This window comes from Astatotilapia calliptera, chromosome 18, assembly GCF_900246225.1.
Source record: "Astatotilapia calliptera chromosome 18, fAstCal1.2, whole genome shotgun sequence".
NCBI lineage: Eukaryota > Metazoa > Chordata > Actinopteri > Cichliformes > Cichlidae > Astatotilapia > Astatotilapia calliptera.
Window position 1 is genome coordinate 12,367,913 of NC_039319.1, and position 141,921 is coordinate 12,509,833.

Genomic DNA, 141,921 nt, shown 5'->3' on the forward strand with positions numbered 1-141,921 from the left:
AAGCTAATCTGCTTTAGCCTGCCGTATCGGTGTCTATCTGGGGTTAGCCAGTCGTGATGTTAACGCTTTCCGTGCTCTCGGTAAGCCTGCTTTATTAGTCTCTGCGCGGGGTTAGCCTGCCTTAATATGGTGGCTGTTTATCCCCCCAACGGTCGCGGTCAATGCTTACAATGTATATGAGCGCTGAAGTCGGTTCTGCCTGCTTTACTCTGGTTGTTATTGCTGCTGGGGGAGGGAACTGGGCAAAAGTGAGCCCGTCTGTACTCACGGGAGCTGGGTTAGCCTGCTTCACAGCCCTCTGAGCTGTTCAGACTGCTATACGAGCGGCTGTATCGGAGCAAGGCTGACTGGGGTGGTCGGGCTAGCTAGCGCTATGATGATTTAGTGTTAAAGGACCCGAGAGCTGCTTCTCAGCGGGTTTCCAGTCAAATGCGCACATTTTTTACACTCAGAACATATTCTTATTTTAAATAATCTAGCACTCATATATTTAATATTAAACACCTATTGCAAGTGTTTTGACCCTTAGTGACAAGTGTTCTACCTGTGTTTGGGGGGGATTGGAGAGGGGAGATTGCCACGGGTTTAAACCTCACCGTGCCCTCACCAAAATCGGCGTGTGCGCATAAATGCCCAACCGCGGTGCCTTCACCACACCACAGCAGACTGTATCGCAGACAGTGAATGTCATTATCAGCACTGTCTGCATACCAGTGCCGAGCCAGCAGAGGAGGCGAGGTAGAGGCTGCAGACTGGAGTTGGAGGAGGAGGGGGATAGTTGGCGTTATACGCGGTGTCCTTGCACCAAAAAAAAAGGGTACTAAGAAGTAGTGCGGGTGACGTGAATAAGTCCAGCTCGGGCGAGAGGCTGCGCGAGAAAAGACGGTTTGTGTCTTGGGGGAAGCAAACCGAGATAGATTTGTTTAAAAAAAACACGAGAAAAATCGGGGCAAACGCTCCTTTATGTCAGCCACTGATTTGAATTTTGCCGTGTTTATGGCTGTTTTTGCCAATCGGCCCACGGTGGTATTTGCCATTATTACGCCCACAAACATCCACCCGTTTCAGAGGTTTTGCACCGCGACAGCTTTTTTTCTTCTTCTCGTCAGTCGGTGGAAAAAAAGAGAAAACGTCGGGATGCTAAAATTTGCAGAAGCATGCAAAACCATGTCTTGTGGTTAATTAACCGAGTCTGCCTGTTTACCTTTTTGACAAGCCAAAAATTCCGTTTGGCGTGTGTGTGCGTGCGTGCGTGTGTGTGTGTCTCTCTCTATGCGTGTATATATAGAGAAAGAGCATTTCGTTACCACACCAGAAAGCGTATCATCAGAGCCGAAGTGCATGGAATCTGCTGTCTCTTGCTGTCATATTGCAGCACCATAATGCAGCCATTACCAACTACAAGGCGTTTTAAATTCGGTAAAGCCGCTCGGTGTTTACCTTATTAGTAAAATCCGAGAGTTAAAAACAAAAAAGGCAGACGGAGGGAGAGAGAGATTGGGGGGACATCGGTTTCCACAGTGCTGAATGTCAAGCTGTGAGAGGATTGAGGGAAGGGGATGACTGCTGTTAACGCTTTTATCAGTTGTTTTTCACGGAGTTGATGGGGTCAGCGTGGGGTAAGCACACCTACGGGAGCGTACAATGTGGCTGGGAAGGGCACTTTCATTTGCAAAGTGAAATGTTTTTGAGCATTGTGGATCAGCCGCTCATTAACAATGTAATGACGGGGGAGAGGGGGGTAAAGGTAGGGTGTTGGTGGTTGTGGTGGTGGAGAAGGATTTCTGTTTGTCTTGTGTGGTCAACTGGTTTGGCTTGTTAAAATTCTCACTCAGCGCTGAGAAGTTTTCTCGTTTGAACCTTTGGTGGATGCAAATTTCTTCCTCTGGGGTTCAATTACAAGAGCCAAGAAGAAAACCCCCGTGTTTGTGTGAAGTATGGTAATGGCCATTTGGTATAGCGGGCCAAGCTGACAGCGATGACTTGTTCAACAACCCTGCAGGGACACCATTAAACCTTTAATGCTCCAGATATTTTTTCAGTTTGTTCATCTGTCTACAGGAAAGGTAGAAAAGACTGTGATTAATTTTTTATTTCTATTTTTTCCTTGTGTTTTCATGCTCAGGGAACAGATCAGACGATAGAAATCTTCAGTAACGATCATGCATGTGTCTCATCGCCAGAAGATTTGAGAAGAGTTAAGGAGGAAAAGAGACCCAGAGGAATACGAGAACTTGGTCAGCTCGCAGAAACGACAATAACCCTGTGCTTAGATATGGCCAGCACCCAGACCAGCCTGAAAACCCCTTTCAAAGACTTGACCTCATTCAAGGGCAACATGAAACGGCTGTACAGAGAGCGGCTGGAAGACGCGCCCATCAAGAAGCGCGTGATGGCGGAGATCAACCTGAAGCGTCGCAGCTTGGACTCCCTGCCCTCCCTCCCCAAAACTCCCAAGGTGAAGAGGGAGCAGACTGAGGACCCACGCCCTGACTGTGACATGGACATGGAAGGCCGGGCTGAACTGCACATTATGGGCTCTACTAAAGCCCTGGACCTGAGCCCTGGGCTTAAACACACACTGGCCCAGTTCACCCTCAGCAGTCAGAGCTCCCTCGGGGGCCCGGCTGCCTTCTCTGCGCGTACGGGCCATGAGCATTCCCAGGCCGGCATGCCCCCCCTGCCCTCCCCTCCTGTTTTGGGAGGGGGCCCTTTGCTGGTTCCTTGCGACAGCTCTACTGAACTCACCCACTCTCTGCTGGAGGGAGAGTCCATCTCCTGCTTCGTTGTTGGGGGCGAGAAGCGGCTCTGCCTGCCCCAGGTGCTCAACTCCGTGCTCCGCGACTTCTCACTGCAGCAGATCAACACCGTGTGCGACGAGCTGTACGTCTACTGCTCTCGCTGTGACGCCGAGCAGCTGCACATCCTAAAGGTGCTGGGCATTCTGCCGTTCAACGCGCCTTCCTGTGGCCTCATTACACTGACGGATGCACAGCGGCTCTGCAACGCTCTGCTGCGTCCTGGTGCAGCCCTGCCTGCTGACCCCAGCGGTAAGCTGTCAGCCCAGGGCCTCCTGAAGGAGAGTGAAGCCAGCTTCCAGGTGGAGCACCAGTGTCTGGGGAAGTGCCAGGGTCTCTTTGTGCCCCAGTTCTACACCCAGCCCGAGGTGCCCTGCATCCAGTGTGTGGAGTGCCAGTTGCTCTTTTCACCGCAGAAGTTTGTCATGCATTCGCACAAGTCACCTGATAAGAGGACCTGCCACTGGGGCTTTGACTCAGCCAAGTGGCCCTGCTACCTGCAGCTTGCCAGAAAGTACCAGGGGACCCCGGAGGAGCCCAGACTCAAGCAGCTGCTGGACGAAGTCAAAGAGAAGTTCCACTATCAGCTCAAGAGGTCGCTAGACAAAGTAAGTGCACCTGTTTAGTGATACCCGTGTAAGCTGAGTGTGTCTTTGCTTGCTATAAATCCTCATTCATCACCATTCTGCTGTTTGACCGGTGAAAGCTTTTCTCTTGAATTAAAGTCTCCATATTTGTTTGTCTAGCTGACACGTCCTCTGTCCTGCCCTCTTCCAGACTTGTGTTTTGTGTGTTGGGCTCATTTGAATAAAATGGCTGGTGTTTTCTTAAACCAGTGTTGACCTAGTGTGTGTGTCTGAGGCCTGGGACAGGTGGTGACATCTGCCTGGGCAGGTCTGATCAGACGAAGTAAGGCCAGCTGGCCACAGCTGAAGGGGAAGTGCATCATTTGTCCTCCGGGTCACCTGGAGGTCGGTGGGAATGTCACTGAACAAAAGGCCAATATGCGAGGCTCAGGAAGCAACCCTGAAACTCTGGTACTGGAGTTATCTGTCAGCACCAAGGTTATTATAGCCAACAAAGACTTTTAAAGGGAAAAGAAAGAAAACTAAGTGACACAATATTGCACTTACAACTAACTGTAGAGGAAATGTTTAGTTTGAATTATTGTTTAGTCAAATTTGGTATCGGAACCTACCTGTATGAGGGTACATGTCTATGGGACCGAGTCAGCTGCCTTCAAAAAGTGCTTTATTCATATTGTAATATCTAATCTGTACTTCTGAGAGAGATGCCCATGGCAAAAGCCCTCCATTTTTATAAACCTAACTAGTAAAATGAATAAAATCTAAACTGAAACCTAACATTGTCAACTATTAAAAACTAAACTGAAACAGGGAAGCCCACACTGGAAACTAACTGTAGCTAAACAGAGTTAAAAAGGAAATAAGCTGGTCCCTTTTTTACTGACTAATAACTGGCCAGTTTACCCAGGTTTACTTCATCTCCATTCTTTCAGCACAGTCTGAGATAATGGCTGATGGAAAGGAAATCTCGTGCCGTTCACAGCTTAGGAGCTTTTTGGCTGGTTTAAAAAAATGAATGTTGGAACAGTCTACACGTACTGAAAGCCACACTTTCAGTAGTGGAACATCAACCGATGTTAAGCAGGGCTGTGCAGTTAATTGAAGCTTAGTTTCCGTTATAGTTTTGACTGGCAACATTTATTAAAAGAAATTTATCTTATTTTAACTTTCAGCAGACCACTTAGCTTTATTTAGTCACTCCCAGCACTTTGGAATGGGTTTATATTTGATTTGATTGTGATTTTTTTTTTTTTTTTTTTTTTTTTACTGCTCCTATGTATTTTTTTTGTTTTTTTAAGTTGCTGTGTAGAAAAAAAAAATCATGCCAGTGCAATATAGAAGCCACAAGGACAGCGATCCTATTGAAAGGTCAGTGTTTAGAAGAGGAGGAGGGGGAGAAACTCCAGCTCGTTTCACTGCTATTAACTGGTTTATGTCGTCTCATGACCTCTCTGTGACCACAGCGGACTACCCCGGTTTGCACTGTATTCTGGGTGAATGGCTGGTTAGCTCACACGCAAATCTATATGCATGTTTTTGGTGAAGTTAGCTGTCATTGTCAGGATTTATATGTCACTACTTGGCAGCTGGTTGCATGCAAGACTGAGCAGAGTTTGTGCAGAGTGTGAGGTTTGTACGGCTCAAGACACACAACTTATGTGTGCGAGACAGAGGAATTATTTGCCTTTTGCGAATGCATCGGAAATAGCATCTACCGTCTCGCCCAGCGTCCTGACCACATTCCTGTCTCGCTTCTTCCCAGCCGGTATGCATGTTGGAAGCCACAGACGTTCTTTCTGAAAGCCAGAGACATTTTTGTAGCTCAGAGGGAAACTAGCGCACAAACTACTGCACCATGTACCTAATGTCGAGGGGGCTGATGAGTCCCGCAGTATCAGTGGTGTGTGTGTTTATGTGTGAGACACATTGCCCCTGTGTGTGTGTGTGTGTAGGCCAGTATGACACATCTTTGTTTCTCTGTCTCACACACTCACACATTGCCAGGCCCTCTGGAGCATGTGTCTCACCACAGTTTCAGGTGCTGTCTCCTCTGTGAGGTGGTGATTTTTTTTTTATTAATTTTTTTCTCAGTCAAAGTTTTTTTTTTTTGTTTTTTTTCCTCTCTCATTTTCTTCTTCTAGTTAAAACCCCACAAACACCAGAACATGGTGTTTGTGGGGTTTTGGTTTCAGTGGAAATGGTTTTTGCAGGGTTAACAGCAGTGGTGAAATTTTATGTAACAGTTATGCTGGTGTTGACAGAGACAGACAAAGTCACAAATGGCTAAAATTCCTGGAAAGATGTTTGCATGAGAGTGTCCAGGAAGCAGGTGACTTGATAGAGGATGCCAGTATAAGCTTCACACCACTCCCTCCTGAACAGATTTACGAGTGTGTGAAAGGTCAGTGACCGGAGGAACACGATGACCTCGTACTGAAGTCAGGACACAGGGGCTCTCCCTTCACATTCAGCCACTCTCTGTTTGTGTATTCCTGTAATGAAAGTGTGCGTTAACTGAACAGGAAGCGAAACAGACGGACGTGTCTCTCACCCTGAACATCCTCCAGACTCTCTGTGTCCAGCCGCCTCCACCGCACTGGCTGCGTGACTCATAGTTTCCACATCCCAGTTGGTGGACGGCCAGGCAGGCAAGCTCATAGTTGAGTCTTCTTTTTAGAAAGATGGCTCGCCTTCGTGCGTGTTGGTCTAACCCCAAATGTATACTGTTACCCAATGTCCCTTATTTACACACAGTGTCAATGTGCACATTTACAAGCAGTTTTAACAGAGATTTCTGGGACCTCATAGAAAACAAGAGGGGAGCTTTCTGGAATCCCCCCCCAGTCCCAAATCCTGCTCGGACTGTTTGGCTTAAAAAGGTGCAGTTAAAAACTCCAGGACCTGCGCTCCATAAAGGCGCTTTGTGCCTGGAGGCAGTGCTAGCCTGTCTACTGATCCCTGCTGTGTAAACAGTTTACTAGACACAACCAACGCACACAGCAACAAGCTGAAACCTTATCACCGGAGTCACTTTAGTATTCGACAGACAATGATTTCATTTTGACCTCAGGGTTTGTTACAGACGCTCATTCTTTAGATTGAAAATGGTTCCTCATATTTTTAAAGCCATTTTCAAATGTATTGTGTAAATAAGCTCATGCTACTAAAAATTTTTTTTACACTATAAGCGAGAGAGGAAAGAGCAGAAGCAATCTGATTTGATATTTTGGGCTTGTCTCCTAACGCTAATGAGCAGCCCCAACATGGTGGGTGTAGCAGTTTGCTGCTTTTCCTTTTTTTTTTTTGCCCCAGCCTTGTTTGTAGCGTTGTGCTGGCCCCGAGTCAGAAGTGTCAGACGGAGAGAACAGCCTTCCTCTGTCTGTCTCCCTGGCCGGGTTGACACAGTGGCTGCGGCACAGACGGCAGACAGCTGCATCTTTCTGGCTTCCTCTATTTGCTATTTGGAAACCAGTGACTTCATTACCGCAGACCGGTGCAGCTGCACTCTCTGGCTGTCTCCTGGGCTGTTTGTCTGTCTGCTTGTCAGTCTTTCTCTTGGGCGGTGTCTAATTGGATTTTGGCGAGCATGCTAATCGTTCGCTGCGCCTGCCTTCTTCATCTACCTCCCCTCGACATTCAAACTGCCTGCCTTCTCTTGGATTCCTGCCCTCAGACCCGCAGTCTGGTCTTCACGCTGCCACCCATTGCTCACCATTACCCCCTTTCTCCCAAATCAGACGTTCTCACATGTATCCGTAAACAGTCAATGCCCCCTCCCTGGCCCCAATTGGCGAACAGTAGCAAAGTAGGCAGCCAAATGACCCGATAAGTCAATCATTACATAAGCAATAAGACCACTTGTGCGCTTCTGCGAGGTGGATGGGGAAGAAAGGCCAGCGCCTATTGATCGGGTCTCCTTGATGGATATGGCGAGTTGCCGGGTGACACGAACACTGAATAGAGTGGGGGTGGGTGGCAGGGGAGGGTGCATCAAGAGGAGAAGGAGGAAGAAGGAAACAAGAAGAGTGAAAGGAGCAGACTTTTTTTTTTTTTTTTTTTACAGAGGGCACAGCCAGTGTTACATAAGTTCCTGTCTGTGTTCAGACATGCGAATCAGTGTCCCAAGTTCACTTCTCTACTGCTTCTGCTGTCGCATGCATTCATTTGAAGCAGCATCGGGCAACACGGTATCTTTGACCGCCTGAGGGCAAGAAACTTGAGCAAATAAGAGAAGTAAAGGCTATGAAAGGATGTGAGGTTAGAGCCAGGACACGTTGCCCTGAATATGGTTTACTCAAAACTGCTCCACTTTTTAGTTATTTATTTATTTGGGGTGGGGGGTTTGGCCTCTGACCTCAAATTTCCTTTCTTCCAACGTGAAATTAACCTCAACCTCAAATGTTGCTTGTAACAGCCCTCTTTATTGGCCAATCACATGCCTGCTAGCTTGTATTTCCCCAGCTAACAAGAAGGACACACATACACATATTTCTGTCTGTTTGTGCATTTTCCTTAGAACAATTGTCCCCTTATACTGAATACACGGCCGCTTTTTGGACGCTGGCCCACACTAACCTACAGTCTATTAGGCCTGTATGTAGTTTGGTGTGGGAGACAGTCTGTGTATAACGAGCCATGCCTTGGCCCATGTTTGCAGCCTGTTGTAAAAGGCCTAAAAGGGGCCTCTCAAGGTAGGAGGGGCTTAGCTGAGGGGCCTCTGGTATGTCATCGTCAGGTCAGTGCCAGTATCATAGCTCTATAACAAAGTTGCAGCTCGCTGGAGGAGTGCCCAAACCATTACTTCCTAGTCTTTGTCTGAAATAGATAAGAATCATCCTTTAAAGCTTTAGGTTTCACATGACCACAGGCCTCTGCCACAGTTCATCAGCCTGTGCCGTTCACCACAGCCCCACATTTAGAAATGTACCATCACTGGGCTGGAACAGCTGCTGCTCTTTATTTTGGATAATAAAGTAAAAATAAGAGGAAACTGTGCTGCTCCGGGCCTGACGTGAGCCTGCCGCAGCAGTGGGCAGCACAGACAGGTCTGTCCAGATACAGCGGAGCCTCTGCCACGTCTGCCAGCACTCACACAGACTAAACACATTTGCCAAGCCCCTCCCCGCTAAACGTCCTGCGGGCTTTTAAAAGAAGCCTCGACGGATGGCCTATTTGCATGTTCACTGCGCTCTTGCTCGCTCCCCCTCAGGGCGCCAGACCAGTTTGCTGCTTCTGAGGAAAACGAGATTGAGAACAAAGTGAGAATAGTGGGGCTACGAGTTCAAACAAGATGCAAGCAGAGAGAGGTTTCTGGATCAAAACACGCCTGACTCGTTTGCTTAGTTGGCTTTAGAAGAAAACAGAATAATGAGGAGTTTTGGTATTAATTAATCGATCAGTTGACGAGAAGATTAACTGTCCACTGTCAGGTCTTCCTGAAAGACAGCCGGACAGGTTGTGCGTGTTGTGAGCTGCTACGCTGGTGGGTATACTGTAAAGGGGCTGTGTGTGTGTTGTGTGCAAGTAGAGAGAATGCGTTTGCATTTGAAAGACTCCTCTGTGCGGCCTCCCGGTGGGAACGGTGATTAATGAAGATATAAATGGAGAACCCCGGAGACGCCGCTTTCCATAGGAGCACCATGTACACATCAGACAGTACACGTAGACGCCCGGCATATGGGCAGTGTTATAGTTTCTCCTACAGCCCCAATCTCCGAGACAAGCAGATAAACAACGGCTATCAAAGGCGTGTCGTTGAATCCCAATGGGCTGCCAACCGCAATCCTGGCCAAAACGCATATCAGTCATGCGTACTGCAGTTCTGTGAAAAGCAGGGGGAAATACTGACTAATAAATCCCCATTTATTTCCCTGATGGGTAACGACTTGTTTTTTCCACACAAGTGTGTTCCTGCCTGTTTGATTTTCTCTCCATTTGCCTCTATCAAACTGAACCTAGTTGCGATGCCTTGTTGTGACCTTAAGCTTGGAGTCTCAAATTGAAGCACAGTGAACCGCTTGCTCTAGAAGTCTTTCAGTCTGTATACCCTGTAGGGCTGCCACGATTAGTCGACTAGTCACGATTACGTCGACTATCAAAATCGTCGACGACTGATTTAATAGTCGACGCGTCGTTTGAAGCTTTGTAAGATCACAAAAGACACAGGAATAAGTAGCAGGATTTAAGAGTGTAATAACGGACTGAAACAGAAGATGGCAGCACTGCATGTACAAGGATGTCAGCTGCCGTTAAACCCCGAAGAAGATGTAGCTGTGTCCCAGAATTCATAGCGCAGCCCAGTTCAGTTTCCAACAATGGCGGTAGCTAGTTAGTTTTAATATTACTCTTATTATTCTTTCTGGGTCACAAAATAAACGTTTAACATATTTTCAGGCGAGAATGTAGCTGTGTAAACCTCAAATATCTGCTCAGTTTATCAGGACACCGCATATTTTCAAAAGCGCTCCGACGTTTTCGGAGACGTCTGTTACCCACTAGCTCGTTAGCGAGCCGGGGGCTAGGTCACTAGAGCCGTGAGAACACCGGACTCCCGGCAAATCGTTTTCAAACCCACCGCCGTCTTTCGCTACTCAGGTTAAACATGATATATAAGTCACTTAGATAACTTAAAATGTTATTGTTTGGCTTTTTTTGTATTTTATTTGTTCCTGAGTAAATCGGTTTGGCTGAGATTAAAGTTATAGTTTTTACACAGCTGAATAAAGTCAAGCAGACAGCTGATTATCAGAAGTGTGAGATGCTCGAGAATATACTCCGGTGTCCTGTTATATTTTAGATAGCAAGGAGTTTATTAAACTTCACTGAAACAATCTGCAAATTTCATTCAAATTTAATAAACTACCATCTTGTCTTTATTTTTAGTTAGCACAGACCTTAAACACTTAAAGCTGTAAGCTAATGATAGTTATATAAGAGCAGATGCTGCTGGTCCAATAAGCTGTACGTTTTATGTCCAATGGATGATGATCTGATTAGTCGACTAATCGCAAAAATAATCGGTGACTAGTCGACTATCAAAATAATCGTTTGTGGCAGCCCTAATACCCTGTAAATCCTCCTCTCTCCAGGAGCCTGGGTGATGTTGCTCCGGGTAAATCTGTGAAGTTAACAACTGGGAAATGGACTGCATTAATAAGGATGGGGAAAAGGGACATTTTAAGCTTTGCCCAGTCTCCTCTCTTCCCATTTTCTCTTGATGTGTTTATCTCTCCGCTATTCCCACCTGCAGTGACGACACTCATGGGACTCATCCATCTCTGGGATGTTTCTTAAGCCACTAGATATGCAAACATACAGTCTTCTTTATACCATATCCTCCTGGGGTCCAAACCAGCTCATCTAGATACTGTAAATGGAGGACTCCTGGATCTGGATTTCCCTCTGGATCTCCAGCAGCATCACTGCAACTGTTCACAACCTAAACTAAGTAGCAGACAGTCCTTGAGGTTGTTGACCTCCAGATGCAATTAATTACTTAACAGCATCCATAAAAGGTATAGTATGGGTTTTTATTTGAGTATACTTAAGCTATGGGAGCATAATTAAGGGTTGCATGGGTTGGGGCTTTGGAGTGCACTTCAGCATCCTTGCACGCAAGCTAAGAGAAAAGTCTCTCCATCGCCACCGAGCAATAAAATGGCGTGTCTACAAGGTTTGACACTTATTCTTTGCGTGTCCAGCTCTTCTTTTGGGCTTTCATGTAAAAAAACAAAAACAAAAAACAACAACTTTGTTATTAAAGGAGGCTCAACCTTCATGGAGACTTATTGCCCTTGACTTTATCTTCTGACGAGTTCCTTGTGGTTTACAGTCTGGCTACAGTTTAACCAATTCCTGTGACAAGTGCACTTTGTTATGCCAGAAATTTTCTCTGTCATCACTATCAAAATGTGCTGGCTGAAACGCATCCTGATTCCAGATGAGTCCGAAAGCAGAGCAGTTCTTCGTAAGAGTGACTCACGCTGAGTGAAGATTTCTAGCCTTCACAGTGTACCGATGGCAAATCTTTTGGCAAGGTCGCCTTTTTCTGTCAGCTGCTCTGGCAGACATCCAATCTGCCTCATTTTCTATTCTGTAAAGCAGCAGAGGAGCGAAGGCTGACTCTGAAATTTCAAACCCCAAAACTCTCAAAGTTTGTGCCATCGGAGCTGGATGACAGAAGCCTCGACACAGGCTTTGAATGTGTTTGCGTGATATCTTTTATTAGAGCGATGAAAGCACAGGCTAGTGTTTGGATGACACAGTGCGGAGTCTGTGATTTAAAGGAAGTCAAAGGGTCATACTCAGTCAGAGAAGCAGCCAGACTCTCACACACAAACCCAACCAGAAACCAGCCACTTCCTCCCCCTCACCACGCCAACCCTATCCTGCAGCGTGAGTCACGGCGCTCCATCCGTGCTGCGGTCTGCTCTCCACTCATCAGCGTCACTGTGGAGCCAGGACAAAGATTTATCACCGCCCTGGTCTCTCACTCAGTCTGTTTGATCTGCACCCAGGTGTGTTCACTTAGAGCTCTGACTCAACCGTAATGAGATTTGCCAATCCCAACTGTGCTTTTCTTGGACTGCTGTCAGACCTTGCATCAGACATTGAATGTGTCTTGTGTGTTAATGAAGGAAGTCTGGCGATCGAGTTCACCTATCATAGGCTCTGGTACATGAAGCTTGGTGCAGACAGGGTGGAAATTAACAGCAGCCTTTGGCCAAATGTCGGGAGGATTTCTATGTGCAGGTTTCATCTTTTCAGTGAACCACGTTCAGGAAGAACATTTAAATTTTGCAAAGGTCTTCGGAAGGTTATTTTGAAAGCCAGAGCTTGTGAGGAAAAATGGAGGAAGAGTGACGGGAGCTGATGGATTTGCATTATGGGAGCTGTGTTTGTATGAAGGGGAGAGGGAGAGATGGAGAGGGTGTCGAGCCTGAGGGGCCCAAACAGCAAAGCCAAGCTGCCCATACAGAGAGGGAGCAGTGGAGGCTTCAAACAAGCTCCTGCATGTAATATGGATGAGACCGGAGCTCCCTGCAGAACAGTCAGAGGACCTAGGGCCAGTTTGGATTTAACTGTCTGCTTTTCCATGTGTCTGTGATAGATTTTACCCTGCGGGTCGTTTTGGCCAGGTGGAGCTTTCTGTTTGTAGCGACTGGGATAGCCTCCTTACTCCATGTCTCTCCACCCCCCTATCCTTCCCTCCTCCTTCCCACCCGCCTTCCTCTGGCCTTGTTGCAGACAACGATGGCCAGCCAAGCACTGACATTTACTGCAGTATTCCATGTTACAACTGAGCAAGAAGTAAACAAACCGCAGATCGATACGTACGCATACGAGGTTTTAGTCAGGGGCGACTCCTGCAGTAAAACCTTGAAACCTCTCATTTAAACACCTACTTCACTGTGAGGCACTTGCCTTTGCTTCCCTCTTAAAAGGGCAAGTGTATTTGTTTCTATTTTTCACCAGACTTTTCTTCAAATGACAATTTGGGATAAATTAATGCAGGATTGTTTCCTATTTAGCTACCGAACGGCTGTTCGAAGCAGTCTTCAGCATGCATTAGGAGGCCTTTCAGTGGGTGCTGTGTAATTCATTGCAAAGAAACAGGGTCGGGCAGTGTCTCCATTTTGTTTTTTTGTCTCTCTCTGTCTCTCTCTCTCTGTAGTGATAGCAGTGCAATGCTGGCTTACTGACAGCCTCTCTCAGCTTTCAGTCTGCTTAGCAACGCTCGTCCTCTCTGCAGCTCTCTCACTCCCCTCTATCTCCAAGCACTCCCGAGTTGTTTCATCCAATATGAATAGTAAGCCAAGTTCCCTTATATAGAAAACCAGGCAGCTGATTTGTGTTTTTTGATGGCAACAGCAGAGTGTGTGCATCTTTGTCCCTAATTGCAGATTTGAACTAGTAACCTACCTCTGCACAGCATCCTATGGTGGCACGTTTCTCTAGAGTTTCTCTTTTGGTTTTTAAAGATGTTAAATCTCTGTCACACACACACACACACAGGCCCAAGTAAAGCTCACGTGATGAGTACAGTCATCCACAGAGACGACAAGGGCCCACTGGCCTCATTCTCAGTCGCTGCGTCCTCCTGGGAGAACGAAGTGTGTCTGCTCGAGTCTGCGTGCACATCGGTGCGCGACAGTTTGCTCGCAGAAACGACGTCATCCTCCTACCCTTTGCTGTTTGAAGGAGCCGCTGTTTGATCAGATGTCTGCTCACTCGCGTGCGCATATGTCTGCGGCTCCTGGCTTGGTTGACTCACTTAGGTGAGCCCCCAACAGCTTTCATAATTAACGTACTGGGGTGGGGGTGGGTGTGGGCCCTGGAGAGGAAACGTGTCGCACTGAGCTGCTGTGCTAGTGATGGTGAGCTCACGTGCGTTCAGTTTGCCCTCTGTGTTTGAGTCGGGTGAAGATTAGAAAAAATAAAAAAATCACACCCTCATTTCCAGGATGAATGTTACTAGACACGTTCACTACAGGCCTATAATGCATCACGTTAATCTAATGACTTACCTTGAGTAGATGGGAGTCAGAACCATCACACTCGCATAATATTGCTCTGAACGTGACATGAACCTGGTTGGAGTTTTGTTTTTAATGTTTTTCTGTCTCTCTGCAGCAGGGAGAGCAACTAAATTACATTTCAGATATCATAGATCTTCCTCCGAATGCTACAGCCAGTCTCTCTTTTACAAGGCTGAATCATATTTCCTTTCTAAAACAGCTGTGTGATTATGGCTAAAATTGTATTATTTAGCAACACACACTGTCTGTTCATCACTATTAATCACTGCAGTGCAGGCTGATGATTTCAAGTGACATAATGCAGTTGTACTTCTTGCCACTGATGCAATGTCTGTGGATAACAACCACACAATGCCTTTGAGTGTGTTTCATCATTTCTTCTGGGGATGCTAAGATTATATATGGCATACCGTGCCAGATTTCAAAGGGATTTCTTATATGTACTGCACCTTTTTCAAAGGTGAGAATTTGAAACCCAGCAAACATTTTTGTAGGTGTTTGACCTACGAGCCGTTTCCTTTTTTTTTTTTTTTTTTTTTCATATATATACTGTTAAAAGTACTAGATGCTCAATAAACATGACTAAATGTTCAATTTATGAACTTTGTGCATGTAATCCCTGTGAGCCAAATGCTCAGCCTTTAAACTTTAAACTGCTTTAAATGCTCAACTGCTCAAACCTTCTGTTTGCTGGGAGCAGCCAATCAGAAGAAAGCTGGTTTAAAGCTAGCGAAAAAGGAGCTAAAAAAATAGACACTTGAACTGATGTGTTTTACCAACACGCAGTATAAGACTGACTCATTCAAAGCTACTCTAGTGGAGTCCAAGAATAAGACTAGAGCTGAAAATGAGCAAAATAGAGCTGTCCTTTTTGCCCAAAACGTTGAGATATCACTTGTAAAAGGAAAGGTAGATATCTACAGGTTTATCTGTTTCTCAGGGTATTTTTTGATTATGGATTGGTCGATTAAACTATTTCAGGTCGTTTGGGGCTATACAATTACAGAAAAATCCAGTTTTCTGTCAGCTATCACCCTCCCATTTTGACCCAGGAAAACTGGTTTTATCCACAGAGTCAGTGGCAAATTAATCATTTTCACCAGAAGTATATTTTTCACCCTCTACAATAATATATACAGTGTCATAGGGGCTGTATGTATGTGAGGTGTGGGGGTGGGGATTACCTTAGTCTGTGCAGCCTACATAGTGTATTCCAGTCAGACAATTTGTCCATTCATGAGGTAACATCATTACAACCCTCCACATACACTGCTTTGAACACACACTGGAAGCTGCCGCCTGGGAGTTGACGGTGAAACATGAGAAACGGAGAAAGGGGGGGAGGGAGATGAATAGAAAAATTGATCGAGAGAGCTTCAAGAGGCGCCTTTTTGAGAAAAATTGTAACATGTTTGTTTTTTTGTTTTTTGTTTTTATGTGAAGAATCCCAGAGAAATAGTGTTGCCGCTCTCCAAATTAAACCCCCGTCTGCCGTAAAGCTACAGTCGGTGGACAGTAGATTGTGCGTTTATTAGTGGGGAGAGATGGCTTTTATAACTCGCTTCATTTTCTGCCATAGACTGCCCATTAACCGTTTCTCCACTGGGTCCCATTTGTTCTCGCAATCAAGGCTGCAGTGTGTGGATTGTAAAATGGCTGACTGGAACTGTAGCTGTTAGAGGAAGGAGTTCAGCATGTTGTCAGGGAGAGGAAAAGCTGTGTGTGTGTGTGTGTGTGTGTGTGTGTGTGTGTGTGTGTGTGTGTGTGTGTGACGTGCATGTGATGACTGTCTAGACAGAGTGCCTTTGTGGCGCAAAAATGTACTCAAGGCCCGAAGCCAAACACAAGTTGGGAATGAACCTGTGTGTGTGTGTGTGTGTGTCTGTCGAGCATGACTGGTCTGGCTTATCAGTGTGCTTGTCTGGCTTTAGTCTTACTCTTTGTGTTTGGAAAGGGGGAGGAACAGGTGTGTGCGTGTCTGGGGGAAGGCACAGACAGACAAGCAGTCACATGCTGTCGTTCTTTCTCCTCATTTGTCTCGGCTGCCCCCCTTTTTTTATTTCCTGTTTCCTTCTGTCACCTGTTTGTCTCAGCGTCCACCTGTCAGACCTGTCCTCATGCGTGCCCTGCTCTGTTTTCTTTCCCGCTTATCTGCCGTTGCAGTGCCAAAGTGAATGAAAAATTTAGTTGAGCAATCTCCCGAGTATCTCAAGTTAAAATGTAACTGATATTTGTCAGGAACCAAACAGCCAGACCTCGAAGTGATCTCATTTCACTATGGTGAGTTAATCACAGAGCCTCTACTAAAAGTGTATTCCTTTAATTGCCCCACTTTGCTGCCCGGTTCCCCTGTGGGCTGTTATTGATTTGGCTGCTGAAACAAAGTGTGGCTCCCAGTCCGTGGATAAATGGCTTACTGGATTAAGACCTCCATATAAAACCCTCCAGCGTCTGTGTCTATGTATGGGGGCCAGGTGGGACCACCAGAGCACCCAGTAAAACCCAAATCAAACCCAGAAGACCAGCGTACAGTTGTCTGATCTTAATTGCAGGCAAAAGGATAAGCGGCTAAACCACGGCGGAGGTCGACGGATATAAAAAATTGTGATTTGAGTGGGAGCCGCACAGAGAAAGTGGTGTTGCTGCAACCACAGATTATTTCTATATTTTCCCAAATGCACAGTATGTTGTTTGATCTATTAAAAACTATGGATGCACAGTTATCAGCCAGAACCCCGTGGCCGATGGTTATCTCTCGTACAGCTGAACGATTTTAATATATGTCAGTTATTTGTTGTAAAGAACACATCTTTGTTTCCTTGGAACACAACAGGGAAATGAAGTGAATAAAAACACTCGACACTACTTTAAACATTGTGCATACCTACTTAAAGGATCAAAAACAGTGGAAAAGTCTGAGCCGTTTGGTGATTTTTGAGTTTACAGAGATAAATAAATGTGCCTTGTTTTTGCAGTTCAGCCAGGAAGTGTATATAAAACGATGTATCTCTTGCTCGATCTTTGACACAGTTGACGACTAAAGCAGTACAGGATGTGGTCTAGAAACAGACAGGGTGTGACTGTCTCTCCGAGTGTGTCTGCGTACGTGTGTGTTCCTAGTCCTCTCTGACTGCCTAAAGAAACACGCACACACACAATTTTCACTTCCTCCTCTGAGAGGAAAAAGGAGAATAAGCTGCATCATTTTGTCGTCGTCCTCCTCCTGCTGCTGCTATCCGTTCAGCATCTCCATTCCTCTCCTGAATGCCAGGCACATGAATGATTGGAGGATGGGGTCGCACTTACGTTCATGTCCCCTGAAATGGGTTGTGGTGTTCGTTGGGGTTTTCTTTCAGTTTTCATACCCAGCAACTGATGTCACGGTTTCAGCAGATGTGAAGAGAGTGGTTCCCAGCTGTGCGTGTGTGTGAGGGCACAGAAGGGTTTTTAAAAACACGCAAACACACTGCTGCTGTGGGATGAAAGGTCAGATCAAGGCTTGCCCACTCTTTATTATGGCCTAGATAAGATCAGGCGTGTCAAGACTTGCTGTTGTGTTTGTATGAGCTTTTTATATCCTGGGCAGGCTTTTAAAGTTTTAACACATCTGTAGTGTTTTCTCTGAACAAAGAGCAAAATATTTATAATGAAGGCAAAGAAGGGATTCAGTAATAAAATTGCAGCTAATGTTTATTTGCAATACAAGTAATTGTTCTTTCCTAGAAAATGGTGAGAAATATTACTCAAAATGATGTAATGCATCTTTTTTGTTTTTAAAGCTTTTCAGTAATACAGAAAGGGACAGTTTACTTTAACCTCCTAGGACCTGGCGTCCACATATGTGGACATCACATTTATTATTATTGTATTTAGACCAAAATACTCAATTTTGCTCTACAAGGGCCTGATATCCACTTACGAGGACATTATACTGCTACTGTTCTATCGAAATTTTAAATAAATATCCTCATATGTGGCTCTCATTTTTCTTAGAAACAAAAATTAGGTAAAACCAAAAAATCAGGTAATTCTTTGTCTTTACATTCATCAGGTCACAAAATATCAAAGAGAAATTAAAAATGCATGCCGTGGAAGAGTTCAGGTCTTAGGAGGTTAAAGGTGAAACGTTACGCTTTTCTTATTTTCTTCTCTGTATATGCTGTTACAATGCTGGATACCCATATTAAACATGGTCAGACTTTGAAATAATGAGGTCAGCGTATGTGCACATAATCCCTACGAGCCTAAAGCTCAGGCTTCAGACTGCTCTAAACACTCGGTTTCAGGTAGGATTTTCTACTTTTGGCTCTGTATATTGTCAAACAGTGGGTATATTTTATTCTGTTGTCGTCACGCATTCACATGGCTTTTGCTGTGAGCACACAAGCCCAAATAAACCTTCTGTTTGCGATGAGCAGCCAGTCAGGAGGAGTTAATACAGCTTATTTCAGTGAGAGGCTCGTGATAAGATAAACAGAGATTATTTTGATCTGCGAGTTTTGCAGACCTACTCCAGTAGAGTTTACGGAGCTGGAAATGAGCTGTAACTTCTTTTTACATAAGTTCCTGAAATGGTTTTCTGTCAGCTTATCGTGCAAGTTTGAGCTGAAGTAACCTGTGACTTTCCTGAGATTTGTTAACTAACAGAGACCGCAAGTGCCAGTTTGCTCCATCTTATGTGTATGTGTTTGTTAGAGGGGTAAGCCTGGTGTGTGTTTTATTATGCATGTATGGGGACCGGATGTGTATTTATAGCAAAGAGTAACTGCACACGTGTGTTTATGTGCACTGAGACAGCAGTCATTTAGTGGGTCCACGTGACAGGAGTGGAGTGGCGCTTGACCTCGGGCTTGTTTGCTGTGTGTGTGTGTGTGTGTGTGTGTGTGTGTCAGTCTGCGTTGGTTCATATGTGGTTCATATAAATTACACCAAGAGTAGGAAAAAGAGACTCTGCTTGTTGTCTTGTCAGGATGAGCTGAAGGAGACTCACTTAAATGAAGTGCAGTCTTCAGGTATGAAGAAATTCACTGTCAACTTTTGTAGGTTGACAGCCTTCACCCCAGTCAGGCAGCAGCTCGTTGGCAACGTGGCGAGGTATGCAATCTACTTCATCTTGGTTCTAGCAAAAATGAACAAAAACCTCAACCAGCTGCAAAAATGCGCAGTTAGAGCATCTTTTCTTTTTTCCCTGCTCACAGGAGAATGCCATGCTCCCATTGAAATGCTCCTTTGCTGTGTGGGCTATCGCTTAAATACATTTGCTCTGCCAGACTGTGCATGCTAATGTACAGTCATGGGTGCCTGCGTAGTAAAGTGCCGCTTGTTACTGTTTGATTTACTGGCACTTTACAAAGACACACAGACACACATTAGAAAAACCACTTTCTACTCCATTAAAGCGTCTGCTGCAGAAATGTCACGTATGCTGAAAAAATGGGTCACTGTGAGTTCACATGGCTGCGGCTACATCCAGCTACACAGTGGTGGGACAAGCCAGCGTGAAGCTGCAGCAGCAGGCAGACTGCTGGTGATTAGGATCAACAGAGCAGAGTTCAGCCGAGTGAGTGTGTGGAATGCTAATCCACATTGTCATAAGGCGAGCTTCAGCCTGACAAAGGGTTGGAGACATAAGGGGGTTAGTTGTGTGTTTGTGTGTTGCAGAGGCACCCCAGATAAGAGAGGTACTTCGTTATTGCAGATTAGGACCCAGTAGCAGTTTGGTGTGTTTTTAATAAAGCAAGGTGGGGGTGGGAAGGTGAGGAAAATGGTAGTAGTGCCGAAATGTGCAAACGTTTGCACTGGCACATATTCATTAAGGAAGAGAGAGTGCAGAGCAGCAGGAATAATGAGCAGGGGTGTGTGCGTGCGTGTGTGCGTGAGTGGGTGGTGGGCGTTAAGCCGTCAGCTGTCAGGTATGCAGGAGTCACTGGGAGCGACAGGCAGCCATTAGTGTAGCGCACACACGTGCATGTTTGTTTGGTCTGTGTGTGGGTACAGAACATACAGAAGTAATGGCCCACCTGCAGCCTTGTTCTTTTACTGTGTTTTCTGGGTGTTTCTCACATTTATACTAAAACCCAGACCCTGGGAGTTTCCTTTTGAAGGGTGACTATGCCTGTAACCACCATTAGTCACACAGACTGTATATCAGTGATTGCCAAAGTGTGGCCTGCGGCCTCTCTGTGGGCACTAAAAGTACTGCAGGTAGACCTAGCGATTTGTATTAAATTTTTGAATTCACACCTTCTAAACTTTTGTGACTCCATCAAATGAAAGATTGAATCAAATTATAATCCTTTTGGTGTAATTCTTATGAGCTTTTATAGGATAACATTTATTGGGATACTTTTTCGACTGCGGTTTAATAAGTAGTTTAAAATTAGAAAACAAAGCAAAACTAATGAAGCAAAGCCATGGGTTTAAATTTTATTATTTATTTATTTATTTCCTGGTGATTTTCCTTTGGTGGAATTTCCAGACTTCTTTAGTTGGCGTCAGATATGAGGGGAAAACCCTGGACCTTAATCTGTTCTTTGTCCTTAACCATAAAACCTACAGTCTTGACCCTCAAACAGCCCCAAAATGAGCGTTGGCCAAAATGTCCTTGTTTACCAGTAATGTCCTCGCTCTCAAGGTCTAATTGGTCCTTGCAAACACAGACACACACACATGCACACACAGACAAAGGAGGGTGCAGACCTAGCCTTTAATGAGCTGTCAGTCGTCTTAGCAGCCAAACATCTGTCGTTGTAGAGATCAAGCAGATGAAAGACCTCTGTATGACCTGACGTTACTATCAGTTTGGCCCACGCGCTCCCTCTGTATGTGTTTGACACACACACACACACACACACACACACACCATTCTTTACATTGGACAGACCCAGCTCACCGCCACACCACTGCAGTGGTTACATCGTGGTTTCTGTCAGTCCTCCTTCTCTCTGTCTCTTCCCTGTCACCCCTCTCTCTTTCTGAGCTGTTCACTCTGTCCCTTCCCCCTCCTCCACTCAGTGCTGCAGTGCTGGAAGGGGAAACGGGAAAAAACCAAAAACACACTAACCATAAACATTCACAAATGATCGAGGTCCCGTCTGTATACACACAGACTAACAACCACACCTGGCTCACACATACGGCTCCAGCCTTTTAACATTTGCATGAACATGCTCATTCATGCATGGCCTTGTAAATAAGGGACTATCCCCCCTACATACAGTTCAGAAAAACTCTCATGCAAATCACTACTACTAGTTTTGTTTTTTTGTTTTCTTTTGCTGATGAATATAGAAGTTGTGATTTGAGGTGGAGGTACAGAGCATAAAGTCACAGGTCACATTCACTTGCCGTGAATTAATTGCTGTTAAAAATAGATGTTGGTATCGACTGTTATGTGCAAGTAAGATGGCATTTAGAGGTATCCGTGTGTCACATCAATTCTTCGAGGGCCACATGAATTCTTTTAAGAAAGACGCTGTGGCTTCTCTAGGTAGCGAAACAGAAGGTGAATAGATAAATAAAAATGATCATGTGTGCTTCGTGGAATATGTAACAGGTGAATAATTGTGTTTTTTGTAAATAATACATGCTTAAGCTGCTGAATGAGGCTGCTGCTGGACCGGTATAAATGATAAGCGGCTAATACGTGGCTGTCACAGTTATTTGCTGGCATTGTTCTGAGGCTGTTTAGCGCTGGTAATGACACAAGCTCTTAGCCGGTACAGCACAGAGGAAAATCCTTTAGTCCAGCTGATGAAAAGCTGCCTGTTTATTATTCACTGAGAGCTTGTGTGTCTGCGTTTTGTGGATAAACGTTTTATAGCGGGCTTTAAACGGGTACTAAGTCAATTATTGATGCTTTCACACTTTTCTCTTCCCCTTCTTCTTTCGTCTCCTTCCTCTTCTTACCATCTCTCTTCTCTCTGCATCTCCCTTCTCAATCTGCTGTGTGTCGGTCGCTGTGGGCTCCCTAACGGCTCGCATTGCGATGCTGTGCATTGTTGTTCCTCTGCTGTCTCTGTTACCTGTCAGTTAGGTAGACCATGTTTGTGAAATGCACGGAGCATGTGTGTCAGGCCTGCCTGTCACAGATAAGCATCAGCTACATCAGCTTGTGGCCTCTCGCCGAGCGTGGCCTGGATATAAAAAAAAAAAACCTCAACCCAAAACGAAACGGTGAGATAGACAAAACTAGAGGCAGCAGGCAGTTCTTACTCAACATCCTCTGAGGGTATGACGCTGACACAGGAAACACAAACGTACATTTTCCTGTACAGCGCGTGTTTTGATTCCAGCTGCGTTGCATGTATGCCGATGTCTGACACGCTCAGAAGCGTGTAGCAACAGGCCGCGTCGACTCACAGCTAGGCTTTTTTTCCTGTTTTAGTCATAGGCCTTCCACTACGGGCTCATTCGGCTGCGACACCAGGTTTATCCATTTCCTCGCTGCCTTCGTTTTCCTCACAGCTGCATTATGGCCAGCTCAGGCTAGTTCACTTACTTCTGCACACATTTGTATCCATCCTTTACATCTTGAGTGTCATTTGTCTCCATTTCCTATCGTTTAAGTGCCGTTTGTCTCCATCTTTCCCCCTCTGCGTCTGCGTGCCTGGTGTAATTTCTCTCCTCTCTGCATGCTTCCTCGCATTCTCACACCTCCTGACGGAAATGCTCATTTTGAGTCGTTCAGACTATTCCAACAAATGTGGAGCACTACATCTGTGTCTTCCTCTCGCTCTCTGCTGTATTTAACCTTGGGGTGTCTTTGCTCGTCTATTTAACCACCATCTCTCTTTCTCTCTCCTTCTGTTTTCAGAAGGTGGTGGAGGAGGAGAGCCAGGTGAGGAAACCCTCGTTAGATATCTGCTCCACCGGCGACAAGTTGGCTGATGCTGACCCAGCGAGAAAGGTCAGTTATCATTTCCCTCCCTGTGACACCTTCCCCCATTCCTTTCCTCCCCCTTCCTCCACGCTCAGGTACCCCCCCCCCCCCCCCCCCCCACTGATAGACACACCCCCTGCTCACTCATTCATAGCGGCATGCTTCTCCTCTGTTGTACCAAGCTGCTCTGCTCCTCGCCCCCTCCCCCGCTAACGTGCCCAGTGTCTCAACTGATGCCTGATGGATGATCCCCCTTTCACATGTATGCATGCATATTAACTATATTATGGCTCCAAGAGCGCCACGTGCAGCACATTTCTTTCTCCTTCCGCTGTCTTTCTCCACGTATTTGTGTGTGTGTGTGTGTGTGTGTGTGTGCACGTTCATGCATCTGATTGCTTTTGTAATAATTTATCTAATGCGCTGTGAAGGCTGTTCACCAATCAATATATGAGGATGGAAGATGTGCAGTTTTGTTTTTGTTTGTTTTTTTGTTTTGTGCCACATTTATCTATTTGTTTGCGTTTCCAACAGGGAAAAGCATCTCCACCGACTCTTGTGTTCAACCGGCTTTTCTCAGAAATTAAGGAGGAGCCAGGACACCCCACCCTGGTCCATCCCAGGTACTACACCTTATTAACCCTAAGTCAGTTATTCCAGTAAAAGCTTTGAGGCTTGTAACTATCATATTTCTGATCTCCACTGCACCAAAGAGATCAAATTTCTCCAACAAAGATATAAAGCGGAGTCGAAAAGCAGAGAGCGTGTGGTATTCTGGTTTAATAAATGATGATTATCACAATATTTTCCTGTTAATAAACAGCATTAATTAACCATCTCAAACTTAGTGCCACTTTTATTTGGTGGTTTTAGAGATGTAGCAAGATGAAGAAGATTCTTCCCTTGATTATTTGTTTCATCTTTGAAAATTTAATAGCCTACAGCAGGCTGCCTTTAAAACTGTGTGCTGCATAAATAAACATATTCTGTGTGTTTTCATATAAAAAAAAAAGAAAAGCAGGAAATCAACATGTGTGAAGAGTTTTCTGGTTATTAGAAAAATTTTTGGACTTTGTTCAAAAATCTGAAATGTCTGAAATTATGAATATTAACTTGCATAATCAATGAATGAAGCAGTTGTTGCCCCTCACATTGTTTTATTTTTCCAGTGTAGAGAACTCTATTAAATCTTGCTGAAGGAGACGAGTGGTATTCACTTTAAAGATGGTTTTAGTTGGTTGTGCTAGACAAAATTAAAAGCTGCAGTTATTTAAGGACTTATCGATACCTGAATCTGTGCCAGATGGCCTGGTGTTATCTGTAAAAACACGGAGAAGAGATAAGACTCTCCTTGCCAGATATTATAGGTGTATGTTTTTAAGTTTTGTGTTGGCTTCGGTTTCTTCCTCTTCTTTTAATTTCTTGTGACTGCACTCCCTCGTCTCCTCCTCCTCCTCTCCCTCACTCGCTCCTTCCTCATTTCGTTTCCAAGCCCTCTGCATCTCCCACCGTCTCTCCATCCCCAGGGGACACCAGCTCTTGTTTAGATGTGGCTCACAGTAATCTGACCCAGATTAAAGCCATAGCTACATGTGACTGCCTGTGACTTACTGACTGCGTGGAGGCCTGCAGACTCCAGGCCAGACAAATTGGAGGGATTATAGCTCTGGTCACCTGTCAGCATCACACGATTGCTACACGTACAAACCAGTCAAGACCAGTTTGCAGTGTGTCTTTTGCATCCCAGAGTTGGTAATAATGCAGCGCCCTAACAGTTGGATGTCGTGCCAGACATCCGCAGCACTTAAAGTCGAATCTGGATCGCCGCAAACATCCATTAGTGCTACACTTGTCACATACAAGCCAGGCTTACATTATTCAGTTGCTTCTGAGCCGTTTCATGTAGAGGAGTGGTTTTCATTCAGGCGAGCAGACAGACCAAGCGTTGTGTGTCTGCTCTGGAAGAAAACGAAGCACAGAGTCCCACTGAGCTGCCATTCTTACCCTAGTTCACTGTTCCAGCCTCAGCCCTGTCTGGAGGGGGCTGCTGATGGGGGAGGGGTTCAAAGCTCCTCTCTTCTCCTCCTTTCTTTTTCTCCCTCTCTTTAACTTCCCTTCACACCATCATGAAACAGTGTTGGTTTAGTGGCCTGGGAGTATCTCACAGCACAATCTCTCTTTCTCCCAGTTGCATCCACTACTTGAACATTTGTGATATGCAAAAGATGTGTTTAGGCTGAGATCCTGTAAACATGTGGCAGAGATTTTTTTTTTTTCCTGCAGCCTTCCCAGCGTCCATTTACTTTGGGCTAGAGCAAACGCCACATTAGTTAAAGTAGCTGCCGAGTCAATAATTTGTTGGTACGATCATCGCTTCAAACACAAGATTATGTAAAAGGTGGCGCTAGTTCCTGTATGCCTAGAATAAAAGGGCAAAGAACAGATGCTTAATTCAGTCCTTACATATTTAGAAACCAGACAAATGTTGGTGTTAATGAAGAAAATTGTGAATTGATTCAAAATTAGATGATGTTTATTTGAGTGCTTAAATGCCTTCTCTTTTTGTTTCTTCCAGTTACTACATGTACACATATGATAAGATGGTGGCTCCCAATGTGTCACTGCGAAGGGAGGCAGAGATGAGCCCCGAGATGCTGAGCGCACTGCTCAAACACCACTACAGTCGCAGAGTGCTGGGCCACGACGAGCCGCCAATGGGTCAGTAATAATACACCCAGCAGAGCTGAATTATTAACCAGCAAAGACGCGTGTAAAGCTTTTTAATGGCTCAACATACATGCTATAACCACTTAAACACACAATCTGGTCTTCAAATTAGGATTAGAAATAAATCAGTGACCATGTTATTGTTGCCTTCTGCCTGAGGGATTTGATGTTGGATAAGCAGAGCAGGAACATGTTTGTTGTCGTGTAAACGAGAAGAAAAATCTGATCAGAGATGATGTGACTTCCTCCGACACAAAGCTGCCAAGATAATCTGACTTCATCATGCTTTTTGGAAACCATACAAATCAGCCAAATAGAACAACAAATAAGATCATACCCTGTCTTACTTGACCTTCTTGTGAAATTAAAAGCAACAGCTGACGCTCTGTAATTATGTTCAAGTGAAAAGCTGAAAATGGCAGAGCCGATAATGGGCCAAAAGGCAGGAAATTGCTTCCAGTTTATCCATTTAATAACAGGCCTTAGATCTCCAGCAGTTAATAAGAGCTGCACATCTGCAGAGACACTGAGTCTAGCTGCAGAACCCAGCGTGAGTGGGCAGGTAGAGGAAGAGTTTCTGTACACAGATTGTCTTTCTTTAATTAACGGTGTCAGACATGAAGATGGAAAGTTACTTGGAGTTTGACTAATTAAAAAGCATAAAACTGACTGGAGACACACACACATTCAGACTGTTTTAACAGTGCATATTTTTTGGCTATAACAAGACAAAAAAAACATTTACATGGAGTGTGATCTCTGACAAAGTTGTGTTCCACTATTTTCTAGCTGAAAATTGTCAAACTAGAGCTCGTATAAACGCTTTCCACAAACACTCAGTACGAACGATATTTGGTTATTCCAGTAGTTTTCAAACATTTTTGTGTCATCAAAATTGCCCTAAAACTGAGCCATATTCACAGCTGTGCAGTGTCATGTGACAAATTGGCAGTTCAGCTTTTATTTAGAGATGCATCTGTGGTATCTCAGGGGACACCTCGGTGTTGGCGGGGTGGAAACGGCCATGACCTCCTCGTGTGTGTTTTCATGTGTATGCGTTCATGTTTTTCCTGCATTAATGAGATGTGTGTGTACTGTATATTTTTATATAATCTACGTCTATACAGAGAGAGAGAGAGAGAGAGAGGATGAATCACAGGAATGCTCTCTGTATGCCATTATTTCACCACGTCTGACTGCCAAGCTGTCGCCCTCCCTCTCTTTCATTCCTCTCAGGCATTTTCCTCTTTTCTTCTCCGACCAGTCCGTCTCTCCTCCCTCTTTCTCTTCCCATCAGCTGTCGCCACATCCTCCTCTCTGAGCGGGTTCTCCGTTTGCTCCTGCACTTCCTTCTTCTGCCTCTTTCATCTCAAGCCTTCTACCCCTTCATCATTTTCTTTTTTTAAACATTTTCTCCCCTCATTTAATGCCTTCCTCCCCCTGTTATATCTGTGCTGTTCACTCTTCCTTTTGTGGTTGTCTCTCTCTCTCCTCTGTTTATTTCCTTTTGATCTACCACCAAATGACTCACGCCTGTTATTTGTGCACTTCAGAGCATGGATCTGGGTGTGTGTGCAGGCACACACATGCACTAGCCAGTTTGAGTCAGTAAATGATTGTCCTCTCTGGGTCCAACATGCTGTGTACAGAGCATCCCGTTTCCTGTCACGCACATGCTGCATGATCATTACCCTCTGTTCTCCTGATGTCTTTGTCACCATTCACCATTTCGCCTTCTTCATCATTATCTTCTTCTTGTTCCCCACCTGCTTCTTCATCATCATTTTTGTCTGTCTGCGAGCTTATGGTTCAAATACACTGCCATACCTAACCTACATTTGTGCACTTGTGTTTTTGTGTGTCACTGTGCCAGTTGGATCTTGTATCTTGTATTTTGTGAGTGAAGCTAAGCCCAGCAGAGCAGCACACTAGGGCACTTTCCGCAAGTGTTGTTGGGCAAAGAAAACAACTCTATCTGTAGTCTGTGCCTTTGTGTTAAGTCTCCTCGTGGCTTATGGGATCGTAAGATTACTGCAGAGAGGCTGCTTTTTTAAAAATTCCACCTTAAAAACACTGTTTTGTTTTGCGAGAACTCCACAAATGAACAACCTTGACCTCAGTGGATAAATGAAGTGCAAACGAATTTGGAAGTACAGCAAGTCTTTGTTTCTATCACCAAGCCTGAGGGAGATTCAAAAAAATGAATTTCTAACTCCACAGAATCAAAAATGTAAGAGAATCGTTAAGCACCGGTGCTGTGGAAATTCTGAAACTCACACATCACATTTGAAAACACATTAAGCATCACTGTTGAGCTTTATAGCTTCTTGGTGCTTTTTGTTTTTTAATTCATTTTGATGACTTTACACTTGATAGCATATTTTCCTCCAAGTTCTATTTCTTATTAGCCTACATAGTGGCTAAAGAGACATTGGGCACTAAACATCCAGAGATGCCCAACACCTGATTCTTTTTTTTCTACATCTCTCCAGCTCTCACATACATATCAATTTTAGTCATTATGAAACAAGTTATATTTCAAATTACATTGTCACGTCACAGTTGTCTCACAGGAAGCTGTCAGAGAGGTGCTTAAATAATTCTAACCTTTTTATTAGCCAGTCACCCACATTAAAACCAGGTCAGCTGGAACTGAACTAGAGATGAAACTAGTCTTCTCCTTCTCATTTAAGCGATTGGAATCAAATTAAATTACGATACTGCCAGAGATTACCACCCTACCCACTGTTTCCCATGATGCTCCTCCTCCCAGGCCGCAGCGAGGGAACAAGCCAGGGTTTGAACAGTGGAGGAGCCCACGCAGAGCAGCACGGCTCCCACACATGGCCCTTTATTCCTCTCTATTCTGCGTGCGTCTGAGGGCAAACACACAGAAAATTTGTGGGCGAGTGTTTGGTTCGTCAGCTGTTGCCGAGCCATACTTGTGCGCTGTGTGAGTGCACTGGTGCTGAGGAAGAATTGCAGGCGTTTATGAGGTTGTGCGAGGGTGTTACTAAGCGCGGGTGGCAGTGTGCATTAGCACGGCTCGCACTTCCTGTCTTTCACCCACCATTCTTCTTCTTCTTTTTCTTTTTAACTTCTTTCTTCATCTTCTTCATCTCCCTCCTTCCTCAGATCTTCACGCGTCGCCTGCTGTCGCTGCTGGTGCCGGGGAGGCCAAATCCCAATGTGCTGCTGCTGACTCGGCCACTGAGAGGGAATGCCAAACCCAGGCAGTTTCCATGGAGATGCCAAACCCAGCAGCCCAGGCTACAAGAAAGCCACCCACATCACCGCCCACACCCCTCTTCCCCGTCCTCCTCCTGCGTCGCTGTTGTCATCGGTAACGGATGTAGCAGCTAAGGACGTGAGCTCTGCCACGAGCGGCGTTGTGGCGACGGTGGGGGGGCTGGAGGACGACAAGGACAGGATTGTTGTGGAGATCATGCAGATGTACAGCAGGCAGCAGGAGAAGCTCAACTCCACCCTGCACAAGCAGCTGCAGCTGGAAATGGTGAGTCGGTGGTCGGAAAGATAAACGAGGCCGAGATCAACGAGCCGATAACTGTTTCCGCCCATTAGAAGTGTCCTTGATGTGGAGGTGATCTTCACCTTCCACTAACCCCCTCTATTACTTCCTCCCATCACGTGGAACGTGTCAGTATCAGATTGTTCCACCAGTTTTTAACACAAGTCAGCAGAACAGTTAATATAAATCAGTGTTTCACTCGTTTAGCGTATTATTAAAGCCCTGGGTTTAATTTCAGTTTGGATGCATGGAAACTGAGTTGAACTAGATTATGGTGACATTCGCATCTACAGTTGAATTATGTTCTCCACTAATGGGATTTGGGGAAAATTGCATTTGTAATCTAAAATGAGATGCCACCATTAAAGAGTATTGGTGACAAAATGTCTGATGAAATAAAATGTAAGCAAACTGAAGCAAACAGCCTCCTTGTGGAGCTTCTGTAATGTGGCGGTAGAGCAGGTAGTAGTCGGAAGGTTGCTGGGTGCTCTAGCCTGCATGTTAAAGTATCCTTGCAAGATCCTGGACCCCCAAATTTCATCAGAGTGTGAATATTAGATAGAAAGACTATATATGCGAATCGGTCTATTTACCATTTGCAGGAGTCACTGAAATGTGACTTTTTCTTTGTGCCCCCAGGAGCTGGAGACTTTGCGTGGAGGCGAAGCAGCGAGGCTACGGGAGCTGAGCGCCGAGCAGCATGAGCTGCGCAGCGAGCTGGAGGCGGTGCACAGCGAGCAGGCACGGCAGCTCGGCCAGGCCCGCCAGGAGCAGCTGGAGCTGGAAACCCGTCTGGAGCAGCTCCGACAGCAGGCCTGCGCCTGCGAGCCAGGGGCGCAGCGCCAGCAAGAGGCCCACTACACAGCACAGGTACGGGCTTACAGGGGAACACATGCATGCACAGACTTTTGCATCAGAGTGAATCTCCGTGACATAAAGTGTGTTCACCGGCTTGCATCACTTAACATATGGCGTTTTTATCTTAAAGACATTAAGATTGAAAAGCTCCAGTGGGACTGAAACAAAGCACACTTTAACACAGCACTCTGCATATTAATATTAAAGTTGAGCTCGCTAAGCATTTACAATTAGTTCTCTTTTCATTTTCATCAGCATGTATGTACAAACATTTATCTTTGGATCTGTAGTTACTAGAGTCATGATTAAATCAGGTCTTTAGGTAAAATTATTTGGAGCTGCACTTATTAAACGTAGCAGTCAAATAGAAAGAATTTACTGTGATGCTGTGTGAGTCTGTGCGGAGCACATACTCAGACGTCTGTTTGGGTTTCAGTAGACCTAATCTTAATCTCTGTTACATCGGCCTGAGCTCTTCCATCTCCTGCCTTTGGCATCAAGCTGTCCCTTTGTTAAGAGAACGGGTGTGCACATTTCTGTGTGGCTCTGAGAGTTCAACATGGGGGTTTTTTTTGTTTTTTTTTTAAAGGTTTGGTGCACATTTCTTTGTTTACTGCTAAAAGGGGAAAAATACAATAAATGGTTACTCTGACTGATGGTTTAAGAGCTCTCAAAACACAACAGTAGTTATTCTGTCTGCACCACTTTGCAGTGTGTGTTGTAAAAGCCTCTGAGCCAACTATGTGTCTAAATGCAGGGTCTCTGTTGGTTTGTTTTTGATGGTTAACACCTGCCTGATTATGAGGATTTTACTGTTTTTTTTTTGGCCTGTTGCTGGAACAAGCCACAGCAATTTGATGATGTCATGTTGGGCTTTAGTTAATTATTTGTTGGGAACATTTCTTTAAATATTTACGACCAAAGTAGTTTGCAGAGGAATGAACAGTTGCGGGCCTGCTAAGAAAAATCTGAAATGAAGACTGTTGACAGATTACTATTAGATGTGGAAATGTGTGAGAGTAATGTGGCTCGTCTCTGTGTCTCCTTTCAGTTGTCCGACCTGCGTCAGAGGCTGGAGCGGGCGGAGGCTGACCGGCAGGAGCTGCAGGAGGAGCTGCGCATGGAGCGGGAGGCGCGCGAGAAGCTGGAGCGCACGATTGCCCAACTGAAGCAGCAGATGGCCCAGTCTGGCACGATGGGAGGCAGCCCCTCTCCTCCTCCTACTCCCTCCACCGGACCCCCTAACGCCCACTCCCCACCCTGCTCAGAGGCCCCAGCGGCTGGCCAAAAGTAACTGCCGCCCCTCCGGGCGCCTTCCCTCCCCCCCCTCATTCCTTTCCTCATCACCCGCCAAGTGTACAGACACAAAAAGATCAGCCCAAAGCTGAAAGGAGCATCACGTCTCCTCAGGCTGATTTGAAGTTGTGCATTACGCTCCCCTTTTGCTTAGTGTAGGATTGACTTTTGTTTTTGTAATTCAATGATCATTTAAAAAAGGAAAAAAATTTTTTTTTTTTTTAAATTTTCACTTCCCTCTCTTTAAACAGTATTTAAAGGTTTTTGGGCATGTATGTTGGGTTTAATTTATAGTTTTTACTGAACAAATAGCTGCTTCACAGACTGAAGACTGGTCCACTGAAGACCAACTCAATCCTTCACTATAACCCACCCCAACCCTCCCTGTTCTCCAATCCATATTCTACGACCCTCCCTTCCTGCTTACTGGTTTCTGGAGCTAATAATGACTTTGACTTTGAGATTTCGGATACAGATTCGCTCCTCCTTGAGGACGTCACATCACGCTACTACCTGGCACAGCAGCCAGCACTCCCGAACACATGGCGCCGCCTGACCCGTGCCCCTACTCTGTCTTTCTGTATGTAAAGCCCAAGTACCAGCGACCGCAGGAAACTGCACGGACATTTTATTACATTGTGTAACATGCGAAAACATCAAGTCTTTATGGGGGACAAAGACCTTTACTGTACAAAAAAAGAAAAAAGAAAAAAAATGGACTTAATGAAAATATGCCAATAGTGATGCTGAACTTGAAATGAGTGTTTTTGGGTGTGATCTCTACAAGGTAGCTAGCTAGGGAGTAGTGTTTCCTGCACTACAGCTGCTCCTAGCGACAGACTGGTTTTCTCCTCTGCTGGGCCACCTGGGCTCTCCTGATGTAGACCAAACAGTCTGCTAGATGAACCGCCAGTTGCCCCGCATCTCCTCTGAAGAGCGCACACCTTCCATTGTCCTCTGCTCGGAAACTCCTTAACACTGTGTATTTTTATGTTTTTATTTTTTCACCTCTAGCCTGTCTATCTTCAAGATGGAAAGGAAACACTGCTGTTTCAGGCTCGGCTTGAAGAAGTGTTGTGCACTCCTTGTGCCCCCCCCCCCCCCCCCCCCCCCCTCCCTTCAGATCCCTCTGGGAAAGGAATGCGTCTGGACATGGGGGCCGAGCCGAGCCGAAAGAAGAAAGGCAGAGCCCTCACGCGTGGTAGCTGTGCCGTGTTACTATACTTCATGCGACATCCTTACGTGCCTGCACACACTCGATCGCGTCGGTGCAGTGCAGGCATTCATGCAGAACAATGGCCCCAGAGTTCCCAGTAGATGATCAAAGTTGTAGTCTGCCCCTCTGCTTTCAGGCTTCTTTATTGTTAGCAGACCGTTGTATCCCCACCCTGCTCGCATGTGAGAAGTGGGTCGCAGGTGAAGGCAGTTAGTCCAGGGTGGTTTGGGTCCTGCTTTCCGTTATTCTGCCTGACTGAACAAACAGGACCGGGCAGGCAGGGAGAGGAAGAGCGGGAAGAATTGAGGGCCCAGAAGACTAGCGCACTCTCCCCCCACCTCACCCCTTGCGGCAGGCTGGGTGGCCCGTTTGCCGGCGGTACCGAAGGAGGCTTTTTTTCTTTCTTTTTCTTTTTTTTTTTTTTTTTGTGCCGTCAGAATCGGGGGCAGCTGCCGTTGTCTGAGGCCCTCTGCCCACCCCCGAGCCAGACTGTACAGGATCTCCCAGCCAGCGCCTCCCTCTCTGCCCCCTCTCCCACAGTCACTCGCTCACACAGCCCGTGCATCCACCTCCTGTGTGAGATCAGCTGGGGGTGTGCAGCGTTTTTTTGTTTTTGCTTTTTTTGTTTTGTTTTTTTTGTCAGAGCCCAGGAGAGCTTACAGACGTCCAGCCAGAGGAAGAGAAAACTTTTGTGTCAGTTGCCAGGCAAAGGAGCTTTTTATTGCCACTAAGAAGATCCCGGTTAAGCGAGCGAGCTTGTGCGTGTGTGTGTGTGTGTGTAAATAATCGTGTGTGGGGGGGTGTGGGAGGTGGTTTGCCTGGGTTAAACTCTGAGCTTTTTTTTTTCTTTTTTTTCTTAATGCATCTGCCATTAATGCAAATTGATAGACATTCCACTGTGCTCCATCCTGTTTTCTCACACAGCTTCCCTTTACGATGACAGAGCTGAAGAAGCGGGCAGTTGTGGTTTGTTGACAGTCAGAAAAGCAGGTGCAGGTGCACAAACCAGTAAAAATCAACCCCCATGCCACAAATGTACACTCTACTGTTGTTCCATTTAAACCTTTATTGAAATTATGAAAGAAAATATTTAACGTATTAACTAAAAGATTTATATTCACTTTGTAAATACAGTAGTCATTAATATATTAACTGTTCTTATAAATAAATAATCTTAAAAGGTTATAATATTTGGATCAGAACCGAGGCTTCAGTCAGCCCCAGTGTTTGTTTCTTTTTCTTTTTTGCTTTCTTCATGAAAACTGATGTGAGAACTTGACTTTGTGTGGATGTGGGGGAGTGGAACACGTGGTTTACTGAGATGCGATGCAGGACAACAGCAAAAAATAGGAAAATATTACTTTGTTACACACTCCCCTCCCTTCTTTATGAACTGATGGAAATACTTTTTTGTGGATTTCATCATAATGGACTGTTTACTGTGTAATGTAAGCTGTTTTCCTCCCTTCTGTCTCCTCTGAGCAAAATTGAAAATGCTTTGTGGATAAAATGAAAACTTTTCTTTTCTTTTCTTTGCATGGTTTACTGCCCCTTTACTTTTTGTATCTGTGGGCCACTATCGGTCTGTTTAATGTACAAAAAAAGAGAAAAAGATTTCCCTGCACATGACACACAGATTGAGTTGGCTCATATGCATGAATATTGAACGTGTGCAAGTTTTATATCGCGAGTGGATCAGAGGCTAGCTGAATATAAAGTCAGAGTCAGATCATGAAGAGTATAACCTGTAGCCTAATTTGTTTGGAATGTGTGTGTGTGTGTCTGTGGGCGGGCCTCCAATGTCTGACTGAAGCACAGCAGCTTTGAAAAGGGAAACAGGAGAAACTTGCTCATGTAGCTCTGGACGTGCGATTGTGTCCTGATTTAAGATCATATATTATCCTCGTCATTTCTCACTTAGAATATAATCAGTATTAGTTTTTATTCACTTAATTACCTCTTCAGCTGAAAAATATATCAATACATATATAAAAATAAATATATATATATATATATATATATATATATTAAAAATTCAACACACAAGCAGATATCTAAGGGAGGTCTGTACTTTCTGAGTAGTTTGCATTTTATACACATGGGGGCGCTGTTTAACTTTTTTAAACCACATCACAATGATTTAAAAAAAGGACTAAAGAATAATGGGGCGTGCTGGGCCTTTTTGCATTTTGCTGTGTTATGAGAACTTGGATCTAGTTTGTACAGTTTTTACAGGTGTGAACTTTGCCCAACTGACTTAAAAAAAAAAAAAAGTAAAAAAAAAAGTGGAGGTAGCTGTGTTTTATTTACCACATGAACAGATTTGAATGCAAGATTTGCATAACCATTCGCCTATGTGACGAGAACTTGTAAATGGCTACAAGTTGACCTTTGAAGTGTTTGAAGGTGGTTTGATTTGTAGTTGGGTGTGTGATTTCTTTGTTTTCTCTTTTCTTTTCTTCAGGCTGTAATTAGCCTTTTAAGTAGAGCTGATCACACTGATGGCCGGTCACTAAAAAGAATACCCTGATTTCGTTGATACACATCCTGTTATAGATGGAAAAAAGACAACTCTCCCCCCCCTTGATGCTGTTCTGAAACATGAAACAGTGTCTGTGTATGACCATTGCATACTATGTTGCCAATACTACAGTGTGATGAGACTTTTGTTCTTGCATGAATTGAGACACTGTTCTCCTACCTCATGTTGTGATATATATATTAAAAAAAAGATGTTTTTTAAGCAGAAGACACTGCATCTCTGTTTATCATCATAGATATTTACTAGAAAGATTACATACCTGTAAATGCTTTTAGCTAATACCTCAGTTGTATCTAGTGTTTGTTTTTTTTGGTTTTTTTCTGTTTTTGCCCTTTCCTGATTTCAGATCTTGTAAATAAAACCCTGTATAGACAATGAACTTGGATCAAATTCAAGTAAAGTTCTGTAGTGTCAAAATCCGTCATGTCTTTTTTCTAGACCGCCTTTAAGTATAGAGCTCACCAACATTTATGGTCCTGTACATCCTTACACATAACAGTCCGGTGCTGATAATCAGATCCACTTGATTAACTGATCAGCAGTAACTCTGAGCTCTTCTGTAAAAGCAGGTCAGTGTGTTAACTCAGTGCCAAGGAAAAAAGAGGGTTATAAGGCCAGACAAGTCCATCATTCATATGTGGACATCTCAGCAAATTCACCCCAAGGTCAGATTGTGCAAATCACCCAAGAGCTATATGTCAGGCTCTACAGGCCTCAGTTCACATGTTAAAGTTCATGACAGTATATTTAGAAAAGGACTGAACTGGGGAAAGCCTCTTCTCTGTAAAAAGAACATGGCAGCATGGCTTCATCTGAACAAATTTCATTTGGGCAGATGAGAGCAAAGTGGAGATGTTTGCCAAAAACTAAACACAGCACATCAGCACAAACACATCATACCAACTGTCAAGCACGGTGGTGGAGGGGTGATGAGTAGGCCTTGTCTTACAGCCACAGTCATTGAGTCGACCATAAACTCCTCTGTATTCTAAAGTCAAATGTGAGGTCATCTGTCTGGCAGCTAAAGCTTGGGTCAAACTGGGACAGGACAACGAAACTGCAACAAATCTACAGCAGAATTGCTGAAAAATGTAAGTGGTCCAGTCAAAGTCTAGACCTCAATCTGATTGAAATGTTGTGGAGAGATCTTAACAGAGCTGTGCATAAATGACTGCCTGTGATTCTTAATGAAGTGAAGCAACGTAAAGAGGAACGGGCCAGAATTCTTCCACTATGATGTGACAGACTAATAGAGTTATACAGAAAACAGTCATTTCCAGTTATCAATGCTAAAATAAACCTGTCGCCACTTTAGAACATCAGGAGTGACATACGTGTCCAGCAGCTATTTTTGGACCTCAACGAAAGAATGTTCTACCTTTTTATAATTGGTGGTGTTGTACCTGCATAATGTCACCAGTGGTTTTGAGTTCAAACTGGTGCTACATAAAAGTCAGGGAGTTACCAAAATCATCTAGGTCCTCTGGAGATCTGGGAAATGATAAACAATTCAGCTGAGCTATTGTGATCAAAGTTTTAAGCCAACAGATAATACCTCTCTGTAGATTGTTACAGGGAAATCCACATTATTCCAATAAATAAAATTTTTGTTTTTTATTTCTTATAATGTAGGTTCTTTAGTAAAATGCTTTGTGCAGTCATGTTTTGTCCTCTGCAGCCAGGCTAAAATTAAATCTCCAACCACAGAAGCTGTCAGGAGGAACTGCAGCCAAGGCAAGGCTGGGCAGACGCTATCAGAAGGCTGTTGAGGAAACGCAGCCAGACCCCGTTCGGATCCAGGTATGAGGGTATTCCTGCGGGTAGAAGGAAGAGAACAGCCAGAAAAACCAGGGAGGGGGTCCAAGTGTTGAGAAATATACACAGAGCTTGGTTGACAAAATTCCTCCCGGACTGAGTGCAAATTTATTCTGTAGTTTGGGGTTTCAAAGGAGGATAATTCACAGATATCTGTATGTAGCAGCTAATCTCAAGAGGATGGCGAGCACGCAGTGCAGCACAGAGTCAGGACAAGCAGCATGGCAATATGCAGGACCTGAGAGGTGTGAAAAACTCAGCACCTGTGCATGTGGTGGTGGGAAACAGGCAGTGGGAAGATGGAAAGAACAGTCTACCAGCAGGTGGATGCCAGTAGGCTAACTAATAAAAACATGAATCATTTTGGCTTGAAGGTGGAAGCTTGCAACCTCTGAGTCATGATGTAAAAATGAGCCCAACCAGCCATGAGTGCAGTGGGCCACTGCAGTGCTCTGTATGCTACTCTGAGGATTTGAACCAACAAACAAACACCTCGTCATCATTGGGTGATGATGAGGTGTCTAGGCAGAAAATAGAGTGAAAGATAACACAGATGGAGCAGGGAGTGTACACAATGATAGGGCAAGAGAGGGAAAAGTGACTTAAAGGTTTTGTGGGGATGAAAGAACTGAATAAATTATATGGGAGGTTTGAAGGATCACACTTCAACGCATCTGAATTAGGGAACGGCTTAAGCTTGACAAGCAAGTGATTGCAGCACTCAACGTTTTAGAAAGATCAATATTAGAAAAGCAGCCAGACCTGATGGATTAACTGGTAGTGTGGAGGGAAGAAGTGTGTTCCCAGAACCTGTAAAACCATCATCAATAGCTCCTCCTTCAAAAACGTCACAACCACGGGGTTTCAAATGATTATTGTCCAGTAGCATTAACTTTTGAGAGAATGGTGTTCTCAACGACATGCAAAAAAAAAAACTGGACCCACAAGAAGGAAGAGTACATGGTGCATGTAATACACTGTCATCTGAACCAAAACATCAGATCTGCAGGAGCTGTGTGATGCTGTCATGTCAACATGGACCAAAATCTGTAATGAATATTTTGGGATTGCTCTGAACGAAAAAAGGGAATCCAACCCTGTACTATCAAAGTGTAGCTAATAAAGTGTCCGGTGAGTGTATTTTTAGTGTGCATTATGAGGGTGTAGTACCGTCTTTGACCAGCAGAGGCAGGCGTGGCGCTGTGGCTTTAAGCACGCTCAGAGAGCGGGGGTTGTAGCGCTGTCTGACAAACGGTGACGTCACCTCCCCGGTCACGCGCCGTTCTGTAACGTGCCAACTTGTACTCTTTGATAGCAGCGCTTCCGTTTTTAAAATACACGCTCGGTACCGTCTAAATATTCCCGAGCCGCGGTGAATTAGTAACGACATGTGCGCGTTCGCGTGTTTGTGACACAGTAAGGCTTCACTTTGTTAAGTTTCACTGCCGATCGGACCCGTTAGCCGGTTAGCCATTGCTAGGTAACGGTAGCTGTCAACAGATCAACGGCTCCAAAGCCGTTAGTCACGGCAGGTACTGAGGTGTTTGTGTGTCTATGTGTGTGTCTGTTAGTTTAATTTCTGCGAGCGCAATGTGTTATAAACGGACGGTTATGTCAGCCGAACTGGGCCCAAGGCCACTGCTGGAAAATGAGGGCTGAACAGAAAGTTGCACAGCTGTGTTTTCTTGACGTATATTTCACCGGTTAGGATGGAGAAGTCCATATGATTGAAATGATCAGTCATTATTTTTCTAATTAACCTGCAGTTGAACAGAGACGATTTATCGGTCAAGTAAAAATGTTTTATTTGTGATTTGTTAGGGTCATTTAGAGGTTTCAACCTCTGAGGTTGAAGGATTATCTGCTCACTAAATACATACATATACTGGTTTACTTTATCAGGCACATTTAAAAACAATTACGTTGTGGGACTCTTGAGCTTTTATAATTTATCATCATCATCATTATTATTATTATTTGGCCTTTAAATGTCTGTCTGTCTGGTATAGGCGTTGCTGTATAGGGTAGAGGATGGCACTAACAATAAGATAGGAGGCAGAGCTGAAGGTGTGAGGATTTTCATTGGGACTGACCAGGATGGACAGGATTAAAAAAAGAGTACATCAGAGGGACGGCTTAGGTTAAGTGGTTTAGAGACAAAGAGATGAGGCTGAGATGGTTTGGACATATGCAGAAGAGTGATAGTGGATATACTGGCCAAATTATGTTGAATGTGGAGCTGAACAGCGGAAGACCTCAGAGAAGATTCTGAGGACAGAGAAGGAAGCCATAGAAAGGGCTGATGTGACAGAGGAGGATACTAGGGACAGGGTGAGATGGAGGCTGATTATCTGCTGTGGTGACCTCTAAAGGGAGCAGCTGAAAGAAGTCTGGTATAGGCAAAGCTTCCTGTGGTCTATTCAACATGTCACAATCCTAGGACATGAAATGTATAATTTTATAAAACAATAAAAAGCAGCAAATCCTCCTCTTTGAGAAGCTGGAACCAAGTAATAAATAACGTAACAAAGCATTGGGTGATTTTTATTTCAAATAGTCAGGCATTGTCATAGTTTCCTTTTTTGGGGGGGGCTCTTAAGTATTTCAGTAATGAGTACCTCAAATCAATGAGTGCCTCCCACTTGATTGCCTCAGTCAGATTTCTTTGTTTATAAACCTTAAGAATTACAATTGAAGTGCACAGGAATTTGATGGACATTGGGAATTACTATATTGGAAAAGTATTTAAACTTAGGAGATCATGACTAGAAGATGAGCATGTATTTAAATGTTGGTAAAAATTAGACATTCCTTATGATATAATATGAGGACTCAAAAATGCCTGAAAAATTAATGTAATTTAAAATGTACTCCAAGATCTTGTGACTTGGAAGATTTTCATAACATGAGGGTAAAACTTTGAATGGCTTATTGTACCAAAACCAGTCACCTGATTCCTGTGTTGTCAGATGTGAACTTTACTCAAGTTTGACTGATTTTTATAAGAAATCATCCAAACCCAGTATTTATGTTCCTTGATTGCAGGATGGAAAATTCAGAGACCAATCCTCCATCGAGGCCCCTAGCAGTGCCGGACAGAGCCATGTTGCGACCCTCCGCCCCGCTCGGTCAGATGTCAGAGTCACCCAGGGCCTCTAAGCACAGGGAGCACTCGTCCAAGTCACCAAGGAAACGACGGGATGGGAAGAGGTCGCAGCGACGGGGGGGCGATCATGAACAGCTGCTGTGGGAGATTGAGCGCCGGAGGTTGCCAGGCCAACACGAGCACTTGGAGCCCTGCAGTTCAGCAAGCGACACAGCGGAAAGTTCTCCTAAGAGGTTTGCACTGCAGGTTGCCAGCTGGTCCTTCGTGCCACTGGCACAGCTCTGCTGCTTGGGACGTGAGGTGATGTTCTCTTGACTCCACTGTCTTTCCTTCTCACAGAAGAGCCCACTTTCTACATGGACCGTATCCAGCCACTCACTTCGGACCCAAAGCCTGCATTCTTCCCAACCCAACTTCAGTCATGTAAGCATGAGGGTGCTGAATGAGTCGGACTTTGTGTTTGTTAGGACATTGACACAGATGAGTTTGTGTAACTGAATGAGATAAGATAAATTTAGAATGCTGTGATTGGATATTAACTGAGATGGGAAGGCTTACAAAGTGGGCTACAGATAGTGATCGTCACCTGATCGTAAAGAGTTTCTTTGGCCTTGATTTGTGAACACGCATACAGACAGATTTACCTGCACAATGCCTGTTATCCGCCACACAAAGAAGAAGGGAGATAAAAGGTAAAGGGATGAGGAAAAGAGCATTTTATATATTCTTGTGTTTGGAATTTGACCCCAGCCTGTACAGACATGACCTCAACGTGACCGAGTCATTCATCACGGTTAATGAATGACTAGGCTCCTTGAGAATACTGAATCATATTTATTTAATGTCTGTCAGGATCAAAAGCAGACTGACCTAAACTATCAGTACAATGTGGTAGGGTTACGTTAAACTCATTTAAATATATTATATGTGTTCATTTCTTCTTTTTTGTGTGTGTTTTATAACCTGCCGCGGAGAGACGGCGTTTGTAGTTTTAGGTGTTTGTTTATTCACTTGTTTCTCTATGTCTGTGTCCGTGTCCCAGGCACATCCAAGACCCAGCCAGCCAGAGGCTCACCTGGAACAAACCTCCAGTGAATGTGCTCGTCATCAGGAAAATCAGAGATGAGAGCCTGGCTGAACCTTTCAAAGAGCTCTGCAGGTTTCTAGTAGAGGTACAGGACCCAGCGTTTATAGTGTCATACAGTCGATAATGTACTGCACTCCCATTTTCCACAACAATAAAACTACTGACACTGATTATGTTATTACCGCGTCTGCTGTTAAGAGTATGTTAGTCAGGCAGCGATCAGACAGTTTTCAAAGTTCATGTGTCAGCGAGATAAAAGCTTCGATGCTAGGCTGCTGAGTTAGAGCATCCCCAAAATGGCAGGTGTTTTGGGATAGTTTGAGTTGAGGGTCTACAGGTAACCTGGGGCAAAAAGGACAAAGGCACCCGAAGCTTACTGATGTTTGTGGTCAGGGAAAGCTTGCCTGCATGGTCCAGCCCTACATAAGAGCTGCTAAAGAACAAATTAATACTGACGGATCACACAGGGCGGCACAGACTGCTCTGAGTGCCACGAAAGAAGGTGGCCTGGTCTGATTAAATTATCTTTTATATCCAGCGGACACTACCATGTGTCTGTGTTTTACCAGGACAACAGACTGTGTTTGTTTGTTTTTCTTTCAGAGAAGACAGACTTTTCTTTTTAACAACAAGTATCTCCAAAATTGGGCAACATACATAAATTAATAACAAAAAATAGGCCAGAACAAAAGTAGAGTTTGGGCTGAGCCGTCTCTTTAAAAAGTGATTTCACTTCAGTTTTGTCTGTTGGCGAGTTGTAAACTTCACCCATGTACCTACTGAGAAACATGGCAAAGAACCAAGTGTACACTGACACACTTGTAGACCTTAAGAGCAACAAATAATCATAAAGAAGAATGCAGGAAAGCGTCCAGACATGTAAGTTATAGTCTCGTTTCAAGCAGTTACAACACCTTGTGACCAGATGTTTGTTTTAAAAAAACAAAAAAAAAAGCTGTACTTTGTGAAACCAGACGGTCGGTGTTGGACAGTGAATCCACATATTTGCATTCCATACAGGTGCTATCACTAAGCTAGCTACATGTGTTTGGCACATGTTTAACGTTATTTTGAAAGGCTTACACTTAAGAGATGTCTGTGTGTGTTTTGGCTGTTGTTGTGCGTTTTTGTGTCAGGAGAAGCAGATGATGGTGTACGTGGAGCGCAGGGTCGCAGATGACGCCACGCTGTCGAAGGACGAGGCGTTCGGCTCAATCCGTAATCAGCTCTGCACCTTCAGAGAGGGTGAGACCCAAAGCAACACAAAACTTGACCATTAGAAGACCAGATATTTGTGTTTAGTAAAAGGTGCAATCTTTTGATGTTTATTCTTCAGTAAAAGTGTAAAAATGGCAAAGATGAAGTGTTGAATTATTGATTATGTTACCCTAAGCGCTATTCTATTTCTACTCTTAAGATGACCACATCAGCAATGCAAAGAACTTGCTGAACTTACAGTTTTCCTTTCAGAATGATTACATATTTAAAATTATTTACATTCATTTTTCATTATTTCCTGTGTTTCTGTTTAAAAAAATAAAAAGGGTACTGGAGATGTGTTAAAAAAAACATGTATAACAATGTGTTGTTTCTATTGCATTTCATCTTCTTTTTATAGTATAACTAAATGATCTTTATTTATAAAGTCATCCTTCAAACCAAGATAAAGAGCAGCTTTGCTAAATTTTCTTTCCTGATCTGTTTTTTGTTGGGTTTATTAAATTGTTTCCATTAACTACATTAGCTACAGCCGAAGTAGTGTTGTCAGTGTTGGGTTTTTCTGTTTATTTGTGCTTTGCATCTTTTTGTTCCTATAGCTCTTTAGTCTCATTGTCCCTACTTCATGTAGGTTTTTATCTGAAAGACCTGCCCAGGGTGTACCCCACCTCTTGCCCTGTGACAGCTATGATAGGCTCCAGTGCTCGGATCTTATATTGTAGTACTTTAAAGGATGTGTCGTTGTTTGTTAAATAAGCGTGTTCAGTTTGAAGAGTTGCTATCAGAGAGAGGATGTTGCATGTTTGAACCACTGCTCTGTTTTCCTAGTTAATGTTGTGTTGGATCAGTACCTCACTACATATGGTGGCTGTTTCTTTGTCATTCATGTTATTGGATGCTCCCATGCAGCATTTTTTCCCCAATGTGTTTTTCTATTAAAAACACTTAAACTGCCATCAATGAAATATTCTGACAATCTGTGTTGTGACTGTTATAAAGTAGTGCAAAAGGTGAAACTTTAATAAGGGATCCTGAGTATTGAGTAAATATGATGAAAGATGTTGGCAGTGTCTGATGAGGGGGAAATCTTTTAATGGCTCGTGCTTGAAGTAACATTGTTGTATTTTTTAAGCACTTACTTTGTGTGACATCAGGTTATGATGATATATCCGACTGCATCGATCTCATCATTTGTCTGGGTGGCGACGGGACTTTGCTTTACGCCTCTTCGCTCTTCCAGGTATTGTGATTTTTTTTTTTCTTTTTTTTTTTTCTAAATGTCAGAAAACCTTATTGACGTTAGCCAAGACCTTTGTAGCGGTGACATAAAAGAAAAAAAAAGCGAGTTTTACATTTTCCACTGTTTCTATTTTAATGTAGCGTTTTTAACCCTGGTGAGTAATTTATGACTGTTGCTCCTTCATGTTACAGACTCAGAATAGCAAAATGAATCACATCAAAGACACACTGTGTTTTAGAAGTTGCCGTGTGTGTAATATTATAACAGATGTTCATTTTGCATTGTAATTGCATTATAACCATAACAAATCTTTCAGATTCCTTCTCTTCTGAATTAATGTTTGTTTAAAATATAAAAAGAAATGCTTGGACTTGAATATTTAATTACAGTTTTCCTGTCGATGAGCTTTTCAAAGTATAGGTTGGATCATTTCTATTGTTCTGAGTTGGTTTTAATTTTTACATAATGACGTGCCTTCTCTTTTCCGCAGGGAAGTGTCCCTCCAGTCATGGCATTCCACCTTGGCTCTCTGGGCTTTCTGACACCGTTCAAGTTTGAGTCATACAAGACTGAAGTAGCCAAAGTGTTTGAAGGTAAACTGCAGCTCTTTCTGGATAATAATAGTTTCATTGGAAACTTTTTACCTGATCGGCAATTTTTGGGGGACTTTCAGGCAACGCAGCAATCACTCTGCGCAGTCGTCTGAAGGTGAAGGTGGTGAAGGACATGCTTCAGAGAACAGGAGAGCAGCCGTACAGCGGAGGGCCACAACAACAGCCGGAGCACAATGGACTCCTTCCTCATGGACACACCAACACTGATGCTGGCAGGGTCACCCTGCAGCTACAGGTTTGTTAAAATGGTCAGTGAGAATATCAGCTGCTGGACTGTTTACGCCCCAAAAATAAGCTTGTTGGCTTTTGTGTTCTTGTTTAGAAGCTGAGGTGGATTGTACGTCATTCTGATGATCAGATCATCAGATTAATGGTTGGACAATTCTCAAGATAAACATAAATGTAGATTACAGGCTGGAACTTTTTCATGATTTTGAAGAATAATTTTAGGAATTTAGTAGGTGGATAGAATGAGCTTTTCTGTTCTTATGAAGCACTCAGTTCCTACAGCACAGGTCACATTTACCCATTCACAGTCAACCCTTCTGGGGTTTCTGGTGTGAAGAAAGTGTGCAGCTGTCAGGGAACAGATGAAACTCTTGTGGCTAGCTTGAAGACACATGGCTGATGCAAACTTTTATTCACGCGGTTATCAGTGCCACTAAATGATAAATTAAAATATTATAATGAGGGCAAGGGTTACAAACCTTCATTGAACGACCTAACAGTTTGATGTCAAAGAGAGTGAAAAAACATTGTCAGGGCAGGAGAGAAGCATCTGTTAATTAGCTGATTGCTTCGTTGCGTCCCTCAGCTGTTTGTGTACTTTGGAGACAGATGCGCTGAGTTTTCAGTTTACTTTTTCACAGTCATGGCTCCTTTGAATTTATCAGGGTGTCTGTGAGTCTCAAAATGTCTTAAATATACAATTACCAGTAAAAGCCCTTAAATGTATTTCCAGTATGCTGTTTACACACTTTTATCACTCAGTGTGACTGCATCTTTAATGCTGCGTCTGATAGTTTGACTAACCTTTTCAGGCAGGTTTTACCTGTGTAAAAGGCTGATAAAATACTTTATCTAACTGAACACACACTTAAAAGAAATCTTAAAACACAAACCACCTAAGGTTTTTGTGGGAAACCCTGAAGATGATGATGATGATAGGGTTACCAGCCAATCAGCCTGCAAAAAAACAACAGTATGTTGAAGGATTTCAAAATTAGGACTTCTGAAAATGTGAGACTATGTATGAAAATGAATTCTTAAACAGTACTTTTGTTAAACCTTTTAAGTTAAAACTGAAAGTCTACATTCCAGTCACAACCTGATTATTTGATTTAAAATCCAGTTAACTCTCTAAAAGCCTTAGGTTTAACTTTTGTACCTGAGATCATTGAGATGCCAAGGAAAGCACCACAACCATGTTGCTGTTTCCTTGCGGGTCTCTAAAATGCAGTCCTTTTTAAATCTATCATATGATTAATCTCTCTGAGGTCCTTTAGATTCAGCAGCTGGGACCTCTTAGTTCCCAGTTAAGTTCCTGTGGTTCCTTAGTTCCTGTAAATATTTGGGCTCATGGGACTGCAGTTTGGCCTCCTTGTTAATTCCCGATCACACTCCTGCACGCCATTAAGATGATGGAACCTGACTGTGTGTGTATGTGTGTGTAGTCTAGGGCTCAGTGAGGGATCATCAGCTTGGTTGCCATGGCAACAGTCATAATAAAGCTGCTCGGGAGAGAAATTCGGATGTTATGAATGTTTGTTGAGCCAGTTTCCAAGGATACTGTGGCGTCAACAGTGGAGTCAGTGCCGAATGGATATTTAATGATTCCTGACGTTCTCGGTTTGACACACTGTGTAACTAGCGAACACGACACACACACATAGCCTCTCTCTCTAAGCACAGCCCTCTCCTTAGTCCTCCCACCCCCCTGGAGTTTTTAGGCTCATCGATAAAAGACAGTGACGGATTGTTCTGATCCCTGAGCTTCAGTTTGACCTCACATTACATCATGTCTGCTTGCACCCAGCAGGATGTTTGCGTTGTGCTCAGCTGACGTCAGTATATCTGTCAGACATCACAACACGGCGCTGCAGCAGGCTGTGAGACTCACTGAAGTGTGGAACATGATTTGTTTGCAGTCAGTCTGCTTGTACTTTTTTCTTTCTGTAATGTACTAGTTTATTGTTTTATGGAGTACACTGAGCAGATTTAAGGCTGTCTTCAGGGAACACATGGATATGTTATTCTGTGTTTTACTGCTCAATGGGTGTGGAGTTTATTTACAATTTACATGACAACCAGTTTGTTTATTAGACCTTCATCTCCAACCAGAGGCTTCCTTTTATTAGATTTGCTTGTTTGAGTGTTTGGTGGAAAAATCAACCAGATATTTTGCTGAAATTTTAGTGCCAACTTAAAAGGACAAACTGATTTAATTTTGTTGTAAATAGCACCACCATGTGGATATTAACAGCATGACACTCTGGCAAGTTCATACAATCTTTTCTGCTGTCTCCATACAGTCTATATACAGTTTCCTTGATCTGTAAAATCACAACCATTGCTACAGTTTTATTTTTTAACTGTGTTTTAGTGAGCCCGAGCTAAAGACATTTATTTGCTTTTTCATTTTACTGCACTAAATTCACATTTATAGATAACTGCTCATATTAACTCATTCACTGCCAGCCATTGGCAGTGAATGAGTTAAACCCATTGACTCATTCACTGCAATTGACGGCTATAGACGTCAATGGCAGTGAATGAGTTAAGTATGTGTCATTTGGTCAAAAGATGGCACTGCAGTTGCATATTTTGGGTCTTCAGTATTCGGAGAGAGGATTTATATCCTTTCTAAGAACATGGCAGAGTTTCCTAGGCCTTCTGATCTTATCTAGTGTGTGTGTGTGTGTGTGTGTGTGTGTGTGTGTGTGTGTGTGTGTGTGTGTGTGTGTGTGTGTGTGTGTACATGTGCAGGTATTGAATGAGGTGGTGGTGGATCGAGGACCCTCCTCCTACCTGTCCAACGTGGACTTGTACCTTGATGGACGACTCATCACCTCAGTGCAGGGAGACGGTGGGTCTGTGCTTCTTCCAGAGCACTGATTCAGTTTCTACTAGAGCTGAAACAAAGTGTTTGTGTACAAATAAACTCAAAGGCAAATGTTATAAACTGCCTCCATCTCACTCTGTTCTCCAGGTTTGATCGTGTCCACACCTACAGGCAGCACGGCGTACGCGGCTGCAGCAGGAGCTTCTATGATCCATCCCAATGTCCCCGCCATCATGGTCACTCCCATTTGCCCCCACTCGCTCTCTTTCAGGCCCATCGTGGTTCCTGCTGGGGTGGAGCTCATGGTAAGGAGGAGGTTGGAAACATCTTTATTGTGTTTTGTATATATTAAATGTTCTCTCAGTGCTGACGGAAGGAAAAAACTAAATCATATTTAAATGTTGCCAAACAACAATTATGAATCTAACATAATCTATAGAAGTCCATATTGCTAGAAATCCAGCATCTTTTCCCCCCCACACAACAGTGCGCTTTCACACCACACTAATAGCCCAAACTCACTCACTGTATTCACCTTGAGCCAAAATAACGCGAAAAGACCCATCAACACGATCTGCCAACACAGTATAAAGGATGCAGCTGCCATGAGATCAGCTACTGGTTAGTGAAGTCCCATTTTGAAGCCTATATTTTAGTGTTTTCACCATTGCTACCTTGGCTTAAAATAAACAAAACCAAAAGATGAACAGAGGAATGGTCGCATCTGACTGTGCAGCTGTTCGCACATACGCTAATGACATGTCAGTCACAAGTCACCAGCCAATGAGTGTACTACAGATAATCCTCCTCTCTGAAACATGGTATCACCAAGATTTACAAAATAGACCTTTGGACAAGATGATGAACCCCAAGTTGTTCTCTGATCCGACCAGAGAGTGAGTGTGTGAATCTTAGATAGGAAAAAAAGTGCTTCTATGAATGGGGGAATGAGGCATGGTTTATAAAACAAGTACAGTAGAAAAAAGCTATAAAAGAACCAGTCCATGTACTATTTAGTGGCCGCCCCCCAACCCAGCTCAGACTGTGTCTTATGGGCACAACAAATGTGCGTGTCTAACCTTACTGCACAAGAAGATCTGTTCCAAACGTGTACCACCATTCTACACAACTTAATTAGTTCTGATTGGATTTCGTCTCAACAGACTATCTTCAGCTCATTCATAAAAGTGTCGGTACATTTCATCATAGCTTTTGTCCTCGTGCATTAGTTTTTATTTAGCTATTGTTTTGTTTTTGTCAGAAGAAAAGGCCATTGATGAAATGTATTGGTCAGTGACATTAACACTGGTCTGGAGGCATCTACAAACAAACACCAGGTAACCTAACATGCAAGTCTTTGGACTGTTAGAGAAAACCCACAATCCTCCGGGTACCAGGTCAGGCGGTTCGAACGAGCAAGCTTCTTGCTGTGAGGCTGGTGGTCTGTCCATCACTTTATTACAGGCTTAAATATCTTAATTAAATTTTTACCCCACCGTTGTGGAATAACTCCAGTAACCCTCTTACTTATACCAGCTCTAACAAGGGTTTGAATGAGAAATATTGGATACATTTCATAAAATTGTTCCTGTCAGCCGCTCTGAATTATAGTCACTTTGTTTTATCTGGTAACAACAGCAGTTTTTGCATTGGTGCTTTGGTTCATGGCCAGATGCTCACAAAATGAGTGACGTGCCCTTTGTTCTCATCTGTAAGTTTGTCAGTGCTGGTTAGAAAATGCTTTAAAAGTAAAATGGAGCTGCTCGCCTGGCTGATGTTGTTTTAACTCTAACACTGACAGTCTGTCCTCGCCTTCCTTGAAACAGATCACGTTGTCCCCTGATGCCAGGAACACTGCCTGGGTGTCGTTTGATGGCAGGAAGAGGCAGGAGATCCAGCACGGAGACTGGTAAGCACAAGTGTCGACGTCTGTAACAGATTCACTACAAATACTTTTTTCCTCAGTTTTAAGATGATTCTTCCGTCTGTTCTTCTACCCACAGTATTAAGATCACGACCTCCTGTTATCCGGTGCCATCGATCTGTTGTCACGACCTGGTGTATGACTGGTTTGAAAGTCTGGCTCAGTGTTTGCACTGGAACGTACGCAAGAGGCAGGCCCGACTCGCAGACACCTCTGACTCGTCAGACACAGAAAACTGACTGGTATTGTTGGGGTTCAAAGACATTCACCTGAAGCTCTCTGCAGCAGCCCGGAGAGAACGAAGGGATCAGGTTTGTTCAGAGACGAACTGAGGAATCGTCTGCAACCAAATCAGCGTCAAATCAGCGGTGCACAGTGATCATTTGCACCCCAAGTCATCAACGCATTACAGTCCAGTGAATACACACTGTAGTTTATGTGTATCTTCCAGAAAGAAAGCATGTTTCATCTTACCCGGGAATGGAAAAAAAAAAATCTTAACAATTGCATGATGATGACCACCCGAAGCTCCTCATGAGTACTAAACAATCATCAATGATAAGTGTAAGAGTGCTAGATGTTAGCGACATAAACGTAGAGATACACTGAAAGCTGAAATGAAGCAAACATACTCTTTGTACTCAACCTTTAAATGTACATTTGTAAATACAAGAATCTAGGATTAATTTATTTAACGTCATATTTATGTAATATCTGAATATTTTCAGGACAGGAGTTTGAAGCAAGTTTAAGAAAACAGTCGACTTAAAATGAAATTTCTATCACGGAGTAAACCAAAGACGACTGTATGGGATTGTTTTCTACTTTATGAACGTCTTGTGGAGTTCACGGCCTACTTTCTGTTCTCACCGTAAAACACTTCATGTTTCAGCTGCCTTACAAACTTCTCAGCCTGAGTTATAATGCAAGTCAGATTTCTGTGTCGCCGTCGTTATCAACAGATTGTGAAATGATTAAAAGATGTAGCAGGAGCCAAACTTAAAAATAAAGAAAAAACAAACTTTTTTTTTCCTTTTTTCATCTTTATGTGAACCCAAACTCTCCCTTCATCAAATCAGTTTTTTTTTTAGCTCTTATGAGAAAACTAGTAGTTCTAGTTAGCCAGTAAAAATCATTCAATAAGCACATTTTCTACAATTACGTGTCATTCACTGCTGTTTCTCTGGACTGATGTTAGCACTGCTGCTGTTTTTAGATGTAAGTCTTGCCATGTTTGCTTCACGTTTTGGTGCGCTGCACACAGTGAGCCAGGTATTTAAAATTAATTGTCAGGAAGTGGGTTAAAGCGCAGGTAAGCAAATTAATGGAAGCATGTCTCACCCCAACCGGTTGCAGCAGATGGCCCCGCCCCTCCCTGAGCCTGGTTCTGCCGGAGGTTTCTTCCTTTTAAAAGGGAGTTTTTCCTTTTCCACTGTCACCAAAGTGCTTGCTCATAGGGGGTCATATGATTGTTGGGTTTTTCTCTGTATCTATGAAGCGCCTTGAGGTGACTTTTGTTGTGATTTGGCGCTATATAAATAAAATTGAATGTTTGTGGCACTGAAATAGAAATTTGTTTATCTTAAAATTTTGACTTGTTCAGTAGGTAAGATCAAATTTGGTATACCTCAAAATTTCAACTTTGTTCTGCCTGACTTTTTTTTTTTTTTTTTTTTTTTAATTCAAAGGCAGAAACAAGCTTTCATACAAATCTGATGATTGGGTGAAGATTTGGTGTGGTGTGGCCAAAAACACCTTGTATTTTTTTAATGTGCTAGAGCGTGCTGGCACGTACAATCAGATTAGGTCCTTTCAGGTCTCTCTTAGAAGACTCATGGCAGGACCGAAGAAGTTTGATCCTTGGGAATGCAGTCCCTCTTTGGGTTTGGAAATTCTGGAATCTGTGAAAAAAAAGCCATTCTGTCCCTGATTTGTAGTGCTTACTCGCTCCAATGATACTTGACACAAAGGTCAGGTAGTTTGAGGGATAAGTTGAGTTGGAGTCACACATTCAAACGAGTGGCCAGAGCAGGACATTGAAGAAATAATCCCACAAAAATCCCCCACTGCCCTATAATCTGTCCAGAAGTCAAAAGATCTTGAAGAGGAGAAGAGATGGGCTAAACTAAAACATTTTAAATTAATCAGTGCCTTTGCTACATGTATTGCAAATATTTGTGGGGGAAAAAATTAATTTGTTTTTGGTGGTCACAGATCTAATATTAGAAACAAAATCACAGTGCTCATTGTGCTTTCTATATTTTTATTGCAATGATAAGATACATATATACTTCCAGACATCCAATTTTATTAAATTATACTCCAATATTGCAGGAGACAGTCTTGAGAATGATATCAATCCAAATGTGGACAACTAGGTGATCAAAAGACACTTTTTTTTTGTTTTGACCACAGATAAAACATGGAGGTTTTACAGTTTTTTTTCCACTTTCATTATTTCTCCCGGAAATGCGTGATGAGAAGCAGCAGCAGCATAGAGTAATACTACAATATACAACAGACCGATACTGTGCAACAGTCAAGAACAACTGGGAGAATCTTTTTTCCCCTGCTCTCTCTTTTGTGAAATATTTATGCCAATATTCAGAGAACAGCCACTGACACACTGGCAACTCAGGAAGGGGAAAAAAAAAAAGACACTACCCCTTCTGGGGAAGAAAAAAACCCCCACATAAACAAGACGACATCGTGGTCATTAGAGCGCTAAATGGAAGTACAGCAGACAAAGCAACAAACTACAAAGGCTAGAGGAGAAACTAAAAGAGTTGTAGAGAAAGCTGTGTGGATTATTTTAAAATATTACTTCATCAGAGTGTGTGGGGAACCGGCAGGTCACTGTTAGTGTTACGCAAACCTCAAGTTAATGACTGACCACTGTTTGTGAGACACATGGCACCACACAACTAACCCACCGTGTCACAAGTTCAACAGTTTTGTGGCAAATGTATTTAAAAAAAAAAGACAGATAAAAATGCTGATATCTAATAGACTCCCACTGTTGTTACCTTTAAATAATGAGTACACTTTATGATCATATTAAAAACAAAAATAGATACTCTGGGGATTAAAGTTACACCTCCTACAGAAAAGCAGGGGCAAACTTTGATTCTTAGACTGAGTAAATGCATATATCTGATATATCAATAGAATCCATTTATAAATGATACATTTCTATTTTATATTCTGAAATAAACTTCTCGCTATGACTAAAAACAGCATCTAAGACATTTCTAGCCAGAAGATAATGTGAAGGAACAGCTTGGACCACAGTTAGTGGGACCACAGCCGCCAGCTGGATTCACAAAGCGACGCCCGCCAACTGCTGTGTGGCGGCTTGTGCGAGACGAGACGGGGACCGACATGGTTGGAGTCTAGTGCAAATGCCTTTAAACGGTTTCATTGAGACCAACAAGTCTTTGTTTAGCTGCACACTAACGACAACCGTGCTGTGCTTTTTCTCTGTGAAAGTTGTGTTGAGTTTGACAGGACAGTAACAAAACTAATTGACCCGAACACACCTTGCGCTCAGCTCTCCCTCTTAAAGCGTGCGTCGTCGTGAGCTGTGTTTGGCACTAGAGTTTGCGTAACATTATTATCTGGTTCTGTTTGCAAATGAATGAGCCGACTCTACCTCTCCTTGCTTTAGTTGTACAGCAAATGTTGCAATTTTTGTTTTTAGTGAAGTAGGCCCTGCATCCCAGTTGCTCACACTAACTGTTAAAGATGAGTCCCACATTATTAAACATGAACTAGAAGTACTTCACACAGTGTGTACAGGATTGCACTATGATCATAAGCCATTAAAAAAAAAAAAAAAAAACTGAAAATAGCAAGTACCTCAAAGAGCTGAACGCTCTGCTGTCCAGAAGCTCCATCCAGCCACATTATAGTTGATTTGCTTATTTTTTTCTTTTGAGTAAACTACAGGTTTTGGTCCATCTGGTGAGGTTCAGGTTTCAAAGCTGACCCGCTGGTCATTTTGCTGCCTGAGAAAGCTATCAGACTTGCCGCTCCTGGCACAGCTGGCTTGCTAAATTACCACAAAATGTGAGAGAACAGTGGCTTCCTGGCTTTCTCCAGAACTACCGTGGATTATACCGACAATACAGAGCTCCTATGACAAAAAGGTGGCCAAAAAACAGAACGTGTTTTATTTACTGGTCAGTTTAACACCATCATTCTTTAAACTCATACCTACTCTAGGTCTGACCTCACATACAAAACATCCAAATGAATCCATTGATGGGATATAAATAAGAGACATTGGTTTGAACTGACACAAAGAAAAAGAAAAAAGTGGAGGAGGTCTGGTCTGATGGATTCCTCAGGCAAATGTGTCCGGTGGCAGTTTCATTTATACATAAATAACATTTGGGTGGGAGGAAACGGATCCACCGTAAGGCTTCTTTTTAAACATTGTTTCCCCATTGTTGTGGGTGTTAACTTTTCAGTGTTGCGTCTATCTCGGTACTTTAGTGGAAGATCTCAACAACAAGAGATGGAACCTCTCTGCAGCCTCAGAGAGGCCGGACCAGCAGGTCCTGGGATCACAGCAGGGAGGGAGGGAAGGACAGAGAGAAGTAGAGAGTGATAGGATTGGAAGAAGTTTATGTTTGAGCAGTCTGAGGTTTAGTCTCACTCACAAACCGTTCTTTCCTTTCTTGTGTCTCTTCATCTTCCTCTTCTTCCTCCTCCTCCTCCGTGTGCTGCTCCAGCTCCTCCCTGGTGATCATCTCAAAGTCGTTTCCGTTGCTGTGCTGTGAGCCTTCATCCTCTCGGCGGTCGCTGTCTGTGTCTGACTGGCGTTCCTCCGTTCCTTCCCCTTCCGCTTCCTTACCCTCCTCCCGCCCTACCTCTTTACTCTCCTCTTCATCCTCCTCCTCTTCCTCGTAGCCATCCTTCTTTTCACTGTCCGACTTCTCGTCGCTGTCTGACTTCTGAGCCTTGGTGGAAGTGCCGCCGTCCTTCTCGTCTGACTTGTCTGTGCCCTTCTTCTCGCTGCCTCGAGGTCCCTTGTATTCATGGGTGTAGAGCGGCCTGAACGAGTCGATGAAACCAACGTCTGCTGTCAGGTTGGGCAGGAACCAGAAGTGATGGCGCCCGCCAGTCACCAGCCAGATAATGAGGAAGAGAATGCAGCGAGCTGAGGAGACAGGAACCAAGCAGTGAGATAAACTTAACACACACCTGGCATCAAAAAGTGGAGGAGAAAGAGAGACCATATTTCTCCCACATTAGCTTCTCATCACTGGCTCCCTGTTAAAACCACAATTTAAAGTCCTTCTCCTCATACAGTCCTGAATGATCAGGCCTGATCTTATCTTAAAGACCTCACAGTATCATATTAACCTAATGAGACACTGTTCTCAGACTGCAGGCTTAAGCTGTGTCCACACTGAAAGCTGACAGCTGGTTGCTTGCAGACACACCAGGCTACGGTTGCCTAGGCAACCCTATATTCTATTTACTAACAGGCTATATGACCATTTACAGTATTCTGCGCTCTCATTGGTAGTTGCCTCAATCAGTCTCCTGGAAGCTAAGAAAAGTTTATTACATACTTTAATACATACCTCACATACAAGGTTTTAAATAATCAGGCCCCATCTTATCTTAATGACCTTGTAGTACCATATCACCCTATTAGAGCACTTCGCTCTCGCTCTGCAGGCCTACTTGTTGTTCCTAGAGTATTTAAAAGTAGAATGGGAGGGAGAGCCTTCAGTTTTCAGGCCCCTCTTCTGTGGAACCAGCTTCCAGTTTGGATTCGGGAGACAGACACTATCTCTACTTTCAAGATTAGGCTTAAAACTTTCCTTTTTGCTAAAAAAGGGCTGGACCAGGTGACCCTGAATCCTCCCTTTGTTATGCTGCAATAGACGTAGGCTGCTGGGGGATTCCCATGATGCATTGAGTTTTTCCTTTCCAGTCACCTTTCTCACTCACTATGTGTTAATAGACCTCTCTGCATTGAATCATATCTGTTATTAACCTCTGTCTCTCTTCCACAGCATGTCTTTATCCTGTCTTCCTTCTCTCACCCCAACCGGTCGCAGCAGATGGCCCCGCCCCTCCCTGAGCCTGATTCTGCCGGAGGTTTCTTCCTGTTAAAAGGGAGTTTTTCCTTCCCACTGTTGCCAAAGTGCTTGCTCATAGGGGGTCATATGATTGTTGGGTTTTTCTCTGTATCTATGAAGCGCCTTGAGGCGACTTATGTTGTGATTTGGCGCTATATAAATAAAATTGAATTGAATTGAATTATCAGGTTCCGTCCGCTTTTGGTCCCCATGGGTTATTTTGTGAATCCCTTTCAATCCTCTGCTGCAGTTTCTAAAATTAGAATGGGAGGCAGAGCCTTTAGCTTTCAGACCCCTCCGTCGGTGGAACCAGCTCCCAGTCTAGATTTGGGAGAACCTTCTACTTTTAAGATTAAACTTCAAACCTTCCTTTTTGATAAAACTTATAGTTGCTGGATCAGCTGACCCTGAACCATCCTCTACTTATCTCAGCAGAAATCCAACTTAAAATTGTTCATGTGCTGCCTTAATTTTTCATAGAATATCTTTTACATTGCAAAAGTGGAGAAAAAGGGTGGGAACTGCGGAGATTTCCCTCTGACATATGGCACAGTTTTTACTAAATAAATACAGAACACAGTCTTCAGCTGTGGAAATGCGTCTCATCTACAACATGTATTGGCACAAATTTCATCACATCCCTGCCCGGACCAATGATTTTATTACTGTTTGCACTTACCGACAGCTAGAAGCAGGATGCTGGCCACAAAGCAGCCAGCTGCAACACTTAGATAATACACGCCAACACGCATTTCAGCTGGCCACAACGGAAACAGTGTGGCCGCTATCACCGCAATAACTGAAAGACAAAAACCAGGAAAATTCGTGTCAGATAACTCTTTCATTCTGTTTTTGATAGTCGAGGAGAAGAACTCAGCTGACTTACCGAGAATCAGACCCATCGCAAACGTCTTGAAGTGGACGGGATCATAAATCCACACGTACACCTGCAGGAGAGAGGCACGCTTTGAGTACTTCACAAGCACTTCCTGTGTAGATTTAACAATCCTGCAAACGCACTCACCTCTGTCAGGGCGCCCCAGGGCAGCTGTGGCTACAATGTAGCTTGCCATTACCGGTGTGTGAATGTGTGTGTGAATGACTGAATGTAGTGTAAAGTGCTTTGGGGTCCTTACGGACTAAGTAAAGCTCTATACAAATACAGGCCATTTACCATTTACGTACTCACCTCATTTCCATCCAGGAACAGCTGATCTTCGTGAGGCTCCAATTTAAACTTCTTCTTCACCTCTTTCTTCTTTTTGGGGGTCCCAGGACTGTCATCCTGTCCGATCAAATCAAAAGTACATTTAAAAAATAGACTTTATTTGAACCGTTATAAGTTAATTTAAACTGTGGAGTTTAAATTGTCAGGGTATGTTGTTAACATTCAGCTTAGTCATGCTTTCTCTTTGCCAACATAGACCAGACACCATGTAAATATGACTTTGAACTGGGCGTCTTTCCAGGACATCTACAGATCTGTCTCTATGCGCACTTTAAACTCTCAGAGTCAACATATCTGCCCATTTACTGTCAGGTTAGGATGATCCCATCAGCTGGGTCAAGGTAACTCGAAACAAACATGCAACTTTGGTTCCACCTGGGAACAAGCAGCTGAAGGTAAACTGTTATTATCCCAGTGAATAAGGCACATTTCATTTTGTATTCAGAGGGTCACATACACTTTTCTCTTTCTTAGTTTCAACTGCCTCGGGTTCTTTCTTCTTCTCTTTCTCCTTCTTCCCCTTTTTCTCCTCTTCTTTGCTGCTGTCACTCTTGGGCTTTTCCTTCTCCTTTTCTTTCTTGGTGTCCTTCTCTGTTTTTTTCTTCATCACCTTGAGAGCTCGGTGGAAGAACTGTTTCTTTAGAAGCCTACAAATAGAGAAAGAGGACATCAGATAATGAAAGGCTGTAAATACCGATGTGTGTGATTCACCGACAAGTAAAACGACTGGTGAGTTTACAAGAGTTGATAGCTGTGCTAGAACATAGTTAAGTTAATAAAAAGGTTTTATATAAGCATATGGATAATCTTTTTTTATCAGTTATTCAGCATTTTTTTAATCATTCAAATAATTCTGTAAAAAGTTTATTCAGGTTCCAGCTTCTCAGATTTAAGTATTTGCAGGTGTTTTTAACTTTCTAACATATTAGACAAAATAAAGAAATCATCATCAATGATGAAACAAATACAGGAAATAAACACTACTTAAACTTGTTAGTCCTTTGCACTGGTATTTGTATTCACTGAGCTCTTCTTTACTGTATGGGGTTATTTCCATCTTGTTTATATGTATAGTAAGGGTTAGCTGCAACCCCACATGTTAGTAACTCTACTGCCAGTGCTAGAAGCAAAAATATACTGTTATGTGATAAAAACCTAGCTTGTGTGGTAGGATGTGTTCCACGGGGCAGCTACCTATTGCAGTAATCCACCGCTGACTCCCTGGTGGTGAACAGAGCCTCCTCTCCCTTCTTGGCTTTGGCCCACTTGGAGTCCAGCAGACAGTCCACAGCCTTGGAGGCTAAATGAGGAGATGCAACAGACACACAGCACTGAAGGTGTACTGAAATGACAAAACACTCTGTGGACTGTTCAACGTATTAATAAACACAATACGAGACAGAGCAGTAGGCACATCAACAACAACAACATGCATCAGTGATGTGGACGGCCTTTAACATGAAATAGTACATAGATTTTTATTTTTCACACTCTTAAGCCTTAAACAGTCTTAACTTCTGCTTCCAAGCTATTGATCAACACAATATGAGGCACAGCAGGAGGCACTCGAGAAGAAGTCCAACGTAATCATCACTAAAAACTTCTAATTGCTGACTTTTTTTGGTCACTTTGGAACAGTAACTTGAAAGAAGCTGCAGATTCAGATGATAAATCCCTTTTCTATTTTTATGTTAAAAATAAGTGATGTAATTATATTGGCTCCTGTTCATCATTTTATCTATCTATATCTATTAGGGGTGCAACGATACACAAAATTCACGATTCGGTTTGATACTTTGGTGTCACGGTTCGATATTTTTTCGATACAAAAAAAATGTTCATGTCTTTTTAATTTGTCATTTATTAAAATTATAAATATATATTTTAACTCAAAAGTACAGTTTTTGAATTTAATGTTGCTGAAACAACAAAGTAATAAAAAAAATAAATTTATCTGATCGAGAAATCACTCATCTTTGGAAAAGAGAGTTTATTACAGAGAAATGGCTCTTTCCAAAATAAAAGCTATACTATCCGCTTCTTCTGGGCTATATTCTCAGCAGCATATTAAACATATCAGGTCCCCATAAGGAGAATCATGTGCTAACGGCTGTCTAAATGACTCGGGTAAAGTTTGTAGCATGCGTACTGTTGTTTTTGTCTGCTTCCACTTGTCTTTGCACTAGGATGATGTCGGAGTAAATGTGCAGTCATATTCCTTGTGTTCCCACTAGTGCTGTCAGCGTTGATCTCGTTAAAATGACATTAACGCCACAACACGGCAAATCTCCGTTAACACTTAGAGCCCCCGAGAGCAGCTACCGCGGATCGCCCCGTGCGTGGGGCTGGACGGCCAACACGTTAACGAGCTAACTGCGCTAACACACTAGTTCCCACCCATGTAATTGAGCATTGCGTGGCACATCCGACATACTGTTTTAATTCAATTTCAATTCTTTATTTATTTGTCACATGTAGTTATAGCTGGTACAACATACAGTGAAATGTTTTTTCTGGCTAAAAAAGTACTCCCCCCGACTGTGCAAACATGCTAGATAGAGCAAAATAAAAGCACAGTCGTCGCGGAGCTACCAGGACGGCAGCCGAACTCAACGGCGCCATCATCTTTAGGCTTTTACTTTTGTCCATGACGCGCTTACCTTCAGGGTCATACGTCACATGAAAACCAAAATAGTTCCAAACGCCAGATCTGAATGAGGGTGGGGGAGGTTCAATTTGCCATGTTGCAACGAGAGCTTAACTTCTGTCTCGCTAGCTTGCCCTGCGCTCAGTGAATCTGCGTTCGACTACTCCGCCTAGGCTGCACTGTCGAGCGCAGATCCACTGAGCGCTCAACACAGACAGCATCGTCAGAAGGAAAGTTGATCAAATAAATTAAAAAGTTTGTATTGTTCGATACATATGCGTACCGAACCGAAAGCACTGTATCAAATGGTTCAATATCAATACGAATATCGTTGCACCCCTACTATCTATCTATCTATCTATCTATCTATCTATCTATCTATCTATCTATCAATCAATCAATCAATCAAACAGCTTGAAAAAAAAAAACCATGAAGATGTTAAAAAGGGGATACAGAACCTGGCAAATGTTCAGTCTTACTATAGTTTTACCTGTTCACCTGATATCCATGCAGTCATGACTCCTAATGAGAACAGATGTGAGGTCATACATCTATACATTAATTTGCCCAAAACATCTTTGTTTTTGTCCTTCCTCTAACAACAGAAGTGAAAGCTGAGCTAATCTGGTTTGAGTCATGCCCACTTTCCCCCTTGTTTTGCAAAACGATTGTTGGGGTTTTCGCTTTACCTTAAAATATGAAGCACTGTGAGGCGACTGTTGTTGTGATTTGGTGCTTTATAAATAAAATTGGACTGAAGTGAACAGAAATGCATAGAGAAATGTAAAACCACACAGAAATAAATAGGTAGAGTAATAAATAGAGGCAAACACAAAAAACAAGTGCAATATTAAACTGCACTGAATGTTGTGCACTGTTGTGGCCACTGAGTCCAAACCTTCCATGTGACTCTGCAGATTTTGGCCTAGTAGAAAATTAGATGACATTTAGTAATGACAGTGGCTGCTGTTTATCTTGGAATCAACATGAGCTATAGGCCACACTGTTATTTCAAACATGTTCATTTGGGCCCTGGAGCTACTGTAGCCCACAGCAAAGGTAAGAACTGGTAAGGTCATGAGATAGGAAGAAAAGCTGACCTCAGCAGTCACAACCTGCACAACCTACAACTACTGAGTCAACAGTACTTCCCAAAACTGACAAAAAGGTTCACCTGTGCTACAAAAACAAATCAAACATAAACACTGTGTGGGACAGTCAGGTCTGTGAGTGAAACTGCAGCAGAAACATGTGGAAAATCTCACAGCTCTTTACCAACGTGACACACAAATACTGCAACATCCAACATGGCGCTGGTTTGTATTAATTGTGACGGAGACTCTGCTCCATCTGTGTGTTCTGCAGACAGAGGCCACAGACTTCAGGCCAGAACTAACCAATGAAGTAGTCGACTCGGTGGCCCATCATGTTTGTCGACTTGGTGGGGCAGTTAAACCGAAGGTACTTGGCCACCGCCTTCTCCTCCTTGGTGGGCTCGCTCACCTCCTGCAAGAGCAGAGGAAAAAAAACGTGTCACATGCAGTCTTCCCATCTGGTGAAATGAGGAATTGGCACAGAAATGCAGACAAGCGACCAAGAGGAAAACATCCTTATCCTAATTTATTGTAATTATGAATTTCACATATTTTGTGAAATTCAGCTGAGAATAGATACACTGGCATCAAATGAATCTGTTCAGTCTCCCAACTCACCGACTACGAGCCAGTAAAAGCAATGCACTCGTATATCACAAATCCTGTGATCTAGATTTCTAGCTAACAAGAAAATGTGACAATTTTATTAAAAGCAACATCCATAAATTTAATTTCCCATCTGTATTTCCCATCAAGTATGGTCAGCTCAGTTTTAGAGGTGGTGGAGGTCAGTGTCCCTCACTGTTATAGAAGTCATCATTTGAAGTTGGCTGTAGGATTCTACTTGAATAGAAATGTTCATTTTTCATACAGTAAGGTTAACTGGGCTACTGCCACCAATCTATAGACTCATCAGATGTGACAAAGTCGTATTTATCAGGACTTAAACCAACTCTGTCTGCCAGAATGACAAACCATTGATGAGAAGGTCAAACACAACCTCTGGTGCTAACATCTGTGGCTATGCTCTCTGTCCCAAGCTCATACACCAGCAGTGTGTCTGGGATCAAGCTGCACTAAAAGCTAGATTCCTTGTAATCATACATGACAGGTAACTAAAAGCAAGGCAGAAGCTCTCTCATCTTCTAGAGCTTCTGTCTGTTTTTAGTGCGATTTTCATAAACTGCAGAAATCTGTCAGAGCATCCAGACCCTCCTCCAACTCATCACAACATCTGCACTGTCTGCTCAGCACTGAAAAACACGCCAGTGGTACTCAGCTCTGCTTCACCCAGTCGAGTCTGCTCCGGTTCACAACATGAAGAGGAAAAGAAGCCATCAAACAAGCCTTTGTTTGGAGAAGCAGGTATCCATCACACACAGCTCAGTTACCTGAAACTGCTACACAGGAAGCCCCTGCGTCACCGTCTATATGATCTACCTGGCTTGATCACTGGAGTATCAGCCGTTCTCTGTTAACCATGTGAACTGAACCGCTCTCAGTATGTAAACACTAACTGCTAGTGTGCCACACCAAGAATAAAACACAGGCTCTTTGTGCTGTAAAGCTGTGAAACCATAAAGTCAAGAACAAAGCAGACCATCTGCTACCTGTTTTTTTTTTTTTTTTTTTTTTTTTTAAAACACAGGTGAGTCACACACCTCAGCTTTTTGTGGCTGCTGGTTTTGCATTAAGGGCCACATTTGTCCAGACTTCTCTTTGACTAGAGATTTGTCTTCATTGCACTGTCATCTGATTTCGAGGAAAGCCAGCCAAATGTGTCCTTTACAGGCTCCACTATGTTCTTGGTCATTCACCCTGCCTGTTCCTTTGTGCTTCTGCAGAAAATCTGGAAGGGACTGCTGATACACTCTGAGAGACCTTAAAATTGCAGCATGGCTTACAGGAGCACGTATGCACTGGGGAGTTTAAATTATTTTTAGGACAAAAGCTACGACTCTTAAGTTTCCTAAAGTTCTTTATTAGCCCGCTGCTCCGGTTTGCTGTTTTTAAAAATAATAATAAAAATAGTAAAAAGCTTTTAGCTGTTCAGCTTCTAACCCACACCTTTGTGTCCACTAAGATGAGTCTGTGCTCTCCCCGTCTCCCTCCTCTCTCCTGTGCTGTTCTGTCTGAGCTATCCCATAATTTGTGGTTAACACTGTAATGGGTGAATAGGACTACTTAAATTGAGTGCAAAATTATACTGAACATGTGAACAGAGCTCAGTTGTTTCCCGACAACAATCACCTGTTGCTCTGCTGTTTTAACAGACTCACTTGGATACTAACAAACGTCTAGAAATCTAAAATAAGATATTTACTTTTGATTTTTGCAGAAGAACTAAAATGCTATTTTTTTTACCTAAACATTTTGCACAGTAGTTAAAAGCACTTTACATTTTAAGCCGTATATTTATACATTTAACAACATTAAAACACAATGGGGATGCCATTTGAATAATTAAAAAAAGAAAAGCGATAACTACGGCATCATCTGGTTGTTGACCCACATGTGTGTGAATAATGTTTCACCAGGTAATGTATGTCATAAGTTACTCTGTAACTGGAAACTCATTTTAACCCAACACTGTAACCTTCTACGTAGCCTGATGTGCACCTCCCGAGAATTGCAACTACACGTGTGGCCGATGCATACCGCAACAACTCGAATGGTGTGGAAGGTTGCGGTGTAGACATTTAAAGGGGTTTCTGGTTACTACGCAAGTTAGAAGTCTAAATCAAGTATAAGGGAGGAAACAGCACTCCAGTATACGGACATAATAGTCTTGGCTTCAGGACATTCTGACTGTTGAAAGCTGTAAAATAAAAAGCAGGCTGGCAGGCTCGTAAATGAGATAACAGGATGTGCTGTAATAGAGCTGTTGGCTGAAACACATGGAGTGTTATCAGGTAGGATGGACCTGTTCAAGACTAAACTGATTCCCGTGGTCACTGATGAAAATAATCTAAGTATTAGACACATCTCACTATAATCCAATGCAGTCCACTTTCTAATCCAGGCCAGGGGGACTCCAGTTTAAGCACAGGTAGCCACACCGCTTTCTCTGCAGACACCTCTTCCAGGGCAAGGCAGCCAAGAGACTCAAGCTCTACAGTGTCCTGGATCTTCCCCTGGGGTCTCGAATCTGGCTGGACATACCCTAAAAAGCTCACTCAGGAGGTGGCCGGAGGCATCCTGCTCGAACCACCTCAGGGGGCATCCTATTGATATGGAGGAGTAGTGTGACAACCTCTAGAAAAGACAAAGTCTTTGGAGGACACTCTTTTGTTGTTTGTATCTACAATGTCTTCTTTCAGTCATTACCCAGAACTCAAGCCATGGGTGGGGGTGTGAATGGAGAATGAACCAGCAAATCTACATCGTTGATTTCTCACGCAGCTCTTTCAGACCAATGCATCCACATTACTGCAGACGCTGCACCAATCCATCAGTCAGTCGCCTGCTCCTTACTTCTCTCCCTGGCAAATGAGTCCCAGAGGGATCTGACCCTCAAATATTTATATTACTGAGGGAAAACAGCTCACCTTAGTTCACTGCACTACTTTTTGCTGTGTCCAAGTTCTACACCGACAGTCAGTGGAGCAGCAGCTTCTCTAACAGACTGATTCAGCTCCACTGCCATAAGGACTGATAGAGGAAGTCTTTCAGAACTTATGTAAGAGCTCTTTACATTGCAACATATTCCAACAGATTATCATATGCACTCTCATTTTAACATGCTCTCTTCCACTTTTAACATATTTAACCATATATGCTAAGCCGCTTTAAATTCAGCAGCAGTGGAAATACTTGCAGGAGGCGATGTGGTTTACGCTGCAGGACAAAAATGCTACAGCCAGCCAAAGAAACAAACTGTTTTCCTCATTTATAGTTGTGAGCCTGCTCGCCAGTTCCTTTGTGAAGTAAACTGCAGGACAACAGAATTAAACTTTTCTTCTTCTTTTTTTACCTTAAAGAAATGGACCTTTTCTTTGTATGAACTTTATTTCAACTTGGACAAAGCTAGTTAACATTTTTCTTTTTTTAAAATTATTAATATGACCATACAATTGTACCAAATCAAAAACAACCCTAAATAGCGATTATGCACACCTGGATCTCATGTACCTCTATCCAGTTTAGATAAGAGCCCCATTGTGTTCTTTTCAGGTGATTTTGTCCCCACCCCCGTCTGCCCATTCTCCTGTTTCCTACTGAGTAACTGTTACTGATCCCGCTAACCTACCAAGAGCTTATTATCTTCTTCTGTTTGTCAATGCAAATCTTCTCCCGACCCGCCGCCTGTCCACACTGCGCAGGACCTTTCTTCCGTTTCAAAGGATTGTTTTACCTCCCCACTGCCTCAAAGTGTGGCTCAAATGGGGTTGCTGTGTTAACTTTATTATATATATATCGCAGTGAAATGACTCGTTTTAATGTTTAGGAGTTTTATAAATAAATCTGAACTGAGAAGTTTTGGTTTAGGACACGCAAAATAGACCAACAATGACCTCAGGCGTATTTCAAGTGATGCAAACGTGACCTGTAACGTCTCTAAACTGTTGCTCCTGGAGCCGATCTAATTTGCAGTCTGCTGCACAGTCAGTTATGTGGAGATGCGCTGCATAGACTCATTAATTAAGTTCCCACACGTTATGTAAACACGCTTGGTTAAAGCTGACGCAGCTTAGCCAGCCAACGTTTGCAGCCAGCCAGTTCAATCCAAGATAAAATGAAAACCGACCCCAGGAACCACTAAGCAGACACTACAACGACCTAATCGTGAAGTCTAGACAAAGACATGATGGCTACTGGGGGCGCACACAAGAACCAGCTTGGAAAGGTCGCGTTAAAATACAAATCCTATCGTTTGTTTTCGCTAGCCTGCTAACGCTAGCTACCGTTTCCATCCTCTGGCTTCATCTGGCGCCTGCTCGCAGCATCCCGCGCTGACGCTGCCGTCAACAAAGATCCAGCAGTGGGTCATAAACCGGCGCCCACTTTCACCCATGCCCCCCGACCCACAGGAACCGGTTTTTTTTTTATGAATTAAATTGATGTTACCTGGATCCGCTTCTTGTGCCTCCTGCGCTCCGCCATGATCCTCCAACTCAGCTCATCCGTGCTCGAGGCTGCGCACGCGCATGGAGAACGTAGTATCGCGAGACTAGCCTAACGTTCGTTTCCCATTGATAAAATTCAAGATCTAATTTAATACATTTAATATTTGAATAATATATATTTGTAATACAGTATTAGATATAATACCGATAAGGATAATTCTATTACATAGAACTATTGTGTTTTTATTAAGAATTTGGATACAAACAATACATGGTATGACCTGCTATGATGTATGGTTTGGAGATGATGGCGCTGACAGAAAGAGACGAGTTTATTAGAATTTAGCATATCAGAGGGAAAGTCAGGTTGAACGGTTTGGACATTTGCAGAGGAGACAGTGGATAAACTGGATGGCGAATGTTGGAATTGCCAGGAAGCAAGAGAAGAGGAAGATGACAGAGTAAATTCATGGATGTAGTGAAGGAGGACATGCAGAGCAATGGTGTGACAGAGGAGTTTGCTAGGGCCAGGGTGAGATGGAGGTAGATGGGCTGGTGTGAGGGTCTCTAAAGAGAGCTGCCAAAAAAGGAGAAGATAACAGAATAATGTGAATGTAGTCCTGGCAAACTGGGAAAGGTATAGTGCCCCAGAGTGGAACACAAACACTGTTGCCAGCTAAAGCTTTTTCTCTAAAGCCTTCCCATTTCCATTCACAAAAAAACAACACATGACTTTTTTCAGCTTGAAAATGATTGAGCAGATAATTGCCTTGACTGTTGCAGCAACTATTTGCATCCACCAGACAATAGATGATGGAGTTATATGATTGTATAGTCATCCAGGTCATGACTCATGAAACACTAAAGAGGTTGAATTAAAGGCAACTGTCCTTCCTGTTTGATCCTAAAAACATTTAACCTCTCATTCCAGAAGCTTCGTCAGTTCTAAAAGCTGCCTCGACACGCGAGGACATGTTTGCGTGTGCTCCCCTGACTCAGTAGCTCTGGGGTGTTACAGGAGCCAGTTCTTGTTTTTAAACAAGTCATTAAAACTGAAAAAAAGAGATCAAAGAAAAAGCCCCAAAGTAACATATTAAATTAATACTCATGACGAATGTATGCAAACTTCACACAATATTCTCATTGAGCCCAACCTATTGATTCCATGTGATGACAAGAAGATGCAGATTCCTGTGTAGAAAACCCCCACTTTATTTACAGTATAAGAAATGCAAAAAAATGTATCAAGCATCAAAATCCAGAATATTTAAATATGTCATTATTTTGTTTATAAAATATTTCCAAAATATGATTACTATGCTCTGCACGTCAGCCTACAGGAGCGTTTAGCAGCTTGCAAGAATAATTCAAGAAGCTATAATCAGACTAGCGAAGAAAAGTGATGTAGGACCTTATCAGCGTCTGATACTGTATCTTAAAATCCACATCACTTTCACTCCACTGCAGCTGCTGCTGTTAAATGTATAAAACGTTCAACAGGAACCTGAAATGTGGCTCTTCAGTCCAGTTCAGCACAGTGTAAACAAATCCACCACAGCGGCAGCAGCAGCTCACCAAAGCGTGCTGTTGTACCCTGCTTTGGTTTACATTATTCCACTGGTCAGGCAGTCTCACTGCTGGCAGATGGAGGCGAGTTGTTTTCTGCGTCGTGGAGGTGGTCAGCGGATTTTATGACATCGGGATCTCTTGGACTTGCCACCATCTCCTCACTGTTGCAGTTAATGGGAGAGCCGATCTCTGATGAGCGCTCCCCGGGCTTCTCAGGGGTGGCCTGCAGTGGGGCGGTGGAGAGTGGCAGATTCATCATGTACAACATGCTACCAAGACGTCTGGACACCTGTAGAAGAAGAAGAGCAAGAGGGAAGGAGCACGTAGATGTTAATTGAAATAATTTGTGCTATAACTGAGACATTGGCGTATAAGAATGAATGAAATACAATTAGTGAATAAACTTTTTCACAGTAGACATTTTAGCTCTCATAGTAAAGAAAAAACTGGGGTTTTTAATAGGGGCTGTACTCCACTAAGGACATGTTTGGTTAAACAAACTTTACTTTATCCCTTTAATAAAGTGAGGTAACTTCAGTTCAAATCTGTGGAAGCTTGTTTCTGCAACAACAACAACAACTACAACGAAATGTTAGCCAAAACTCAAAATTTCAGGTTATTATCTTAAAAATTTGACTTACTGACTCAAACTTCTGAGACAATTTGAAATTTCTAGTTATTGAGTCAGAATTTTAGGATAATAGCCCAAAGCAAAAATGGTCTTTTGTCACTTGTGGAAATAAGCTTCCACACAAAGCCCATAAAACACTCATCAAGGATATTTATAAAACCTCCTCACATGGAGTTGTATAAATAAGCGGTCATGTAAATAAACCTTTCTTCAAGATTTATCCTCGTACATCAGATAATCCCTTCAAATCCTGTCTTTGGTGGCTCGGGATTGCATTTCCAGTCAGAATCTGTGTTTTTGTACCTGTGAGCGGATCTTAAGAGCTGGCCCCAGCTTCAGTCCCAGTGTATCCAATAAATGCTCCTCTGATAGGAGGGGCAGCGTCTCTCCGTCAATCATATGGTCCTTGAAAGTCTATTAAAAATAACCCAACATTAGAAAGTCACAACAGAATGAATTTAGAGGCGGCAACTACAAAAATGTGAGGCTACTAACCTGGGAATACTCTGAACACGTGGGAATACTGTTAATAAAGTTGTACACATCATTCACTGTCCACTTCCTGATGTCTTCGGGTACCTCCTCACCATTTAGAAAGAGATTTGGTGGGCCTTTAAAGACAAAAAATGCAAGTATATTAAATAACTGGCAGCAGAACATTTCACAGTTTTAAGCACAAGTGTTATTATTTAATATTTCTTAACTCACCAGGAGGAAGGAAACCATTTCCAGGGACCGGGAACATGTAAGGGATCCCTGTTAGAGTTCCTCCAGTGGAAGGATACATGAATTTCTCCTGGAACGTCGAACATTGGCTAGATATGTCTTTATCATTTGTTCCACTGTTGGCTGCATCTGAACTCCCATCTTGGCTGTTCACGCAGGCTTTCCGGAGGCCTGGCTCCCCATCTTTGTAGTTTTTCCTGCTTCCGGTGGCCAGTTCAGGGTCTACTTTGGCCTGATGATGTGTCTTACTGGTGGCACACTCCTCTCCCATGTCCCCCTTTGGCTCAAGCTCCTTCTCCTCCCCCGATGCGGCCCCTGGGCTCTGCTCTACACTTTTATCTTCAGTCTGACCCTTCACGTTGGACACATGGCTCTCCATACTCTTGTGAACAGTTGGCCTCCGACCTGCTCTGCGCCCCCGCTCTCTGTGCAGCGTGCTTATTGCTGGATATGGGTTGGCTGACATAAGAATATTGTTGGAGTGCAGTTCATCCAGGGTGGGCCGGTGGACGAAGACATCGTGGCCGTCTGGCATGCGCTGACGACCTCTAAACATCATGGGGTTGGAAGGGTATGACATGGGATTTTCAATTCCCATCAAGCCTTTCTGGTGCGCGTTCTCCAGCTCCTTCTGATGCAGGATGGCATTCATTTCCATTCTGAAAAGAAGTGCATATAAATATTTTAGACATATTTGTGCAGCAGTGGTGATGGAGCCATGATATAAAACCCTTGCTGCAGCATGGGTGGGGGGATCAAGTCTCAGTCGCATTCAGTAAAAACAGTGACGCAAAGCGTGCGGTGGAATAATTTCTGTGAGATGATGATGGTGATGATGATTTTCGGCACGTAATACCTGGCTATATTTTGCTTGTGAATGAGCTCTTGTCGCCGGGCAACAGTTTCCATGGGCTCTGAGGGTAAGAAGCCATATCCAGCTGAGAAACAGGAAGAAACAGACAGGCTGTCAATGCCTATCACCGCGCATTAAAACGAGACAGGCTGTTTGGGAATTATCTCAGGCGATATTTCTGTGGTGCTCACCTGGTGCAGGGAAACCTCTTCCTGGCAGGACGTTGGCATGAGGAGGCAGAGGTGGACCGAGGTGAGGGCCCATGTGCATCTGCCTGGCTTCAGACGGGACCATCTCGGTAGGTGGAACTAACTCCCTGATAAGAGGAATAAACAAAGAAGAAAAATTATGAACTGGAAAACACTTTAAAAAGCATATATTTGTAGAATCAAAATGTGGAGGACCAAAGTGGCCAAAAACAAAGTGTGTATTACTCTATTTATGTTTCATTTTTAAAATTAATTTATTTGTATTTATGAATTACTGTTTTCATATTTATTTCCCCTTAATTATTTATTATTTTATTTTCTCTGACATTTCTTTATGCATTTCTGTTTCACATACATTTAGTTTTAACTGAGAGATTTTCAAAATGCCTCTTGAAGGAGGGGAAGAAATTAGGCACATAAATTAATGTATACATAATCATTTTGCCAATTTTGGAACTCCATATAAAAACAGCTGGTTTGCAAGGACTATTTTAGCCTTATAAACATTTTAATTGTCCAAAAGAACAGAAAAGAGCAGCAGATTTTTTACACGGACACCTCTTGCAGCATTTTCTTCTACTCGTTTTCTTGTGGTTGCCCTTTTTCAGACAACTATTGTTGTAAGTTTAGGACAGAATTCAGCTACTGACCTCTCCATGAACCGAGGTTCGAACTGTGCGGGGACCCCCTGTAACCTCTGCTGCCCCTGGGCAAGGATCTGCGGTGCCATAGCCATCTGGTTCCTCATTATCAGCTCCTGCCTCTGCCTCAGCTCTGCAAGAAGTGAAAAAGCACCACAGGTCACCGGGAGGCCGTTTTAGCTGCTTCACCTGGCGCATGCACTGACTGTTAAAGCTGGAGCCTGCAGGTGCTACTGAGCAATCCACCAACGTGCAAACACGGCGTGAGGGAAGGTGAGGGAAAACAGGCTTGATCACCAAATACAAATACAGAACCCAAATTGCCAAATACAGAATCAACTCTGTCTATAAATAAAACCTGAAAAGTTAAATAATATTTTCTTGGTTTTTGTTGTTACGCTGTTCATCCTCCTCACCTCCAGCTGACATCCCATTGACGAGTCGGTACCAGTGCTTCTCATCCAAAGACCCCTGCTCCCCTAGCGCTGTCATCTTCCTCAGCTGCTCCCGTGGGGTCATGACACACTCACGACCTTTGACCTCCACCTGAATGCTGTTAAGAAAGAGAGCCAATTGAAGGATTTCTATAAACTAGACAGTTTACTTGACACATTGATCCTATAACGCTTCGCGTAGCAGGTAAAATAAAATCACACAAGATTATTTCTCACAGTAGCTGAAACTGAGCCAACTACAAACCCCTCAGTGCTGGGTGCGTTTTTGTAATTCCCTCACATCACCATTAGAGAGCAGCAGTTCTCTATCTCACGTTGATTACTGAACATTGCAGGTAAATTCTGCCTAGTGTCTGTTATTACATACTTTATGACTGCAAAGATGCAGCAGTGATTTCAGCAGCATGTAAATATTTGTAAACGGCTTGTAAGCGACCTTTTTAACTACAGCTAAGTATAACTCTTACCTCACCTTTTCCACAGACCTGGCCTTAAGTATTAATCTTAAACCTACCTTAACGCTAATACCTCGCCGTAATGCAAATCAATCCCGAACCGTTAAATCCAAATCCTAACCCCGTACGAAGGCCAGAACAAACAGCTGGACGATTTCTTCTCATCTTTTCTGTCCTTGCAAATGCTGCTGGTCCTCCTGTACAGGGATAGAGGCGCACTCACATGTGCGCTCACCCCAGATACCCGCATTGTTCTCGGCTGAACCAGCAGCTTGTGCAGATAAGTGCAATCGACTTAGAGACCTCCAATTAGCCTTCCACACTGCAGAAATCCCATTACAAAATATGATACTGTAAACGACAGTAATCCAGCGCTGCTAATCCAGGGCCGGTGTGCATCTGGAGACATGAATAATGGATGCTCACCCCACAGAACCACCTCTTCATATGAGGTTTGCTGATTGAACTGATGAGCCTGCCAGTGCAGGGACATGTGTAAGCTGTGCACATGCACTTGGACATATTATTTCTGCCGTACCACCCTCCCCCTAGTCAAATGCTGCCATTAGATTTGCACCCAGGACTTGTGCATTACCCACAGTCTCTCAAGTTCCCTGTGAAGCCCATCTAATCTGACGACTTTAATCCCTCTGTTAGTTCTGCAACAGTCTGCCACCTACATCTGCTGACCTGCCCACTGTCCTCCCTACTGCCCCATCCAACCCCCGTCCCCACCTTCACAGGCCCCTGCTACCCTCAGGATCCTATTAGCTAAGTCCTGGCTATACAGCACTTTAAAGGGATGTGTTGGAGGTAATCCGCACCTTTAGAGTTTTACCCTCAGCAAACCTTGCCTGTAAGCATCCCGGACAATACACCCTAAGTGCTAAGCCTATTAGTCTCCATTAGCTCCCAGGATGTCCCCAAAACACCTTGGGGATAAATCTGGGGATGCAATCGGTTTATGTGGAGCTATGTGGCGGGAACACATGCCCCCTTCACCTCCCTCTCTGCCAATGTCACTGCAGCCATCAGCAAATAAGAAGAAATGTATTTACACGGCATTAATGTCCGTGTAAATCCCGAGTGGGCACTGAGCTCCGAGCCTCGCCTGAAGTGTCATCGCCTTTACACACAGCCAATATTTACACTTTCATCAGAAAGGAAGTAAACTGCAGAATTTATTTAAAGACTAATTGTTTTTCAGAGTGTGGATAAACACCTAACATAGTTTAAATCAGTCAACATGTCAACGAAGGAACAGAAGTCTGATTCCAATGAGCCTGTACCTAAATACAGGTTCACTCTCAGCAGCAACACCTGTGTTTACCTGAGATCCAGTTTTTAAACAGCTGCACAGATAAATACGGTGAGACGAAGATCTAAAATTCCTTAAAACTAATAATAGTTTTTTTTATTGCAAATTTAAATATCTCCTGGTAAATGGGGAAATATTCATTATTATCTTAAACATCAGCATCATTATCACAGTAAGCACTTTTCCTCATTTAAGTCAATTTATTACTTCAACTCACATTTCTGCACACACAGCATGTGACACCCTGTCTCCTTCAGTTTAACAGATTAATTCACATCAAGCATCATAAACAGAAAATGTACTTTAGGTACCTAAATGTACCTGAAGTGTGTGAGGTTTGCTGTTGATATAACATTTTAAATGTGGGTTCAGCCTGTGCACCAACTATGCACAACTTCCTGTTGTGCATTTGCACTTTCTTTCTTTTCTTTCTTTCCTTTTGAGCTGACGTATAAATAAGTCTGCAGGATTCTCAGCAGAACAGCACAAAGTGTTTTTAAACAGTGAGTCTGATATTTACTGAAATTAATGCTTTGCTCTTTAAATGTGATGCATCAGAGGCAGAAACTGGAGTGTCTGTGAACTTGAGCCATTTAGAGGAATCCTTTATAAGGCCTGTTGGAAACAGCTAACACTCTGATCACGTTAAGTCTCTTAAGTGAATTCGTAGCCTGAGACTGAGTTTACTGCAGTAATAAATCTTCTAAACTGGCTTCTTTTGAAGTGAGACATGCAAATTTGAAGTGGTCGCAGTGTTTTTCTAAGTGAAACTTTAGTCAAAGGTGAGCTACGGAAACTCTTGTCATATTTCCTTGACAAGCAGAGGCCACACCGCAGCTGCCAAATCCGGGGATTGGACTCCTTGGATTTACTGTTGCCTGGTTAATCTCATTACAAGCATGAATTAAAGGGAAAAATTGCTGACAACTTAGATGGAGCCCTGAGGAGGTCATATCAGACAAGACAGAAGTATTGTCTAGCCTTTCCTAATCCCCTCACAAAACACACATGAGCTAAAGCCATGCAAATACTGTCAGTTGCATGAAGCAGATTAGATTTCGTGACAATAAGTGCCGAGTTGCAGATATCACTAGTTTAAGAAATGCTTGTGGTCATAAACTCACATGACAAAGTGTTGATTGAAAGGATGAGTATTAATTTATATGTGCAAACGCAAAAAATATGCAAGAAGCCAATCCGGAAATACTCAGTGAGCGCTATATGCAAAATCTGGGCTAGTTATCATGTTAATTATTTGGATTTCAAGGTTGTCCTTTAATCGTATTGGCCTCTAGATTATCCACATACGGGAAAAAAATGATGCATGGCAATATTTAGCATATTTAATATTTAGTTTTGTATTTTTTGTGGGTTTTGTGGGTAACAGTAGCTTTACTCATATATGACACTTTTACAAAATGCATTGGCAGAAAAGCAAAAGCAGAACGGCAAATTCCAATAGAAAGCTGGACATTAAAAACAGGATAAAACTAAACATAAGACAGGACGTCCTATAACATCACTGAGTTTGTGACAATTAAAGACATAAAACTGTTAGATGGGAACGTACAGAGAAAATCAATGAGTGTAAAATACTGAAAGAGGATGTTTTCATCCACCTACCTTTAGGTTCACACTGCTGAGCAGAGATTGAAGATGCCGGTGTCTCAATTCCAGAAAAATGAAAAAGCCAATAAACTAAAATCAAGTTAAAAATGTTTCCCAAAAAGTTTTTGGCGAGCTCACAGATCTTCGTCTTTCCCTCTTTCACGTCCAACTAAATGGCCTCCTTAGACTTCTGGCCAAGTGGTTTGAGTTCAGTCTGCTGCCAGCTAACTGCCTTAACTAAAAAAGACCTGTTAAATACTGATTCATTTCATCTCCATTAGCTGGCCTTATCTCCTGTTTTAAGCCCTCCCTGCCCTGACATCACTATGATCTCCCATCCAACTGCTTGCTGCACCTTGCAACTGATGTGTAATTACTGAAGCAGCACTGGCCCTAAGCATGGAGTGCTAAACCTCTTTCAACGTTCACCTCACTAATCCCTTGTTAGCACTTTAGGCCATAGTTAAGACACCTAAATGCTTAGCTTCCTTTTCCAGTAGTTAAGTGACCAACCCGTCCTTAGCTGCTCTGTGGCCACCTGCAGGGAAACTGCATGGCGCAGGTTGCAGACCTCCTACTGCTCTAGTTTTTGTTGTTTGTTCACATGTCTAGTTTGAATGTCAGAAGTATTGCTCTCCACAGGGTGCCAAAGGGCTGACCCAAACATGCTTGGTGGTAATTTGGCAGAAATCCGACTAAATGTTGGCCAGATCATCCTCTCAGACCTCTTAATCTGACAGTTTGTGCTCACCAGCCGCTTACAGCATAGAGCTGCACTTCTAGGAATGATGTTTTCCTTAATGCCTGGGGTTTGTGGGGGGTGGAGGGACACAGGTGGTGGGTTGGTAGGACATTTTAAATGGAGTGGGACAGTCTGGTGCTTCTGTATCTCTTTGCAAGGAAGCAATGAGCCTCCAGAGAGCTGAGCACTCTGACTGCTCATCATATACATGCCAAATACATCAGTTAAAGGCAAAAAGGGAAAAGTAGAGACTTTTAACTATTTATTTTTATATACAGTGGACCAAAAATGTTAGAATCCACCACCAATGAGATGTTACTAATGTGTTAGGTTTTTATTTTTTAATGTAAACTCACATTTAACAGTGCTAAATCAACCAAATTCCCATGCAATACTGCAGAGGTCACATCATCAGTGTAAGTGCTTCTCAGCAGTGATTGCACTGCACTATAAAGCCTGATTGTAACTGCATTACAAGTTTTTTAAAAATACAATTTAAGTGATTTAACATCAGTTTAACACGTGACAATTCTTCATTTTCCTTGTAAAGGAAGGTTTCTTCCAGAGAATTTCATCCTACCATAGGTGTGACCAACAATCTCAGCCGTGGGCAAAAGATGGCACCCAGTTTTATTTACATGGTGCATCAGTGGTTCTGTGTCACTCCACAACAGCAGTACTAATTAGTATAACACTCAAACTGCACATAACACTTCTTCTGTGGAGTTTGCATGTTCTCCCTGTGCCTGCATGGGCACCAGGAGAACCCTGTGGGTACTCTAGCTATCTCCTAGAGTCCAAAGATATGCATGTTACATCAGCTGATTAGTAGGTGTAAATGTGAGCATGCATAATTATCTGAGTATCATCTGAGCTCTGCGATAGACTCGTGAACCTGTCCTGGGTGTATCACACCTTTCTTTCAGGGTTAGCCAGAGTTCTCAGGGCTGTCTTTAAACTTTTTTATTTGCGTTAAATACTATAACATGGACTAGCCCAGGGTTGGGCAATCTCAGTCCACGAGGGCCGGTGTCCCTGCAGGTTTTAGATGTGTCCTCGAACCAACACAGCTGATTTAAATGGCTAAATTAGCTCCTCAACGGCTGTGTCCCAATTAAGAGACTGCACGCTTGAAGTACGCGCACTACGCGTACTACGTACGGTGCGTACTATAAGTACGAGAAGTGCGGAAGTGAGAGGCTTGTGAAATGGGACGGTATACGCTTCGTCGCGCTGTTCAGGTTGCCTAGCAACCATGACACGAACCGCGAGACACGTTACATACAGCTTTGTTTGACAGAAATGAAGGAGAAAAATGTTTTGTTGGTCATTCATTTTTGTCATGACATCACTTTAGTTGAGTATCTGAGGCTGAGACCACGGGACTGTAAAACATGATTGTTGGGCTTCATTTCTGTGCTGAACAGTCATTTAAGATTAGTTAGTAAATAACAATTAGTTAATGTTGTTCATGAGACTAAAGTCAACTCACTGTGGCAATGTAAATATAATATGGCCAATATTATAGTATTGTCAGATTATTATGATATGCAACATATTGTGTTATACATCATTTTAGGTGATAAAATACACTAAACTAAGAGTATCAGATGAACCAGCTGAAGTAACATTATTTAGTATTCCTATGTTTTTTTTTAATTGGGTCAGCATATTTCTTGTGTGTTTAAGCAGTGATTTGGGAGACAACTAAGTTCTTTTTAAAAAAAAATAAAAACAACAGCATTAATAAAGTACTTAAGAATTAAGAGAACAAAGCATTAGGACATCTAAACCGCTAATTTAGGAATCTCCTGGGGTAAGCTTTTTATAAGGGATTTCTGTCCAAGTTGCTTGCACCCAGTATTATGGAGTCACAGTGAGGCAAAGGGATCAGAGCAGGTTTAACCTCAAGAAACGGGTCTGGCTATAAATTCACTGGGTCAGTACAGACACCATCCATCTTCTAATTACAGCAACAATCTGGTGTCCGGATCACCTGCCTTTCCTGTCTTCTTCTCCACACCAAATGACGACTGTACTGAAGCCGTAATCCCTCTAAGTTGGAAGCATTACGTCTTTTGTGGCTGGTGGAAATCTTGTTTAGGTCTTGATTACTGTGAGATATAGTAGGATTCTTCAGGATCAAGATTCCCTGAAATAACAGTTTGTGTTGGAGTTCCTGAACAAAAACTGTGAAGATGTGCTGATTTTATACATTTGAACTTAAACAATGAATCCAAAAAAGATATTGTTGTGTGTCTGACTGGAGGAAACATTGAAAAAGGTTTCAATTATTTTAGCATATCTGGAGGTTAGAGTTAGTTTTGTGTGTGACACATCAGGTATGTTGTGTCAAGGCTATCCGCAAAAATAGGTCTTTTCACATGTACACTAGAAAACTGTGTTGTTCTGCAATGACAAATTAGTTAAAAAAATCGGCAAATTTAATAAAAAAAATGAAAACCGATTCATGGTATTGTGTTAATAGAACCTGACAAATAACAGATTTCTAAGACTAAAACCAACACCGATATTTAACAATTTAATATATTGGCCATTTTTATTTCTTTCAGAGATCCGAAACATAAAACGATTTCCATAAAATTTGTCATATGCAATTATCCCATGTTTTAGCAGTTAAGATGTATTTATGAATATTTTTGTTTTTATTGAATTGAAAAAAGGTTTTGTAGTATACAATAATGATGAATGATGACTTGTTATCATTAAGTTATGATTAATCAGTAAGAGCACCTGCTGTTTTCAGACAATCCTTTGCAGCCCTCTTATCTCCTCTGCACACCAGTTCCAGCCACTAGATGGGGCACACACAAGCAAAGGAAGCCATCTTATATTATACATAATCACCTTTGGTTCCCACTATATTTTTCTTTAACTGTTATTCAACAGTCAAGTTCTGCATACTTATCTAACTTTCACACGAAACTAATCTCTTTCTGTCTGAGGCCCCAATTCTGGAGTAGTTGAGAATGGGACCAGATGTTGAGCATCTCATACCTGCTTCCTCAAAATAACCTCACATGCTAATAGCAAGGCGGGGCTGATCACGGCAGGTGTATAAACATTGAATGAAAACACAGAGAGTCACTACTACCCAGTAAAACAGGCAAGTGAGTAACACCCGCATGTACCCCCTGTTGTTTATGCTTTATCTTTAAAAGCTGACAAACTTTTTTTCATTGTTCTTTACAGGTTGTGGAGAAAAATGAATGCCATCCAGGTGATTTCCCTCACTTGGCTGTCCATTGTGGCAGCCGGTGCTCAGTCTATAAAACCAGGAAGATGCCCCGTGCCTGCCGTTCAGGAGAAATTTGATGCTGCAAGGGTGAATACCAAACTCCTCACTCTGAGCTGTATTTTAATTTATCTTCATTAAGGTAAACTGGGATGTCCAGTGTGCACATCTGCCTCACAAACAAAACCAATTCAACTCCCTCTACAGTATCTTGGTAAATGGCATGAGATCCAGAGACTGTCGAACAGCTTCCAGAAGGGCCAGTGCAGCACTGCCACCTACAGCCTGCAAAGCCCAGGAGTCGTTGGTGTCCTCAACAAGGAGCTGCTGTGAGTACTTCAGTGCCTGAGAGCACTTTGGATAACATCCGTTATCCGAAAAATGTTTGTACAAGTCAGAGTCTTTGTCCTGCACCATTTCTCTGGAATACATGTAAAAGATAAAGATATGGATATATCCATGGTGCTGTGTGTGGTGCTGGAAGGGCAGGCAGATTTGTGTCCTCTCAGTCCTGCTCTTCAGTCTCTTCTTGGATTTAAAATATCATTCACAATAAATGGTTATTCCTCAAACCTCAGACTGCATCTGAAAAATATTTTAGGTGAGACACAGTTTAGGTTTTACCATAATGTGTAACCAGTAAATGAATAAGTCTATAGAGAAGATGGATTCATCCTAAAATGAATCCAATCCATAAAAGTTTACCATTCAAGCTCAGTTTAAATGACTCTGTGCAGTCAGTGGTGCTTAATCGAGCCTTCTGCTGACACTTTTTTTTCAGTTCTGTTTTAACACGATTCTCTCTTGATATTGTGTTTTAATTGTGTTACGTTCCCCTGAGGGGTCTAGGCGGGGAGGGGGAAGTAACAAAAGTGACCGGGTCAGAAAAAGGAGTCAGGGAGGCAAAACAGTTAAATAAAACAGTTTTATTGAAGTAATTCAACTAAAAGAGACGGACAAGCCGTTATCACCATAAAAGAAACAAACAAAACTCAGGCGTCGGTCAGTAAGGCAAAAAGTCAAAAGGGAAACGCAGCTCACCAGCTGCAATCACCACACAAAATGGCACTCTGGCCCAGAGCTCACCTTTCCCTGGGCTTAAATACTTTTAATTACTGATGTGAGTCAGCTGTGTTACAGGGAAAGGTGGCACCTCAGGCAGAAGAGGTGGTGGGACACGCCCACACAGGCACCTTCAGGAGGAGGCCCTGCTAGGGCCGTAACAAATTGTTGTGCAGTGCTTTGCGACTTTCATGTCTGTGAAAAGCACTGCATAAATGAACTTAATAAAGAACCCCCCCCCCCCCCCCCCCCCCAGCCTTGTCTGATTGTTAATGGCTGTGGTGTTCTCTGACTATCAGCCCACCCTTTAAGGAAATGACAAATCACCTGCTGACTTGAGACCTGAGAACTTGAATTTTACATGTACAAACAAATAATACTAAATAAAGTGAAAAGTACTTTTGAAGAGTAAATATGTTGCTTTGACTCTGAACAGTCTGAATATAAAAAGTATTTTTCTAACTTTTAACTGTTTATCTGCTTAAGTCCTGACGGTACCATTGACAGCATCAACGGCACTGCCAAGGCCGCAAGTTCATCTGAGCCTGCCAAGCTGCTGGTCACCTTCTTTGAGAGTATGGACCCTTGTTTTTTGTTTTTACACACATATTAAACATTTTAAACTGGAGAGCTGAATTGTACAAAAATCCCTTTTACACACCTTCAGACACCCCTCCTTCCCCGTACTGGGTTCTGTCCACCGACTACGACAACTTCGCCCTGGTCTACAGCTGTACTGAAATCGAATCGTTACATGGGGAGTTCATCTGGATCCTGAGCAGAAATCCCAGCCTTCCTAAGGAGACCCTGGAGGAGCTGCAGAGCATCCTGTCATCTTTTGGAGCCAGTGTGGAGAAGCTGCTTGACACCAATCAGGACAGAGATCACTGCAGAGTCATGCACGAGTAAACATGTGCTGTGGTTATCACTGAATGTCTCCATGATAGGTCAATGCATAAAAAATAAAATAAAAAAATTGGGCCTACTGTCAGATATAATACAAGATTAATTAATATGCTAATATAATGTCTGCTTGAACTCTTTGGTCAATATTTATATTGTTGCACCAATAAAAGTGGACCATTCTCACTGCATTCCTTTTGTTTACTGTCTCAATATACAGCTGCTGACACTGACACACAACTGAACCAACACACATCTTTAAGGACAGCTGCATTAGAGTGAATTAACTTTATTTGGGGTAACTTTATTTCACCTAATAAATACATTCATTTAAGGCAATTTTCTATTTTTAAAATTGTGCTTTAGTGAAGCTGGGATCAAACTGGGGTACATTTGTGTCTGTGAGCCGGGGTGGAGTCAGTGACACACATCAAGAATGACAAAAAGGGATAAAAAGGATTTTAAGCGGTGGTCAGGGTACACATTATTAATGAAGTATTTAAAATTAGGCTTTAAGTGACTTTTCTCTCCTTTTTTAGTTTCCTTCACCTTGTTCCCTAGAATAGGTTTTTGCTTTTTTATGTCTAAATCTTTTAACTGGAGCTGCTCATTTGTTAGGTTTCATCCTCATCCTCTTTGCCTTCACTGTTGCTTAATGGAGATGAAATTGGGCTTTAAAAAAAAAAAAAAAGTCTGTTTTCCTTCATGGAGCACTTTGTTTTTTAAGTGGCAATAAAAATAAAGTGTATCATTAAGTTTTATTAGGAAAAAAGACAAAAAAACCCAAAAACGTCATGTGACTGACATCTAACTTTGCAACTCTGAAATTAACCAGTGAAAGGAAGAAGGCTAAAAACATGCTTTTAAGAAGGAGTCGAGCCCCATCAGCAGTAAGTAAAGTTGAAAAGAAAAGTGCTGAAGGTGAAAGAGAAATTGGGACTTTTGTCTTCTGGGCATTGTTGGAATTTAAATCCTAGTTTTAGATTTTAAAAGGTGCAGATTGTGTTTGCAATGTCAAAATGGACAACATGAAATTTCTTCACACAGCTTTATTGTTGCATTGTCTTTGCATGCAATCATTGTGCCTCACAGTCCTGTGGGCTGAAGTAGGAGCGTACGTTAACTGGTTCACTGGTTAACTGGGCTGCAGTAAGTCTCGTCCTGGTTGGTGGGGACCATGTTTTCCACGCTGACTCCGACAGAGTACAGGATGCCTTGGAGCTTCTCGAGGGTCTCCTTAGAGAGGGTGGGCTTCCTGCTCAGGATCCAGGACAGCTCCACACGGAACAAGCCGTAGTCGGTGCAGCCGTAGACCAGAGAGTGACCGTCGTAGTCGGTAGACAGAACCCAGTAGGGGCCGGGAGGAGAGTCTGCAGGAGAGGTGAAAACAGCAGGGATATGTGGCTCACTTGAATCTGTCATGACTGAAATTGAAAGTCATTTATGACAACTTACTGTTGAAGGAGACCTCAAGCTTGGAAGGCTCAGCGGGGTTCTTGACTTTGGCAGAGCCGACGATGGCGTTAACGGTTCCATTATCGCTAATAAAATGAAACATGAAATAGAAATTAATTCTACTCGTGTACTTTCCTTCAATTATATATTTTTTTCTACAAAATGCTCTCTTTGTATAACTCTGGAACAGTACAAAGGTTCAGCCAGTGACCCTGCGCGTTCATGAGGCATGAGTTTTGTTCCGGGACGTTGAAAACATCTGAAGCAAAAATTGTCTAGAACGAGGATTTAAAAAACAGAAGCAAGCAGTTGTACGGTAATGCTGTTTTTAGTAGAATGAAGCAGAGGTGTGGACTCGAGTCACATGACTTGGACTCGAGTCAGACTCGAGTCATTAATTTTATGACTTTAGACTTGACTTGAAAAAATGTTCTAAGACTTGTGACTTGACTTGGACTTTTACACCAATGACTTGGGACTTGAATTGGACTTGAACCGGTTTACTTGAAAAGACTTGATATTTTACCCCAAATATAAAATTTAACATGCATATTATATAGAGATTGAAAATGTGACGTCATTCACGGGTAGAACCGCAAAGGATTCTGGGAACTCGTGGCAAGCGGTCAAGCGGTACTAGCGCACGCAGGCTTTCAATTAAAATCAGTTATACAGCGATAAAAAGAAACACAAAAATGTCAAGAAGCCGTTGTATTATTAACTGCAATAGCCGGTCGCATGACAGCCACGGGAAGCCGACGGGTAAAGAGATCGGTTGTTATCGGATTACGTCGTTGAAGAGAAATTGTTCGAGCCATGTTTCCGAAGTAACAAAGAGGCGACGGATGGCCTGGATTGCAGCCATTCAAAGACCAATTATAACGTCCCAGAACCCTCCAGCTCACAGGTTAGTCTGCTCCAAGCATTTACACGAAGGTCAGTGTTTTTTAGTAGTTAATGCGTCATTTTTCTTAACATAATTGGTGATATAGGTTACAAGCAAGTCTGGCGCTGAACAGAAATTGTCGCGCTATGCTCCTTTGTTTATTGTGCATAAATAGTGAATTGTCCTGACACAATATTGTGTTTCGCTTCTGTTATTATGGTACATTGACAAAAACATATACTTTTATTCACAGGATAAAACAGGTTTTTTGTATCACTAATTGTCCAGTACGATTACAGCATATATTATTGTCACTGCTACATTTCTGTGATGCTACCAGAAATTATTTCCACTGCTAATTAATTACCGTTGAGCTCAAAGGTCCTATTAATAAACTGTTAAGGAATGTGTATTTATGACGACGATTTGTGAGACTGGTAAACTTATGATATGTACGATGGTCTTTACTTTCTACACGGTGCATTTCAAGGTCCTGCACCCATCCGTCGGTAAACTGTACCTGGGCTTGTTGCAGTGACCTGAAGTTACTAAACTTCATGAGTGTGTGCACTCACTCCAAGAAGCGTATAATTATAAATATGCATATAAATATGCTACGATGAGATAGCTGACTTCATCTAACTAGCAAATGTTGTCCAGGCTACGTTGGTGATACAGTTTTTTTTAATGTGTATGATATTTTTGTCATGCGATTTTAAAGCTGGTCCTACAACCGCATCCAAGAATAACATGCAGCGTATCTCAGAACTGTCGGTGAAAATTATTCTTGGAGCTAGGTTTAATTGAGCTGCATTTTAAAGAGGTGCAATTTCACAATTTGTGTATATTTTCTAAGTTCACTATTTTGTCATGTGTTGAGAAAAACACAGATTTAAAAATTACATGGTCTAATATTTACATTTAGCATAACTGCAACATTATTTTTTCATTTTTTTTTTTAAAGACTCGAAAAGACTTGAAATTCAAAGTTTCAGACTTGTGACTTGACTCGGACTTTTACACCAGTGACTTGAGACTCGACTCTGACTTGCCTGACATTACTTGAGACTTGACTTGAGACTTGAGGATAAAGACTTGAGACTTACTTGAGACTTGCAAAACAATGACTTGGTCCCACCTCTGGAATGAAGCGTTGGTGTGAAGAATAAAAAGCCCTCTGATTATTACAATTATGTCAAGGACCATGTGTCCTTCTGAGTTTATGCAGAAGTTTTCTTAAAAATTAAAACATTTTCAAAGTGTCAGATCTAAACGGAAATATTTTAGCTGCTCACAGAAGCTCAGTGTTCAGGACCTCGATGACTCCAGGACTCAACAGGGTGTAGTTAGCAGTGGCACACTGGCCTTTCTGGAAGCTTGTGGGTAACTTATGGATCTCATACCATTTTCCAATGTACTGTAGAGGAAGCACGAGATTCGGAGAGCCCGTAATTAATATTTTGTGTTTGTAGGAAAAGCAGGTGTATAGATATCATCTGTATGTCCCACAACATAAACAGTAGAAGAGGAAAAAATTTAGTGTTCACCCTGTTGGCGTCAAAGTTGGCCTGAACAGCAGGCTGGGGACATTTGCCCAACCTCAAGACCTGAGCGCCGATCGCAACAACAGACAGTAGAGTCAATGCAACCACCTGTGCAGGCTTCATCTTCTCACCTCAACCTGCAGAGAATAAAAAACAAACAGCAAGAGTTCATGCTGGAGTTCACTGAGCAAAACATGATGTGAGTGTCAGTTAGTGACAGAAAGAGCCTGAGATGTGAAAAGAATGAATAAATGTAGAGAAGAAACAAAGAATCACGGCCACTGACTGTTTATTTGCAGGTAATCAGCTGTGTGAAAGAACTCAGCCTCTGAGGTTCTTTTAAAGATTCAAATGCTTGCATCACTTCATTATCGATCATGGGTCCCACCTCTGTGTCATGATAGGGGGCCAGTGTGAGCGCTGGCACCTGTTCAAATAAATACTCTGTTCAAACAGTAACAGGTTGGTCATGTAATCACATCGTTGGGTTTGTTGGATCTCTTGGATCACTGCTCCCTCCTTCACATTTATTTTTTCCTGAAAGACAGACAACAAATATGAAGATGAAAATCAAAATTACTGAAGTTACACTCAAAAAATGATAAGTTAGCAGCTGCTTATATTTGCACCTATAAATATTTTAAAAAATTTATTCCCCAAAATGTGATCATAAAACCTAATTTCCTGCACATTTTACAGAAACAGAGACAACACAAACCTGGACTTTAAACTGAGCTGTTATTTTAAACTTGATTTTACTTAACATGGTTTCATTTGTTAGTTCCTCAAATATATATATTTTTCATATTTTTCTGCCTTCCTAATCTGTGAGGCACCTTAAAGACACTAACCTGCATGAAACTTCATGCATATTTAGTAATGGAGGAAAGGACCCCAAATGCTGACTCACAGGTAGGCGTCAAAAGAAAACAAGCTTTTATTCAAGTTGAAGGAATAAATGTGGGGGAGCTAGGAAGTAGGGAACAAAGGATCCCTGACACAGGGTGACACACGGGGCAAACGGGTGGCAGACACAACGGGAACAAATCAGGGATAATGAGACACAGGAAAGTAAAATTAAATAGAAAAAGCACGAGACCAAGGCTACAAAAATAAAACAGGAAGTGACTAAACAGGGGAACATCCTTGACTGAGTCTTGACAACACATGGGGAACACCAAGGAGGCAAGGTAAACTGAAAGAAGGAATATTATAAACAATAAACATAGCAGCAACGGGAACAAAAACTAAACACAGCAACTAAGAAACAAGAAACAAGACAAAACAGTGATGAAGCCAAAAGTGTGTCAATGGCCCAGTGACTGTGACACAAAGAAAGTCTGACTTTTAGCTGTTTTAATTTTCACTTTAATTAAATCCAGACAAAAAGAGGCACAACCCTGTGTTTTGGTATGGAAAAGATCATGTCTGTGAAATTATTGTTTCTGACAGAAAACTGATGATAAACTTCTCCAGTTGCAGAGGAAACAGGCTGCCTGGCACTAAAAAAATAAAAATAAAAATGAAAAGAACTGATATCCAGGAAGTCATACTTGCTAACTGCAGCCCTGCACAACTGCAAATGTTTCACAGGAAAAGAGGAACGAGACACAGGAGACTGGGGGGCACAGTCACTGCTCAAAATACAGTATATGTATTATTATGAGGGTGGCAGACAAAGGCACAAAGGCATGGACCAGCAACAGCTTGAAAGGTCATAAATGAGGAGACCGAGTGTGGGAACATGCAACAAGGAGAGGAAACACAATGAAGATTTGTATGAAAAGAACCAGTGATTCAAATTTATTTACACCCTTAAAGCGGAGCTAAAGGTTTAGTGATAGAGTGGCTCTGTCCAGGCAGACATTTGTTTCATCTACTGAACTACATCTGACAGAGATTCTCTGGGATGTTGTAAAACACATATCATCATACTGAATCATGAAATGACCCAGACTCTAAAGAGGCTATTTTCAGGTAACCTGAGATGACGTGTAAGATGAAGCGTGTCTGTGTCCTCATCCGACATCAAACAGATTTTGCAGCCAGCGTCAGTCTTTCCACCTTCAGACAAAAGTGCAGCATGAGGTCGGTGCTTACTGCATCTCCTCTCGCCAAGCACACACAGGTGTGTGAAAAACACGACCCGAGCTCAGGTGTCCCCGCTTTTCTGGACGCTTTGCTCCCACTGCAGCTCTCTCTGCTTCTGGACTCACTTTTCATCTCTTTAACAAAGGGCTTTGAGTGCCTTGAAATGCACTCAGACAGGAAGTGGGTTGAGGCTGACGTAGTTTTTGCGGGTTTGTCATAAAAGGGATTTACATAAAAGAATCAGACAGGGAGCAGCAGGGCTTGAAAAACTAATTAAAAACATTTAAAATTTAGAGATCATTACATGGAGCAGAAGAATGATTGAAAACAGCAGTGTATCGTGATAAATTGCTGCGCTCATTTTGGAATATTAAATGATTAATTATTACTTTTATCTACAGTCTGCTTTGTGATTGGCCTTGTAGAAAATAAAACTGTTGTCTCGAGATATTCCAAGTCTCATTTCAGACAGAAAAATTGCATCACATCTCTGGAGAAAGTGTTTTGCAAACCGCCGTCCGAAGCATTTTACAGCAGAGCTGCCCTTTGATTCAGAGCTGTTCATTTAAATCGTCTGAGACTGAAAGATCAAACTGTGAGACTTTTATTCTTTGCAATCCAACCAGAGTCCAAAAGCTGGTGATGCTCGGCACAGTGGTTCTCTCAGCTAAGTGCTAATGCCAGCAGGCACGTTTAAGATGTTCTTGTCCTGGAGGAAATTTGACCTGATTATGAAGAATAAAGTCACCTGTGTTATTAACATCTACTGTCATGACAGTCGGACCTGAGAGGGAGGTGAATATTAGAGTATTTTACACAAGAGTTGAAAAAATATTCTCCAAAGTCAGAGCAAACTGGGGCTCATCTTTTCTAGTTTTCTGGAAACGTTATAAAACAGGTGGATTTTTTACACACTTGCACCACAAAACATGATGATATTCTTCCATAAAGTAATAAAAGAAACACAGTTTAACTGATTTACCTTATCTTTACTCAAAAAAAAAAGGTTTTCATTTAGTTCAGTTAAGCTAGATCCTGTGATGTTTTTTTCTGTATAACCTGTGAACCTGTGTTAGTTTGTGTTTTGGCAGAGAGTGGAACTCATCATCATCATCATCATCATCATCATCATCTCAGCCATGTTTGATATGTTAAAGACACCACATACTGTATAAGCTTAACCAAACACTCCCCAGTCTCAAATAAGTTGTTTTCAAACTTGGCAACACTGCACATAAAGTATATCAGAAAAAAGGAAAAATTAACATTTGATGATTTAGGTTTTCCATATTTGAATAAAAGTGGGAAGCAGTGCACAGTTAATTAATCCCACTTCATCTCCACAGGTCATCAGCTGTTATGTCTCCAGCTTCTTTATTGATGGGAATCTGAATAACAACAGGCTACATATTTCTAATTTGTTCCCTATTTGAAACACTAAACATTATCATATATAGGCTTTACAGCTCCACAATTTCACTTCCACATAACAAAGACAAATTCCTCCAATTCTGGAGTGTCGATTGCAGTGAACAACACATTTGTTTAATAACTGCATAAAGGCAAAATAACCATAAGTGCTGGTAAAATCCTGTTTTTCATTTGATTAAATACATAAAAATAAGGGTGCTTTGCTATTTTTCTTATATCACATATTAAGTTTTTTATCACTTGGCCCCGAGGTGTTTGTGTTTAATTTAATTTAGCCGTGAATGCTCCATTCGGTCATTTTTCATGAAAGGAATCTGCTTCATGAGACTTAAAAAAAAAGAGAAAAGTCTTTTTAAGGCCAATTAAATCCCTGAAATGACGAGCCTGTTTTAATTTTCATTAACATGAAGAAACATGCAGATTTCTTAATTAGCCGACGGCAACGGGAAGCAACCACTTTCATTTTTAAATTATTGTTCAGGAAGATTTGAGATCATGTTCTGTGACCGTATTCTAATTATTTCATGAAATTAATGATAGAGAAAAAGTGTCGGACACAATAATGATAACAGACAATTTATTGCAGCAGAACAGACGCCCAACAGCAAAGGAATATTTGGTGTGTCTGACAGATTTTGTTGTGGTTTGTTCTTCTGTTGCTCGAGGTTTTGGACTGAGCTGCCATTAAAACTTTGATTAATCCACAACCCACTCACACACAGTCGTATTCGGTCACACATATACAGAACTGAATTTGTGTTTCTTTGTGGTTGTTTTCTATCATTCAACTGATTTTCAGACTAGAAGAGTGAAGTCAAAGCATACAAAGGCTCTGAATGCAGGGCCCTGAGGCATGACATAGATCCCACACCAAACTCTCCTGGAGGCTGACTGTGTTTTAGTCTTCCCTGAATGTGAATGTCACACCATATAATTGTTCTCTATTAGACAAACTCAGTCAATTAAAGCAAAGAAAATGATTTCAGTTTTGTGTTCCCTCACTATATTGTCCCCTCTCAATAAATACTCTTTCTGTTAGACCAAAAGTCCCCAGTCATGTTGATGTGTTGCCAAACTTAAAAACAAAGTCTCTTTTGAATACAGCACTGGCTTCACAGCAGTGAAAGTTTGCACGTAAATTTGTGAGCTTTGTTGTTCTTCAGCAGAAGGACATTTTCTCAAGCTCTAACTATAGTGCATATGTACATTGCACTATAGTTAGAGCAGTGTGTTCTCTTCCACATGTTTAACCCACAGCATGCTTGTGTGCACAGCTGCGGGAGCCCCAGCGTGACATGAACTGCACATAACAGCGGCTGTCACGCAATGCTGACAGATCATATTAATGTTGCTTCTGGTAAAGCTTCGTCAGAAGCAACATGCGGTACAAATTATAATTTTTTATTAGCTTATAATTTCTGGGCTGAATATATTTATTTGTGAGCAGTTTGAAGATGACGCTTACGCATTTGAAGAAGCGCATTTCTCTGCAATGAACAAAAGTAACGCTGTCACTCATGACATTAGAAGAAAAAGAGGCAAAAAAGCAGTCATGTTGGATTTCTTTTCTTATTGTTTATATTGTCGGAAATTCACTTTTGTAACTGTAAGATCTGCACAAAAGGCATCACAACAAATGCCTTTCAAAATAAAAGACACAATTCTTATAAAACAAGTCTACTGCTCAGCTTTTTAACACATTAAAAGCACTGAACACTCATGAGCTTGAGCACATTTCTGATGCGTCCTCAGATGTAAGCCAGTATTTCATGTGACCATGGCCACACATTACATCACCATCCAGCTCTGCAGTCAGTGCTGTATATAAACCCAGCTGTTTGTTTACTATGGCTCCTCATGCTGCCCTCAAGTGGCCAAAATATCAATCAGAGCAGGTTCAGGAATAGTATTGGCCCTAAATCTACCATAATTATCATCAAAGCAGGTAGTGTACAAAAAATAAAAAAATAAAATAAATAAAATAAGCAGGAATCTCTGCTCGGCTTCTGACATCAGTGTGAGTTCAACTGCAACTTTAGCAAAACTAGTGCCAATTATATTTCACAGTTAAAAACAGCAGTTTACCTTTTCAAATATTTCAATCTCATCTATTTTGGAAGAAGTCCAACTAAATTTGTCTTTCAGTTTTACAGGGAGCAAACAGTAAAAGCAAAGTGGCAGTCGAACAGAAAGCGAGCCTTTAATGCCGGTACTTCAGAATGAAGTCCAAAGGATAATCCAAAAGCCTGAACCAAGGAATAAAGTGAAAACGGGAACCACGGCAACACGCAGCTGAGACTGACAACATGACAAAGGACAAGAGGAAACTCCCACAACATGGTAAATGGACTGGTTCTGATACAGCGCTTTTCTAAAAAAATATATTTTAAAATACCTGGGCACTCACAGCACTTTATACAACATGGCTCATTCGCCCATTTATACAAGCACTTTCTTTCAATGCTTTTTCTATCTAAGTGCTTTCTAACATTCACTCTGCGATGAATGCACCCAAGAGCAACTTGGGGTTCAGTATAATGCCCAAGGATATAGGATAGGCATGCAGACGGGAGATTGTGTGGCTAAAGCTGTCAGCTACTAATCGGTAAGCTGGTGGTTCAGTATGTGGCTGCTCCAAGGTAATGAGCACAGGGGACAACAGGTCAAAGACACAGTGGGAACGAATTAGAGATGATGAGACAGTGTATGTTCAACTAGATCCACAGAGCAAGAGACAAAAGACCGCCAAAGAAAGGCAGGGAGTAACTAAACAGAAGACAGAATCACACATGTGACCTAGACATGGAAAGACAGAAGGAAACATGAAGGGAAAGAAGAAGAAAGAAAAAAACTATCACCATTTAAAGTGCAGGACTAATGGTAAAATTAATAAAGAGATTTAATTGCAGCAGGGAATATGAAATCTTAAACAGATGATGATAAATCCTTCTCTCATGTCAAGGTTCTGGGTCAGTTATGACCCAGTATTTTGAGTTTTCATGTTTTGGTTTGATTTTGTATTTTTTGGGTATCTTCTTGATCTATTTGATGATGATGTTCTATGTTCCAGCTTATTCTGGTTTATTTTTAGTTCTGCCCGTGTTAAGTCTGTGTTTCCTAGTCTGCATCCTTGTGTATTGTTTCCTGTTTTATTTTGAAGGATTGTGTCTTATATCAGTGTGTCCAGCTTTGCTCCTCCTGTCTCGTTAGCCACAATTTCTCCCAGCTGTGTCTCCCTCCTGTTACCCATTCCCTGATTACCACCCTGTATTAGCCCTGTGTTTTCCTCAACCCAGTGTCGTGTTGTACCCTCAGATCCTGCCTGTGTGTTCCTGCTTGGTTTCTGTGTTTGTTTCATGCCAGCAATAAAAGCTGTGGTTTTCAGTTACATTTCATCTCGGGAGTCCTGCATTTGGATCCACATTTCCACCTGCCCGCACACAGAGCCCTGACATCTCAACCCCCAAAAGAAATCATAAACCCACAAAACCCAAAACTGAGTCCAAGATGCTTGTTTTAACTACATGTGTAAAATATCATAAAATGTATTTTATTGATTTAAAGTTTATTTTTTGAATTTGAGCTTTAGCAACAACATTTTTACCATGCAGTTTTACAGTGTCAGGAACATGCTTCAATTCCCGCTGAACTATAAAACCCGTGTGTGGGTATGTGGGATAATAGGTGCTGAAGTCGGTCGGTGAGGTCGGTGTTTCCACAGAGGTGGTGAGTTTGTCTCCACCTTTAAGTGGCTGGTTAAGGTGCATGTGTTAGGATGAGTAAACAGTGAAAAGTGAAAAGGGAGAGAAAAACTTCAAGACAATCCAGTTTACTCAAGACAGAAAATAGAAACTGGATTATCCTCCACAGATTATCAGAACAAAAACTTTAAATCACGTGCACCCAATCAAATCCAGAACGTCCTGTCCCTTTGCAGTGTTTACATTCTGCATCTTTAATGCACCCTTTTGAAGCGTTCCCTCTCTGTCTTGCTGCTAGTTTGCCAGTGAGGCTGATTCTTTGCCTTGATCTTCTGACCAGTCGAGCTTATTGCCTTGATCCTGGGAAAACAGGCTTTGATGCATCTGAGTGCAGCTAACAAGTCATTCCTCTCTGAAGTGTATTAGCTGGAAATTGAGCCTTTTGATCTTTTCCTTTTTTTAAATTTAACCTTGTTGGTTGCCAGAACGCCGTGTCTGGGAGCCTTCCGTCATCAGATGTAACTGTCAGCTTTTGGTTTAAGCTATTTTGAATTTTAAACAGAATATTGCAGCATTTTAAATATTTAGATGTCAGGGTATAACCAGAGATACTCATGATAAACTCTTTTTGCTTTCGTCGTGTTTTAAGCATAAAGAAAAAGCCCTACCAAGTCCGCATAGATGCTTGTGTATATTAAAATCAATTGACTGGATTGGCAGAGGCTTGGCGCTCACTGTCAAGATGCCAAATTATTTACTTTATCAGCACATGTGAGAAAATTAATCCTTTTCAGAAAGTCAGAACAATAACAGCAATACTGTGGGCGATCGTGGCTCAAAGAGTAACCGGAAGGTTGCCAGTTCGAGCCCCAGCTCGGACAGTCTCGCTCGTTGTGTCCTTGGGCAAGACACTTCACCTGCCGCCTACTGGTGATGGTTAGAGGGGCCGATGGCGCGATATGGCAGCCTCGCTTCTGTCAGTCTCCCCCAGGGCAGCTGTGGCTACAACTGTGGCTTGCCTCCACCAGTGTGTGAATGTGAGAGTGAATGAATAGTGGAATTGTAAAGCGCTTTGAGGGCCCCGAAAAGCGCTATATAAATGCAATCCATTATTATTATTAATACCAGTTTTTTGGGTGTATGTGTATGTTTGATCTTTTGTTACAAAGACAAACTCAGAAGGATTTAAGTTTTTAAGTTGTTTGTCAATGTTACCAAGAAAATGCAAAAAGTACACGAGTTAATTTAAGCTGTCAAAACGCGTTCTAACAGATTTTAGCTCGACGGTCCACTCCTCCTTAGACGCTGCAGGCTACATGCTACATGCTTGTAGCCTGAACGGAAACCGTAAGAAAGCAAAAAAGATGGGAGTCGATATTCACAGACTTTTTCTATTGTTTTTTTCCCCCTTTTTAATTAGGGGTCTCCCTAATGATGACATCATCATGAGGTCATGCTTGAGGTCTAGTAGTTCCAACTTTTCCGTTTGAGCAAATCAGAACCAAGATACAGCCAAGATATTTTATAGATAAAATATGAAAGGAATTAGAGAAATAACATAAATAACAGAGAAATAACATAAATAACACCAAACTGATAATTCGGTAATCCATTCAGTACACTGAGATATTTCAGTTTAATCCAGGGATGTCAAACATAGGGGGAAAGAACCAATCCACCAAAGCGTGAAATCTGGCCCACCTGGAGGCTGTGAACAGAGGTGGGCACTTAATCTTCCCAAGGAGCCACATTAGAAACGGGGACTATTGTGCACCAGCTGCACCAGTGAGCATATAAAGAGATAAAATTAATATTAAAGTCAATGAAATGAAAATGATTCCAGGTTTTTATAAAGTAGGTGCACAAATGCAACATAAAAGGGGTCATTTTACCCCACTGCTGGTGGTTGCTAGGCAACATGATGATACTATATGTAATTCAGCTTTGGTGGAGAAGTTACTGTCATGAAATATAAAATCATTCAGTGCTTTTTGGAAGGTGTTGCAGGTGCATAGGTGCCCAAAACAGGTCATTTTAGCCCATTGTTAAGTGTTTGCTGGTGGGATGAACCCGTGTGTCAAGTGTGTCTGCTGAGTTCCTGCATGTACAAGGAATGAAAGGCAAAGATTTGGTTGAACAGCCGTCTCAGTAACAACAACATAAAACACCTCAGAGAGTAAAACTTGTTTGAATCAACAGAAAATTTTGGTCTTTTAGCAAGAGAATAAAAGCTGGAAATAAGCAACTTTTCTGTAATATTTCTTTTTTGTGTACTTCCTAAGAGCCGTGCTGATGGCAGTAGCATTTCTTAGTGCAGAAGAAATGAAGATGAATTACACTTGGGGTATTCATCATCAGTTTTATAAATAAATGGTTCATAAAATGCGTACTTGAATTTTTTAACACTAAAAGAAAAGGAATTTGCAGGTGTCTTTTTTTAGGGAATAGGTTCAGTGATCAGGCTCACTTAAGACCAAATCAGGCTAAATGTAACCCACAAAATCATTACAGTGATTTCGACACCCTTGGTGTAAACCATGAATGCTATTATATGCTGTTGGTGCTATAGAGAAACAGAGAGTCATTAAAGAGCAGGAAATGTAAATATGTAAACCATCGACCATTTGCGAGGCCATTCAGCAAATCTGAAGGTTTCAGTTCTGCCAGACAAGATATTATTAAATCAGATCAAATCTAATCATTTTGTACATTTTTTTCATATAAACACACATGAGTATAGCATGCTTGCATTTTGTGGATCAACACTTCTGTCTTAAAGTACTTGTGTGTCTGTGTACAAAATCATGTAACCTTGGAACTTGTCATTTAAAGCAATCCTCTGATAAAAAACAAAACAAAATATATACTTTTGTGTCCATCTGGGGCAGGAGGGCATCCAGATTATTTTATTACATTCATTACGTTTCTCCTGGTATGTCCCCCATGACTCCAATTTGCTAATAGCTTACTTCATGTCTGAAATAAAGCTGGCTCTAAACAAAGACGCCCATTGACGACACAGAACTGCAAAACCTCGCAGAGGACTACGTCTCCAACTCAAACAGCAGAGTCGATAAAGACAGAGCACATATCTGAACCACTGGAACACAGAGGTAAGAGAAATCTGTGGAGATACATGCGAAGGATTAAACTATAAATTAGTTAATATTAGATTATTTCTGCCAAGAAAAATGTTACCTGAGTTGATGTAGCAGTAATCTTGTTTGCGTTGGCCATGTTTCTTTTTGGTTTGTGTTACCTTACCTGCTTTTCTTTCATACTCTCTTTAGGTAATAAAGCCACATCTTTACCATGAAGCTACCTTTGGCTCTGGTGTTTGCACTCACCCTCCCCATCATCAGGGCTCAGGTTCCCCACTGGGGCCCGTGTCCAGAGCCTGCTGTTCAACCCGCCTTCAGCCTTAAACAGGTACCAGTGACGATGCAGACTGTGCAGAATATGCTGAACACATTAGGCGTGAATGTCGTGAGATACTTCTTCTCTCGCACAGTTTGAAAAGGAAAAAGCTGACACCACAAACATTATCAGAGATTTCTGTTTAAATATTTTCATATGTCAAAGATTTGCTGACTGTTTATGATACATTCTTATTAAGTAGCAAAATGTACATGTTTAGTAATTGCTGGCATTTGTGATATAGATCAGAATAGTGTGTGGTGGAAGCAGATAGGAGTGTTTGTCATCATATTTGTCTCTGTATCGTGTGGGCACCAAAAAGTCGAGGCTGGTAGACACATGCATATGGACATAATTAAATACAACTACTACTAATTATAATTACACCACAGTTAAACAAGAATTTATTAATATAAATATTGTTTTCATGTGAAAAAAATATAATTTAATTTATTAAAAGTACTTTTTATTTATATAGTTTATAATATATATATATATATATATATATATATATATATATTTTCAGCATTTCAGCATAATCTTTGTTGTAAGTCAACTCAGTACCCAAAGTATTGTGTAAGTAAAGCTTTTCAGTACCTTTAATAGCATAGAAATGTGCATACATTAGTACAATAACTGAATAAATGAAGACAGACTTTTTCCCAGAGGGGAAACTTGGCAAAACATTGTGTTTAATTACTTCCTCAGCTGGTGTAGAGTAGGTTTTTATAAAACACATACCGTATATCAGAGTATGTAGATTTATTCATAGTCTGCACTCACATTGCTCTGAGTTGTCTTTGAACCTGTGCGTGTTTCTGCCCTCACAGTTCATGGGGAGATGGTTTGAAATTGCCAAACTGCCAGCCCAGTTTGAGAAAGGCCGCTGCATTGAAACCAATTTCACTTTGACGACGAGCAACTCCATTCGAGTGGTCAGCTCTGAAATACTGTGAGTCCCATTGAATTTATCTGTGCAAACGTGGAGCCAGGAGGTAATGTCTGCATGTCGTGCAGCCGTTTTAGTCTAACATAAAGTTTGTCTGTGTGGAATAAAACAGAAAAGGAGAGATGAAGAAAATCGAAGGGATCGGGGTCGTAGAGGATATAAAGAATCCAGCCAAGCTGGGAATAAGTTATTCCTACGGTGAGCAACATCTGGTGACAACACTGAGAATGACTGGCTGTGTTATGAGTTGTTAAGAATGAAGTGGAAATGTAATGAGTTAATCAGCCTCTATAAGCCACATATTAGATATACGACTTTCTCTCAGTATGTGTTGCTTCAGGATAAAATACTGTGATACTTTTGTCTCTTCACTCTTACAACTTTTGTCTTGATCACAGTCCTTCCCTACTCCCCTTATTGGATCCTGTCTACTGACTACGTGAATTCGGCCTTGGTGTATTCATGCACTGACATCCTCAGGCTCTTCCACGTCGACTTCGCCTGGATCCTGGGGCGAACACGCACCCTGCCAGAATCCACCATCGAGAAAGCCAAAGAGATCTTTGCAAACAACAACATCGACGTGAGCAGGATGATCCCCAGCAGGCAGATGGGCTGTGAAAAAACGCTGTGAGCAGCGACACGGCAACACAAATTCAACACAGCATAATGTTGCTGTCGACAGAAGGGGGTAAATTATCCGAGTGTTTGTTTGCCTCGATGAATCTACGATTAATAATTTACGGTGATTGTTTCCAGCAGGATAAACTCAACTAGTTTCTCTGTTTTCTCCAGTTTTTACTTTGCACAACACCGACTGTGACAGTACAAGTTGAGAGGAATACTTTCCGTGTTAAGAGAAATGTTGTATTCGCTGCGAGCAGATGATTCTGAGTAATCTGAACACAAACTCAAAACATGAAGGATCTAATTAGTGTCAAAAAAAGTTAGTAAATCTCATTTCATGTGATCTTTACTGTGTTTTTAATGAAATCGTCAGCGTGCTGCACTGAAGCCTTCTATACACACAGAAACTGATTTGAAAGTTGAAAGGTGTCTTACTTTATCTGTAAAACGACGACAACTAAAGGTTACATATTTAAAATAGTGTCGATGTTTGAAGTTTACCATCTGTTTATGCTTTCTAAGTGTTTTAACATGTTCTGTATAAGCGTGCTGAAAGGCATTTTCAACTAAAAGCAGCAATAAAACCGCTATTATTTAGTAAAACATGAAATTCATTTCAATTCAATAAACCTTCAAAATGTCCAAGTTTTAAAGATTCCTATTGGCAGACATTGGAGGGTTTTTTCAGGCTAAACATGAGAATAAAGGCCTGGGAATTCAAAGTATTTGCATCAAGATGTTCTTAAAAGTTTTAAACCCTGGTGATTCAGGTGACCTTGAAAGGAGTTAAAGTATCTTCACAAGCACCACACTGCCTTACTTGAATGTTTTGTTTGTGCGTTCCACTGAGGTGGATTTTGCACTCTGAAAGGAAAAAGGTATTAGCTCTAACTAAAAAAGTAACACACTTAAAAAAAAATTAAGAGTAATTTGACCTTGGGAAGGTCGCATGAACATGTTCACAAATGTAAAAATCCCCCACCACATCCAGGTGTCCATTAAAAAGACTGAAGACTGTTGATTTTTGTGTGTTTGTCCTCATTTATCTTGGGTTTTGTGTGTTTCACTGAGGTGAGTTTTGCCCTCTTAAAAGAGATTCTAGCGAACTGAAAGGTAGGTAGAGTTTTTTGAAGTCAATACAAAATATAAAACGATTAATGATGCAATAGAAGGTGACTGATGTCTCGATCTGTAGCTGGTGTTACATATAATTAACAGGAGCAGGACATCTATCAATATACCTTATGTATACACACAAACACACACACACACACACACACACATATATATATATATATATATATATATATATATATATATATATATATATATATATATGTGTGCACTAGCCAGCCGCTTGAGGAGGTACACCAGAGAGATAGAAGGCAGGAGAATAAACAAGCTGTTCTCCACAGAACCAGCAAAGGTGTACTCTCAGTGGCAAGGGAACAATAAGAGAACAGCACCACCAAGGCTGGAGACGGAGCAATACTGGAAGAGCATATGGGAGAAGGACGCAACCCATAACGGCAATGCTCAGTGGCTAGAGGATCTGAGGGCAGACCACAGCGACCTCCCTGAACAGGGTCCAGTAACCATCACAGTGGCAGATATCCAAGAAAGGGTCTCCAGTATGAAGAGTTGGACAGCACCAGGGCCCGACATGGTTCACGCCTACTGGCTGAAGAAGCTGACTGCACTCCACGAGCGTCTGGCAGCACAAATGAACCAGCTGCTAGTTAACGAGAGACACCCGGAATGGCCAACTGAAGGCCGGACGGTCCTGATCCCCAAGGACCCCAAGAAGGGACCGGTCCCCTCCAACTACCGACCAATAACCTGCCTCAGTACTACATGGAAGCTCCTGTCAGGCATCATATGGGCTAAGATGAAATTGGCAAGAATACCAGAGGCGCAAAACACCAGCTACTGGTAGACAGAACAATCAGCCGAGACTGCAAGACCAGACTGACCAACCTGTGCACTGCCTGGATTGATTACAAGAAGGCCTATGACTCAATGCCCCACAGCTGGATACTGGAATGCCTAGAATTGTACAAGACCAATGGGACCCTAAGAGCCTTCATCAGGAACTCAATGGGGATGTGGCGTACAACACTAAAGGCCAACTCCAAGCCCATAGCACAAGTCACCATCAAGTGCGGGATCTACCAAGGAGATGCTCTGTCCCCACTGCTGTTCTGCATAGGCCTGAACCCCCTCAGTGAGATCATTAACAAGACTGGCTACGGATACCGACTACGGAACGGAGCAGTTGTCAGCCACCTCCTGTACATGGATGACATCAAGCTGTATGCCAAGAGTGAACGAGACATCGATTCACTGATCCACACTACCAGGCTATACAGCAATGACATTGGAATGTCGTTCGGACTGGAGAAGTGTAGTCGGATGGTAACAAAGAGAGGGAAGGTAGTCAGAACTGAGGGGATTGAACTACCAGAAGGCAACATTGCAGACATAGAGGACAGTTACAAGTACCTGGGGATCCCGCAGGCAAATGGGAACCATGAAGAGGCCGCTAGAAAGGCTGCAACCACCAAGTACCTGCAGAGGGTCAGGCAAGTCCTGAGGAGTCAGCTGAATGGTAAGAACAAGATCCGGGCCATCAACACGTACGCCCTGCCCGTGATCAGGTACCCTGCTGGGGTAATAGGCTGGCCAAAGGAGGAGATAGAAGCCACTGACATAAAGACATGAAAGCTCCTTACCATGCATGGAGGGTTTCACCCCAAGTCCAGCACCCTGAGGCTGTACGCTAAGCGGAAGGAAGGGGGCCGGGGACTGGTGAGTGTCAGCACCACAGTCCAGGATGAGACAACGAACATCCAAGAATACATTGGGAAGATGGCCCCAACTGACCGAGTGCTCAGTGAATACCTCAGGCAGCAGAAACCCAAGAAAGAGGAGGGAGACGAGGAACCATCATGGAAGGACAGGCCCCTGCACGGTATGTACCACCGGCAGATAGAGGAGGTGGCTGATATCCAGAAATCGTACCAGTGGCTGGACAAAGCTGGACTGAAAGACAGCACAGAGGCACTAATCATGGCAGCACAAGAACAAGCTCTGAGCACAAGATCCATAGAGGCTGGGGTCTATCACACCAGGCAAGACCCCAGGTGCAGGCTGTGTAAAGATGCCCCAGAGAGCATCCAGCACATAACAGCAGGGTGCAAGATGCTAGCAGGCAAGGCATACATGGAACGCCATAACCAAGTGGCCGGCATAGTGTACAGGAACATCTGTGCCGAGTATAACCTGGAAGTCCCGAGGTCAAAATGGGAGATGCCCCCAAGGGTGGTGGAGAATGACCGAGCTAAGATCCTGTGGGACTTCCAGATACAGACAGACAAAATGGTGGTGGCTAACCAACCGGACATAGTGGTGGTAGACAAACAGAAGAAGACGGCCGTAGTGATTGATGTAGCGGTTCCGAATGACAGCAATATCAGAAAGAAGGAACACGAGAAGCTGGAGAAATACCAAGGGCTCAGAGAAGAGCTCGAGAGGATGTGGAGGGTGAAGGTAACGGTGGTCCCCGTGGTAATCGGAGCACTAGGTGCGGTGACTCCCAAGCTAGGCGAGTGGCTCCAGCAGATCCCGAGAACAACATCGGAGATCTCTGTCCAGAAGAGCGCAGTCCTGGGAACAGCTAAGATACTGCGCAGGACCCTCAAGCTCCAAGGCCTCTGGTAGAGGACCCGAGCTTGAAGGATGAACCGCCCGCAGGGGCGTGCTGGGTGTTTTATATACATATGTATATATATATACATATGTGTGTATATATATATATATATATATATATATATATATATATATATATATATATATATATATATATATATATATATACATATATACATATATATATATACATATACACACACATATATATATACATATACACACACATATATATATATATATATATATATACATATACACACACATATATATATACACACACATATATATATATATATATATATATATATATATATATATATATATATATATATATATATATATATAGGGATGGGTACCGGTGATCATGGCACCGGTTCTGACATAAACGGTAGAAACCAGACCGAAAAGCAGCGCACATTTCGGTGCTTTATTTCTGTGCTTTTTTTTTCCTGAGCTGTGATACACTTCTAGCAGAGGTGGGACCAAGTCATTGTTTTGCAAGTCTCAAGTAAGTCTCAAGTCTTTATCCTCAAGTCTCAAGTCAAGTCTCAAGTAATGTCAGGCAAGTCAGAGTCGAGTCTCAAGTCACTGGTGTAAAAGTCCGAGTCAAGTCACAAGTCTGAAACTTTGAATTTCAAGTCCTTTCGAGTCTTTAAAAAAAACAAACGAAAAAATAATGTTGCAGTTATATGCTAAATGTAAATATTAGACCATGTAATTTTAAAATCTGTGTTTTTCTCAACACATGACAAAATAGTGAACTTAGAAAATATACACAAATTGTGAAATTGCACCTCTTTAAAATGCAGCTCAATTAAACCTAGCTCCAAGAATAATTTTCACCGACAGTTCTGAGATAAGCTGCATGTTATTCTTGGATGCGGTTGTAGGACCAGCTTTAAAATCGCATGACAAAAATATCATACACATTAAAAAAACCTGTATCACCAACGTAGCCTGGACAACATTTGCTAGTTAGATGAAGTCAGCTATCTCATCGTAGCATATTTATATGCACATTTATAATCATACGGTTCTTGGAGTGAGTGCATACACTCATGAAGTTTAGTAACTTCAGGTCACTGCAACAAGCCCAGGTACAGTTTACTGACGGATGGGTGCAGGACCTTGAAATGCACCGTGTAGAAAGTAAAGACCATCGTACGTATCATAAGTTTACCAGTCTCACAAATTGTCGTCATAAATACACATTCCTTAACCGTTTATTAATAGGACCTTTGAGCTCAACGGTAATTAATTAGTAGTGGAAATAATTTCTGGTAGCATCACAGAAATGTAGCAGTGACAACAATATTGTATGCTGTAATCGTACTGGGCAATTAGTGATACAAAAAACCTGTTTTATCCTGTGAATAAAAGTATATGTTTTTGTCAATGTACCATAATAACAGAAGCGAAACGCAATATTGTGTCAGGACAATTCACTATTTATGCACAATAAACAAAGGAGCATAGCGCGACAATTTCTGTTCAGCGCCAGACTTGCTTGTAACCTATATCACTAATTATGTTATGAAAATGACGTATTAACTACTAAAAAACACTGACCTTCGTGTAAATGCTTGGAGCAGACTAACCTGTTCTGGGACGTTATATTTGATCTTTGAATGGCTGCAATCCAGTCGCGTCTTTGTTACTTCGGAAACATGGCTTGAACAATTTCTCTTCAACGACGTAATCCGATAACAACCGATCTCTTTACCTGTCGGCTTCCCGTGGCTGTCATGCGACCGGCTATTGCAGTTAATAATACAACAGCATCTTGCCATTTTTGTGTTTCTTTTTATCGCTGTGTGACTGATTTTAATTGAAAGCCTGCGTGCGCTAGTACCGCTTGCCACGAGTTCCCAGAATCCTTTGCGGTTCTACCCATGAATGACGTCACATTTTCAATCTCTATATAATATGCATGTTAAATTTTATATTTTGGGGTAAAATATCAAGTCTTTTCAAGTAAACCGGTTCAAGTCCAATTCAAGTCCCAAGTCATTGGTGTAAAAGTCCAAGTCAAGTCACAAGTCTTAGAACATTTTTTCAAGTCAAGTCTAAAGTCATAAAATCGAGTCTGACTCGAGTCCAAGTCATGTGACTCGAGTCCACACCTCTGACTTCTAGCCAATCATTTTACGTTTCCGAGGATAGTAGGCGGGTCCAGGTACGTACGTTCTTTTAGAGCAGAGCTACAGATTAAAAATGCCCAAGGCGAAGCGGTCAAAAGTCTGGCTGTACTTCACAGCAAAAGAACTCAGCAGCCTGCAACAAGTGCTTTAAGCTGATACTGTGATACTGTCAAAGGAGGTAACACCTCAAATCCGATTAAACACCTGGCGACGCATAGCGTTTTTTTTAAAAGCCCAGAAATGCACCGTATTTGATAGCTTGCTGCGAGACCTCACACGAGCGCATCTACTGCGGTGGGTTGCCTGTTATCGGACCCGGAGTTAGCAACATCCCCCAAAAACACGAAGAGGAGAGTCCTGGCCCCTAGCCCTGCCAGTGTAGCAGAAATGATGAGGATGATGATGGCAGCAGCAGCCGTTCTTCTCTGCGTGAGTAGCTTAATGTTGTTCGTGTGTAATTTACGTTGAGTAGGCTAACCACGTTATTACATTAATGCATGTAAGGTGAACTAGCAAACCTCATCATAGCTACATGCGGCTGTCTTCTTGTTTGATGGCAGATACTCCCTTCACCCTGGCCAAAAAGGCTAAAATGATCAAAGAAAAAGTGGGAAACAGTTAAACATGAGAGGTTTTTGGACAAAGTTTATGTTTTTTCCATTGTTGAAGCACTGCTTCCAGCCAAGAGTGATACCATATATGCCCCATAGCTGCAGAAAAGGCTAACATTTTTATCTTTTTACAAAAAACTGCTGAACATGAAAGGTTTTTGGACCAATTTTGTGTTCTCCATTCTTTAAGCACCGTTTGAGCACCGTTTGAGCACCGGCACCGTTTCAAAAGTACCGATTTGGCACCGGTATCGGATAAAACCTAAACGATACCCATCCCTATATATATATATATATATATATATATATATATATATATAAAATCAAACAAACACTGTGGCATCACTGAGAGTTAAAAACTGTCTAAATTCTTTCATCTTTAATAAAATGATCAGGGTTGCTGCTTTACCAGGTGCAACATTTAAGTTTAACATCCAGGCATCCATGAAAACAGAATTGATTAAATTTAATGTATTTCAGAAGTTAGCAGAAAGTTGGCTCAGAGAGATTTCTTGTGCTTGTGCTGGAATTAAAACGGTCTGCATCAGACCAGCGTGGTTTACCCTGCTGTGTCTGTGAGTTCAAAGGGTCTTACTTTCTTAAGTGTAGTGAAGGACCGAAGGTTTTACATTGTAGTGCAAGTCCTTTAAATGAATACTGCTTTAGTTTTGTACAGAACTTTTTCATTTTGATATACAATATACAATATGTGCAAGATCCAACTAATCCACACACTCTTTCAGTTACCATAGGAACATGCCTATCATATGCTACAACAATTTAACTTCACTGGGCTTGGGGAGACATTCATGTACTCCACCGTGCAAAGGCTGGATTCAAATTTAGCTTTTTTTTTTAGGTCTAATCTACATTTGGGGAATAATTATTGCTCACTTAGAAAGAAATGAACAGTCTCTAAATTTTATGGTTTATTCATTTTTTATGGAGGCAACAAAAATCCAGAATAAAAACATTACATTAAAATCTAAATTGATTTTGGCATCATTGAGTGAAATAAGTACTGGATCCCCAACCATCCACCCATAGATTACAGGTGATTACAATCAAGCAATCAGTCAATCAGTTACAGATACTTGCTTTATGTATAAAGTACACTTAACATAATCAGTTTCTTTGACCTCTCCACCATCATGGGCTACATCAAAGAGCCATCAAAGGATGTCAGGATTAGAAGTCAGCAGGAAGTTAGCTCGCTAGTTTCCACCTAAACATGATATGGCACGTTCTGACTGAGAGATTTCTGAAAAAATAAAAACGTACAGCTCTGCCATCTCTTCCAACATAAATGAAGACAGAAAACTAAACAGCAGTGACATTTGTAGGGTTACTGACGTTGGACTAGCTGGTATATAATGATGTGCTATGTGATCGCTAGCGACACAGCTATGTTAGCATAACATAAACACAGTGAAGCTGGAGGATGAACGCTAACATTTTTCACTTGATAAAAGTTAACGTGATGGTTAGGGACAAATGCAATTGCATGTCGGGATGCTGGAAATGGACCAAAGTTAAGTCAGGAGAATAACTGAGATCATCCACCCACAATATGAGGTTAGTCATTAATATACTGCAACAACATGGGAATAGAGCAGCTGCGAGAGAATTCAACATTAAAGAATCAATGGTACGGAAGTGGAGGAAGCAAGAAGAATGAGTTGAGTAAAATTTGACGTATTTGACTGTTTTGTTTCCCTTAGTGCGCCTTATAATCTGGTGTGCATTATGTATGAAAACAGACCCGTTGATCGACAGTGTGCCTTATGGTCTGAAAAATATGGTAATAATTATTGTCAATAAGGGTGGGGCAGAGGTAAATTTTAAATAAGAAATATGGAATAAAAAACAAAAAACAGAATACAAGATAAAAGATAAAGAAAATACGAACTACAAAGTCCTTAATCACACCCCAAATCTCAAGACCCAGGATCCAAGTGAGGATGACTTTACTCCAAAAACATTCGTGAAAAGAATTATTCTTGCCTAAGACACTCACATGGATATGTAAACACTACGGATTAGTGCAGTTTTTTCAAGCCAGCTTCAAGACTTGAAAAAACTGCCTGAAGCATGTATGTGTACTTACTGCACTCTACTGGAACATTTCAGTTCAATTCAATTTTATTTATACAGCACCAAAGCAGTTGCCCCGAGGTGCTTTATTTTGTTAGGTAAAGACCCTACAGTAACACAAAGAAAACAGAGAAAACCCAAGCGACTCTCTTTGAGCAAGTGCTGTGGCGACAGTAGGAAGGAAAAACTCCCTTTTAACAGGAAGAAACCTTCAGCAGGATCAGGCTCGGGGAGGGGCGGCCATCTGCTTCGACCGGTTGGAGGTGCAGTGAGGAAGACGGGACAAAAGACTTGCTGTGGAAGAAAAATAGAGATTAATAATGAGTAATAAATAAATACATAATGGGTGGTAAGCAGTAATCCTGAAGAATGGGGTGATATGGTACTATAAGGTCATTAAGATAAGACAGGCTTGATTATTCAAGACCTCATATGCTCTTTTCTGTCTCTCTTTTTATTATTGTCATGTTTCTTTTCCATGCAGGCACAATTTACCCACTAAACCACTGAAAACTCCAAGAAACTTTTTTTAAACACGAGAACATTTTATTTTTTTGCTTGAACTATATCCATGATCTTAGCACCAAGACAGTGGAAATCCCATCCTGTAAAAGATTTCTTATTGCTTCTTTGCAATTAAAGACTAAAGCAACACTACCTGCCGAAAAGTGTGCTAGTCAGCTTCAACGTCAACTACAGTAATTCTACACATGCACAGATGCATGTGGACAATTATTGTAGGCTCTTTACCTCACAATGTAAAATTCTTTGAGGCAACTGTTGGATTGAATTGATGCTAAATAATAATAAAACCAAGTTGAATTGAAAAATGGAAACAAACAAATTAGACTGTGATTCATAATCTTAACAGACGTGTTGTCTAATCTGCATTATCAAGGTTTTGTGACGACAAGGCTTCGGGATGTAGTGTTAAGTAGCTTTTAAAGTGTTGGTAAGTTAAGCACATCGTGCAGCACTCAAGCCGAGGAAGGAGGAAAACCTACATGGTCTTCACAGGACAGTAATAAATATTAAACTACCCAACGGAAAATACAATTATTGTTTCTGTTTTACGGTTGCCTTTCTGTAAAAGTCACTGATGACACATTTAAACATTTCTTACATTTGGAGCTGACCGCACATGTTGCGGCCTGCATTCAGAAATTATTGTTGAATCTTGTGTTATTTTCAGTAAACCATTTCTATTTATAGCAGTTGGATCCTTAACGACACTCTGGAGAACTTTTGTCTGCTCTCGGTTTGTTCCCAGTCTCTCTGTGTTCCTCTTTTCTGTTTCCCCCCCGCCCATCACCCCCAACCAATCGAGGCAGATGGCACTCCTCCCTGATCCTGGTTCTGCCAAAGGACTTTTCCTGTTATAGAGGACTGTGTGATGATTGGGCTCCTCTAATACTGTACAATCATCTCAAGCACATTGAGATGATTGTACTGTGAACTGCCCAGTAGCTCTGAATTCTTGGCACAAGAGACGCCAGCCTGGAGAACTCAACGTGACCAGAGTCACCACATTTATTGTGCAACAGATGAAACCGTTAGTTATGTTCACTGTTTGTGGATCTATGTAGCTGCCAAGAGGCTGTTTGATAAACCTTTGATATAATTTTAAAATGAAACGCATCCACACTGAAATCATAAAAACACTGGACACAAACAAATCTGTGTGCAAACGGTGTGTAAGAGCTTTTTATTAGGACAGCTCTGTCAGCAACATTTTTCTTACCTGAAAAATAGTTCACACCCACAGTCTTGAGACACAAAGTCCTAGCAGTCTTAGAAACACACACAAAGAAAGTTAAAATGCTTAGAATTTGAACTAAACACTTTTGGGATGGTTTGCTGTTCCAGCTCCTTGTCACGCTAGGCTTGGTTGGGTTGAGCAGCCATGCTCCGTCTCTGGGTGTTGTCCTGTGCTCCTGCTCTTCAGCAAGCTCACCTGCTCCACATCTGCCTCATCAACATTGTCTGCATCATCAGAGTGGAAAACAGGCTCTCCTGATCCCTCAATGTGCCTCACCTGTGGTCTTTAAGCTCCTGAGTGTAATGTCCTTGTCTCTCCACTTTACAACGTTCTCGCCGTGGCTGAGGAGCGGCTCAATCCTCAGATCCATTTCCCTGTCCTTGATGAGCTGGTCCAATACTTCTGGAATCCCTCATTGAAAAACTCACAACTTCTGCTTGCCCACCCAGCAACCCATGACCTCAGCTGCAGTCACAAAGCAAACAACTGGCCCTCCCACAGCCTCCCCCCCGCGCATAGTGAGTAAGCTCTCTCTTATTCTCTGCAAGCTCACCTTTGTCTGCAGAATATCTGCGAACCAACTTACCTGGATTAATCTACCTCTCGCCCAGTGACTCATCTCTCTGCCGCCTGCTCTGTCTGTCTGAGCCCTCCTCGCAGACATCTGCTCCTGAGTTAATAAACGAGCTGTACTGTGAAGCGCTCTCTCCTGGGTCTTGCTTAAGAGACTGCCTTTTAATATTGCTACTTTCACATTTCACACGATCATTTATCACAAATAACTTCTACCATTCTGTTTTTTTCTTATAGTCTCTCAGTCTTTTGCTTGAGCCACACTGAGCATCTCAGGGAAAACAATATTCAGCTATTTCAGTTTCTTCAGTTGGATTTTCTCCTGCTTTTTGGGCTTAGGATTGGAGGCTACAAGTCAATGTGTTTTTCCTAGAGTACATATAGAAACAGGTGTGTGGTTTTATGAAGATTGCAGGCACCCGACACAACCTGTGGATTCAGAATCATTTTAAATCATCAGCATGCAAATTTATGATGTACAGCGTAGAATAGCGCTATAAAAGACAGGTAAGAACAAAACAGGCCAGTGTGCATGTTTAAGGAATTAAACTGTGATTTTTAGTGTTCATGCTGTGGAAGTCAGTTGCCTCTGTGTACTATTATTTCTTCCACTTTGATTAAATATGAGAAAATCTATTTTGGTTTCAATGCTCAGTTTATTTTCCCACACCAGTTCAGTTATTTTTTTGAGCAGGGTAAGAACAGGCTGTGTTAGTATAAGCCCAACAAGGGCTGAAAACAATGACCATAAACTCTCTGTGAAGCATGCTCCATACTGGAACTATGTTAAACGGCAGTGTTCCTTTTTAAATAAATAGGAAATAGTTAATGAGGCCTAATGTGTTTGTGTCACATGGAAAATTTCAGTGTAAGTTATCCAAATGTTGCCTTAGAAAATCGTGAAAATAGCAAAAATAGCATAGGGATGAGCAATACGAGTTATTTATAGCAGGCATTTCTCTATATTGAATTCAATTCAATTTGATTCATTTCTGTAAATATCTACCTTTTTTATTTTAAGTAAAAAAGTGCTTGATGTGCTGACCTGACATGAGCTTAATATAACTGAAATGTTCCCCTGTGGGGAAGAATTAGAAGAATTATGCAGAGGGTCCATGAGAGCCTGAGCGCTGCAGAAAATGAAGATCATAACCAGATTTCTGTGGTAACCTTCTACCATTTGAATACATTTAATGCAACAGATTATAGCACCAAGGAGACAATAGAATTAAAACATAATCTGCAAAGCTTTTTGTAATTGTTACTAAACCATTTACCCCATTGTCAGATTTACAGATTTACAAACCCTGAAGCCCATTTTAGTTAAAAAAAAATCTGAGGAGAAAACTGCAGAAGGTCAAAACTGAGAGAGAAAGATGTGTTTATAAATTTCCCCGTGGTCTCATTCTCAGTGCTTGAAGTGCTTCCTCACAAAATATACATTTCCTCCTCTGTCATGCTTATGTGGTCAGACACTGCAGCGGCTTTCATTTGAATCGCTGCAGTAACATCATGCACACACACACTTAAAAGCTTGAGAAGAACATAGAAATATTTGACTTCAGAGTGAAAGAGAGAACAAAAATGCTGTTAAATGTGAAAAGTGTCGCACAGGCATGTCAGAGAATTTGTAAAGGGCAACCTTTTCAAAGGTGAAGAGCCTCCTTTGACAAGGTGTTGCTGCTTCTTCCTGAACCAGGGCCGAAGGAACCTTATGAGATTAGCAGTGATGTGCAAAAGAAGTACGAAAGTTTTCTACTGAACAGTAGCAGAGATTCTGTTTTTTATTTTAATCATTAAAAATTAGTAGAATTGAAGAAGTTGTTGGCTGTTTTCTTCGTCTTATAACTGAGGAAATAAAGACATTAAAATGAGTATTCCCTGTTGTTAAAGATCAGGGACTTATGTTGAAAGAGGGGGTTTCTTTCTCCTGCCTGTGCGAGGAGGACATCTACATTTTTGATACCATGAATCAAACTACGCAGTCACTGTCATTCTTTTTCCTGTGTTTGTGCTGTGTCTCGATAACTAATAGGTCCTGACAGAGGCCTCTGGCTCCCTCGGTCTTTTGCTCAATATACATTAAAGACTGAGTCGAAGTGGAAACTAAGAAAATAAAGATGACACAAGGTACAGGGAGGGACAGCAGTGTGTTGCATTAGTTTCAAGCTCTTTATTACAGTCATTCGGCTGTGAAGAGTGAAAGAACAACACTTGTGCAGCCCTTAAAGAACGAAGGACATGAGACGACCTCTGCCCACAGCACGAGATGAACCCTCTTCTCACCCGTGATCCATTCTGATTCAGTTCCAGCCTTCAACTTAAAAAGCTAAAAAGCTTTTTTAGCTTTTTAAGTTGCTCTGCCAAACAATATCAGAGCCAGAAAGAACTTGGAAATTAATTTGGAAAACGTGGCAGCCAAAAAGTTTGGTTCTGTCACTCGAACTATAGAGCTGAAGCTTAGCAGACTGAAAACCGATATACAGGTGTTAATCAAACACCTGCATCTTTAATGGTATCTAAACAGATGTTAGCCAATAAATACATCAATAATCACTCCCTGTACTGAAGGGGAATTTAACTACAGATAATAAAAACTATTAAAAATGCTGTGAAGTTGGACTGTACCGCAGAAATCCGTTTTGGAGCAAGTCTCAAGTGGCCACTCCAGGAACTGCAGTACCTGCAATATTAGATGGATACAGATCTCGTTCAGACCACGATTGAGACCATTGCCTTCATTTTTAGTAATGCGCAAAAAGATGAACTAAATGGCTAAGGCAGAATTTGCAGGGATGCAATTTACACTCTCACTTCTTATTCAGTTTCACATTGGGGTCACACTTTGCCAAATTTAGTTGTAGGCCTGTTGCTTTACTTTGCTCATGCTAAAAGTTGACAAAAATTAATTTTTAGAAGCATCAAACTGTGTTTAGTCAAATGCTCTAGTGCGACCATTGTGCCAACATTGTCTGGGAGTTGGCTGCCTGTGCACTGTGGCATCAAAATGTAGCTGCTGGTCACTGTGGCTAATTATCAGCTAGCTGTGTGTGAACAGGCAGCTAGCTTGGCTAATGCTAACTACTAATCAAAGCTTTGTGATGACTGCTTAATGCTGATGATCGATGAACAATCCATCCCTGTGAGTCCTAATAAAGTTAGAAAAGCAACTGTTTTCATTGAAACTCTGTGCTGTACTCAGTGTGATAAAACTAAAGAAATCCAGCAACAACATTCAACAAAGCTTTGTTAGTTTGCTGATAATCACATATAAAAGAAACTAAAAGAAAGGACTGTGCTGGCAGATTTTTACCACGGTAGAATTATAAAGACAACATTAGCTAAACACTTTGTTAGCGTTAGCGGCTGCCCAGCTGGTGAGCTGCTGGCTGACTTTGTGCCTCTGAGCTGCATGTTTGCTGTCTGGCAGGCTGGGGGAACCACAGGACTGCTGATGGACCTGGCTGCCAATAAAGAGGCAGTTCATGCTTCTAGTGGGTTTTTGTGTACACACACACACACACACACACACACACACACACACACACACACACACACACACACAAATCTTTGCTTATATTGGAATCAAAAGATAAAATGATGCACTCTGTTCCTGGTGGACTGCAGGGTATGAATCATCTCCTCCTGGCCAGTGAGGTGTGTGGTTGACAAACTGAATTCATACCACCAGATACTGAGGAGGCCTTTTGCCCTTCATGCTGTACTATGATATCAGTCAAAGAACTGGAAAGATGCATAGTTTAAGTTTGATTTATTTGTTATATCGAGCATCCACCCATTTATAGAATTCTAAAATATGGATATTTCACAACACTGTTCCAGTCGCACATGTTGTGGGTGGAAGGAACAGACTACAGTTTATCAATATTAAATGTTTTTTCATCTCCTGTCTCCCAACCAACTTGCTCATTTAAATGGTTCATATGTCAACAGTTAGCTGTGTCTTTGCGCATCACCCATACAACATTTACAAAATCAATATGCTGTTTTTATTCTTCTAGATAAAGTACTGTGCAACTCCCAGAGGATGAGGAAGAGGACAATAGAAAACAAAGAACTTATTTTCTGTATCAGACAGTGCAGCAAACAAATCTGCTTTTAATGTGCACTTCAATATTAAGTGGTAAAATAACACAATATGAAATAAATGAAATGCAGACTGGTTCTTCTCTGTACCAGAAACTACATTTTTGTTAGTGGCTAAGGGAAGATTCACAGAAAGGCACGTCAGGCTTCAGCGTCACACAGACCTTGATGCTTTACTTTTCCCAGCCATTCTGTTGTTGATTTGCTGGTCTGATCGGAATCATTGTCCTGTTGCATGACATAATTTCAGTCAAGCTTTGGCTGCCAGACAGATGGCCTCACATTTGACTCTGGAATCCTTTGGTTTACAGAGGAGTTTATGGTCCACTACATGACTGTAAGGTGCCGAGGCCCCGCGGCTGCAAAACAAGCCTGAATAATCACCCCTCCACCCCAGACAGTTGGTGGTTATCCTGATATACTGTGTTTGGCTTTTGCTAAATGTGGTGCTGTGCATTATGGCCAAACATCTCCATTCTGGCCTCATCTGCATAAAGGAACTTACTCAGATGCAGCTTTGCAAATCAAAGCTGTGCTGCTGTCTTCTTTCTCCTGACCACCTGTCCAAACAAATCATACTTGTTTAGTCTTTTTCTAATGGTACCATCCCGAACTTTAACCTGCTAAATGAGACCTATAGAATCTAAGATGTAGCTCTTGAATTTTGTGCAGTTTTTCTGATTAGTGCATAGTCTGATCTTACGGAGAATTTGTTAGGGTGAACCTCTGATTACAGTATTGATTATCCAAAACGGTTTAATTAGTCTGGAGTTCTGGAAAAATATATTAGATAACCTTCTAGTGTAACGATTCTCAGAAAACTGTTTGCATTTGCCAGTCATGTAATTTAAAGAGAACTGAGGAGGAGCACGTCAGTCAGGGCCGACTGAATCTGGCAGCGCATGATGTTCGTTCACCTCTGGGCATCAAGAGTGCTGCTTGTTCCACGGCAGGAAATCTCTTTACTGGCCTCAAAACATTCCTTGTCCCCCGCCTTCCCCTTTTACAAACTGTGGCTTATAATTTAACGTGAATTCTGTCCCGGGGCGCTGCTACATCAAACAGCCACGACTTCGTTCCATATGCGACACAGATTCCACGCAGGCTTCACAGCAGGAGCTCTGTGGATGTGCTTTGCATGAGGCTCATTTCGTGTGGCGGTCTTTATTCCCCTCTCATAGAGACGTGTTCCACTTAACTGTCTCCAGGCCCATTGAAGCAGCTCCCAATCCGCAGCCTACATTTATAAAGGGATTTTAAATGTTCATTAATTTGAACAATCAGTGTCACACTGGCTCCATTCTTTCACATTCATAGAAATAAAACTGCTTTGACAGTTTGTGCTAATTTGCCAGGAAATATCCAGTCTACAGGAGCTCCGTGGAAAAATAACTCAATTGCGCTGTAGTTGCTGTAAAGCTTTAAAGTTGTTGTTTTTTTTTTTCAAGAAGCTTTTATTTATTTGAGTAATTTAAAAAACAGCAGTATCAAAGATTTCTTTGAGGAAAAGAAATCTAGTTTGACAGCAACGTTCTCGCATGTTTAATCCTGCATGATTAAATTGTGTTGGCAACTTTAAAATTGAATTAGACAGGTTGGAGAAATGAATAGAATTTTGTTGTTGCCGCTCGTGTTAATCCGTTAAGAAAAAGGTTGATACAGTCTGACAGTGTACAGCTGCTTTTGCCTGTGGCTGTTTTCATGGTTTTGGTGATTCCCTTTAGTTCCAGTTAAGGTGAAAAGTTTGCAGAGCTATTTTGCACAATATAGCGTATGAAGTTATTTTGAAAAAGGAAAAGACTCAAGGTATAGTAGTAAAATTTGTCTACATATCTTTGGGCAAGTAGTGCAACTGGTGCATTGGCCATGGGAAAACATTGTCATCTGTCTCTTGTTGTAGGCCATGTGTTTTGTCTATATTATGATGGCTGTGATTTAGCTTAAAACTGCTTTCCATCTTATTCTAAGATTTCAGTGTTTGTGTCTGTTTGGTGAGATGCTTGAAAACAGCAAATTGTTCAGGTCTGTGTTGACAAAACACAATGCCTCAAAAACTCAGGTAATCAAACTTTCTTTATCTTTAAGTCAGAAAAAAGGCCAAAAAAGGTAGTAAATCTGTGGTATTCTTATTTTTACATCAGAAAAATTCAATATTATGAATGGTAGGAACCAAATGTAAGACTCTCAAGGCAGAAATTAAAAAAGAAGAAACTCAGTCCAAAACTTTGTAAAGTAAGTAAAGTTTATTTATAAATTACCTTTCACAAGCAGGGGCATTGGGTCACTTGGGTCAAAAGGAAAAAACAAAAACAATAAAACAGGTAAATGAGCAAGGTCACGAAGAAGGTCAGACTCAGATTATTCAAATGCCTGTCTGAATAGAAATGCCTTTAACAGTTTTTTTAAAAAGCTACCTCTGAAGCAATAAAATGCCGAAATGAGGGCAACTCAGAGTTTTGAAGCCACCGCTCAAAAGGCCCGATGTCCATGTGTTTTAAAGCGAGTATGAGGCGCCAGCAGAAATCTCTGCTCTGAAGACCTCAGGGACCAGTTAGAAGAGGTAGTAGGTCAATTAAAGTTCAGAAATACACTCGAGCCCATTGCCATTCAAAGCTTTAAACATTAAGACACGACAGGTAAATATGGAGCTGCAATATTCCAAGTGAGAAAAAAAGAATCAACGCTTGCATCAATTGACCTTAAAAATAACACTGAAGTCCTCCTTCTATATGAAAAACTGAGGAATGAGTCAGCTTAAAGAAGAGGAGAGTCAGTCTAAAGACAGAGCTGTCCAGGATGATGATGCAAGCTAGATTTAAGGAGCCTAGAGACCCAAAGCATTGTTTTCACTATCTGGAGCAATGATGATCTCTGTGTTGTCAGAATTTAACTGTAGGGAATTAGCATTTAACAAAGACTTGATGGCAGTCATGAGGTATTTGAATAAGAAAGCCTAGAAAGCTACCCTAAAAGAAGGGTAGTTTCAGTCAAGTGCAGTTCATGAAAACCTGACTGAAATGAGAAAAAATCATACAAGCTACTCAGCTACAGCCCTGGTCCTGGTCTAGTATAATTTCTGGGCAAGGAAAGGTTTGATTTTTTTTTCTTTCTTTCTTTCTTTCTTTCTTTCTTTCTTTCTTTCTTTCTTTCTTTCTTTCTTTCTTTCTTTCTTTCTTTCTTTCTTTCTTTCTTTCTTTCTTTCTTTCTTTCTTTTTTTGCAGGGATTGAACAATAGGATTTTTGAAGTAGGGCTAATTTATCAAAACAACCACACAAAGGCCCAGTGTATGAAAAACCTTGTCATGGTTTCATTTTGCCTATGAGTTTAGTGATACTTGCCGATGTTACAGGAAAAAAAAAATCTAGATTCACATAAGATTAATGTAAATTTCTTGTTTTTGAACTAAGAATCCAGAACAAAAACATGTCCAGTTTACTTTGAAGTATAAGCAGGTGACAAATTAAAGTAAAAAAAACCCAAAAAACAAAACTGTGTCCTGTTGTCAAGTTTCCATCTCTATTGTACAGAATTAGCTCCTTTATTTAAAGGAGGCAAGTGGAGCCAGTCAGAAAAATGTCCTCACATTATAGCAGATGTACAAAGGGGAGGTAGAAATAAACTTAAAACTCAAGGACCCACATATGGATCAACCAGGAACAACTGCTGAGCGAATATAAAACTCAAAATACCTCAAACACAAGAGTTCTAAATACAAAACTCAAACCCAAGCACAAACCCCCAGGATTCATGACAGATTTAGCATTGCCTGCATTAACTGCTAACCACTAAACAGCACCTGGGTTCTAGTGAGTGTTGACTATAAGGATGGCTGGCCTGCAGAAATCAAGGATGTACAAATATTCCTGTTCTTGCTCATTCGGTTCTCCTGCCGACCTCTGCCCTCACAAACGATCAGATCCACCAGAAGGCAACTTTGTACACGACCTAACAGATCCTTCACTTTTATCACCCTGAAGTCCTTCAAACCAACATCAATCTGCAAGCTCGCTTCATGGAACCGGGCTGATAAAGAGACACGTTCTGTTCTGTAATTTCATGAGAGATTACAGATTCCAAAGAAGCAATAGATAATATTTTCACTGTTTTATCCCCGCAAACCAACCATTTACAGTCAAAAGACATATAATTTCCCTCCATATTTCTCTTAGTTTCAGGTTTCCTTATACCCCCCACCCCCCTACCTCCAGATGTTGTGAAATTCTTAACATTGCAGAGATATGGTATGTTAAAATTATGAGCTTCTATGTTGTTCATGCCTTTCACAGCTTCTGAGCTGGATTGCAGGTTTCATTGCGCTTGAGAACACCTGTTAGAGGTGTAATTACACAGCACCTATACAAGGAAATGGCACCAATCGCTGTTACCCATAAACATGTTGCAGATGGCATGTAATAAATGATGAGCTGTTCAAAATGCCTTAAATGATTTGAATGACAATGTGTCATTTATTTATTTATTAAATTTTTTGTTTCACACATGGTACAGCAGTAATTCATTTCCCATACACAACCTTCCTTTCAATTAAAGTAACACTGTTTCCATGCATGAAAAGGAGCAGGAAGAAGATGAAAATCATCATCATATTCTGTTCTTGTTTTAAATCTGTCTCCTATTGTCTGCAATTGCTTTGGTGTAACACAGTCAAAAACCTCTAAAGTAGAACTTTAGTCATACAAACCAGTATATACATCAGCGTATACGATTAACTTTGTAGCAGTACTGATTGTGCCTTTCTAGATGCTTAAAGTGCTTAAAAAATGAAAACATGCTTTCTTGCAGTATTATGTTTAAAGGTTATGTTTGAAGGTTTTCTCAGTTTAACAGCTTTTACAGCCCATGTGTGAATGGCTTGTAATGTAAGTTTAAAAAGAAAGCCTCAACTGTCTATGAAAATTCAAATGATGTGACGTTTGTGCTCACTCCAGAGCTCATTTTGTGTCTTCTGCTAACGTAATCACAATGCAGTACATCTCCTAAGCACTTATCACAACAAAGACTCACAACATGTACTCCACATTAGGGCAAAAAATAAAACTGGATTTGACTTTAGGTGGTAGTTTTGTATTGATAATGTAAACAGGTGTACCAGCTAGCTGACAGCCTGGGTTATGAACAACATGAACTGGTGAAGTAACGCTAGGTCCAGCATAAGTGAAAAACAAGAGTCAACATCAGCAGGGCATTTGATGCAAAGCTTTGTTTGATCAAAAACAACCCTGAGATTTCTTTCTTTGTACTGATGGCACACTTGGCATTTTTAACAGATGCACATTTAAAGTATTCAGTCACAAGTTGGATTGTTAGCACAATCCATGTAGTAGAATGCCGACTTTCAAGGATAGCTAATACAGGAATGTGCAGTCTTGCGCCCCTCATTTCTTCTATGAAAACAGGAAAAACAGTTGCAGCGGTTTACTGAAAGATGTGCAAACACTCATGGAAATACAGTTTATAAGGCAAAAACAGAGTTTGTACAGTTCTATGTCCAAGAATCATTATCTAGACCTCTTGAAAGATATCCCAAAGCATCTTTCTGGCCATTGGCACCCACTGTTAACCTTCTCCATACATACTGACATCATTTTACCCAGAGATGTTACTGTGTAAGTGCATCCCAGTACATGGCAAACAGTTTTGACAAACTAAAAAGCTTTGAGTGCACATTTTACCAGTAACATTTAAAAAGTACCTTCCTGAGCTGTACTTGGATTGCTCTGAGATCTGAGCAAACAATGTCTAATAGTATCCAGCGCTGTCTTGCTTTGTAGTGACATTTAGAAAAATCTGTTTTGATTGATGGCTTCAATACTTTCAGCCAGACACTACATCAGCTGCAGATAACAGTTATTTTTGGCTTCACAGGAAAAGGTGAGCTGTTGATATGAACGATCAAAATGAATGTTTGAGCATGTAGCAAGCTGTTTCATTCCAGCAGTGGCACTAATCTGCAAGCTAAGCAGTTTATCCATGTAAGACACCTCATTTTTTTCCACATTTGGTGAAGCTCTCACATCAGACATCCCCTCTCCTAATGACTGTCGGTCAAAGAAGCAAATATTAACAGGACTCAACAGGAACAGTCTGTGCCGTCAGATGTTAACATCAACTTACATTATGTGAGCTTGTAATTTTGAAATGAATCCAGCAACCAAAAGCATACTCTGGCAATGAATTACCTTCAACGTCATGCCTTTGAGCATGAAAGCTCTGGGACTCTTGCATCATCAAGTGTCTCTATTATTAATTAATAAAGACACCCAATTTACTAAATGGACTTCATTGAGGTTTTTCACTAATCTGAGGAGACTGGAGCTTGAGGCAAAGTTCACACCAATAAAGACACAGAGATATGATATCTTTTGGAGAAGCACTTACATGTATACTTATGTACACACACAGACTGCTGTGTGTGTACTTACAGTCTTTATAGAGAAGATGAGAGAGACTGGAGAAATGTCTGCAATGCAACAGAGAACAGAGCAGTTATTATTCTCAGTGTGGATGTCATGTGGATTTTATCATTTCCAAAATTAGCTGTATAAAGAGAGACTACCTCAATATAAGCATGGATGAGAATGCTGATCTGAAGGTCACCTACTGTATGCTTTCAGTGGTGGGCAGCAGCATGATGTGGTTTTATTACTATTCAGCACAAGTTGGAGACTGATAAGAAGCTTCTGAAGAACACAAAATGCAAACTGTAGGTTTTTAAAAGCTGGCTGTACAGATTCAGAAAAACAGAGAAGTGTGCTGTCAGCAGAGGGATGTCCAATAGTTATATACAAGACACTGGTAATTGTGCATTAAGCAGCAAAATACATCAAGCTTGAAGAAGTTTCCAATGAAATGAAATGAAACACAGGCTTAAGGGGCACAGTGACTAACAAAAGTCTCAGAATGAAATCATGAGCTTTATTAAAACACCTTTGCACATTTGTGATTATCCTGCCCACTCACTGCAAAATATACACATTTAGGAATTTCAGAGTGTGCAGGATGATGTAGACCAAAAGGTCATATTTTAATGTATATTACATTCAATAGCTGAGAGCTCACAGCTCCCTCTGAAGCCTTCTTTCCACATTTGTGCCTGGAGCCAAAGGTTAACCAAACCAAAAAATTAAGGGGCTCATCTATGTTTTTCCTCATCCAGTAAAGGAATGTTTGTGCAAGATTTCACGTTACTAAGATACTTTAAGCTGAAATTACATGTTCGCAGTAAATCATAGATTTGAAGCAAAAAGAAATGTTCTAACCGGACATAATGCCTGTTAAAGGTTTTAACCAAAAACTGCTTCAAGACTTTCATTTGATTTAAACGGCGACTCCTTTGAGCTATAACTTTAAAACAGCTGAAGCTGTTGGTATCATCTCATCCATTAATGTGCTTCTTTCTTGTGCTGCATTAACGTATGAACTCTGTTTGAAATGTGGTAATAACCATGGCAAAAATTTGCTGTTGTTCTTTAAGTGTGACGAGTAACTCAAAGCACAGCTAAAGTATTGTAAAAACCTCTGACAGGCATCATCATTAACATGGCTCTATGTTTTTTAATGAGCTTTTTCTTCACAAGAAGCACTTTCTTGGCTCCCCACCCCCCTACCCCCCAAATTTCTCTTAAGTTGCTGTATATTTTCCACACAGACACAGAGATTGACTTGTTGTGATGGCAGATCTGTTTTAAAATGAAGAGGACAGCAATTTGCCTCCCACTGTGACAAACCTGGTAATTCAGAAATGTGCAAATTGCATGGATCATAGCCAAGGCTGAGTCACTGTCAGTCATGCGAGATGGTCACATGTCCTTGAGAACAAACTGTGCGAATGCAGAAAATATTTAGAAAATAAATGGCAACCTAGTAATTTGATTTAGTCTCGGTCTGTCTCTCTGTCAACATATATTTATGTATGTATATATAATCACAGGCTACTTTATTAAGTATGCCTAATCAATTGCTTCAACACAAATATCAAGTAGCGAATATCTAATCACATGGTGGCAAATCATAGCACTTCAGCATGTATATATGATGTCAGAATGAGTAAGAAAAACGATTTAGGTGACTTTAATTGGAGTGTCAAATTCTGCTGTCACGTTTGGATGGTAGGGTCAGAACTGAATGTCAAAGGCATGAAAGCATGGATCGATCCCACCGTGCATCCATGGGCTTTTCTTGGTACACCAGTTAAACATCATTTAAACACCACAGCCTACCTGAGTATTGCTGCAGATCATGTCCATCCCTGTATGACCACAGTGCACCCATCCATCTTCTAATGGCCGCTTCTGTAGTATCAGGTAAATGTTAAGTGGTAGGAACGTTTCTGCTGGGTTGTTGTTGTAGGGGGGGATGGAAAATAATAAAGGACACTCATGGAGTAATGGCGCGTCTCGTGTGTCTGTGAGGTATGCCTCCAGTCAAACAACATCCATAACCTCAAATAACGGAACATGGTGTCAGAAGACAATTGGAAACGTTAGTTGGGCATAAGTGAAAGGTTTCGGCGTCGGTGCCAGGTTAAAGGTCGGCCATAGAGGAGCTGCGCGACAAGAGACGTGGCGTCATGAGTCAGTTTCAAGTCACCCCGCCGGAGAAGTTCACTTTTAGGTCCGACGACTGGACCAAATGGATAAAGCGTTTTGACAGATTTCGCATCGCGTCTGGATTGGAGACGCAAGCGGACGAAAATCAAGTGAACGCCCTTATCTACACTATGGGCGAGGAGGCAGAGGACATATTGGTATCCCTGCACCTGACTCCCGAAGAGGCGAGCGATTATGAGACCGTTAAAAGGAGGTTGGATGCTCACTTCGTAGCCCGAAGAAACATCATATTTGAGCGAGCGAAGTTTAACCAGCGCCAACAAGAGACGGGTGAGTCAGTTGACAACTTCCATACTGCACTGCATTGTCTGGCAGAACATTGTGGATACGGGACTTTGCATGACGAAATGGTGCGAGACAGATTTGTCGTGGGTCTGAAAGACAAACGATTGTCAGAACAGCTACAAATGGATCCAGAACTAACGCTAGAGAAAGCGCTTAACAGAGCCCGACAAAGTGAGCTTGTAAAGAAGCAACAAGAGATGCTAAGCACTAACTTTAAAATGGATATTACCAACTCACAACTGAACCGCGTCCATGCTAAACGGCAAGAAGGGGCACGTCCCAAGCAGCTGACACCGCTACATAAACAAACCGCCAAAACACAGAAAGAAAAAAAGACACAATGCAGAAGATGTGGAGACATAAAAGGTCACAATCTTCAACAATGCCCTGCGAGGGAAGCCGCATGTAATTACTGTAAGAAAAAAGGACATTTTGCCAGGATGTGCAGAAACAAAAAACTGTGTGAAGTCAATGCTGCAACAGTTTCAGAGAACAGCGATACAGATGATGAGGTCGCTTTCTTGGGTTCCCTCTCTGCGGACACCAAAGAGAGTCCATGGGTAACAGAGATACATGTGGACAAATGCAACACATTCTTTAAAATCGACACCGGAGCGGATGTCACAGCAGTCCCAGAGACTTTCTACACACAGCATCAGTTGGGGAGATTGGATAAGCCCAAAAGGGTTCTGCAGGCAGGGCCCAGGAGGAACACGTCTGAAGGTAAAAGGCATGTTCACAGCCACTCTCAGCAAGAACAACCACAAAACCAAAGAAGACATTTATGTCGTAAAGGGTTTATGCACACCGCTGCTGAGCGGGCATGCTGCAGTGGCACTACAGCTGGTTGCTAGAGTTAATCATATTAGCTTAGAATCTATTGACGCTGTCAAACAAGAATTCCCCAAGCTTTTCTACGGCTTAGGCAAAATGGAGGGGGAGTACAATATTGTTCTGAAACCAGAGGCACAGCCGTTTTCCCTCTCGACCCCTAGGCGAATCTCTCTTCCACTCTTACCAAAGGTTAAAGAAGAGCTGAACAGGATGGAGCAGCAGGGTGTCATTTCCAAGGTGGAGGAGCCCACTGATTGGTGCGCGCCTATGGTGGTGGTTCCTAAGCGCACAGGCAAAGTGAGAATATGCAGCGATCTCACTGAACTAAACAAATATGTCATGAGAGAGAAGCATCCACTCCCTTCAGTAGAACACACACTAGGACAGCTTGCAGGAGCAAAAGTGTTTTCAAAGCTGGATGCCAATGCAGGATTTTGGCAGATTCCCTTATCCCGGGACTCTTCTTTGCTCACGACCTTTATTACACCTTTTGGTCGGTATTGTTACAATCGTCTGTGCTTTGGAATCTCATCAGCCCCAGAACACTTCCAGAAACGGATGGCACGCATTCTTGAGGGTTTAGAAGGAGTCCTCTGCCAGATGGATGATGTGCTCATCTGGGGGACGTCACAAGCAGAGCATGATGAGAGACTTCGAAAAGCACTGGTTCGACTGCAGGAGGCTGGAGTAACATTGAACGACAAGTGTGAGTTCTCCAAGAACAGGATAAAGTTCCTGGGGCAGGTCATTGAGGCATCGGGGGTTAGCGCAGATCCTGACAAGACGCATGCCGTGAGTTCCATGGATGAGCCCAGCAACATAAGTGAGGTGAGACGCTTCCTGGGCATGGTGAATCACCTAGGAAAGTTTCTTCCTCACCTGGCGGAAAAAACGCGCCCCCTAAGAGATCTACTGAAGAAGTCCAACCTGTGGTCATGGGGGCCACAGCAGCAGCAGGCTTTCGACGGCATCAAAAAAGAACTGACAACACCCCCAGGGCTTGCTCTGTATGATCCAAATGCTGAAACGTGCGTATCAGCTGATTCATCTTCGTATGGCTTGGGAGCAGTGCTTCTCCAGCGGCACGCCGATCTAGGGTGGAAACCAGTAGCATACGCTTCAAAAGCTCTCAGCGCGACAGAGCAGCGATATGCTCAAATTGAGAAGGAGGCCCTCGCTTCAACATGGGCCTGTGAGAGGTTTGCAGAGTTCCTAATTGGGAAAACATTCCACATTGAAACAGACCACAAACCTCTGGTCTCGTTGCTTGGCTCCAAGGGCCTGGACGAGCTTCCACCTCGTATACAACGTCTACGCATGCGATTGATGAGGTTCTCTTATACCATATCTCATGTTCCTGGTAGAGACATCGCAACAGCAGATGTACTGTCCAGAGCTCCTTTATGTGACACAACTGAGGGTTTGCCGGAGGAAGAAATCAACTTGTATGTGGAGTCCGTCATAGCAAGCCTGCCAGCCACAGAGCCACGACTCAGAGAAATCCAGACACATCAGGACAATGACAGCATTCTAAGCCAGCTGAAGAAGTTCTGTGTGGAAGGATGGCCAGATAAGTACTCCATCGGAAGGGTTTTCCAGCCTTATCTGCCATTTTCAGGTGACCTCACAGTCCACAATGGTTTGCTTCTTTATGGGAGCAGAATAGTGATTCCCACATCGCTCAGAGCAGACATTCTGTCTAAACTACATGAGGGACACCTAGGAATAACGAAATGCAGAGAGAGAGCTAAACAATCTGTTTGGTGGCCAGGCCTGAGCAGTGAGCTGATAAAAGTGATTGGGACCTGTGACACTTGTTGCCGTGAGCGGACTAACCACAAAGAAACCATGCTACCTACCGAGTTCCCACAAAGACCGTGGGCCATGGTGGGAACTGATCTGTTCCAGATAGAGAATAAACAGTACCTGGTCATTGTGGATTACTTTTCCAGATTCTTCGAAGTTGCCAAACTGACATCTACAACATCAGAGGCAGTGATCGAGCACTGTAAATCAATCTTTGCACGTCATGGCATACCAGAGCGGGTTCGCTCTGATAATGGACCTCAGTTTTCGTCTGATTCCTTCAAAAGATTTGCACAAGAATGGGGTTTTAGCCATGAGACATCCAGTCCCCACTTCCCTCAGAGCAATGGGGAGGCCGAGAGGGCAGTCAGGACCATCAAAAGTCTTCTTAAAAAGTCTGGCGATCCCTATCTCGCCCTTATGGCATACCGGGCCACTCCATTGGCAAATGGCTACAGCCCAACGGAGCTTCTCATGGGTAGACGGATAAGGACAACTATTCCTGTCATCCCATCACAGCTACATCCAAGAGGTACGGACACAGACAAGCTCAAAGCTATAGAACAATCGTACAGACAAAAGCAAAGACAAAACTACAACCGCAGACACAGAGCACATGATATGCTACAGCTCAATCCTGGAGACAAAGTGTGGGTCTCAGACATGGATACTAGAGGGACAGTCGTGTCCATGGCAGGCTCACCGAGGTCCTACATCATCGAGACAGCAAAGGGCACGCTGAGAAGAAACCGTTACCATCTTACATGGACACCTGGGGCACCAGAGATTTCTGGCGATCCACCAGAGGCTTCACCTGAGAACTCTGTTCCAGCTGCACAGATTGTGTCGGTTCCAGACACTATCTCACAGGAGGCCAGCCAGCAGACTCCTGAAGCTGGGAGCCAAATCCAACCCAGGTCTAGGAGGCCTCCAGCATACCTAAAAGACTATGTTTGCTCATAGGGCTTGGAACTGAGTGAGCACTGGGGCAGAATAATCCCCACACTCAGGCTGAGGGCTGGGTAGTCTACCCCATCCCTCATAGAGACAATGAGAAATAAAGCAAATGGTTGCACTGTTTAAACATGTTGTTTGTAGCTGCACTGAATAGTTCAGAAATGTGCACTTATGCTTAGTGTTCAGAGTTGTATACTTTGAGAGTTTATTTTTGGACATTCTGAGTAGTCTGGTTTGAAACCAAGCGAGTTCAGTAAACAAGCTGTTACCAGATAAAGCACAAGGACATAGTAATAGTATACTTTAAAGCGTGCGGGTCTAATCTGTTTTCTTGGTTATATTCCAGCATCACATCCTATTTAGTAGGGGGGATGTAGTATCAGGTAAATGTTAAGTGGTAGGAACGTTTCTGCTGGGTTGTTGTTGTAGGGGGGGATGGAAAATAATAAAGGACACTCATGGAGTAATGGCGCGTCTCGTGTGTCTGTGAGGTATGCCTCCAGTCAAACAACATCCATAACCTCAAATAACGGAACAGCTTCCAGCAGGTTAACACAGCAGCAACCAGATTGCAAATCCAGTAGAGCACCTGAGTGATGTGTTGGAATGGAAGATGGTCACAGTTTTTAAGGGTTAGCTAAAACAGAAAAATGATTGAAGTAAAGGGCCTAAAGTCATGGATACACACAAATTATTTAAAAAGCTTTCTAAAAAGTACAATTAAGTACACTGAGTTCAATGAGTTGTGTTGTTTTTTAGCTTCCTATGTTGTTTGACTCTTTTAAGCTCAGTTTTCCCGTTTCCATAGCTCCCAAATCCAGTATATATATATTCCACTGACACAGGCTGCAGGCTGTGCCGGCTACGTGGCATGATCCAAGCATCAGGATCATGTAGCAGTGCTGCTGGCATGCTGGCCCTGATGGCTCTGTCTCCACAGCAGAAGCAGATTACTTTATTAGTAGCTCTCTGTATGAGACCTGCCTGTCCTAATGGCTTACATCTCCTCTGTGCTGTTTCAGAGCAGAAAATATGCCTGTGCAACAAAAGCAAGCATTTTTAATCATCTAAAAGATGTGTATTTAACATATGAAACCACCCTTTTTACCATCACTCTGGTTGGTAAGATTTAAAATCTCCATTCAGAGTTGGCTGAAGGAATTTGGTTCTGGGTTTTTTTTTCTCTCTCCAGCAGCAGATTTCACATCCAGTATAAAACAGCTGACTGGGTGCAGACTTTTGACACCACAGACTCACGGGAGGTTCACAAACATTATCAAATGAGCTGCAACTGTTGCTGTTTGGATGTTGCATTGCGTCACTGAGGTGAAATGAGTCATGTTCTGTCATCCTGCAAATATTGCTCACACATTAGTCAATACACTGACGCAACAGAGTAGAAATATTTTTTATTTGCAGTCAATTTTCTGCAGGAAAAGCTGTTCCTGGGGAGAGAAAGCTTGAAAAGAAAACACAGGAGACTCATTCCCTTAGTAGTGGAGGATGATTTTATCTACTAGTTCCAGAGTATATTTGGGAAGTACCAGGAAAACCAGGAGTGCCTCAAGCTCTAAAGTCTCTTAAGGTTTACCTCTGTGAGTGCCCCACTTACACTACCTTTCACATTCACACCTTCCCATTTATTTTATTTTAAAATAAAATAAATTCCAAAACTGTGAGGAAAGAAGCTCTAAATGGTACCTTGCAGTTATACTGTCATACTTCTCACCTTTCATAATTACAGGACCCCTATTGGTTGGATGGGTGGCAGCACAGGAGCCAATCCTGGAGCGGGCAAACTGTATCACATGCCTTTTTGTTTTTAATGATCGAGAGAGCGCCTTTAAAATGTTTTCGTGTGTGTCCGGCCCGTACAGAGAGCAAAGAGGTAGAAGGTTTAGACAGCTCAGATAACCAGTGTGCAGAGAGCCCCCTCCCCTTTCCCAAGACAGCTGCTGGACCAAGAGGCCACAACTTCAACACCTTTTGCAGGTAAGGGCCAATAATAACCCCTGGAGTTCATAATTCTGGAGTGGTCGCTTGTAGTCTCATCTGCCTTGTCTTTGTTAGAAAAGTGAGGTTGTCCAACTTTTAGAAGCCATCTGTCTTTTTGAGAACAACAGATGTAATTAAGCAGCTCTCCACGCATCGATCCAAGAGAACATCTCAAGCTTTTGGCTGTTTGAATTGTCGAGTTCATTTGCTTTATTTGATATTCTGATATTCAGAAGTGACATCTTATTTCTCTCGTTAATCTCTGAAAAGCTCTATTACAGCATGTCCTCAATCCTCTCCATTGTCTTGGCATCAGAAAGTTAAATAAAAGCGCTCTCTTTGTTCCAAGTGCATTGTCTTCTCAAGGATTTCCATATCTATCAGTTACATGAAAAATTGCCTTAAAAAAGACAAAAAAACCTCCCAAAAATAATAAAATTCTTATAAGACTCTTGTCGTATTGAAATAATAGACTATGTCTCCAGAAGTTCAGCCTGCAAACACTCTGAATATTGTTAACTGCCTTTTCCCCCAGGAAGCACAAAGAAACAACAGAAAATGGCACGTGTTGGGCGACCGTCGCTTTCCCTGATCCGCACAGGATTCCTGTTAGCAGCTGTTTTATTACCAGGTGAGAGTTTTCATAAATTGCATCTATGATATTAGGAAATATTTCACTGAGAATTTAATGAGTCGAGGAACCATTTACATCAGTTTTTGTTTTTTTGTTTTTTTAATTTTGAGATTTCAGATACAACATTTTTCAATTAGACCAGTGAAGGTGAACTAGATGCCCTTTAAACTCCTAAAGCTTGATGTCATCTACTTTATTACATACTGAACGTCTGACAAATATAGTTCCTTTGCTCACAGAGATCACACAACTAAAAGACCTCTTTTAACATCAGCATATCTTTAACTATTTATCACACCGACAGTCTATTGATGTATATAACGATACTTTTACTTTTGATACTGTAAGTATGTTTTGGTTTAAATAAATTACATTTTCCGATTTCCTCTGTGTCTTTACTTCAATTAAAGACCTGAGTACTGATTTTTTTTCTCCTTATTTTTGGTTTAAGCAAAAATACTTTAGAAGCATTTTGACCTGGTAGTATAGTCCAACCCCGGGCACGTTAATCTCTGCCACAGAGTCAGAAGAACACCATTACCCTTCTCTCTTTAGCAGTAAAATGGCTTGTCATGATGATGCCCTTTAGTACTACAAAACCTTTCTGCAGTCATAAAAAACACATCTATCACTGCCTCCCCTTTGGAAGATTTTCCACATTAATGAAAGTTTAAGGGATAATCAGCTGACTTGGCTGTTTTCTTGTAGTTGTAAACCTCAGCAGGAGCAGAAGAGACCCGGAGACGTCCTTCCCCTCCCACCAGACATTTTTACAGTGTATCTGTAATTAGTTTGTGTGAGGCCTGACTTTGTAGTTTTACAGGTAAACTTTAAGAAGGCCCCCAGTACCTGCATTAATTTCACTGGGCTGGTTCAAAGCTATACGATATACAAGTTAGGGGCTGGGTGGGGGCTTGGTGTTGAGGGGGGAATTTAATCTGCAGGATGTTGCCTGGCGCTCCAGCACCTGCCGTGTTTCACCCGGGGGCTTATTAGTGGGTCAGCATTTTCCCTGATGTTGTGGTAAAGCGGAACATCTGTTCCTAATCAGTGAACGTCTCTGCTGCTGCTAATGTGGCTGCTGCTTGTGTTTTACAGATTTTCTGGGGGCCGTTCCAGTGGAGCAGCACAAGCAGGAGGAAGGTGAGGACGTATGATGTGGCAACGTGGGGCAAAACAACCTCAACAACCTAAAAACCAACTGCAGAAACCTTAAACGCTGCTATTTATAGGGAGATAAATGCTCCACGTAGCTACCTTTTCTTTCCATTCTGCCAATTAGCACCAAATAACTTACATGTTGGTTCACAGTAAAACACAAAGTCTGAGGAGATCTAGTTTGGAGCTAAAACAATTAGTCAACAGAAACAGGATTGTGATAATGGATTAAAGTAAGAAGCTAAAGTGCTCTATGAGAACTACGTCAGTCATACACGATAATTAACAGTCCAAGAGATTAAGAGATTAATCTACTTATAATAGAAATAGTTGGGCCAATTAAAATTATGCCATTTTTTTGTTGATAAAAATTTCTCCTTTGAGATAAAGTTTGATGAACCTGATTTAACAACAATATGATGCAATTCACACATTGAAATTAAATATAAAAGAGCTTCTAGGCTATCTTATGGAGGTGCAGCCAGTCACAGCAGCAGCCTTCTATAGGGATGCATTTCTGGTGGCTGTAAAAGCCAGCCCATGCTTTCCCAGATTAAAGCTTCGGTGTGAAGTTCGAGCAGTAGAAAATGTTTGGTTTGCTTTAAACTTAACACAGCTTTTATATATATTACGATAAAAATGCTTCACCTGGTCTGTACCAGTTGAAAGGGACCTGCTCACTGTTAGTTGTGTGATGGCCTATATAGTAGTATATATAATTACTTTCTATAGGGACATAATTAAAGTTAGTGAAGGTCCTTCTACCGGTAATATATTGTGCCCTGTTGGGGCATTGGCATCTCTGTGGGTCTCCTGTGCTGTCTGGCACCGGGACACTGAGTGCATTCTTTGGACAGCACCTTAATCCAAAGACAGACGTTTATAACGATGGTTTCAGAAATAATAACTGTGTTTAGTGTATTTTAAACTTTTGGAGCTTTTAAACACAATCACTGTCACTGTGTTGTTCTTGAAATGACTATTTAAAAGAAAGTGTGAAAAAGCTCTGCCCACTCTCTGCACAATAGATTCACAGCTCAAGCTCTCCTTCACCTACAGCTGAGGGGAGCAGGGTGATCTCTCTTTGTCACCCATCTATGGACTCTGCCTCTTAACTATAACATACTGCATCCTTTGCTGCCAACAGGATTTACCGTTCCAATTATAGATGCAGTTTAATGAAGGTCAACAGTTAGTTCATCAGACTTTTGTGCACTGTGTCCTCTGCAAGTACAGATTTGGCATTTTTATTTTACATTAAACATTCCTGTTAATGAGTTCTACTGTCCTGTAATTGGTTTATAACATCTCCACTGGACCTAAAGTCTCTAATTCAGCCTACTTAACAAACAAAACTGTGGCTAATGTTTTGATCTTTTGCACCAACCTATGCATATGTATATATATATATATATATATATATATATATATATATATATATGTATATCTATCTATACACACACACACACACATATACATATATATATATATATATATATATATATATATATATATATATATATATACACATACTATACATATATAGATATATATATCTATATATGTATGCCTATGTGTGTGTGTGTGTGTTAATTTCTAAAAAAATAAATAAATCAAAAAAGATCATGGAACCTTTCTTCATAACAAGCAGTAAATGATATATATAGTTTAACTACAGTCCTGTATGTTTTCTCTTCTTCCTTCCCTTCAGTGGCCGCCGTGTCTGATGATGTGAAAGCCGAGGCAATGACCAGCCTAAAAAAGCTGGTTCGTGACAGAAGGAACGTCCCCGTCGTGGCTGTGCCCCAGTTCAAACGCGTGCCTGACTTCTGGGGATGGTACAAATACTTCATGGACAGCCACAACCAGGAGGGAGTGAGTGGAGCTTGTTTCACATTAATTATTCAGATTCTCCCAGTCACGATTATGAAACTGTGCTTGTTTTTCCCTTTAAAAATTGAGGCAACAATTTGCATCACTACTCTGCACTTTGAGGAGAACTTTTCTCTCCTTTTTAAAATTAAATATGCCACGTTTAATGCAGGAAACAGAAAGGTTCAACCACCTTTTTAGTTTTAACAGATTCCTTATTTATGCAGTTCAGAGAACTAAATTTGCCCAGATATTTTTATAGAACAATTTTTAATAAGCTATTAACCTCTTAATGTGTTCAGTGTGTAGTATCTGTGAAAGCTCCGTGGTTTACACAAAAGTGAAAAAGTAACTGTTTTTCTCAACAGAGGATTTCTGCAAATTTATCTTTGGGGTTCCTCTTTGTTTTACTTTTACTCTCTATGGCCTCTGTATCATTTGATTTGATTTTTGGATTTGAGGAGGTTAACTTGTTTTTCCCCTTTCCAAACATCTTCAGGTTGAGGACCTTGATCGTCTGTATGTGGCCTACCTGCAGAACAAGCACAGGTCAGAGGAGGGACCGACTTTTAACCACTACCTCAACCACCTCAGCGAAATCTACAAGACCTGTGCCGAGTCTGAAGATCCGGAGTGCATCGCCGAGTTAACTAGCAAACCAAAGGCGGCCGTGGCGATGCCTGCCCCCATCAAGTCTGCTGATGTCAGGCTATGCAACCCCTATACTGACCCCTACTGCATGTTCCCTGTTACCAGCAAATCTGCAGCCCCTGAGCCACCTTCAGCTCCAGCCAAAGTGCCAGCGCCTATCTATACCCCGGTGCCAATGAAGAGCCAAACTGGTTTCTACTACTACGCTCCTGTCCTGGAGCCCTTCCTGGGTGCTGAGCAGAGGGCTGAATTGCTCAGAATCTGCCAACCTGAAGATGTAGAGTGTCTGCAGTACCACCTGAGAGCAGCCTATGGGTACCGTCCAGCCCAAGGTCCAGCTCCATCTTATGCTGCCCTCAAATGCAACCCAAAGGATCCCCACTGCATGGCTTCCCTGGTCCAGAAATATCCTACTGGCTTCTACCACTTGATGCAACCCAGCTGTGACCCAGCTGTTGATCCTCTGTGTGCAACCAACGCTCCCGCTCCTCTGGCTGCTAAAGAGCAACACTGCAACCCCCTGTTTGATGCAAGCTGCAACCCCCTGACTGCTACCAGGCTGGCCAGCCTGACCAAGCCTGTGGTGAAGTACGCCCCCATGAATCAGCCTGCACATCCTGCTGCTCCTCTGTCCTGCGACCCTCGCTACGACCCATACTGCATACTGGCAGCTGCTGCTGCTCTGCGCAAGCTGCCTCCACAGCTACCAGAGCACCAGGTCTGAATCTGAAGTCCTGTAAACAGGCTTGAATTTTTCTGTCATTTCATCTAATCTAGTGTAATCCTTCTGACTGAATAATTCTTTAATTCATCTTTTCTTTAACATTTGGTCTGTTTAATAATGTAGTAAAATGATATTGATGTTGAATAATGCTTTCACGGTCTGCTTTGCATCTGTTTTGATCCAAAAACATATGAATCAATCAATCAATCAATCAATCAATCAATCAATCAATCAATCAATCAACCAGGTACGCTACAAACTTGGTGTCCGTGGCAAGACCAAGGAGGGCTACGACTGCTATGTGCATTATGACAGAGACTGCATCCCAGTCGAGAGTAGTCGTGAGGCTAAGGCTGACGTCATGGCTCCAGCCAAGCTCTTCTGCCATCCATTTGACCCCAACTGTCACAAGTTTGCTCCACCCTCTGGTGCCAAGGCCATGAAATCAAGTGAGGATGGCATAATCCTGCCTGATCCAGACTGCGATCCTGAATACGACTACAAGTGCCGCCTGCGTCGTGCTAAGCCCGCCACCGCAGCCTCCGCTGCAGATGAGCCGGCCAAGGAGGCTGCCGGTCCACAGCTTGCTGTTCCACGCTTCGAAGATTTCCTCAGGGGCGTCATGAACCAGTACAAATAGATTTTAAAATAAATCAGTCTCAGAACCAACACCTGCTGGGCAATGCAGCTCACTCTGCAGTCTCTAATTTTCTTCGACCACAACCTCCGACAGAAGCCTTAAGGCTTTACCAAGCTTCAGATCAATCATAAAACAATGCAGCTTTTAAATAATCCATCTCACTCTCTCAAACAAGGTGAAGGCTTCCTAGTTTTAGTCTGGTCTTATAAAGCAGGAACAAGAAAAGAGTGCCATGCCACGTATAGCACCGTGTGTTATGTTTGTATGTTTGTCGAAAAGAGGCGTTTGTATAGATGTGTGGTAGAGTTAGGTTACTTTGAATTTAAATTAGTGGGCAGGATTTTCTCTCTGTTGTACATTCTCTTTTACTTGAGTGTATTTAAAGTTAGTTTCAGTGGTTTTCTGTAACTTTGATCCTCACAGAGCTTCATTTGTTTAGATTTTGTAAAGTTCTAAATAAAGAAAAAAAATCACTTGAATTTAATTTCTAGATAATTGTTGTTTACACTGCGGTCACAGACACATCTGCTTGGCAGCTAAACATAGAAAAAGAGAAGAATCAAAACACAGAGTCAATCTATTCCAAATACTGTGATGCTTACTCTGTGATTATACACATCATTTCCATGCATCAGTCCCCAGCTGTTGCAGTGAACATGCAGGGGTGTATTGTGCCAGCTGGCAAACAGTGTTAGGCTTTCACCGGTTTGTGCCCATTATAGAAACAGCTTATTGCTGCAACATGTGCAACAATAAGCTGTTTATTTCCAAATACAATTACCATAAATAGATATTATAAATATAAATATATATTTTGAAAGGTAGTAAGCAACCCTGCAAGACCCCTGATGAATGTTTTTGAGGTTAAAGGCAGTGATTTTCTGTTCATTTTGCTTCTATTGTCAGAGAAACACGAATGCAGACAGGAAATGATGAGGCTAATCATGGCAAACACTATGGGTGTCACAGGAAGTGACACCCATAGTATAGAAACTAGCTGCACCTGAGCTAGCCGTCATGGATGGAGTTAATGGATCTAACTGCCAACATTGTTTCTTAGTTTGGGCAAATAGAATATCTATAATATGTATGAGTTAATCACAAATGCCCTGTTTTTCTTACAGGAAAGGTAAGTCCTTTAAAATGCTAGCATTCTGCTAATGCATGAAGATGATGGGCCAGGTAACAATTTAGGCCTGGACATGCTCACTTGATTGAACCCAATTCCAAACAACAGCTAAAACAGACATTGTTAAGTATCATTAAATCAGAGGTGGGTGAAGGTGTTTGCTGCTAGAAATTCTTCAGTTCATTCAAGTCCAAATTGCACAAGCTCTGAATGAGCTCATGCGGCGGTGACATCCCATAAATTTACAGAAATATAATTAGCAATGATTAAAACCTAGTGACTACTTTAAGGTTAGGCTTACCCCACAAAATATATTTTTTTAGGTTACAGCTCCATGGTGACCAATTCATTCATCTGAAGCGCAACCTGCTGTGTAGCTGGAAGTCCAGAGTATGGAGCTAAAAGCTTAAAGGACCAGTTATGCCAATGCATTAGAGCATGGATGTCACATTCATTTTAGATTGCAGGTCACATACAGCCCACTTTTGTGTTCTGGACCAGTGAAACCCTCCTTTCTGCCACTTTCTGCCAGTGTAAAGAAGTTTAACTCTGCATTTCACTCGCTGGGCCCACGTCCTTAGTTGAGGTTTGACAGCGTTTTAGTAGATAGAGGTGAATGGCTTGGACACGAATTGAGCTGCGGTTTGGGGAAGGCCTCAAAGGGGACTGGTGGTGGCTCCCGGGCCTGGCAGATCCCCATGTACTAAATAGAAGTGAAGAAGTTAATGAATTGAAAAGGGGAGGAAGGGTGGGGCACGTAAACAAGAACGGACAGCTTGTAGAGCTGGGGGAACTTATATAGATGAGAAGCGAAAGGAGCTCATGGTCCGAACTCATGGTCCCGCTCCCGAAATTCAGATACTTTATCTCCAATTAATCTGTCAGAGATCTAAATATATGAAAAAAGTACAGTTTTAACAGCATATTTAAAGAAAAACTGATGTAGTAAATAACAAATCTGTCAGCACAACTCTTTGGGTTTAAATTATAAGAAATAAATGTGTCAAATATTGTGTGTCCTCTAATTATAAAAGTTTTTGTCAATTAACAGAAAATGTCCTATTTTTAATTGTTTATTTTAGTGGGGACAAACTGTACGAAGAATCAAAACACATTTCTATGTCTCTAACTGTTGTGTCATTTAATTATTTATCTTTTACTATATTGCTTTGGTGTAGTATGAATGACCTGATCAGCAGGAAAAACTTTAAAATCTATGAAAATACAATACTGGAGTCTTTGCCGTGCTGATTCTGGACCCCTAATCAGAGAAATCTTGATGGTACACATGATTTGAGATATTTTAAAGATTTCTAAACTGAATGTCATGTCATTTGTTCAGTTTATCACTAGACATGTAAAGAATCTCAGTGTGATCAAGTAATGAGAAACAGGAAATGAAACTGCTAGCGTAGTTGTTTTAGGATTGGTTATTCTGGCAATGTTAATCAATGCAGGCTTTCTAGCCTGTACGCAGCTGCAAACTGGCATTTTTGCTGTTACTGTACAAACCCCCACATTTATTGTAAATCAAGCATATCCTAACTCAGGAGATCTGGGAGACTCCTGCAACTTCTTGAGTTTCTGTTTTCAGGTTTTATAAAGTTTTCAATTTTTTGAGCACAATTTAATCCCCAGAAGAAGACAAATGTTAGCAGTTGCTTATCTTGTTCTATTTTAAATAGAGTTCGTGTGCCTGTGCTTGTCTGGTTGTAACAGGGCTGTTGAGTTTTAAAATCTGCTTTTTTTCCCCCTGCATTTTTATTAAATAATAGCTGTACATGTTAATATATTCAGCTTCCTGTAGACCATAAAAAGTAATATGTGTACTTCAGTACATAGATGGGGTCATTTTATATATTTCTTTATGGGTTCATACAGCTCTCTCCACACATAACAGAATCAGAGAGTCTACCAGCTGATCACAACAAAAATGAGACCCAACATTCACTTTGGATGATGAATGAAGGCATTTTTCTCAGTCTTTATTTAAGAAGTAGTTGGTGTTGCCGTTTGGTGCTGTTTTTCCCTCAAAACCAGAAACTCCACATTTCAGAAATGGGCTGCAGCTGTCGGATACAAGGATTGCTTTTCAATAACAAACGTTTCAGCAGCTGAAGCACACAACAGTCACCTGGAGCAGGCAAACGCTGTTGGCGATGACAGTTTTAAAGGCAGACAATACACAGCTGGGTCCTGTAATGACTACCTGCATGCAACATGTGTGCAAGTAAGCGCTGCGTGTTGCTAATTGTAGCTGTTGTCCTGTAAAGTTTGACTTGTGCTGAGCTCTTGTGCTTGTGATGGAATTAAAACGGTCTGCATCAGACCAGCGTGGTTTACCCTGCTGTGTCTGTGAGTTCAAAGGGTCTTACTTTCTTAAGTGTAGTGAAGGACCGAAGGTTTTACATTGTAGTGCAAGTCCTTTAAATGAATACTGCTTTATTTCTGTACAGAACTTTTTCATTTTGATATACAATATACAATATGTGCAAGATCCAACTAATCCACAGACTCTTTCAGTTACCATAGGAACATGCCTATCACATGCTGTTACAACAATTTAACTTCACTGGGCTTGGGGAGGCACATGTACTCCACTGTGCAAAGGCTGGATTAAAATCTACATTTGGGGAATAATTATTGCTCACTTACAAAGAAATGAACAGTCTCTAAATTTTATGGTTTATTCATTTTTTATGGTGGCAACAAAAATCCAGAATAAAAACATTACCTTAAAGTTAGAAATTGATTTTGGCATCATTGAGTGAAATAAGTACTGGATCCCCAACCATCCACCCATAGATGACAAGTGATTACAATCAAGCAATCAGTCAATCAGTTACAGACATGTGCTTTATGTATAAAGTACACTTAACATAATCAGTTTCTTTGACCTCTCCACCATCATGGGCTACATCAAAGAGCCACCAAAGGATGTCAGGGTTAGAAGTTAGCAGGAAGTTAGCTCGCTACTTTCCACCTAAATATGATATGGCATGTTCTGACTGAGAGATTTCTGAAAAAATAAAAACGTACAGCTCTGCCATCTCTTCCAACATAAATGAAGACAGAAAACTAAACAGCAGTGACATTTGTAGGATTACTGAAGTTGGACTAGCTGGTATATAATGATGTGCTATGTGATCGCTAGCGACACAGTTTTGTTAGCATAACATAAACACAGTGAAGCTGGAGGATGAACGCTAACTTTTTCCACTCGATAAAAGTTAACGTGAGGGTTCCTGATGGTTAGGGACAAATGCAATTGCATGGCAGGATGCTGTAAACGGACCTAACTTCAGTCAGGAGAACCTCTGAGATAATCCATCCACAATACGAGGTTAGTCATTAATATACTGCAACAACATAGGAACAGAGCAGCTGCAAGAGGATTCAACATTAATGAATCAATGGTACAGAAATGTCGGAAGCAAGAAGAATGAGTTGAGTAAAATTTGACTTACCTGACTGTTTTATTTTGCTTACTGTGCCTTATAATCCGGTGCGTCTGCGTCTTATGGTCCGAAAAATACGGTATTTGGAAGCAGATAAAATATAAAATGACCATTAATCTTCCTCGATCTGGGGATTCACACAGAATCCTGCCTCATGGCGTGAGGATGATCCTGAGAAAGGTGGTGGATCAGCCCAAAACCACAAGGGAGGAGCTTGTTGACGATCTAAAGGAATTTGGAACCACAGTCACTAAAACACCATTGGGAATAGGTTGAAATCTTGCAGCCCCTGCAATGTCCCCCTGCTCAAAAAAACACGTGAACAGCTCTATCTAAAGTATGCCAGAAAATGTCTGACAGAGAAGGGTTGAGAAAAATCTTTATTTACTGTTACAACAAGTTGTAGATTACTCATTTATGATCTGCACGACTCAGGTCAGCTGGTTGTTGTTTGTGGCTTTCCAAACATGTGCTGCCAACAGGGAAGCTGCATAGTGCACTCTGGTTGAAGACTGTTTGTCCCATTACTACTGTACTTTTAAATTTTAGATTTACTACTCAATATAGTGAGGGCCGATATATTGGTTGGGCTCTACATAGAAGGCATAAGTACCTAAAGACAGACCGGGAAATGCTGGGGAACTAGAACTACCGCTACGACCAAAACACAGAAACTCATCAGAGAAACCACAAAGTAAAACAAGGATCCACGGATGCAATTGTATCACAATCAGATTATCAAGTTGGAATATCCTTTCCAATCATGGCCTGTTCACCCCATAGCTGGACTGGCCATCGGGCCGATGGTGATTTTTCGTTTTTATGTGCCGATGGCTTTTGGGGTCTTTTTCCATAACGGTATAAACACTGCACATGTGTCAAAGTCAAGACATCCGGTCCGGCGTACATTTATATCCGGCCCGCGAGATCATTTTATATAGATGTACTATTATTGATATATATATATATATATATATATATATATAATTATAATTATAATTCCGATACTGACGTGATAAAACTGTGGGGTTGTATACTGTCAATGTAGAGTGAAATGATCTTGTGGAAACAGCAACTTTGCTTTTAATGGGATTCTGAAGTCAGTGAAAGAGTGGGTCATACATGGACAATTTCAATGGACCATTACTTTGAAAGGCAAATTGACTTGATATCACCGTGATAGTGTGCACTGTTGATCTTGAGTGAAATTATGCCGTGGAAACAGCAATTTTCATTTTTAAAACATTCTGAAATAATTGAAAGAGTATATCACATATGGACAAATTCGACGGGCCATTAATTTGAAAGGCAAAATCAGACCAACATGAAATTTACATGGTTTTACTGTCGGGTTGGATACTGTTGATCTAACGTGGAATTACCCTGTGGAAACCGAAATCTTCCTTTTTAGAGCGTTTTGAAATCGTTAAAAGAGTAGGTCGTATATGGGCAATTTGAAAAAGCCTTTATTTTGGAAGGCAAAATCAGAATGACTTGAAATTGACATGGTAACATCGTGAGGTTGTATACTGTTGATCTAAAGTGGAATTAGCCTGTGGAAACCGCAAAATTCTATTTAAGAGCATTTTGAAATCGTTCCAAGAGTAAGTCAGATATGGGCAATTTTAAAATACTTTTATTTTGGAAGGCAAAATCAGAATGACTTGATATTGATATGGTATCACTGTGGGGCTGTATACTGTTGATCTAAAGTGAAATTATCCTGTGGAAACAGGATTTTTTCTATTTAGAGCATTTCAAAATCGTTACAAAAGTAAGTCATATATGGGCAATTTCAATGGGCCATTACTTTGGAAAGTAAAATCAGACTGACTTGATATTGACATGGTATCACTGTGGGGCTTTATACTGTAAATACAGAGTGAAATTATCCTGTGGAAACAGGAATTTTCCATTTTAGAGCATTTTGAAATCACTGAAAGCTAGGTCAATTGTGGACAATTTGAAAAGGCTTTTACTTTGGAAGGCAAAATCAGAATGACTTGATATTGATATGGTATCACTGTGGGGCTGTAGACTGTTGATCTAAAGTGGAATTACCCTCTGGAAACAGGAATTTTCCATTTTAGAGCATTTTGAAATCACTGAAAGTTAGGTCAATTGTGGACAATTTGAAAAGTCTTTTATTTTGGAAGGCATAATCAGAATGACTTGACATTGACATGGTATCACTGTGGGGCTTTATACTGTAAATACAGAGTGAAATTACCCTGTGGAAACAGCAATTTTCCATTTTAGAGCATTTTGAATCGTTAGAAGATTAAGTCAAATATCAGCAATTTCAAAGGGCCATTACTATGAAAGGTAAAATCAGACTGACTTGATATTGATATGGTATTACTGTGAAGAAGACTGTGGTTGGAAAGTGTTGATATAAAGTTCAAATAGTATTTGGAAATACGACTTTTGCTTTTAAGAGCATTATGAAGTCATTGAAAGAGTAGTTCAAAAATGAAGATTCACAGGGCTTTTACTTTGAAATCCTAAATAAGATGGCCTTGATAGTGACAGGGCACAATTAGGGTACAAGGCTGTGTCATATAGATCTAACATTAGAGTTTGTAAAAAAAAAAAAAAAGAAGCCTAAATTATATGTTATTATGTTCTTAACATATCTGTTGATTCACTCGAAGTTGGCTTTTATTTTGAAATCCGGTTTCCACATCCATTCCCGTAATAATTTGAATACACAGGGAACGTAAAACAAACTGGAGGCTGGCTTGACTTCAAGTCTCGAATTGGAGGCTGGCTTGACACAAGTCTCACTTTCCCTGTTGACAAGTAATGTTGAACCAAGTCAGCGGACTTTGCTGAACTGCACCTGTGCAGATTCAGATGGAGCTGCAGTGTAATGATGCACTCAAGGGAAAGTACGACACTGAATGGCCCGCACAGTTTATTAGTTCCATTCCTGAAGCAACGCCCAGCTCCGTCTACATGCGGCTCCAACCCTGTGAATGCTTTCATTTATTTTTTCTGGGGGTTTTTGGCAGCATGTTCATATTTCTAACTTGCATAATTTTGACAGGATATATTTTTATGAAGAGCAAAATATTTAAAGTTAAAGGTTTTTTTTAAAGTTTATTTAATCTGGAATAATATTCCTGTGTTTTTATTCATATTTTGTGGAGTTTATATACTGCTGGGCGGGTGCTATGATGTTATTGATGTTGAACTTGTTTTATCTTATTTTATTTATAAGGTTAATTATTAGAGTTTCCAACCGTCCCGTAAAAAACGGAATCGTCTCCTATTCAGAGAAAATATTGCGCGTTTCGTATTGAGGTGAAAAGGAGCACAGTTTGTCCCGGACTTCAGCTACAATGAAAAAGACACAAAGCTGGAGTTATTCTGTCTTTGCTGCACAGCTGCCTCTTCTTCTCTCCCCTCCCTCTCCTGTTTCCAGGGCTGGACTGGGACAAAAAAATCGGCCCGGGCATTTTGACTAGAGACCGGCCCACCAAAAATGTGACGTCATTCAGGGGTAAAACCGCAAAGGATTCTGGGAACTTGTGGCAAGAGGTACTAGCGCATGCAGGCTTTCAATTGAACTCAGTTACACAGCGATAAAAAGAAACATAAAAAATGGCAAGAAGCTGTTGTATTATTAATTGTTGTGCCAAAAAGTGATTGTCTGCCAAAAACTGATTTCCGGTATTTGCCACAAACTGATTGCTCGTATTTAAATTGCTATAACTAACTTGTTGGCCTATAATATGTGAAACATATGTCAAATGCATCCCTCATGGATGACATAAAGTCATCTCTCCATAAAGTCATCTCTCCATCTCCATCTGCTGCTCTTCTGTCTCCTCTGTCACAGACTTCTCCACTTTTGATGATAAATCAGCCTGGTGCAACATGTAAGGATTGGCACAATTTGTTAAGATTTTGAGGAGTTTGAGAAACTAACCTTAAGCATAAAATAAAATTTACTATCAGTAACTTCATAGCACCCGCCCAGCAGTATATAAACTCCCTCATGCTAGCTAGTACGCAGTACCAGTTATTCTAAGCGACTGTAAAAAGTTAGCACAACGAAAACAAACTATACAACTAAACTTGGTTTATATCTGACACAGATAGACAGCAGGTCATAACTTCTTACCTGAAGTTCAGTTCCTCTGCCACTATGCCTCCTCTTGCCTCCCCTTTCCCTTATCCACCTGCTGGCCTCCACCACTTGCTGATGTTGCTAAATCTGTGGAAGCTATGCCATAGCTACCGCCAAACAATTCAGTTATTTTTACACATTTGGCAGCGTCTGCCTGAAGGGCTTGTTTCTTTTTGGCCCTAATTTTTTCTGCACCTCCTTTCCTTTTTTTGTTCTTCATTTTCTTTAGTTCGTCTATAACACAGGTGTCAAACTCTGGCCCGCGGGCCAAATTTGGCCCGCAGCCTAATTACATTTGGCCCGCGAAGCCATACCAAATTACTATTAGAGCTGGCCTACTGGTATTATACAGCTAATATATATATTGTTTAGTATTAAGCTTTGCTTGTTCCATATTCAGTTTTTCAGCAAAACTTGTTTGAGTCCATAAGAAAAGATTCATTCTTATATCTGGAGGAATAAATATATTTCAATAAATATTAACGTTAGCCCACGACTTTGTTCCAGTTTTGAATTTTGGCCCACTGTGTATTTGAGTTTGACACCCCTGGTATAAGATTGCTAAACAAGGGGGAGGGTGCATCCGACCTCCTCGGCTGTAATTGGTCCAGCCCAGAGTCGATCATGACCAATTGGCCAATCCAACACCTTTCATTATTTATACCCTTCCAAAAAAAAAAAAAAAATCGATCGGCCCATAAAAACAAAAAGTCGCCAGCGGCCCACCGGGCAAATGCCCGGTATGCCTGATGGCCAGTCCAGCTATGCCTGTTTCTACTTCAATCATGAAACTGATCAATGATCAGCTGATTTTGCCAGTATTTTCCCACATTTTCTAGATTCTGTACCAGTATTCTGTGTAAAATGCCATCAAAAAGTCAATTAAGTTTTATTCTTTCTCACCTGTCTTTCTGTCTCCTTTCACTTTTTGAAGGTTGCCATGTTAGAAAAAATATTTTGCCCTGCCATGCTGTTTATTGATGTGGCAAATGAATGGTTTATGAAAATATATCTAAATCTGTCATCAGTAATCAGTAATGATCATGTCTCACCTCTAGTCTCCTCTGTCTTAATTTCAGGTTTTCACCATGTGTTGTAGATAGTTTAGGAGGTTAACTCGACCAAGCAGTCTACTTTTGGGTACTGTTTAGAATACCAGAATAGGGAGCATGGTGTAGGCTTAAGTTTATTAGACTGATACATATATACCAACAAGACAGTGTACATCACTGTGACAACAGCGTTTGTTTTCATTCAAAGGCTTTATGGTTTTTCCTATAATACCTGGTGGGCTGGTCTCTAGTCAAAATGCCCGGGCCGATTTTTTGTCCCAGTCCAGCCCTGGTTCACCCTGATAACACATCATACATGATGCAAATTAAATGAATCTTAAAATGTGAATCTTGATATTTCTCTTTATTATTAGGTACAAAAATTACATTAAAATAAATTCTAGGGGTGTTCTGTCACACGGAAAGTGTTACTCTTTTACATGACATGGGTAACATCGGTCCTGGACTGTAGTTGTAACTTGTTTGTCATAAACACAAAACCATCTTGCTAAAATCTACTGTGTGAATTCTTTTACTGCTTTTGCTTTTATCAGATCTCATCGTGCCCTTCAGTCCTGACTGTGAAGCCGTTTCACTCAGATCATTTTAGCACAAATTCAATTATTAAAGGTGACCTACTAATTAAATTTTCAAAATTTAATTTGCTTCATTTAAGCCTCAATCCAATAAACCATTTCCTGTGTAAATGTGTTTAACTGAGATAAAGAAGACAAAGTACAACATTTCAGAGGCGCTTTCACCTCATTTTGGGGTGTTAGGCTTCATGTTTGCATGTCACCTCCAGCAGGGGGGGCTGACCTCTCAGAGCTCATTGCTTCAGCTGCTTCAGGTTATCCAGCTGTCTGACAGAATCACTCTCCGTCTCAGTGTGCGTGTCAGGCCTGCCTTAATAAAGCCTTCATTGTCAATAAAAGTCCTTTCTCTTAATTAATCAATTTATCCAGCATCGGTTATGTCAGCAGTCCAACTCCTCGCTGATACAAGTGAAAACATTTTAAAATCCGAGCAGTACGAAACAATTCATCACAGATGAAACTTTGATATCTTTCGGTGTGAGACGTGTGAGAGCGGCATAAAGTGTCAAAGCTCAAAATTGAATTTCATTAAAGGTCGTCTCGGGGGAGCAAAGATCAAACCGTGTGAGGAGGAGAAAAAGAAAATGTTTGGAATCAATTTCACGCCTCCGTAAAGAATAATTACTGTGGATTTTAAACATTATGATATTAAGATAAGCGCCTTTCAGCCT

At 41.8% G+C, this 141,921-nt stretch overlaps 9 protein-coding genes across 21 annotated transcripts; 5 read left to right on the forward strand and 4 right to left on the reverse strand.

The window, feature by feature from the left end:
* The first annotated feature begins 2,125 nt into the window (after positions 1–2,125).
* Positions 2,126–35,389, forward strand: skila (SKI-like proto-oncogene a). Its single transcript, XM_026148880.1, is given in 8 exon segments — positions 2,126–3,406; positions 22,739–22,831; positions 23,339–23,427; positions 25,380–25,522; positions 28,667–28,779; positions 28,782–29,045; positions 29,700–29,930; positions 30,970–35,389. Coding segments are annotated over 8 exon segments (2,307 nt in total). The 5' UTR covers positions 2,126–2,275; the 3' UTR covers positions 31,213–35,389.
* A 1,241-nt stretch (positions 35,390–36,630) lies between these two features.
* gpr160 (G protein-coupled receptor 160) lies at positions 36,631–38,261 on the reverse strand. Its single transcript, XM_026149977.1, is given in 4 exon segments — positions 36,631–36,715; positions 36,717–36,958; positions 36,960–37,279; positions 38,243–38,261. Coding segments are annotated over 4 exon segments (666 nt in total).
* nadkb (NAD kinase b) lies at positions 38,013–50,063 on the forward strand. Of its 3 annotated transcripts, none has more exons than XM_026150009.1 (12): positions 38,013–38,319; positions 39,833–40,126; positions 40,233–40,316; positions 40,936–41,065; positions 42,117–42,225; positions 43,353–43,438; positions 43,929–44,031; positions 44,112–44,287; positions 47,038–47,137; positions 47,261–47,418; positions 48,940–49,022; positions 49,117–50,063. In XM_026150009.1, the coding sequence occupies exons 2-12, from the start codon at positions 39,834–39,836 to the stop codon at positions 49,274–49,276; spliced, it is 1,482 nt and encodes a 493-aa protein (XP_026005794.1). In that variant the 5' UTR covers positions 38,013–38,319; position 39,833; the 3' UTR covers positions 49,277–50,063. The 3 variants fall into 3 exon arrangements, with proteins under 3 accessions (XP_026005794.1, XP_026005795.1, XP_026005793.1); XM_026150010.1 differs by having other exon boundaries at positions 38,013–38,203; XM_026150008.1 differs by lacking the exon at positions 38,013–38,319 and having other exon boundaries at positions 38,328–40,126.
* A 1,223-nt stretch (positions 50,064–51,286) lies between these two features.
* sec62 (SEC62 homolog, preprotein translocation factor) lies at positions 51,287–65,280 on the reverse strand. 2 transcript variants are annotated; one of them, XM_026149867.1, is made up of 8 exons: positions 65,173–65,280; positions 60,409–60,517; positions 57,558–57,663; positions 56,821–57,010; positions 56,325–56,420; positions 56,022–56,082; positions 55,815–55,934; positions 51,287–54,201 (listed from the first exon to the last, which is right to left on the reverse strand). In XM_026149867.1, exons 1-8 carry the CDS (start codon positions 65,206–65,208, stop codon positions 53,666–53,668), a joined length of 1,254 nt encoding a protein of 417 aa, XP_026005652.1. In that variant the 5' UTR covers positions 65,209–65,280; the 3' UTR covers positions 51,287–53,665. The 2 variants fall into 2 exon arrangements, with proteins under 2 accessions (XP_026005652.1, XP_026005651.1); XM_026149866.1 differs by lacking the exon at positions 65,173–65,280 and adding an exon at positions 65,010–65,159.
* A 1,146-nt stretch (positions 65,281–66,426) lies between these two features.
* On the reverse strand, positions 66,427–74,377 carry samd7 (sterile alpha motif domain containing 7). Of its 3 annotated transcripts, none has more exons than XM_026150467.1 (9): positions 73,652–74,377; positions 70,217–70,353; positions 69,810–69,933; positions 69,142–69,266; positions 68,954–69,035; positions 68,080–68,756; positions 67,867–67,982; positions 67,675–67,785; positions 66,427–67,029 (listed from the first exon to the last, which is right to left on the reverse strand). In XM_026150467.1, the coding sequence occupies exons 2-9, from the start codon at positions 70,317–70,319 to the stop codon at positions 66,793–66,795; spliced, it is 1,575 nt and encodes a 524-aa protein (XP_026006252.1). In that variant the 5' UTR covers positions 70,320–70,353; positions 73,652–74,377; the 3' UTR covers positions 66,427–66,792. The 3 variants fall into 3 exon arrangements, with proteins under 3 accessions (XP_026006252.1, XP_026006253.1, XP_026006254.1); XM_026150468.1 differs by lacking the exon at positions 73,652–74,377 and adding an exon at positions 71,137–71,403; XM_026150469.1 differs by lacking the exon at positions 73,652–74,377 and adding an exon at positions 70,770–71,091.
* On the forward strand, positions 70,361–79,790 carry LOC113011088 (apolipoprotein D-like). 5 transcript variants are annotated; one of them, XM_026150473.1, is made up of 6 exons: positions 70,361–70,439; positions 77,345–77,509; positions 77,592–77,724; positions 77,842–77,963; positions 79,183–79,271; positions 79,364–79,790. In XM_026150473.1, the coding sequence occupies exons 3-6, from the start codon at positions 77,605–77,607 to the stop codon at positions 79,603–79,605; spliced, it is 573 nt and encodes a 190-aa protein (XP_026006258.1). In that variant the 5' UTR covers positions 70,361–70,439; positions 77,345–77,509; positions 77,592–77,604; the 3' UTR covers positions 79,606–79,790. The 5 variants fall into 5 exon arrangements, with proteins under 5 accessions (XP_026006258.1, XP_026006256.1, XP_026006259.1 ...); XM_026150471.1 differs by lacking the exon at positions 70,361–70,439 and adding an exon at positions 72,167–72,531; XM_026150474.1 differs by lacking the exons at positions 70,361–70,439; positions 77,345–77,509 and adding an exon at positions 72,167–72,531.
* Positions 79,791–80,647: 857 nt separating this feature from the next.
* LOC113011089 (apolipoprotein D-like) lies at positions 80,648–85,540 on the reverse strand. Of its 2 annotated transcripts, XM_026150475.1 has the most exons (6): positions 85,467–85,540; positions 83,771–84,021; positions 83,488–83,621; positions 83,236–83,357; positions 81,055–81,140; positions 80,648–80,969 (listed from the first exon to the last, which is right to left on the reverse strand). In XM_026150475.1, the coding sequence occupies exons 3-6, from the start codon at positions 83,605–83,607 to the stop codon at positions 80,728–80,730; spliced, it is 570 nt and encodes a 189-aa protein (XP_026006260.1). In that variant the 5' UTR covers positions 83,608–83,621; positions 83,771–84,021; positions 85,467–85,540; the 3' UTR covers positions 80,648–80,727. The 2 variants fall into 2 exon arrangements, with proteins under 2 accessions (XP_026006260.1, XP_026006261.1); XM_026150476.1 differs by lacking the exon at positions 85,467–85,540 and having other exon boundaries at positions 83,771–84,051.
* Positions 85,541–88,906: 3,366 nt separating this feature from the next.
* apoda.1 (apolipoprotein Da, duplicate 1) lies at positions 88,907–96,719 on the forward strand. Of its 3 annotated transcripts, XM_026150959.1 has the most exons (7): positions 88,907–88,951; positions 89,152–89,346; positions 93,695–93,820; positions 93,998–94,136; positions 94,955–95,076; positions 95,186–95,271; positions 95,472–96,719. In XM_026150959.1, the coding sequence occupies exons 4-7, from the start codon at positions 94,020–94,022 to the stop codon at positions 95,705–95,707; spliced, it is 561 nt and encodes a 186-aa protein (XP_026006744.1). In that variant the 5' UTR covers positions 88,907–88,951; positions 89,152–89,346; positions 93,695–93,820; positions 93,998–94,019; the 3' UTR covers positions 95,708–96,719. The 3 variants fall into 3 exon arrangements, with proteins under 3 accessions (XP_026006744.1, XP_026006743.1, XP_026006745.1); XM_026150958.1 differs by having other exon boundaries at positions 88,914–89,346; XM_026150960.1 differs by lacking the exons at positions 88,907–88,951; positions 89,152–89,346 and adding an exon at positions 90,605–90,732.
* A 27,823-nt stretch (positions 96,720–124,542) lies between these two features.
* Positions 124,543–131,300, forward strand: and2 (actinodin2). The gene is made up of 6 exons (XM_026150071.1): positions 124,543–125,198; positions 125,737–125,832; positions 126,934–126,978; positions 128,705–128,868; positions 129,365–130,234; positions 130,488–131,300. The coding sequence occupies exons 2-6, from the start codon at positions 125,760–125,762 to the stop codon at positions 130,878–130,880; spliced, it is 1,545 nt and encodes a 514-aa protein (XP_026005856.1). The 5' UTR covers positions 124,543–125,198; positions 125,737–125,759; the 3' UTR covers positions 130,881–131,300.
* Positions 131,301–141,921: the final 10,621 nt, after the last annotated feature.

Coding starts and splice junctions, on each gene's coding strand:
- nadkb (XM_026150008.1), top strand. CDS start 39,816: ATGTTCCTTGATTGCAGGATGGAAAATTCAGAGACCAATCCTCCATCG. Junction 43,439..43,928: donor ACGCCTCTTCGCTCTTCCAG/GTATTGTGATTT, acceptor TCTTTTCCGCAG/GGAAGTGTCCCTCCAGTCAT. Junction 49,023..49,116: donor GAGATCCAGCACGGAGACTG/GTAAGCACAAGT, acceptor TTCTACCCACAG/TATTAAGATCACGACCTCCT.
- sec62 (XM_026149867.1), bottom strand. CDS start 65,208: ATGGCGGAGCGCAGGAGGCACAAGAAGCGGATCCAG. Junction 57,011..57,557: donor GCGGTGGATTACTGCAATAG/GTAGCTGCCCCG, acceptor CTCTATTTGTAG/GCTTCTAAAGAAACAGTTCT. Junction 56,421..56,820: donor AAACTAAGAAAGAGAAAAGT/GTATGTGACCCT, acceptor TTGATCGGACAG/GATGACAGTCCTGGGACCCC.
- samd7 (XM_026150467.1), bottom strand. CDS start 70,319: ATGACCCCACGGGAGCAGCTGAGGAAGATGACAGCGCTAGGGGAGCAG. Junction 69,934..70,216: donor CAATGGGATGTCAGCTGGAG/GTGAGGAGGATG, acceptor CACTTCTTGCAG/AGCTGAGGCAGAGGCAGGAG. Junction 68,757..68,953: donor CACAAGCAAAATATAGCCAG/GTATTACGTGCC, acceptor ACTTCTTTTCAG/AATGGAAATGAATGCCATCC.
- LOC113011088 (XM_026150473.1), top strand. CDS start 77,605: ATGAATGCCATCCAGGTGATTTCCCTCACTTGGCTGTCCATTGTGGCA. Junction 77,725..77,841: donor AGAAATTTGATGCTGCAAGG/GTGAATACCAAA, acceptor CTCCCTCTACAG/TATCTTGGTAAATGGCATGA. Junction 79,272..79,363: donor GCTGGTCACCTTCTTTGAGA/GTATGGACCCTT, acceptor ACACACCTTCAG/ACACCCCTCCTTCCCCGTAC.
- LOC113011089 (XM_026150475.1), bottom strand. CDS start 83,607: ATGAAGCCTGCACAGGTGGTTGCATTGACTCTACTGTCTGTTGTTGCG. Junction 83,358..83,487: donor CCAACTTTGACGCCAACAGG/GTGAACACTAAA, acceptor CTTCCTCTACAG/TACATTGGAAAATGGTATGA. Junction 80,970..81,054: donor GCTTGAGGTCTCCTTCAACA/GTAAGTTGTCAT, acceptor CCTCTCCTGCAG/ACTCTCCTCCCGGCCCCTAC.
- apoda.1 (XM_026150959.1), top strand. CDS start 94,020: ATGAAGCTACCTTTGGCTCTGGTGTTTGCACTCACCCTCCCCATCATC. Junction 94,137..94,954: donor CCGCCTTCAGCCTTAAACAG/GTACCAGTGACG, acceptor CTGCCCTCACAG/TTCATGGGGAGATGGTTTGA. Junction 95,272..95,471: donor GGGAATAAGTTATTCCTACG/GTGAGCAACATC, acceptor TCTTGATCACAG/TCCTTCCCTACTCCCCTTAT.
- and2 (XM_026150071.1), top strand. CDS start 125,760: ATGGCACGTGTTGGGCGACCGTCGCTTTCCCTGATCCGCACAGGATTC. Junction 128,869..129,364: donor ACAGCCACAACCAGGAGGGA/GTGAGTGGAGCT, acceptor AAACATCTTCAG/GTTGAGGACCTTGATCGTCT. Junction 130,235..130,487: donor CACAGCTACCAGAGCACCAG/GTCTGAATCTGA, acceptor TCAATCAACCAG/GTACGCTACAAACTTGGTGT.